General features: G+C 46.2%; 2 protein-coding genes and 3 non-coding genes across 5 annotated transcripts in view; 4 read left to right on the top strand and 1 right to left on the bottom strand.

The window, feature by feature from the left end:
* Window positions 1-4,533, bottom strand: part of LOC148144055 (uncharacterized) — a 12,223-nt gene extending 7,690 nt beyond the window's left edge. Inside the window, exon 1 of the mRNA XM_087975723.1 lies at window positions 4,393-4,533. Coding sequence (XP_087831849.1) covers window positions 4,393-4,533 — 141 coding nt within the window. The remainder of the gene's footprint in view (window positions 1-4,392) is intronic.
* Window positions 4,534-51,424: 46,891 nt separating this feature from the next.
* Window positions 51,425-111,140, top strand: LOC148144054 (uncharacterized). Its single transcript, XM_087975296.1, is given in 9 exon segments — window positions 51,425-52,696; window positions 59,765-59,773; window positions 68,251-68,429; window positions 68,597-68,699; window positions 97,308-98,053; window positions 103,171-103,309; window positions 109,677-110,091; window positions 110,094-110,440; window positions 110,442-111,140. Coding segments are annotated over 9 exon segments (3,480 nt in total). The 3' UTR covers window positions 110,712-111,140.
* Window positions 111,141-121,171: 10,031 nt separating this feature from the next.
* On the top strand, window positions 121,172-121,243 carry trnae-uuc (transfer RNA glutamic acid (anticodon UUC)). The gene has a single exon. It is a non-coding gene; the product is annotated as a tRNA-Glu (tRNA).
* Window positions 121,244-133,521: 12,278 nt separating this feature from the next.
* Window positions 133,522-133,593, top strand: trnaw-cca (transfer RNA tryptophan (anticodon CCA)). Its single transcript has one exon. It is a non-coding gene; the product is annotated as a tRNA-Trp (tRNA).
* Window positions 133,594-141,677: 8,084 nt separating this feature from the next.
* Window positions 141,678-141,767, top strand: trnap-cgg (transfer RNA proline (anticodon CGG)). Its single transcript is given in 2 exon segments — window positions 141,678-141,713; window positions 141,732-141,767. It is a non-coding gene; the product is annotated as a tRNA-Pro (tRNA).
* The last annotated feature ends 2,412 nt before the right edge of the window (window positions 141,768-144,179 follow it).

Genomic DNA, 144,179 nt, shown 5'->3' with positions numbered 1-144,179 from the left:
CTGCTCCCAGTTAGCTTTTGAAAGATCTTGCCTAATACCAAGTTAGCCATCCTCCAATTTAGATCTGGTCTATACTTTATCATCACTCTTTTATAGCTCATAGAATTATGGTCACTGGCCCCAAAGTGCTCCTCCACTGACAGCTCAGTCACCTGCCCTGCCTTATTTCCCAAGAGTAGGTCACGGTTTGCACCTTCACTCGTCAGAACATCCATTGACTGAATCAGAAAATTTTCTTGTACACATTTAAATTCCTCCTTAACTCTACTTGTCGAAGCTATCTCATGTTCCCTTTTTGCCCTCCTGAGTTTACTCTTAAGTATACTCCAACTGCCTTTGTACTGCCTTTAAACACTATGGAAGTCCCAGTCTATGTTGGGAAAGTTAAAATCCCTGACCATAACCACCCTATTATTATTATTACAGATAACTGAAATCTTACAATTTTTTTCTCAATTTCCCTCTGACTATTAGGGAGTCTGTAATAAAATCCCAATAAGGTGATCATCCCTTTTTTTATTTCTCAGTTCCACCCAAATAAGCTTCCTGCATGTATTCCCAGGAATATCCTCCCTAAGCACAGTAATATATCCCTTATCAAAAAAGCCACTCTCCCTCCTCTCCTGCCCCCCTTTCTATCCTTCCAATGCCATGTGTGTTCTAGAACATTAAGCTGCCAGTGCTGTCCATCCTTGAGCCATGTTTCAGTAATTGCCATGATATCTCAGTCCCAAGTTCCTAACCATCATCTGCCTTCCCTGTTTGGCCTCTTGCAATTGAAATAAATGTAGTTTAATTTATCAGTCCTACCTTGTTCTCTGCTTTGTTACTTCCTGCTCTGATTGTTTAACTCAGTCCCTTTCCCAACTGGACCAGTCACAGACTGATCTCTTTCCTCACTATTTCTCTGGGTCCCTGCAATCCCTGCCCCCCACCCACCCCTACCTTACTAGTTTAAATCCTCCTGAGCAGCTCTCGAAAATCTCCCAGCAATATATTAGTCCCCTTCCAATTCGGGTGCGATCCATCCTTCTTGTACAGGTCTTTTCTACCCCAGAAGAGATTCCAATATTCACATTTTTGGATCCTTTCTCCCATGCATCAGTTCCTCAGCCACACATTCATCTGCCTTGTCCACCTATTCTCACCCTCACTAGCAACATTCCCCATTAACTGGTTAAGTCCTGGATTGCTTTCCTAAAATGCAACACCTCACGTTCGTCTAAATTAAACTCCATCTGCCAATCCTCGGTCCAGTATTCCATCCGATCGATTATAATTTATAGCAAACTCTCTTTCCTCCCTTATTCCCTAAAAGCTGAAAATCTCCATCCCACACACTCTCCCTTTCATTCTCATTTTACTGAACCTAATCCCTGCTCTGCCTCATCCTGAAAAGTCTGGTTCATGTTGATGAACAGGCCTACACTCAGGGGGGATTTAATTGAAACATGGCTTAGCTGAATGGCTTGGACAGAGTGCATGGTGGGGGAGATGTTTCAGTGGTAGGAGAGATGGGGACTCGAGGGCACAGCCTTCGAGTAAACGGAAGATCTTTTCGAAAGGAGATAAGGAGAAACTTCTTCAGCCAGACAGTGGCGAATCTATGAAATTTACTGCCACAGAAAGCTGCGGTAGTGAAGTCACTGAGTATATTTAAGACTGAAACAGATGATAGGTTCTTGAGTATCAAGGGGAGAAAGCTGGAGAATGGGGTTGAGAAATTTATCAGCCATGATTGAATGGTGGAGCAGACCCAGTGGGCTGATTGGCCTAATTTCTGCTCCTGTGTCTTATAGGCTCTTGCTGTTCTGGACACAGTGAGAGAAACTTGGGAGCAGGAGTAGGCCATTTGGATCTTTCAAGCCTGCACCAGCATTCAACAGATCATGACTGGATATTAATATACCTACATCTAGGTCGATAAACTGGGAATTTTTTTCACTGGAGCATAGAGGTGACCTCACAGAGGATTATAAAATCACAAAGGATAGAGATGTCCTTTGGCTCAGATGTGAGCTTCAAGATTAGGGAGCACATTTTTAAGGCGAGAGGAGAAAGATTTTAAAAAGACATCAGAAGCACCCTTTTTTAAGAGAGTAGTTTGTGTGTGGAATGAATGTCCAGAGAAAGTCCAGAGGTCAGATCAGTTTTCCTTCGTGTGAATCCAAGGAAAGCGATGGGATCAGACGTAGGACCAGGCCGTGCATTCAGAGCATGTGCAGATCAACTGGCAGAGGTCTTCCCGTACACCTTCAACCTCTCCCTGCAGCAGGCCACTGTCCCTGCCTGTTACAAGAGGGCCAACATCATCCCTGTGCCTCAGAAGACTCATGCAGCACGTCTCAATAACTACCGCCCAGTTGCCCTAACTTCGGTGGTCATGAATTGCTTTGAAAAGCTGGTCATGGCATTAATCAACTCCAGCCTTCCCACTACTCTTGCCCCACTCCACGTCAGATGCTATATCATTTGCTCTTCCCTCCTCCCTAGAACATCTTGACACCAAGAACAGGTACGTAAGAATCCTACTTATTGACTACAATTCAACCTTTAACATTATTATCCCCTCGAGACTGATTACTAAACTTAGTGATCTCGGACTAAGCCCCACTCTCTGCAACTGGATCCTCAGTTTCCTTACCCACAGGCCACAATCAGTGAAGACTGGGGACAATATTTGATCCTCACTAACACAACACTGTAGCCCTCCAGGGGTGCATACTCAGCCCCCTACTGTACTCACTGTATACCCACGACTGCGTCACCAAATACAAGACTAATGCCATTTGCAAGTTCACTGGCACCACTATAGTCAGTCAAATCTCAGATGGCAACAAAACAGACTGCAGACGGGAGGTGGAAGACCTGGAAAAATGATGCACTGAAAACAAACTAGATCTCAATGCTAGCAAAACCAAGAAACTCGTTATTGACTTTTGGCGGGATGTTACTCACGCACCCATACACATTAAGAGCACAGAGGTGGAATGAGAGGAGAGTGTCAAGCTCCTGGGAGTGGTCATCCACAACAAGCTGTCTTGGATGTATCACTACCTGGTATGGCAACTGTACCATTCAAGATTGGAGATGGTTACAGAGAGTGGTGAACTCAGCCCAGACAATCACAAAGGTCAACCTCCCATCTATAGAATCCATCTACCAGGCCTGCTGTCAAGGGAAGCCGCCAGCATTCTTAAAGATCCATCCCACTCTGGCAATGTTTGTCTCCAACCTCTACCATCGAGGACAAGGTACAGAAGCCTGAACAAACGCACCAGCCGGTTTTGTAACAGTTTCTACCCTACTATTGTTAGAACACTGAATAGACTCTCAAACTCTCAGGATTTGCCTGAACGTTTGCTTTTGTTTTTGCCGCTGTTTACCTATTATTTACTATGCTACTTAACTATGTGATCGCAAGACAACACTTTTCACAGTGCCTCAGGACATGTGACAATAAATAAATTCCATTCAGTTCAAGTGGTGGATGTAGTCCAGTTAAAAGGGTTAAAAAGCATTTGGATCAGCACTTGAATAGGAATGGTTCAGAGGGATATGGGCCAAACACTGGCAGGTGCAACTAGTTTAGTTTGAGAACATAGTCAGCATGGACGAGTTGGACAGAACAGTCTGTTTCTGCACTGTCTGACTGTCTAACTGTTCTATACTGGTCTTAAACCCATTTTCTTGCCTCCCCCCATCCACTTCCTTGTTGTCGAAAATTCAAATGAACTCAGCCTTGAATATATTCAATGAACCCCACCCCCAACTGCAAGAAGACATCGCCACCTCTAAACTCAATTCCTCTTGCTAATGTACCACTTGCCTTGCTCATTGCTTGCTGATATAGAAGGACGCTGAGGCCTGTTTGTACATCAACACATCATTCCTGATGAAGGGCTCGTGCCTGAAATGTCGAATCTCCTGCTCCTCAGATGCTGCCTGAACCTGCTATGCTTTTCCAGCCCTACACTTTTCGACTCTGATCTCCAGCATATGCAGTACTCACTTTCTTCACATCCCAATATATCACTATTTAAGGAATGCGTCTCCTTTCTGCTTTTTTTTAAAACAGCAAATGCGATAACTTCACATTGTGCTACGACATTTGCCATGTGTTTGCTAACTGAGACACAATCTTGGACCAACTTTTCCAGACTCTCTCCCCTCGCCGGGATTCACTCCCTTTCCTTTCAATTACTGCAAAACAAAAATTGAACCCCAGAATGAAAACAAATGGAAAAGGGGGTGAGAAAAGAAAGTGCCGTACTCACAGATGTTGGACAGAGGAAGGAAGTTGCAGTCTGGAGTGAAGCTCAATCTTCCTTCAGAGAGGAACAACAGCAGTAGCAGCTTCAGAAGCTCATGGTCAAACTTCCGTATTCAGACAATAGCAAGGCTCTGATTGACAAAGGAACCAGGCTCCTTCCGGTCATCCCGAGCTCCCCATTGGTCCATCAAAAGAAGGTCGCGGTCCGTAATTGCGGACAGCGTGGGGCATGCGCAGTTCTTGTTAACGCCGCTGAACATGCGCAGTACTTACTGACACCGAGGAGTATGCGCAGTGTGGTCTGTGGCGATGCTGGTGTTGTTGACAAGATTTTGTACCCGAATGTCAAATGTCAACAGGAGTTTAAAAAAAGCTGAAGCCACATTTTTTTAAACCTGTAGCTCGACATTTTATTGCGTTTGCATTTTGTGTGACTCCTCAACTTTTGAATGTCTTTTCCCCAGGGCAGGGGAGTCCCAAACTAGAGGGCATAGATTTCGGTTGAGAGGGAAAAGATTTAAAGGGACCTCAGGGTCAGAAAAAAACACTTTGAAAGTTAATTCCCCTCAACAAATGCCCGCTCTTATGCCCTGAACAATATAGATTGTTCACAGCCTATTAATCATGAGTAGCAATGATGTTGTGAAACTTAGAAGGGTTCAAAAACGATTTACAAATATGTTGCAAAGGTTGGAAGGGTTCAGTTGCAGGGAGAGGCTGAATAGGCTGGGGCTGATTTTCATACAGCGTTGGATGCTGAGGGTTTATAAAACCTTATAGACATTTATAAAATCATGAGGGGCATTGAAAGGTTAGATAAACAAGGTATTTTCGCTAGGGTGGGAGAGTCCAGAACGAGAGGGTATTCATTTTGGGTGAGAGGGGAAAGATATAAAAAGGACCTAAGGAGCAAATTTTTCACGCAAAGGGTGGTGCATGTATTGAATTAGCTGCCAGAAGAAGTGGTGGAGGCTGGTACAATTACAAAATTTAAAAGACATTTGGATGGGTATATGGGCCAAGATTAATTTAGGATACCTGGTCAGCATGGACCGACGGGTTTGTACAACTCTATGGTTCTATTTCTGCATAGTCAGAATCAATTTCACAAGACTAGGAATAGGCCGTCCACAAATTACACCCTGTCCTCAACTGTGGACTAACTGGACATATTTGAATGCAAGTTTCAGAAAGATGTCTGCAGCTTTTCTATAAAGTTGAACATGCTTTCATGATATTTCTGAATATATCATTTTAGCTATTCTCAATTTTAAAGATCAGTCATTTCTCATGCAGCCGTGTCTACCAGGTAGAGTCATCAACATCCATTCTCTTTCTCTCTTCCTAGAAGGGTTTGATACAGCGATCGAAGAGGGTTTGAGGCATCCGCAAGGACAGGGAGTGGATGGAAGAGAAGGAGAGAGAATGGACAGAGGGGCAGAGTGTCAGGGGGTGAGAGAGATAATTGACAGGGGGACAGAGGGTGGGAGGATGAGAACACTGGGGGGAACAGAGGGTGATGGGGATGGAGAAGATTGTGGGGACCGATGGTGAGGGAAAGAAAAAGACTGGTGGGCAGAGGTGGGGAGGAAAAGAATGCAGGGCAGAGGGTGGGGGTTGAGAGAGAATGGACGGGGACAGTGGGTGGGGAGAGATTGGACAGGGGGGCAAAGGGTGGGGGGGAGAGACTGCCCAAATCCCACCTTCCCCCGGACCGGTGTTGATATCTCATGAACTGGAACCCACTCCTCCCACAGCAGACTTGGGTCAATCATTTCTCAATATATACGTGGCGAAAGCAGTAGAATCATAATTCTGACAGGCCATTCGGCCCATCGAATTCACACTGACATTCCAAATAGCATCCCATCCAGACCCATCCGCTGACCCTACAGCCCTGCAGTTCCTCATGGCTAACCCACTCTAATCTGCACACTTCAGCATTGCCAATCCACCCTAAACTGCAGATCTTTGGACTGTGGGAGGAAACCAGAGCACTCGCAGGTAACCTACACAGACACAAGGAGGAGGACGTGCCAAAGTCCACACAGACAGTTGCCCAAGGATGGAATCAAACATGTACCCCTGGCACTGTGAGGCAGTGGTACTAACCACTGAGCCACTGTGCCGTCCAGAGTTAGTTTCTAACTTTTCACGTACCCTCAGCAGAGGCTATCTCCTGACATTTGTGGACCACACCTGCTGTAACCTCCATTTCCCACATCTTCAGCCCTGAGCACATTGGTTCCCGAATCCTGGCATCAGATAGACACCGATGTCATCTGGCCTCCTGCTACCAACTGCGGAGACTGGAGACAATCCCTGTCACTATTCTGTCCCTTTCCACCATCTCCCCAATGTTGTTCGTACTCCCAGCACCCAGCCAGTTCGCTCCTCCACTCCCTTGCAGCCTTCTCTCCGATCCCCTTTACCTGCCTAATCCACGCTCACACCTCCTGACCCTGTCCACTGACTCAATCAGAAGGGTCTGTCCGGAGAGGAATGACCAACTCGTGGAATAAAATGTCTGGTTATTTTTTTCATCAAAGGTCTGCAGCCTGGCTTTCAGCTCCATCTCTCTGAGCCGAATGTCCACCAGCATGTGTTTGCCCTGGATCACAGCATCCAGAGCCTCCCACCTTCTGCAAATCAAAAGACAAGTCCCACCTTACACTCTCCAAAGTGTGTTGTGTAACTGCTTAATCATTTCTGGTGGCCGAGCAGAGGCTAAGTTCAACTTGGATTCCAAACTTGGGTATCAATAGCCATGAGGATGGCTTCAAATGGACCTTGGGTTGACGTCACACTACATGTGACTCCACTACACTATACAGTCTCTCTCTCTCTCACACACACAGACACACACACACACACAGACACACACACACTCACACACACACACATGCATGTAAGTCAATAGGGTGAATTTGCAGAATTATATTTGCAAATACATTGTATTTTGCTCAAAAAGTGCACAATCTGCAGGCAGTCAATGCATGTAATAATTTTATAAATTCCTACTTTGGAAATAAAACCAGTCTGACTCAAGATTGGGATACTGACAGACTTGAACCTCACACCTTCCATGCATTGTCTGAGCTGTCACTTCTTTCTTTAAAATAGAGTCATAGAGTCTTAGAGATGTACAGCATGAAACAGACCCTTCAGTCCAATCCGTCTACGCCAACCAGACATCCCAACCTAATCTAATCCCACCTGCCAGCACCCAGCCCATATCCCTCCAAACCCTTCCCATTCATATACCCATCCAAATGCCTCTTAAATGTTACAATTGTACCAACCTCTGGCAGCTCATTCAACACGTACCACCCTCTGCGTGAAAACGTTGCCCCTTAGGTCTCTTTTATATCTTTCCCCTCTCACCCAAAAGGAATGCCCTCTCGTTCTGGACTGCCCAATCCCAGGGAAAATACTTTCTCTATTTATCGTATTCATGCCCCTCATAATTTTGTAAACCTCTATAAGGTCACCCCTCAGCCTCCGACGCTCCAGGGAAAACAGCCCCAGCCTGTTCAGCCTCTCCCTATAACTCAAATCCTCCAACCATGGCAACATCCTTGTAAATCTTTTCTGAACCCTTTCAAGTTTCACAACATCTTATGGGCGGCACGGTGGCACAGTGGTTAGCACTGCTGCCTCACAGCACCAGAGACCAGGTTCAATTCCCGCCTCAGGCGACTGACTGTGTGGAGTTTGCACGTTCTCCCCGTGTCTGCGTGGGTTTCCTCCGATTTCCTCCCACAGTCACAAAGATGTGCAGGTCAGGTGAATTGGCTATGCTAAATTGCCCGTAGTGTTAGGTAAGGGGTAAAGGTAGGGGTATGGGTGGGTTGTGCTTCAGCGGGTCGGTTTGGATTTGTTGGGCCGAAGGGCCTGTTTCGACATTGTAATGTAATCTGTAATCTTTCCGATAGGAAGGAGACCATGCAATATTCCAACAGTGGCCTAACCAATGTCCTGAACAGCTGCAGCATGATCTCCCAATTCCTGGACTCAATACTCTGACCAATAAAGGAAAGCATACCAAACGCCTTCTTCACTATCCTATCTACCTTAAGTTATCTCGAGAATATGACTTAAAAGAAGTTCTAGGATTTGCATATTAATGAACTGAAACCTGCAACCCATTCTAAAAGATGAAAGACACAACAGCAATCTTGGTTTGTTCAATATATCATTTCAGTTGCATGACACTGATCTTTTGCTATAAATTCTGTGTCTTATGATCCTGCTCCACAGCTACCTGATGAAGGATCAGCGCTCCGAAAGCTAGTGCTCCCAAATAAACCTGTTGGACTATATCCTGGTGTTATGTGATTTTTAACTTTGTTTCTCATGAACACAGCCACAACACTTCCTGCTGCTGCCAGTAAACATTACAATGCTGATGAAACGATGCAGTACCTACAGAGATGAAAATCTTAACAGTTTCTAACGATACTTGCTACTGATTCACTGCTCCTTCTGATACACTTCTTTGGTAACGTAGTGCTGGAAGCTGAGTGAGCAGCTTTAAAACAGAAATTGTTGGATTTTAAATCTTTCAATGTCTGAGTCCGAATTTAGGTAACCTTTATTGCGACCCAACTTTGTTACAGCTTCATGATCTCCCCAGCAAAAAAATTACAAAAAGTAGCTTTCCTTTTCTTCAACAGCTGAAGCTCATAGCACACACACACACACCCCTGACCTCCCCTGACACCCCAGTTGCTTTATTATTGGTAAGCACTGAGGTGTCCCTTTGTAACTGGATCCTTGGTACAGTCTTAACCCGGAGGAAGTAATGCCTCACTCAACGATTTCAACCCATATACTGTATCCAAGTAAGTTTCTCCCCACTCATTTTCCAGGGGCAGGGGTGGGGACAGGGGTTTAAAGTCGACCGTATTGCTGAGAGTTTGGAGTCATGTGTAGGCCAGACCCCGTAAAGGATGCATCTGGGACGACTGAGTGAATCCTTTCCCACAACAGCAGTTTCCTTCCCTAAAAAAATCATGAGTGAATCAGATGAGGATGTTTTCCCCCTGAAAATGGTTTCACCATTAGATTCTGAACTCCAGATTTCTGACCAAATTCCAATCTGCCATGGCGGGATTCAAAACCGGGAATTCCCAGAGTTGAGGTAGTAATCCAGTTGATAATACCACTCGGCCATTGCTCCTTCGATCCCAGTGATGGCACATGAACTCACTAGTGCCTCCGGAAGTTGTCCACCCAACCAAATCCCTTCCTGCACTCAGGACAGGAGAACAGCCTCTCCCAGTGTGGACCCACTAGTATGTCAGCAGGGTGGATGAACTCATGAACCTCTTCCTGCAGTGACAGTCGGTGAACGGCCTCTCCCCAGTGCGGACCCAAGGATGTTTCAGCAGGCCAGGAGAATTGACGAATGTATTCCTGTACTTGGAGCAAGTGAATGACTTCTCCCTGGTGTGAACATGCCAGTGCATCAGCTGGTTGCACAGCCAACTGAATCCCTTCCCACACACAGAGCAGGAGAATGGTCTCTCCCCTGTGTGAATGCTTCTATGAGTCTCCAGCACTGACGGGGAAGGGAACCCTTTCCCACAGTCCCCACATTTCCACAGTTTCCCCATGGGGAGAGCTTTCCTTGTGTCGCTCTGGGTTTGAAATTACCAACAGAATGGGTACACAGTCTCTCGCCACTGTGAGGGGTGAGACTTTGATTCTCCAAACTGAGTAACTTGTTTCAAGCACTTTTCACAGTCAGTGCACTGAATCTCCCTCACTTGGGTGTCTCCGTAATCTTCCTGCCAAAGTGTCCAAAATCTCTCAAGCAGACAAAAGCAAACATTTCTTCTCAATTGGAATGGTTGCTGATATTCAAGTCCCAATGAATCAAGTGGCTCTGTCAGAAGTTGATGTATCATTTGCTTTCAGATTTCTTTCTACATGTCTTCCTGCAAAATTAAATTCACAAAATACGTGATCACAGTCAATACTGTTAAATGAACATAACATAGGTGACAATTCCTGTAGTTTGCCAGATGCCTGATCACATATTATCCAGGACACAGAAACCTGAAATCCCTCATGCAGCCAGATAGCCTTAAATGTGTATGGAGGAAATCTTCATTTCGGTGACAATAACCTGGAACAAGCTGCTGACAAAGGCACTGGAAATTGAGCTGAATCAAGGACAATGAAAATGAAATGTCAAGGCTACTTGAGAAAAACAAACCAGTAAAGTTGCTGAATGACTTTCTGCTGTCCTATTCAATAAAAAAGATGACAAGAAATACAGAATATAACTTCAGTGCTAGATTAGAATGTGAAAAATAATAGCCACAAGGCTTTTATAACAGCGAATAATATCAGATATACACCATATGAAGCAACATATGTCTACATTTTATATCAACGTGCCAAACCCTTAGATTCTGCTCCAACCCATGACTAACTACCCTTTTAATTCTGAACATGAGGAAAGAAGCGATCTTTTTCCACCATGCAAATTGTATATAAATTAACCTATCAAACTGAGGGGAAAAAAAATTAATATACCGTTAAGAAGGACAGAGAGCATCTGACACCTTTGCAGAGTCAGCTCCCTCCCTGGATTCACTTCAGTTGCTACAAGTGAATAGTGTCTCCTTCCTCTCTCTCTCCCTCCCAGGATGAGGAATGGAAAGGGCGAAGATATTGCTTTGCTCCCACGATTTCTCCATGATGTGGGAATCCTTGTCTCTCTCCAGCTTTGAGAATCGGTTGAAAGACCACTCATATATGGAACGTGTTCCATCTATTGCTGCTGCAAATGGGGTGTTGCTATTTCAGGCTGTGTACCCGCTTAAAGCTCTTCCCACAGTCAGTTCATTGGAACACTCTCACTCAGGTATGCATACCTCAGTCTCACTGATGTTTGAAACCTTGTGAAGCAGACAGGACAGGAGAGAAATAAAAAAAATTCTACTAGATTCAAAGGCCGATGATATTCCCGTGCCAATGAATTGATTGTCTCTATCAGATCTTGTTTTGAGATTTCTGGCTGTAAATCCTCCCTTTCTCATATCCTGTAAAAGGAGATCACAGAAGACATTGCTGTCTACACAGTATAGAAATTCAAAACAGACAATTCTGCTTTCTGTGGAATATTCTTTTCTCCTTCCCTCAAAAATGTGAATCGTAATGCTACAGTCTCCCTCCATTCTTACTCTACTGTGGCTATTATCACCCTCATTCCCGTTCTCCTAAAAATGCTGAAAAATGTTGACTAACAGATCCTGTGGAACCCTAGGTCTGAATATCATACATAAGTTGAAGCATTTTATCCATATCTCCCCTGTCAAGGTCCCACAGGATGTTTATAAGCCCTTCGCCAAAATAATCCATTCACCCCATCGAATCTGCTCCACCATTTATTACCATAATGATTAATATTATAATCCAAAAATCCACATTCATGCCTTATTATTGATTCCCCATTGATTAAAATTCTGCCCAACATCTGCCTTAAGTATACTTAGTGATTGAACTTCAATAGCCCTGTATTCATTACCCTCTGAGAGAAGATATCCACCTCATCTCCATCATAAATATGCAAACACTTAAGATTAGAGGCTATTCCTTCTGGTCTGAGACTCTCCTACAAATGAACACTACCTTTTTGGCAACTAACCTTTCAGGCCCACTAAAATTCTGACATTTATTCATTCAGATCTCCTCTCATTCTTCCAAACTCGAACGAATGCTCAGCTCAGCTCCGCAACATTGCAAAATTAGCAAACACGTCAATTCCCGGGATTAATTTTGTGAACGCTCTCTCACCAGCTTCCAATGTTTCTGTCATCTCCTCTACTTTGAGGGACCAGAGTGCAAAACACGCAAGTTGCAGCATAATAAAAGAATGATAAATAATAGACATTTTTCTAGCAGAAATTCGAAAATGTGCAAAAATAGTCAGATGGAAAAGAGTCCAATCATGTAGTGGTAAGGAGCCTGATGGCTTGGGGGAAGAAACTGTTGCCTAGTCTGGTCGTGATAGATTGAATTGGGAGGTGGGTGTGAGGATCTAAAGTTGGAATTTAGGCAACAAAATATGTACATTTTTATTTCAACAAAATGGCTTCTCGATTTAGAAGAATACTACAAAATGGCCTGTGAACCATACTGCGGAATATACTGCTGATTCGCAGAATTAACTTGCAGTTCAAAGATAAGAGGACAATAGAATTTTCATAAGATGAATACTGACACATTATTTGACCATTTGAACTAACCTTGAACTAATACATGGCATGACAATTTATGTAAATTAGATATCCTTCTTAAAGAAAATATCATTGTATTAACTTGCTGTAAATCATGTCACCTTATTATATGTGATTGGTCTTTCTCGTAATTAAGACTACTATTTCTTAAAAACCATATAAATAATGTGCAATTTTCAAATGTAATTGCGCAACTTCATCATGGAACACAGAAGCTTCAATCTCTGTGTTGCTGGATAGAATTGCGTTAAGATACCTAAATTCAACAAACTAATGAACCTTGCTTTTCGAATACACCGCATTTGTCGATTCCTTTGACCGATCTCGAACCAAGAGGCCCCTCTTGAGGAGACGCAGATCTTCATTTTGGTGCCGTGACACGTTTCGGCTCGGACAGATTGTGAACAGCAGTGTACGAGTTAAATGTCCCTCACTATTGAGTGTTGAGGAATTCGGCCTGCCAGACGTGATTATTTTTAGAACGTTTGGTTTTCCTGTCAGTCAAGTGGTGTCTGACGTGACCAGTCCAGCCCGAAAGGATCGGTCTTAGCAATGGTTGAGTCTGGGGGACTTGTTAAATGTTTAAAAAGGGGGGAGAGATTAATTGAAGTTGAGGGTGCTTTGGTACTTACGGACAGTGGTCTTCGAAAATTGCTGAACTCTGAGGGGAGGGTTGAAATCTGAATTCCCAAGCTTTGTTAATTTTTGGTTTTTTAAAAAAATTCTTTCTCCCGAGCTTCGTTGCTTTCAGAAATAAAACAAAATCAATCTCCAGAGATTGGTTATTTTCTGGCGTTATCTTTTTAATAGAAAAAAATTCGATCGCTTAAAATTCATTTATTTTCGGTTGGGGTTGTGTTAACTTTGTTGAAACTTTATTGCTGGAACAGCACAGCAGGTCAGGCAGCATCCAGGGAACAGGAGATTCGACGTTTCGGGCACAGGCCCTTCTTCAGGAATGATTCCTGAAGAAGGGCCTGTGCCCGAAACGTCGAATCTCCTGTTCCCTGGATGCTGCCTGACCTGCTGTGCTGTTCCAGCAATAAAGTTTCAACTTTGATCTCCAGCATCTGCAGACCTCACTTTCTCCTCGTTGTGTTAACTTTGTTAGTTTTCGGTTTAAAAAAAAACTCCGATTGCCTAAACTTCGTTTATTTTCGGGTTCGTTTCATTTGAACTTCGTTATTTTTCGGGTTGTAGCTTCGTTTATTTTGGGGTCGCGTCATTAAAACTTCGTTACTTTTCGGTTTAAAGAAACTCCGATTGCCTTCGTTTATTTTCGGGTTCGCGTCGTTAAAATTCGTTACTTTTCGGGTTTTAAAAAAACTCCGATTGCCTTGATTTAGAGATGCCGTTGGTGGACTGGGGTGTACAAAGTTAAAAATCACACAACACCAGGTTGTAGTCCAACAGGTTTAATTGGAAGCACACTAGCTTTCGGAGCGACGCTCCTTCATCAGGTGATAGTGGAGGGCTCGATCGTAACACAGAATTTATCACAAAAATTTGCAGTGTGATGTAACTGAAATTATACATTGAAAAATTGATTGTCTGTTAAGCCTTTCCTCTGTCAGAATACAGTGATAGTTTCACTTCTTTCATGTGTAAATCACAAAACCCTTTTTTTAAAGTTGCATTCTCGGGTTAGCTGTTAACAGTGGCGATACCTAGATAATATTTTGAAGGAGTTAGCCCCCTATGTTCTCTGTCTATGACCTGATGTTTAGATTGATTCTAATCTAAAAAGTGATATAACAGAGTTTTACATAAATTCATACAGTTTTTGAGCTCAGAGTTCTACATGAATGTATGCAGTTTTTGAGCAAAGTGCAATGTAACTCTGCAAGTACAAATTCACCACACAAAATATATGTGTGCATGTGGGTCTTTGTCTGTCTGTGTGTGTGTGTCTGTCTGGGTTGGGAGTTGAGAGTGTGAGAATGTGTGTGTATGTATGTGTGTGTGTGCGTGTAGTCAGTGCAGAGTGTCTTAAGTCTGTGAGGGGGTGCATGTGTGAGTGTGTGTGTCTATAAGGGTGTGTGTGGGCGCCTGTGTGCGCGTCTGTGTGTACCTGTGCCTGTGTGTGTTTGTGTAGGAATATATGTGAGTGTGTGTGTAGTGCAATGGTGATCACCTGTAATGTGACATGAACCCAAGGTCCCGGTTGAGGCCCTCCCTATGGGTACCGAACTTAGCTATCAGCCTCTGCTCGGCCACTTTCCTCTGCTGCCTGTCCCGAAGTCCACCTTGGAGGATGGTCACCCGAAGGTCCGAGGCTGAATGTCCTGGACCACTGAAGTGTTCCCCAACTGGGAGGGAACCCTCCTGTCTGTTGATCGTTGTGTGGTGCCCATTCATCCGTTGTCGTAGCCTTTGCTCGGTTTCCCCAATGTACCATGCCTCCAGGCATCCTTGCCTGCAACGTATAAGATAGACAACATTGGCTGAGTCACATGAGTACCTGCCATGTACAAGGTGGGAGGTGTTCCAACGCATAATAGTGGTATCTATGTCCACAATCTGACACGTCTTGCAGCGTCCACCGTGACAGGGTTGCATGGAGTTGTCCTGAGAGCCGGGCAGTTTGCTACGAACAATGATCTGTTTGAGGTTTAGCAGTTGTTTAAAGGCAAGTAGTGGAGGTATGGGGAAGGTCTTGGTGAGGTGCTCATCCTCATTGATAATGTGTTTCAGGTCACGAAGAACATGGCGTAATTTTTCAGCCCCTGGGAAGGACAGAACAACGAAGGGTACCCTGTCAGTTGCAGCATATGTCTGTCTCCTAAGGAGGTCATTACGGTTCCTTGCTGTGCCACAGGCTCCCCGACCCTGGGGAAAAGACTTTAAGTACTCACCCTATCCATGCCCTTCACAAACGTCTATAAGATCACCATGCAGCCTCCGATGCTCCAGGGTAAATATTCTCAGCCTATTCAGCCTCTCCATGTAGCTCAAACCCTCAAAATCTGGCAACAGCCTTGTCAATCTTTCGAAGTATCACACATGTTTCCTACAGCAGGGAGACCAGAACAGAACACAGTATTCCAAAAGTGGTCTGACCAATGCCCTGCACATCCACAACTTAACCTCCCAACTCCTGTACTCTCTGTTCTGACCAATAAAGGCCAGCATACCAAACGCCTTCTTCACTATCCTGCCTACCTGCGACTCCAATTTCAAGGAACTGTGAACCTGCAGTCCAAGGTCTCTTTGCTCTACAACACTCGTCTTAACTGTCAGTCCTGGCTGGATTCACTTCTCCTTATCAACAGCTCAAGGCCAGGAGCCTGGAATATTTGAGGTCCTTTTCATATATGGAGTTGTTTTTCTTATTCCTTGACTGTTGATATGGTAGTTTACTGGCCTTGTAAGTCTGCTGTTAGGTCGGTTTAACTTTACTATTTTTTTCTGCCTGTCTGCAAAGTCAGGCCCTTACTTCCCTGTGCTTTTATAGATTTCACAATAAATGTTAATTTTCCATTACACCAGCTGGGTACCTTTTAAATGCTGTAATTGTACCAGCCGCCACCACTTCCCATGGCAGCTCATTCGTTACACGCATCATCCTCTGAATATAGGAGTTGCCTCTTCGGTTCATTTTAAATTTCAGTTAATTCATTCACTTTTGTTACAATACGGCACACATTCAGACACACCATGTATCGTTTCAGTTTTTGTGACATTAGTATCCAGTTTCGATTGTTGGTCCATTGGTGACGCTGTTGCTTGGTGACAGTGAGGCTCCCCGGCCCCGCCCATCCCTCCGTGCTGACTACACGCGGGGGCGAAGGCGGTTGGGAGGAGAAGTCGCTCGAGCGGGGAAGCAGCGGGAGGGCGGCCGTTAGGAAAATGGCGCCGTGCGGCCCGGGGCAGACACCTGTCACTAACCTTGTACTTGTACTTTTTAATCGTCACTGATTTTTTTTAAATCCTTGTACTTTTCACCCTTGCGGACTAATCTAATTTATAGATTAAGGTGTAGGTTATGTTGGATTGGCCATGCTAAATTACCCATAGTGCCCCGGGATGGGCAGGCTGTGGTGGATTGATCATGTTAAATTACCCATAGTGCCCTGGGATGTGCAGGTTAGGGTGCATGAGCCATGGGAAATACAGGGTAAAAACAAGGACTGCAGATGCTGGAAACCAGATTCTTGATTAGAGTGGTGCTGGAAAAGCACAGCAGTGCAGGCAGCATCCGAGGAGCAGGAAAATGGACGTTTCAGGCAAAACCTCTTCATCAGGAATAGAGGCAGAGTGCCTGCAGGGTGGAGAGACAATTGAGAGGAGGGTGAGGGTGGGGATGGGGGTGGTGGGAAAGTAGCATAGAGTCCAATAGGTGAATGGGGGTGGAGATGGAGGGGATAGGACAGGGAGGAGGGTGGAGGGAAGGTAGCAAAGAGTACGATGGGTGAATGGGGGTGGGGATGAAGGTGATAGGTCAGAGAGAAGGGGGAGTGGATGGGTGGAAAGGAAGATAGGCAAGTAAGACATATCATGGGGACAGTGCTGAGCTGGAAGTTTGGAGCTGGGGTGAGGTGGGGGAAGGGGAAATACAGAGTGAGGGGATGGATATGGGTGGGACACTCTTCAGAGGGCCAGTGTGGAATAGATAGGCCGAATGGCCTGCTTCCACATTGTTGGGATTCTATTGAATCTCCCCAAAAAGGAGCATTTTATCGGCATCTATCTTATCAAGCCCTTTTCAGAATTCTATTGGTTTCAATAAGATCATAGAGGTATACAGCACAGAAACAGACCTTTCGGTCCAACTTGTCCATGCCGACCAGGATTCCCAAACTAAACCAGTCACACTTGCCTGCATTCGTCCCATATTCCTCGAAACGTTTCTATTCATGTACCCATCCGAATGTCGTTTAAATGTTGTAACTGTACCTGCATCTACCACTTCCTCAGCAAATTCATTCCACATACAAACCACCCTTTGTCAAAACAGTGCCCCTCCGGTTCCTTTTAAATCTCTCTCCTCTCACCTTGAAAGAATATGCCCCCTAGTTTTGAGCTCCCCTACACGAAGGAAGAGCCCTTTGCTATTTACCGAACTTCACTCCTTATGATTTTATAAATCTCGATGAGGTCACCCCTCACCCTCCTTGTGCTCAGTGAAAGATGTCCCGGCCTCTCCTTATAACTCAAACCTTCCAGTCCTGGCAATGTCCTAGTAAATCTTTACCGAACCCTCTCTAATAGTCTTCTTTGTATTACAGGGCCACCCGAACTGTACCGAGTACTCTAAACCACCCTGTCTACCAGTGATACAACTTTCAAAGAACTACGTACCTAAACCCCACCTCCCCATGTCTCGGGTTTGGAGAGATACGGGCCGGGTGCTGGCAGGTGGGACTAGATTGGGTTGGGATATCTGGTCGGCGTGGATAGGTTGGACCGAAGGGTCTGTTTCCATGCTGTATATCTCTATGACTCTATGTCTCTCTTTTACAACGTGACCCAGGGTCCTACAATTAACTGTACACATCCTGCCCTTTCTTGTTTTAGTAAAACATAAAGCCTTGCGTTCATACCTGTCTCATACACACATACACCCACACTCTCACAGACTTATACTCCAACACACTTTCACTTTACCAAGCATGCACACACTCTTACATGCACACTCACGCACAAACTCACATGCGCACAATCACAGCAATCTAGGTTTGTTCAATATATCCTATCAGTTGCATGACACGGTGATCTTTTGCTATAAAATGTAATGTCTTTGATCCTGCTTCACAGCTACCCAATGAAGGAGCAGCACTCCAAAAGCTGGTGCTTTCAAATAAACCTGGTGTTGTGAGAGTTTTAAAATTTTATCCACCCTAGTCCAAAACTGGCACCTCCACATCTAGTGAACACAGTCCCAGTGCTGCCAGGAAACTTTACAATGCTGATGAAATTACGCAGTACCTGCACTCCTGAAAAATTTACAATTTCTAACGATACTAGCTACTCATTCACTGCTCGATCTGAAACACAACATTGGAAACTCAGTGCAGGAGGCTGAAAGAAATGAGCAGCTTCAAAACAAACCTCTTGGAGCTCAAAACTTTCAATGAGAGTCTGAGACTAGCAGTAAGTTCAGGTAACCTTAATTGCGATCCAGTTTTGTTACAGCTTCAGATCCCCCCCCCCCCAACAAAAAAGCAGAGAAAAAGTAGCTACTTTTCAAACAGCTCAAGACCAAAGTGCACGCACATCCCCCCACAACCACACTTTCCTTAGTATTGGTCACCACCGAGTTGTCCCTTTGTAGTTGGATCCTTGGTACAGCCTTAACCTATGGGAAGTATTGCCTCACTCAGTAATTTCAACCTGTATCCAAGTAAGTTGGATGGGCAGTGTCGAGTCAACCACACTGCTGTGGGTCTGGAGTCACGTGTAGGCCAGCCTGGGTAAAGAATGCAGCTGGAACGACTGAGTGAATCCTTTCCCACAACGGCAGTTTCCTCCCCTAAAGAGGATGTGAGTGAATCAGATGGGGGTTTTCTCCACCCACCCCCCCAACAAAAAATGGTTTCATCATTAGATTCTGAACTGCAGTTTCTGACCCAATTCCAATTCTGCCATCTGCCGCGGCTGGATTCGAACCCAGCAGCCCCGAAACTGGGTTGACAGTCCAGTCGTTAATGGCATTCGGCCATCGCCGCTTAAGTGCGTCCATAGTTGGGAGGAGCAGGTGAACGGCCTCTCCCTGGTGTGGAGACACTGGTGGATCAGCAGCTTAAATCAAGCAGGTGAACCCCGTCCTGCACTCGGGGCCCCTGAAGGGCCTCTCCCCCTAGTGGAGCCGCTAGTGCCTCTGCAGGTGGCTCACCTGACTGAACCCCTCCCCAAACTCTGAGCAGCTGAAAGGCGCCTCCCCCGTGTGGATCTGCCGGTGGCTCAGCAGGGTGGAGGCCTGGGTAAAGGCCTTCCTGCACTGGGGGCAGCTGAACGGCCTCTCCCTGTGTGGATCCGCCAGTGCGTCAGTAGGTTGGAGGAATTGCTAAAGGCCTTCCCGCACTCTGTGCAGGGGAACGGCCTCTCCCCCAAGTGGATCCGCCGGTGCCTCAGCAGGGCGGAGGCCTGGGTAAAGGCCTTCCTGCACTGGGGGCAGCTGAACGGCCTCTCCCCCATGTGGACCCGCTGGTGGGTCAGTAGGTTAGAGGAATTGTTGAAGGCCTTCCTGCACTCGGGGCAGCTGAAGGGCCTCTCCCCGGTGTGGACCCGCCGGTGGGTCAGCAGGGCTGAGGAATCACGAAAAGCCTTCCCGCACACGGGGCAGCTGAAGGGCCTCTCCCCTGTGTGGATCCGTTGGTGGGTCTGAAGGTTGGAGGAATTGTTGAAGGCCTTCCTGCACTCGGGGCAGCTGAAGGGCCTCTCCCCCGTGTGGATCCGCTGGTGGGTCAGCAGGGCAGAGGAATCATGAAAAGCCTTCCCGCACTCAGGGCAGATGAAGGGCCTCTCACCCGTGTGGACTCGCTGGTGGGTCAGCAGGTTGGAGGAATCGCTGAAGCCTTTCCCGCAGACATAGCAGAAGAACGGCTTCTCCCCAGTGTGGCTGCGCCGATGAGTCTCCAGGACAGACGGGACATGGAAACCTTTCCCACAGTCGCCACACTTCCACGGTTTCTGTATGAGGCAGGATTCCTCAGGTTTCTCCATGGCCAACGCTTCAGCCACACACAAACGCGTGTGGAGCCCCTCCCCACCGTGAATTTCTTTTTCCAGGCCGTATAACTGCTTCAGGCTCCACACTCAGTGCACTGCAACAGTAGGGTCTCTCATCCAGTCCCACTGATGCTGAAAATGTACTCAAACCGGAACCAAAAAGCTTTGCTCCTTCTCACAAAATCATAGTTGGAAAATTGTTGTCGTCCCGATGGAGTGAGTGACTGTCAGACATTGATGTCAAAGTGAGGACTGCAGACAATGGAGAGCCCTTCCTCTGTTGATTTTGAAACTTCTGTCTTCAGATCGTCCAATACTCTGTTAAAAAGAGATTACAAAAGTGATCATTGTCAGTGCAGGGTAGAAATTCAGAACAAGGAATTCTACTTTCTGTGGAATATTCTTTTCTTTTGTTATTCCACAAAATTGAAAGCACCATCCCACTCTCTCTCTCCCCGTCTGTTCTCACTCCGCTCGAACTAACTCCCCTGAAGATGCTGATTCAGGATCTTACAGGGGCAGAAAAGCAAAAATGTCAAGACTAACGTCAAGACAAATCCACCTGAAAGTGGGATACTGCTGAGAGCGAGCAGGTCTGCCCCTCAGGTCCCTATTAAATCATTCCCCTCTCAGCTCAAACATATGCCCTCTAGTTCTGGACTCCCATACCCAGGGGAAAAGACCTTGGATATTCACCCAATCCATGCCCCTTATGAACATCCATCAGACAATAGACAATAGGTGCAGGAGTAGGCCATTCTGCCCTTAGAGCCAGCACCATCATGGCTGATCATCCGCAATCAGTATCCTGTTCCTGCCTTATCCCCATAACCTTGGATTCTACGATCCTTAAGAGCTCTATCCAACTCTTTCTTCAAAGTATCCAGAGGCTTGGCCTCCACAGCCTTCTGGGGCAGAGCATTCCATACACCCACCACTCTCTGGGTGAAGAAGTTTCTCTTCAACTCCGTTCTAAGTGGCCTACCCCTTGTTTTTAAACTGTGTCCTCTGGTTCAGGACTCACCCATCAGCGGAAACATGCTTCCTGCCTCCAGAGTGTCCAATCCTTTAATAATCTTGTACATCTCAATCAGATCCCCTCTCAGCCTTCCAAACTCAAGCGTACGCAAGCCCAGTCGCTCCAATCTTTCAGCATAAGATAGTCCCGCCATTCTGGGAATTGACCTCGTGAACATATGCTGCATTCCCTCAATAGCCGGAATGTCTTTCCTCAAATTTGGAGACCAAAACTGTGCACAATATTCCAGGTGCAGTCTCACCAGGGCCCTGTATAGTTTCAGAAGGACCTCTTTGCTTCTTTACTCAATTCCTCTTGTTATGAAGGCCAGGATGCTATTAGCTTACTTCACTGCCTGCTGTACCTGCATGCTTACTTTCATTGACTGATGTACAAGAACACCTAGATCTCCTTTACGTAACTTGACTCCATTTAGGTAGTAATCTGCCTTCCTGTTCTTGCCACCAAAGTCGATAACCACACATTTATCCACATTAAACAGCATCTGCCATGCATCCGTCCACCCACCTAGCCTATCCAGGTCACCCTGTATTCTCCTAACATCCTCCTCACATTTCACCCTGCCACCCAGCTTTGTGTCATCAGCAAATTTGATAATATTACTTTTAATACCTTCATCTATATCATTAATGTAAATTGTAAAAAGCTGCAGTCCCAGCACTGATCCCTGCGGCACACCACTGGTCACTGCCTGCCATTATTCTTACTTTCATTATCACTATTCTTTGTTTCCTGTCAGCCAACCAATTTTCAATCCATGTCAGTATTTTGCCCTCAATACCATGTGCCCTAATTTTGCTCACTAACCTCCTATGTGGGACTTTGTCAAAGACTTTCTGAAAGTCCAGGTATACTACATCCACTGGATCTCCCTTGTCCGTCTTCAGAGTTACATCCTCAAAAAATTCCAGAAGATTAGTCAAGCATGATTTCTCCTTCATAAATCCACGCCAACTCTGACCGATCCTGTTACTGCTATCCATATGTGTTGTAATTTCATCCTTTATAATTGACTCCAGCATTTTTCCCACCACTGAGGTCAGACTCACTGGTGTATAATTCTGTTTTCTCTCTCCCTCCCTTCTTAAAAAGTGGGACAACATTAGCCACCCTCCAATCTGCAGGAACTGATCCTGAATTTATAGAACATTGGAAAATGATCACCAATGCATCCATGATTTCTCCCAGTCTACCTGCATGTTGAAATCCCCCATAACAACTGTACTAATATCTTTGTGACAGGCCAATTTCAGCCCCTTATTCAACTTACACACTACATCCAGGCTACTGTTTGGGGGCCTGTAGATAACTCCCATTAGGATCTTTCTACCCTTAGAATTTCTCAGTTCCCGCCATACTGACTCTACATCCCCTGATTCTAGGTCCCCCCGTGCAAGGGACTGAATATCATTCCTTACCAACAGGGCTACCCCACCCCCTCTGCCAGTTAGTCTGTCCTTATGATAGCATGTATACCCTTGAATATTCATTTCCCAGGCTCTGTCCACTTGAAGCCACATCTCAGTTATCCCCACATCATCGTAACTGCCAATTTCCAAATGAGCCTCAAGCTCATCCACTTTATTTCGAATGCTTCGTGCATTCATATTTAATATTTTTAATTTGTTACTCCCCTCACCCTTCCTATCAATCCCTATTTCACTTGACCTTATGGCATGATCCTTTTCTTTTGAGTTTTCTGCTCCATTGATTCCATTGTCTTTCTTGACTTCTCTTGTTCTAACTTTCTTCTTAAACTTCCAGTTTGTCCCCTCTATCCACCTCCCCCCCCCCCCCCCCCCCTCCCCGCCATTTAATTTAAACGCAGCTGTGTTGCAGTGGCAAACCTACCTGCCAGAATGCTGGTCCCCCACCTATTAAGGTGCAACCCGTCCCTCTTGTCTCATTTATCCTTACCACTAAACATCAGCCTCTCATGCTCCAGGGAAAATATCCCTGGCCTATTCAGCCTCCCCCTGTAGCTCAAACCCTCCAACCCTGGCAACAGCCTTGTAAATCTTTTCCAACTCCTGTCAAAGTTTCACAACATCTTCCCTCTAGCAGAGAGACCAGAACTGAATGCAGTATTCCGAAAATGGTCTCACCAATGTCCTGTACAGCTGCAACATGACCTCCCAACACCATACTCAATGCTCTGATCAATAAAGGAAAGCATCCCAAACGCTTTCTTCACTATGTTCCTGAGACTCCGCTCTCAAGGAACTATGAACCTGCAGTCCAAGGTCTCTTCGTTCTACAACTTAACATTTGTATAAGTACATGAATAGGAAAGGTTCTGAGGGATATGGCCCAATCTAGGTGGGACTAGCTTAGTTTCTGAATATAGTCAGCATGGACTAGTTGGACTGAAGGGTCTGTTTCTGTGCTGTCTGACTAACTATTCTGGACTGGTCTTGAAACCATTTTCTTGCCTTCCCCCACAAAAGTCCACTTCTTCGTTGTTCCAAAATCAGATGAGTTCAGCCTTGAATATATTCAATGACCCTCTAACTGCAGGGAGACATTCCTACTTCTGAACTCAATTCCTCTTGCTAATATACCACTTGCCTTGCTGATTGCTTGCTGCAACTGTCTGACAACTGGCAGTGACTGGTGTAGGAGGACGCTGAGGCCCCTTTGCACATCCACACATCATTCCTGACGAAGGTCTGGTGCCTGAAACATCAACTCTCCTGCTCCTCGGATGCTGTCTGACCTGCTGTGCTTTTCCAGCACCACACTTTTCGACTCTGATCTCCAGCATTGGAAATTCACCTCCTTTCTGCTTTTTTTTCCATAGCAAAGGCTGTAACTTTATATTGTGGCACTCCATTTGCCATGTGTTTGCCAACTGTGGTCTTCTCTACATCATGGAGACTGAGCATAAACTTGGGGAATGGTTCGCCGAGCATCGCAGCTGGGTCCACAGAAGCCGACTGGACCTCCCAGTCGCCACTCATTTTAATTCCCCTTCCCAATTTGACCATCTTTGGCCTCTTCCATTGCCACAACAAAGCAAACTGCAAATTGGAGTAACAACACCTCATCTTGTGCCTGGGCAGCCTGCAGCCCTGAGGATCAACATTGAGTTCTCCAATTTCAAATCACCTCCCTTCACCACTCTGGAAAAAGGTGGTGAGAAAAGAGAGTACCGTGCTCAGAGATGTTGGACAGGGGAAGGGCATTGCAGTCTGGGGTGAAGCTCAATCTTCATTCAGAGAGAGATAGGAGAGCAATAGCAGCTTCAGAAGCTCATGGTCCAACTTCTGCATTTAGACAATGGGGGGGGGGGGGGACTCTGATAGGCAGGAGGACAATTCCAACTCTGGACTCCTCCCGTGGGTTAAACTTGTATGTCTGATGATCTTGCTCTATGGGTTATTGACTGTGTACATTATGCAACTCGCGGTGGTGCCCGTTCGGTCGCCCTCTTTCTCCTGACGGCTTGGTGGCATCCCTGCCTCCAACAACGAGCTCAAAGGGTTAGCGGCCGGTGTCTTATTTGTCAGGAACATAACCCCGGAAAAGGCTTGCCTTGCACTCCGTGTAGAACTCCCTTACCGGAGGGTCCCTTTGAGACACTTCAACTGGACTTCATTGAGTTGCAGAAATGTCAGTGCTATAAATATGTTTAGCTTATTGTTGATGTTTTTTCTAAGTGGATTGAAGCCTACCCTTCCCCTAACACTGCTGCTGAGACTGTGAAAATTTTGCTTAAGGAAATTATTCCCTGCTTCGGTATACCTGCGTGCATTAGCTTGGACAATGGATCGCACTTTGTTGGTAATAGTAATGAAGAACTCTTGATGAAGTACAGATTTGAGACGGCCCAAGGAATTCCTTATGAACTCAACTTGTAAGCCTCTCTTGGTTCATCCCGGAGATCGTACCTTTGGTCGTCTGGAATTTCACAAAAACTCTTTCAGACAGTTTTAGTTTAATTTTAATCATCCCTTTAATTTACTAATAGCATCACTGTTACAACATAACCCTGATGCCTATAAGCCAGGCTAACTGGATTCTAATAACCCAGGAGAGTAGGACATTGTTCTTCCTTCAAGAGCCCTGGCAGGCTACTCTGTTGTACTATCACAAACAGACTACCGTTATAGCTGAAAACGTGTTGCTGGAAAAGCGCAGCAGGTCAGGCAGCATCCAAGGAGCAGGAGAATCGACGTTTCGGGCATGAGCTCCTGCTCCTTGGATGCTGCCTGACCTCCTGCGCTTTTCCAGCAACACATTTTCAGCTCTGATCTCCAGTCCTCACTTACTCCTAGAAGACTACCTTTATACACAAGTTTACAAAAGACGATACTGTCACAAACACAAAAAGTTAACAAAAGCACTGCATGTTCTGAACTGGACAGATAATAGTGAAGGACAATAATTCAAGGGAGAAGTCAATTTGTAGCGAGTTTCATTTTGAGGTCAGAATCAAACATTGTTATTAATTTCACAAAGGAACAGCCATGAATGTTATCACTCGGTGTCCTGTTTATACAGATTCACTGATGTTCAGGCAAACGTTCTTAATTGTCTTACTCTCCCTGCCTATTTTCTATTGTGCAGCAAATGTGTTGTATAATTCAAAATTAAACATTTTTAGTCAAAATGCTTAAGGATAAGTTTTCCAATACTGTATGAGCCCTCCTGCCACCTGTTTGCTGATGTCTTTTAACTCTACTGCAGGATCATATGAGAATTGCTTTAATGGAACCAGCTTTGGGTGTGTATGTTCCACATAACATCTCCTGCCTATTTGAGACTTGTCTCACCCACTCCTGTAAGACAAAGGGGCCATATACCTCCTGCCCGTATAGACAAACAGCTTGCGTTCCACTGGCTGGGATACAGCAGGCCTTATGTGGCATAAGTAACTATACCCATCTCCATGTACGGAATCCTTCCCTTGCGCATTTATGGGTCCTGTTTCTTTTCAGAATCTCATACTGTCACCAAGACCATTTGCAAGAGAGTTAAGGGAGAGCCTAATGGGAACAGAATTCTGAGGACCATTGTCTACCAGATGCACAGCACAGAAACAGGCCCTTTGGTCCAACTCATCCATGCTGATCAGATATCCTAAATCAATCTGGTCCCATTTACCAACACCTGGCCCACATCCCTGTAAACCCTTCCTATTTGTGAAGGGCACTGCTTGTCATTGGCCACTCGGGTGTTTCCTTTCTTCCTGGTGGTGGAAATTGAATAAAGATTCATACACCTTGTGTCTCTCACTGTGTCTCACACCTGCACACACACAACATGGGTTCTGGGGAAAAAAATAAGCACTACCGCAGTTAGGCGGTAGCATGGGGGTTAAAAGGAAAAAAAAAATTAAAAAAATACACAGGAGTGACAGACATCCTGTTCATTCTGAGAGCTGCCAATTTAAAAAAAAATGAACCCTTCCTATTCATTTACACATCCAGATGCCTTTTAAATGTTGTGATTGTACCAGCCTCCACCACTTCCTCTGGCAGCTCATTCCTTACATGCACTACCCTCAACATAGGCATTTCCCCAAAGGTCTCTTTTAAATCTTCCCCACACCCTCACCCTAAACCTATTACCCTGTAGTTCTGGACTCCCCCATCCCAGGGAAAACACCTTGACTATTTATCCTATCCATGCCCCTCATGATTTTATAGAAATCTGTCGGGTCACCCTTCAGCCTCTGGCGCTCGAAGGAAAAACAGCCCAACCCTGGTCAGCTCAAACCTTGACAACATTCTTGTCAATCTTTTCTGAATCCTTTCAGGTTTCACAACATCCTTCCTCTAGCAGAGAGACCAGAACTGCACACAACATTCCAAAAGTGGCCTAACCTGGTGCAGCTACAACATAACTTCTCAACTCATCTACTCAATTAAAGGATTGAGAAAGTTTTCAAAACCCACAAAAGACACTAAAGAAAGAATGGAGGAACTTTTGCGGGTCAGCTTGGACATCAGGGCGGGGGGATGGGAATGAGGGAAGGAAGCTGAATGTCCAAGGTGGAGGAAGAACAGAGGGTGCAAAACCGGCTTGAAGCTGCAATGAGGAATATTGCATGTGATGTACTTGTACCTGTTGCAGTTACTGGTGGGAATCGGATGCATTTTAAACATCAAAACAGAAAAAATGTCCACCCCTCTCCCTTTCCAATCTCTATTCTTCCGTCCCTCTTCACTGGGGTAATTAAGAAACCTACCTGAGTTTGTGGAGACTGCTCCCTCCCTGAATTCACTCCAGCTGCAACAACAGAAGAGACTTCCCCGCCTCCCGTCTCTCCGGCCCTCTCAGGATAGGAGTTGCCCAGAGGGAGGGAGTGTCACTCAAACTGACAGGGCCACTTCTGCCTTGTGACGTCATTAAAGGGGCGGGGAAATGTGACGGTTAAGGGCGGGGCGAGGTGGACAGCGGGCCACCTCACTGCACCTGCGCGGCCCTGCAGCAGAAGGGGAGGAGAACCCCTTCCCTTCAGGGAATCCCCACAGTGTGGAAGCAGGCTACTCTGACCCACGAGTCCACACTGACCCTCCCAAGGGTAACCCACCCACACCCCCACCGCTCTACATTTAACCCTGAGGAATACACCTAACCTGCACATCCCTGGATATTATGCGGAATTTGGCATAGCCAATCCACCCTAACCTGCACATCCCTGGGCAGTATGGGTAATTTAGCAGGGTCAACCCACCCTAATCTGGACAAAGTTAAAAACCACACAACACCAGGTTTTGTCCAACAGGTTACTTTGGAACCAGCAGCTTTCGGAGTGCTGCTCCTCCATCAGGTGGTTGTGGAGAATAATACCACAAACACAGAATTTATAGCAAAACATTCTAGTGTCCTGCCACTGAAATGACATATTGAACAAACCTAGATTGTTAAGTTTTTCATCTTTTCAAATGGGTTGCAGGTATCATTACTGTGTAAATCCCACATCTTCCGTCTGTCACCTTCTCAAGATAACTCAAGGTTTTATAGCAAAATGTGACATCTCAGCTCAGACAGTGCATTAAAGGTGTGAGGTCAGAGTCTTCTGTGTCCCAGTCTTGAGTGAGACTGATTCTATTTCCAAAGCAAAATTCACAAAATATTGCATGTATTGACTGCCTGCAGATTGTGCATTTTTTGAGCAAAATAGAATGTATCTGCAAATTTAATTCTGCAGATACACATTCACTGCCATGGACTTCTATGTGTGCGTATGCGCATGAGGGAGGCAGATAGATAGAGAGAAAAAGGGAGAGAGAGAGAACAGAGAGAGAGAGAAAGGGGGAGAGAGAGTGGTGCAGGCAGGCTGAGAGAGAGGTGCGGGCAAGCAGGCAGACAGAGAGTGTGTTTGTTAACCACCTCCTTGCCTGGTCAGCCTTTTTCCCTGTCTACAATTTGCTTTTATAGAATCATCTCGCGTACATTGTTATGAATATTGTCTAATAAGAGTAGATGTATTTAGTCGATGAATCAAAACCATCCCAATGGCTGAAACAGCTGACACTCTAATGTTGGACAAGTGAGAAATATTTGCATCAGTTAACCAAAACTCTTCAGAGTTTACATTCATGGGTACGCCAAGCCTCGGCATTAGGACCGGGGCATATTGGAGCTGAGATGGAAAGGCCCGTTCCTAGTCCTACTGGGTTACCCGGTCAGCAGTCAGGGTCAAGGGGAGGCCGCATGGACACACCCAACACAATGCAAACGAGCGCCACCTCCTGGAGGAACATCAGAAGACCCCGTCAGAGACACATCTTCAGCCTTCATCCGTGAATGGCTCAGCCTGATCATTCTGCCTTTCACTGCACTCTTTCTTATCTTTCTTTCACGAACTATGTTTGATTGGGCCTGATAACCTCTAGTAAACAGAAATTACAGTTTAATATTTTCTTTATGCACAGAAGGTCAACCATTCTAGCTGCTGGCTATGTGCCCATATCCCCATCCATCCCGAACTCGTACCAAGCGAGTCCTTATGTAGTTTGAGCGACTTGAAGCTTTCTTTCCCCCTGCCTTTGGAACTGCTCGATTGGAAATCAAAGTCACCCCGCAGACAATCCTGTGCTCGGCTCAGTTCACTGTTGTGGCCCTCCTCTCCAGTGATCTCCCAGTTGCCGAGATTTCCCCTTCCTGATGAAACCCCTGATGATGATTCCCAATCCTTGGAGCCTTCTGCCCCTGTCCTTACTGAACCCGAGGACTAACAGTCCGATCTCCAAACACCAACCCCTGACAATCCCCCTGGCTCTGGGTATAATCCCCCTTTTGCTGACACCCCCAATCTCGTCTTTTTAATAAAAAAGGAGGGATTGTGGGAGAATTTGATCAAAATTGACACAAAACTGCGTGGAAGCCATTTTATCACAAAGCAATGTTTAAAGGAAAATGTAGACTGTTAACATAATGCTGTCTGAGCCCTGGCTAAGGAATTCTGTTTTGATAGCCTGACCTTGTAGCTGCAGGCTGTCTCTGCTCCTCAGGCCATTAGACTGTGCTGCTTCATAGAATGATGGATTGGTTATCTCTGTCCCTTATCCGTAATTCGAGCCTAGCTGAACCTGCAGTATAAGATAACATTCAGTTTTGCAGGCATTAGGAAGTGTAGGTCTGGACAATGTATGTGAACTTTACAACTGCCCCTCAGTTGCATAATTAATGGAGAGTGGGGCTTGTGTTTGACATAAAACTTGTAACATTCTGTATTTTATTGGAATACATCGGATTTTGTTTTGAACTAAGAGGTATTCCCCATGGCAATGAATAAAGCTAGTTAATTGCTCAAGTTCTCCTCTCCTGACTACTTTGCTTTAAATGATTTGACACACGAGTTACTTTGCCCCAACAATACTAATAGTTACATCTAGGGAGAGAGAATTCCTCAAATAGGGCACTCTCAAGATCCTGGGAGGCCCCTATTTCTGGTTTACTTCCTAATGAACAAACATTAAGCATTTATTTATTTCTGATTTTGTTTCATTTTTCTTGTTTGATTCCCTGCTCTGACTACACTCTGTGTCTGGATGGGTGACAGGCTGAGATTGTGGGTTGGCTTTCAATTGACTGAATGTTTTCTTGTTCTGGAAGCTGTAAAAGAGGCGTGAAAGCTTCTGCAGAAGTCCAGCAAAGCTGAGGACAGACCGACATCTTACTCTGTGGGAACAGGGAGATCAGAGGACAGAGAAATCAGGCCCTGAAACCCGAGCTGACAGCAGACTACTGTGTGCTCAGTGTTTTGGTGAGCAGTGCCAACCCTATGCCTATACCTCGCTTCCCATCTGACGACACCTCAATATCCAGGATCCAATCCTTGCCATCCTGAAGCCATGTCTCTGTAAGGAGTCTCAGATCATAATTATTCACTTCAATGTGTGCAGTCAATTCATTCACTTTTGTTACAATGCAGCACACATTCAGACTCACCATGTATCATTTCAATTTTTGTGACATTAGTATTCAGTTTCGATTGCTGATACATTTCCTCTCCTTGTCCCTTTCTGTTGTTCTGATGTTCATTTTCCACATCACTACATTGCTCACCGGCCATGATTTGGATTGGCCATGCTAAATTGGCCACAGTGTCCAGGGATGTGCAGGTTAGGTGGGTTAGCCATGGGGAATGCAGGGTTATAGTATCAAAGTAATAGAAGCAGGAATAGGCCATTTGGCCCTTCCAACCAGCTCCGCCATTCATTAAGATCATGGATGATCTATCCATTGTCTGAGCTCCTCCTCCCTGCATTGTCCCAACTACCCTTAATTCCCAGACTCAACAGAGACACTCAGCATTGCAGCTGTACTGCTACCTGATAAACAAATTCTTTCCTTCCATGGGAATATCCTTCTCTTTGCAAGGACCTATTGCACACTTATCAGCTACTAACCAACACCGTCCAGACACTACGTCGCTGGGCAATGTGACTTAGTTACTCAATATCATGCAATTAACAGTTTGCTAATTGTTAAATGACTGTAACCTATATAATCACATAACTCTCTGTTTCTCGTCGGAGTGACTTGTGACTATTAGGTCGACTTGGCTCTCCCCGTGAGCTCCCTAATAAACAGTCAATAACTCAAGGTTTGTGTGTCATGATTACTTATCCAATACTTATTGGACTACTACGAGCAAGTCACCCACAGCATAATCCACTTCCATCCCCAACATGGATCAAGAGGCCATCCTTTTTTGCCAGACAAGTGAATGTATCAAGCTCAGGAAACAAAGCCTGTCAAACATTAACAGGCACAGATCTAAACCAACCTTTTCCAGAGTCTGTCCCTTCCCCTCGATTGACTTCCTTTTTCCCTCAGCTCCTACAAACCAACAGCTGAACCCAAGGATAAGAAAAGAAATGGGAAAGGGGGCGAGAAAAGAGAGTGCGGTACTCCAGATGTTAAACAGTGAAAGGAAGATGCAGTATGTACTGAAACTCAATCTTCATTCAGCGAGAGAAGAGCTTCAGAAGTTCATGGTCAAACTTCCGCATTCAGACAATGGCGGGGGTTTTAATTGACAGGAGGACCAGACTCCTTCCGGTCCTCCTGGGATTCCCAAAGGTTGGTCGCACCGTCCATCAGAACGACGAGGGACGGGGCCCCATTCCGATCTCACACATGAGCACCATGAACATTGCTCACAGCCGACAGAGCAGTATCTGGGTCGCATGGGATTGTGGGTAGGACATCAGCCATGAACGAGATGAAATAAAGAGTCCCATATGCCTTCTTAACGGTCCTTTTTCATGTGTTCATGACATACACACCAGGAGACAATCTTTAATCGATTTTCAATTGATCCACTGAGTGAAACACTACAGATGTTTAACTCGAAACTCTATTTCCAATTCAGTGTCAGTATATCGCTCTTTGTCCGTCCTCAAATAAGGACCAAATCATGCCTGCCTTGAAGAAGTTTTCCTCTTCTCTCTACAAGAATCTCAGGGAGTCCCTCTCCCACTGCAACTCTCAGGTCATTTCCTCTGCCCTGAAGCTCTTCAAACTTCCAGCTCAGCACTGTCCCCATGACTTGTCCGGACTTGTCCGACCTGCCTAGCTCCTTTTCCACCTATCCACTCCACCCTCTCCTCCCTGACCTATCACCTTCATCTCCTCCCCCATTCACCCATTGTACTCTATGCTACTCTCTCCCCACCCCCACCCTCCCCTCGCTTATCTCTTCACGCTTCAGGCTCACTGCCTTTATTCCTGATGAAGGGCTTTTGCCTGAAACGTCGATTTCAAAGCTCCTTAGATGCTGCCTGAACTGCTGTGCTCTTCCAGCACCACTAATCCAGAACCAAATCAAAGCCCGACGTCTATTCCACCTGAACACTGATTTTTTTTTTAGTTTGCAGATTCCAACCATTTATTAAAAGTTATTCATGGTACATGAGCTTTACTGGCTGGCCAGCATTTAGTTCCGCTTGAAAAGGTAATGGTGACCTGCCTTCTTCAACTGCTGTGGTCCACACGCTGTACGGTGACTCATAATGTCCTTACGGAGGGTATTCCAGGATTTAGACCCAGCAACACTGAAGGAACAGCAATATATTTCCAAGTCAAGATGGTGAGTGGCTTGGAGGGGTACTTGCAAGAAGTTGTGTTCCCAAGTATCTGTTGCCTGATCCTTCTAGATGGAAGTGGTTGTTGGTTTGGAAGGTATTTTCTAAGGATCTTTGGTGAATTTCTGTGTTGTGTCTTGTAGATCATATGCACTCCTGCTTCTGAACAGTCGGGCAGAGGGAGTGGATGTATGTGGAGATGGTGCCAATCAAGCAGGCGACTTTGTCCTGGATGGTATCAAGCTTTTTGAATGTTGTTGAAGCCGCACCCATTCAAGCTGGTGGGAGAGTAGTCCGTTATACTGTTGACTCCTGCCTTGTAGAAGATGGGCAGGATTTGGGGAGTTTCTTGCCATAATATTCCTGACTGGTTACCTGCACTTGTTGCCATTCTGTCTGTTGTTAGTCTAGTTGAGTTTCTGGTCAATGGTAAACCCCAAGGATGTTGATAGCAGGGTGTTTAGTGACAATAACACTGTTGAATATCACGGGGCAGTGGTCAGATTATCTCTTTTTGGGATGAGTCATTGTTTGGCATTGGCGTGGCATAAATGTTACTTGTCACTCATCAGCCCATTGGATATTGTTAAGATCTTGTTGCATTTCAAACTGAACTGCTTCAGTTTGTGAGGAATTGTGAACATCGTGCAATTATTTGTGAATATCACCACCTCTGACCTTATGATGGAAGAAGGTCATTGATGAAGATGGTTGAGCCTAAGACACTACCCCATGAATTCCTGCAGAGACGGTCCTGGAACTGAGATGACTGACCTCCAACAACCACAGCCATCTCTCTGGGTGCCAGGTACACCTTAACAATTAAGATACATAACAATTATTTTAAAACAAATTGAAGGAATACATACGAGACACCCCTCTTCTGGGAGACGCCAGTGCAAGTTTTTCTGTTCCAGAAACAATCTGATAAATGTTTACTGTCATCAACTTTTTTGATCTTGGCCAGCCACAACTTCCCCTGTCCATTCCCCCCATCACCCACAGATCCCACTGTCTATTCTCCCCCGCCATCCACAGCGCCCCTTGTCCATTCTCTTTTCATCCCCAGCTTCTTGTCCATTCTCCCTCTATACTTCAAACAGCCTGTCCATTCTCTCTCACGCAACCCTCTGCAACCCTGTCATTTCATTCCTCACCCTCTGCCTTCTGACCAGTCCTTCTGCACACCATCTGCCACATCTATTCTCTCTCCACCACACCTTCTGCCCCCATCTATTCTCTCACCACACTCTCTGTCCCATTTCTATTCTTCCAGGCCTCCACCATCTCCTCTCTATCCATTCTCTCTCTCTCCCTCACTCCCCCACCATCTGCCATCCCCGCCCATTCTCTCTCCCCTGTTGTGGTGAAAAACACTAGGCTCGGATTCAGAATTGAGGTTCAATGACAGAGTTTATTGCACGAGGAAATACCGGGGCTCCGGGGAGAGAAAGGCACCAACAGCACAGTGTCAGCTGCGAGACTTCTCTCGACCTGGAGCACACGTCAAGAAACTTTTATACATCTTGTGATACAATCGGTCAGGGATGAGATTATTGTCTTTGTAACATGATTTGTTTATGGTAATCCTTGTAGAATTGTTGATAGTTTCGGTACAGTCTTTGTCAGTTCAGGCACAGCCTTTGTTAGTTTCCGCACAGTCGTTGTCAGTTTCAGTGCAGACATTGTCCATTTCAATGTCTGCATGGAAATCCATTGTTGTAGTAATGGGCGCTAATTGCTCTTCCTGAGAAGGGGGATTCCTGCAGCCCTGGCTATTAGCATTTGGTATTGAGTCTGTATCAAGCTGTTAGCACTTCTATAATGGGTGTTGGCTGGACCCAGACAATTCGGCGGGCAGTGTTCATTACTCATGTGTATTCTCTCCCCCCCCCCCCGCCTTAAACTATTCACCTGGGTTGTGAGTCCATTGTGCTGGCATTCTGGTGGCCCCAGGCAGTATCTGTATCAGCTCTGCTGTTTCTCTCCGTATTGTCATCTGGCGGCCATCTTGTGTGTCAAGTTGGCTAACTGATGGCTCAGTGATCATCTTGTGTATCTGTGTGCCTAGTGTCACCCTGCCCTGTGCCATCTCCCACTTCTCCGCCACGCCCATTCTTTCTCCCCCGCCCAATCTCTCTATCAACCCCACTTATTCTCTCTCTCTCTGTTTCCCCCCCCCCCACAGTTTCTCTCTGTCCCCCATCCATTCTGTCTCTTTTCTCCCCAGCCCCAACCACACCCTTCTTTTCTCATGCCTCGAACCAGCTTTGACCGCTTTATCAAACCCTTCAAAGGACACACACACACAGAAAATGGATGGTGATGACTCTACCTGGGAGTCGGGAGGGGTTAAAAATGGAGAAAGTGAGGACTGCAGATGCTGGAGATCAGAGCTGAAAATGTGTTGCTGGAAAAGCACAGCAGGTCAGGCAGCATTTCAGGCTTTTGTCTGAAACGTCGATTTTCCTGCTCCCTTGGATGCTGCCTGACCTGCTGTGCATTTCCAGCACCACTCTGATCTTGACTGTAAGGGGTGAATGGCCTAATGAAGTTGTTCCAACTATCTAGAAATAGCGTCACAGAGCACAGAAACATACCCTTCGGTCTATGCCGACCAGATATCCTGAATTAATCTAGTGACTCATTTGCCAGTATTTGGCCCCTTATCCCTCCGAATCTGTCCTATTCATATCCCCATGCAGATGCATTTTAAATATTATCATACGTACTAGCCTCCACCAATTCCTCTGGCTGACACGCACCACCGTCTGTGCAAAAAGGTTACCCCTCAGAAACCTTTCCCCTCTCACCCTAAACCCATGCCCTCCAGTTCTGGACTCGCCCCCCAACGTGGTGAAAAGACATACAAAAGTTGAGCATCCAGACAGAATGCAAAAGCAATGAAGTGTCAAACCACAGCGAAAAAACAAATTGTGCCTCAACCCCTTTTTTACCCATTGGCAATTGGCCTCTTAAAATCTGACAGGAACACCAGCATCCCCAGTTAGCATACTGCGCATGTTACCCGGTGTCAGCAATGCAGTGCGTATGCCCACCGGTATCAGCAAAACTCTGGGCATGCTCATTGCGTTCCGCAAAAAAAGGCTCGCGATCTTCCTTTGATGGCCCAGTAGGCAACCCTGGAGGACCGGAAGGAGAATGGTCCTCCTGCCAATCAGAGCCACAGCATTGTCTGAATTCGGAAATTGGACCATGAGTTTCTGAAGCTGCTACTCCTGCTCCTCTCTTTCTGAATCAACATTGAGCTTCACCCAGACTGCAAATTCCTTCCTCTGCCTAAGATCTGTGAGTACAGTACTCTCTTTTCTCGCCCCCTTTTCTGTTTCGTTTTCATTCTGGGATTCAATTGTTGATTTGCAGGAACTGAAAGGAAAGGGAGTGAACCCAGGGAGAGGACAGACTCTGGAAACATGGTCGAGGTCTGTGTCTCAATTGGCAAAATAGACAGGCAGGAGGCTGGAACGACACAGCAAACCAATAAGCATCAGGAAGTGGAGAAGTTGTATTTTGGGTGTAACTCTTCTTCAGGACTGGGGATGGGTGCTGGGGCAGGGGACTAAAGTGGGGATAAGTGAAGACAGGGAGAGGTTACGGCCTGATGAGTCAATGGGTGAAAGAAATCAGGTTAATGAAAGGGAGAAGTGGAAATGAGGGGCACGGGGCTGAGAAGGGAGTCGGGGGATGGAAAGGGAGGTTATTTGAAATTGGAGAACTTGATGTTGAGTCCCACAGGCTGTAGGCTGCCCGGGCGGAAGATGGGGTGTTGTTCCCCCAATTTGCGGTTTGGTTTGTGTTTTAAAAAATTCTCAAGGTCAGGTTCGTAGGAGAGTAGTCTGACACAGAACAAACGACCAAGAGGCGAGTCTGCTAGAATATGAGCATTTTATTCCCCGCAGCGTCGCCACAACCAGGTCTCATACTTACAACGGGTCTGGCTTATACTCACTCTACATGTTACCGGAACTGGGAGCCGTCAGTTCTCGTAGAGCGGTTGCCAACAACCCACGCTCGGCGGTTAAACGTAACCCCGGAGCAGACTCACCGAACTGGAGACTTTTCCAGCTGATATACTCTTTTCCAGATATAAACATTCATGTGAACAGCAGAGCAAGGCTAAAAAACACATTCCATTCTGGTTACATACAGATAAGAAGATTCACACGGGGAGGTGTGTAATAAGATTCACACGGGACTAAGCAACACCTCCATTCCGGTTAGATTCACACATGTATTGGGACATAATTTTTAACCGTTTCACCACATTCCACTGCTTGGCCCAATACATGTGTTACATTATGATTCACACATGTATTGGGACATAATTTTACACCACATTCCACTGCTTGGCCCAATACATGTGTTACATTATGCTTAATTCAGTTCAATTCGTTTCAGTTAATTTCAGTTCAGTCAATTCAGTGTAGTTCAATTCAGCTCAGTTCAGGTCTGTTCAGTTCAATTCAATTGTGTTCAATTCAGTTCCGTCCATTTCAATTCAATTTAGCTCAGTTCCATTTTGTTCCGTTCAATTTGATTCACTTCAGTTCCACTCAGTTCAGTTCAGTTCAATCCCATTCAATTCTGTTAACTCCGCTTCAGCTTTTTGGACATGCCCACATCCTCCGCTGTACCCCAGGCAAGGGGTTCTTCGGCAGGACTGGGATCCTCTCAAGGGTGGACAGCAGCGACCCTGGGGTTCCTCCGGTCGCCCCCCACCATTTCTCAAACAAACTGCCACGTCATGCCACGGTCCATGCCATCCCGGGACGGTCGGGACCTCCACAGTTTGTTCTTCTGGTTTCTTAGTCTTTTTCCAAAACATTGTTCTGTATCAAAATCTCTCCTCAATTGCGATTGACCCTGCTCGCAGCGCCAAAATGTTTTAAAAAATTCTCAAGGTCAGGTTCGTAGGAGAGTAGTCTGACACAGAACAAACGACCAAGAGGCGAGTCTGCTAGAATATGAGCATTTTATTCCCCGCAGCGTCGCCACAACCAGGTCTCATACTTACAACGGGTCTGGCTTATACTCACTCTACATGTTACCGGAACTGGGAGCCGTCAGTTCTCGTAGAGCGGTTGCCAACAACCCACACTCGGCGGTTAAACGTAACCCCGGAGCAGACTCACCGAACTGGAGACTTTTCCAGCTGATATACTCTTTTCCCGATATAAACATTCATGTGAACAGCAGAGCAAGGCTAAAAAACACATTCCATTCTGGTTACATACAGATAAGAAGATTCACACGGGGAGGTGTGTAATAAGATTCACACGGGACTAAGCAACACCTCCATTCCGGTTAGATTCACACATGTATTGGGACATAATTTTTAACCGTTACACCACAGTTTGTTGTGGCAATAGAGGAAGCCTAAGATGTTCTTGTCAGAAAGGGAGTGGGAAGGGGAATTAAAATGAGTGGTGATTGGGAGGTCTGGTCAGCCTCTGCAGACCCAGCTGTGATGCTCGCCAAACTGTTCCCCAAGTTTACACTGGGTCTTCCCAATGTAGATAAGACCACAATTTACAAACACGTGACAAATGCAGTATCTCAATGTGAAGTTATAGCCATTGCTGTGAAAAAAAAAGCAGAAAGGAGATGTATTGTTTAAATGGCGATATATTGGGATGTGGGGAAAGTGAGAACTGCAGATGCTGGAGATTAGAGTCAAAGTGTGGGGCTGGAAAAAGGCAGTAGGTCAGGCAGCATCCGAGGACCAGGAAAGTCGACATTTCGTTCCCGAGCACTTCATCAGGAATGATGTGTGGATGTGCAAAGGGGCCTCAGCATCCTTCTACACCAGTCACTGCCAGTTGTCAGACAGGTGCAGATGAAGAGCTTTTGCCTGAAATGTCGATTTTTCCTGTTCCTCAGATGCTGCCTGACTGGCTGTGCTTTTCCAGCATCACTCTAATCTCGACTCTGATTTCCAGCATCTTCAGTCCTCACTTTTGCCTGGACAGGTGCAGCAAGCAATCAGGGCCTGAAGAAGGGCCTGTGCCCGAAACGTCGAATCTCCTGTTCCCTGGATGCTGCCTGACCTGCTGTGCTGTTCCAGCAATAAAGTTTCAACAGCAAGCAATCAGCAAGGCAAGGGGTATATTAACAAGAGGAATTGCGTTCAGAAGTGGGGATGTCTTCCTGCGTTAGGGGGTCATTGAATATTATTCAAGGCTGAGTTCATCTGATTTTTGAACACCAAAGAAGTGGATGTTTCTGGGGGAAGGCAAGTAAATGATTTAACCCCAGTATAGAACAGTTACAGAGTCAGACACCAACAAAACCAGACCCTTTAGTCAAACTAGTCTAAGGCCGACTATATTCACAAACTAAACTAATTCCACCTACCTGTGATTGGCACATATTCCTCCGAACCTTTCCTATTCATATACTTATCCAAATACCTTTTAAATGTTGTTACTCAACCTGCATCCACATTCATTCCACATACAAACCAATCTGTGTAAAAAGAAAAGTGCCCCCCCCCCCCGCCTTTTTAAAATCCTTTCTCCTCGCACCTTCAAATTCGCTGCCTAAACTTGAAACCCCCACCTTAGGGAAAGGATACCAGCGGTCACCTCATCTCTGCCCCTCGTGATTTTATAAACCTCTGTCAGGTCACCTCTAAACCTCCTGTGATCCAGTGAACAAGTCCCAAACTATTCATCTTGATGGTTGTGAATCTGCCGATAATCTGTTGAATGTTGGTGCAGGCTTGGAAGACCAAACAGCCTACTCCTGCTTCCAATGCACTCTGTGTGTGTCCAGGACAGCAAGAGAACATAAGGCATCGGAGCAGAAATTGGACCATTCAAGGTTTGCTCTGCCATTCAATCATGGCTGATAGGTTCCTCAGCCACATTCTCCCACTTCATCTCCGTAACCCTCCATCACCTTGAGACTCAAGAACGTCTCCATCTCAATCTTGAATGTCCTCGGTGACCTGGCCTGCACAGCCTTCTGTGGCAGTGAATTCCATAGATTCACTGCTGTCTGGCTGAAGAAGTTTCTCCTTATCTCCATGCTGAAAGGTCTTCCCTTTACTCTAAGGCTGTGCCCACTGGTTCTAATCCCTCCAACCAATGGAAACACCTTTCCAAATTCCACTCTGTCCAGGCTGTTCAGTATTCCTTGTTTCAATTAGGTCCCCACCCCCGTCTCCACCCTGAGTGTGGGTCTGTTAATCAGCATGAAGCAGACCCTTCAGGATGAGGTCCAGCAGGGATTAGGTTCAGCAAACTGAGAACGGAGAGAGGGTGTGTGGGGTGGAGATTTTCAACTTCAAAGGAATAAGAGAGGAAACAGAGTTCACTATGAATGAGAATTGATCAGGTGAGCTGATGGGCCAAGAAGTGGCAGTTTCGTTTAAGAGGTGTGTAGTTTGCATTTTGGTCAAGCAATCCAGGCAGGACTGACACCGTTAAGGGGAGTGTTGCAGAACAAAGAGACCTTGGAATGCAGGTCCATAGTTCCTTGAAAGTGGAGTCACCGGAAGACAGGATAGTGAAGGAGGCATTTGGTATGCTTTCTTTTATTGGTCAGAGCAGAGAGTACAGGAATTGGGAGGTCATGTTGCAGCTGTGTAAGTCCACATTTGGAAGACTGCATTCATTTCTGGTCTCCCTGTTATAGAAAAGATGTTGTGAAACTTTGAACGGGGTCGGAAAAGATTTTTAAGGCTCCTGTCAGAGTTGGAGGGTTCGAGCTACAGGGAGAGACTCAAATGGCTGGGGATATTTTCCCTAGAGCACTGGAGGCTGAAGGGTGACCTTATAGACGTTCGTAAGGGGCATGGATAGGGTGAATAACCAAGTTACTTTTGCCAAAGTAGAAAGGTCCAAACTAGAAAGTATATGTTTGAGGTGAGGAAGAATTTTAAAAGGCATTTGGATGGGTACATGAAAAGGAAGGGTTTTGAGGGAAATGAGCCACATGCAGGCAAATTGGATTAGGTTGATTTAGGATATCTGTTTGGCCGGACAAGTTGAACCAAATGGGCTGTTTCCGTGCTGTATGACTCTAATCTTTGGTGAAAGCAGAAGTGTGATTGTGAAGGCTGGAGTTTCAGAGCAGCTTTCAAAGATGTTTTGCCCTTAATGGGAACAGAAGAAGTTACAATGAAATCTTGCATTTGTGAGACAGCAACTGAATGAGTTGCATCCAGGATTTTGGTGGAAAGTGGGAATTCATTGCACTGTGGGGATGAAGCTCTACCTATTGAGTAATTTCTGCTGGTGAATGAAACCAGGCCTCAAGATTAGGAGGAGTAAATTTAGGACAGAGATGAGGAGGAACTGCTTTTCCTGGAGAGTAGTGAATCTATGGAATTCTCTGCCCAAAGAAGCAGTAGAGGCAGCTTCATTAAGAATATTCAAGACACAGTTGGATGGGTTTTTGCAATGGTAGGGGAATTAAGGGTAGTTGGGATAATGCAAGGAGGAGGAGCTGAGAGAATGGATAGATCAGCAATGATCTTAATGAATGGCGGAGCGGCTGGATGGGCCAAATGGCCCTACTCCTGCTTCTATTACCCCGAAACTATAACCCTGCATTTTCCATGGCTAACCCACCTAACATGCACGTCCCTGGACATTATGGCCAATCCAAATCAAGGCCAGTGAGTAATGTAGTGATGTGGAAAATGAACATCAGAGAACAATTGAAAGGGACAAGGAGAGTAAATGTACCAGCAATCAAAACTAGATTCTAAAGATCACAAAAATTGAAACTAAAAATGGTGTGTCTAAATGTGTGCTGCATTGTAACAAAAGTGAATGAATTGACTACATACATTGAAGTGAAAAATTGCGATCTGACACTTCTACAGAGACATGGCTTCAGGATGACAAGGATTGGATCCTGAATATTGAGGGTGTCCTCAAATGGGAAGTTAGGTAAAGGTGGAGGGTTGGCACTGCTAATCAAAGCACTGATCACAGGGTCGTCTGGTGTCAGCTCAGATTTCAGGTCCTGATTTCTCTGTCCTCTGTTGATCTCCCTGTTCCCTTCTACACCTTCTGGAACAATAAAACATTCAGTCAATCAAGCCCCAACCCACAATCTCCCAGCCTGTCAACATCCAGGCAAGTGTAGTCACAGCAGGGAATCACACAAGGAAAATGAAATCAAATTTGAAATAAATAGGTGCTTGTGTTTAATGTTTGTTCATTAGCAAGTAAACCAGAAATAGAGCTCTCCCAGGATTCTTATACTGCCCTATTTGAGGAATTCTCTTCCCCCTTATATCTAACTATTAGTACCCAGCTATGATTTACAACAATACTTACACCAACAGAAGTAAGGCATCTGTTCTCAAATAGGTAGAGACATACAGGATGGAAATAGACATTTTTCTCTCTCCTGACCACACCGCACCGCACCGCACTACACTTCACTTGCACAGCTGGTCTAAAATGTCACTTTTTGTTATAAAACTTTCAGTTCTCTTGAGAAGGTGCCTTACAGGTATTTCTGGGATTTGCATGTTAATGATGCCTGCAACCCAATCGAAAAGATGAAAGACTGAACAATCCAGGTTTGTTCAACATGTCATTTCAATGACATGGACTGTCATGTTTTTCCATAAATTCTATGTCTTATGACCTTATTCTTGACAACCACCTAATGAAGGAGCAGCGCTCCAAATGCTAGTGCTTCCAAACAAACCTGTTAGTCTCCAAGCTGGTGTTGTGTGATTTTTAACTTTATCCATTTTAGGGGGGGATTTGCAATACAAAATTATCCATGGTGTGTAGGGATGTGCAGGTTAGGGTGGATTGGCAGTTCTAAATTACCCATAGTGCCCAGGGATGTGCAGGTTAGGTGCATAAGTCAGGAGCGTTAGTATTGTTAGAAACAAGTTTAATAAAATTTAGACGAGACCACCAAAACTGGAAACAAGACAATTTATTCTACGATCTTGCAAGAAAGGGCATCAAATGCAGAAGCAAATGAGCAAATTAGAACTTAGGTTAGTGTACAGTTGAGCTGAGTGAGGGCATCTCTCCAGACTTCTAATTACCCAATCTCTCTTACTGTACCAGACCACTGAGGAGAAAGTGAGGTCTGCAGATGCTGGAGATCACAGCTGAAAATGTGTTGCTGGAAAAGCGCAGCAGGTCAGGCAGCATCCAGGGAACAGGAGAATCGACGTTTAGGGCATAAGCCCTTCCAGACCACTGCCCAGCTGCACTCCACCCTTATTACTTGCCCCTTCCCCAGGTTGGCAACCTTCCTTTCTGTAAATGCTGACACATACATTTATTTTGTCAAGATCTGGTTTCACATTTTGTATCAATTCTGCTGGTACATTCCATCCTCGGACATTTCATTAACTTGTATCATTTTGTATAGCTCAAACATTTCGGTTATCTCAGCTTTTTGCTGAAAGCATAACTTTACAAAAAGAACTTTTTGTTATAGTAATTACACACCAAAGTTAGCATTTAATTAACCACAATTATACACTAAATTCACTAAAGTCCCTAAATACCTGCAGGGTTAATAGTTCTCTTGCTGTACCCCTTTTCTGTATGTTTTTTCTATATCTGCAAAAACATACTTTACCCATTTCTAACAATTCCCCCATTTCTTTTCTTAACCGTTTGTTGTTTTTGCAATCTTATGTTTTGCCCTTTTTTCACCCTATGGTGTCGAGGTTCACAATCTAGTCATTTCTGTCCTTCTAAGTTTGTACCATAATTGGTTGTTGTCCTCCCAAAGACATTACCAGCTTAGTCATTATCCATTTTAACATATTAAACCCTATCAGTAAACCTACAATTATTAGTAGCACATAAATGCCTAAATTCACTAACCGTTTTCCCACCCGGTCAATCTCCAGTTACCCCATCCCCATCCTTCATCTTTTCGGAGTTCATCTTCAATTTGTCTTATATTGCTTATCTTTTTCTTTACTATTTCTGCCTTATCTTCCACTATGGAAGAGATGTCTGGGATGAAGGTGCAGCATTCTTTACCAATCAGAGCACAGGTTCCCCCTTTTTCGGCCAAAAGATAGTCTAAAGCCATTCTATTCTGTAAATCTGTCAGTCTTGTGGCAATCATTTCAGTGATTATGGCCGATATTTGGGATTGAGTTTCTCCCATCGCGTCGGTGGTATCATTAATTAAATTTTTAAGGGCAGCTGCTATTTCTGTATTTCCACCCCTGCCCTTGTAGTGCTGTAGTTTGGGAGTAGTGTCCACAGTAGACGGTCTCCTTCTGAGACCTCTCTGGTCTTGCGTCTTATCCCCCCTTCCTTTCTCAGGTTGGGCTCAAGCTTTTCTATTCGGAGGTGAGGGACTATATAAGCGAGGTAACAGCAGCCACTCCAACCTTTCTGGTTTTGGGGAAGTGTTTCGTCAACTTCATAACATGACACATTTGATCACACGAACATATTTTTCCCCGGGATGGATAGGCCTTCAGACCGCATACCCAATATGTTCCGTTTAATATTTGGGGAGTGGTCATGGCAGTGGCTTGACTGGTGTGGACACAAGATGATTTTCCTAGTTGGAAAGGTGCAGCATCATTCTGATTACAGAAACAGGTGGTATTTACTGCTCCTTTCGGTGGGGAAATTCTAAGACTATCAATCGTGCCCTGATGTTTTGGAGCTGGCCTTGGGAACCATCCCGCAAAGCTATATTTGCTCCTTTCAGATCTCCACTTTGTATTATTTGAACCCACATCAAATTATTGTACATCGTACACTTTTTTTAGTGAGCAATATTACTGAGGGGGAGATTCCAGATTCGCCATGGTGTGGGACCTCTGCACAGACCCAACAGTCGGCAAGTCCCTCTTGTTTAGCATAATTCTGGCACAGCGTAGTGAAGTGATTTTTCGCATTTCCTTGAATAGTTAGTACTACTATCGTTACAATACTATACCAGTATCTACCCATCTCTGAACTCTGCCTACTGTCCTGTCTTAACATTTTAGGTGTCACACAGCCCTTACAATCAATAACAATATGTATATCAGCAAACGTTAAAAGAGTCTTTTGTCTCCGTTCATTCTTTCTTTCTTAACTTTCAGAGGGTTGTCTGTAGGATGAGCGTGCCACTCCGCCTTTGGGGCATTCACAGGACCTTTAACGCGAGTGTGATGACTCCACCCTTTCTCAGCAGTCCGAATAGCAGTTTCACTAGTCAGGAGAGTTAGGAATGGTCCCTCCCAGCACGGGTGCAGTTTGGTATCTTTCCAGGTCTTGATCAGGACCCAATTACCCGGTTGTATTCGATGTACTGCAAACTTGAATGGCAGTGTCTGTACCAACAGGCCTTTATTCCTAAGAATAGACAAAGAAGAGCCGAGTGCCACAGTATAGTTCTTTAAAAACTTATCATTGAACTCTGACCAGCCGTTAGGCAGTCTTTCAGCCTCGATAATGCTTCCCTCTATCCTGTCTACTACAGTATATTCATTGTGCTTTTTACCCTCAATCATCCGGGAGGACCCGTCGATAAACAACCGAGCTCCCGCATGCAACGGTACGTCTCTTAAGTTCATTCGCACTTTAGTCTGATATTCAGTAATATCAAGACAGTCATGTTCTGGATTTCCAGGGGCTACCCCCTTCTCTCCGCCACAGAAATGCAGCTGGATTCAAGCAACTGTCTGTGACTAACACAAGGTCATCCTGTTCTATTAAGATTGTCTCATATTTCAAGATCCTAGAGTCTGTGAACCATTGTCCTGCATTCTGATTTAAGAATTCTTTGCCTTTTACTCCAGAAACCTTGAGACCTTTGTTAGTTAATTTAACACCGCTAGGTCGAAAGCTTAGGGATGATCGTGCTGCTCCCGTATCCACTAAAAACACTGTTTCCTCTCCTTCAGGTCCCACCTTTAAATTTATCAAGGGTTCCCGGTGGGTCACAGGAGGAGGGAACCACTGACTCCCCTAATCTTCATCAAAAATCATCTATGATACCGCTTCTCTTTGTCGTCCTAACCTTGGACATTGTCTATCGTAATTTCTTCAACTGCTGCAACCATTATTTTAGCTTTTTGTTTTTGTTTTTGTTTCTCCTCTTCCCTTTTCACATACACTTTCTGTGCCTCATATAACAGATCATCTATCTGTTTTTCACTCCAGCCTTCTAATTTCTGTAATTTCTTTTCTATGTCCGGCCATGATTTAGTCACAAATTGGACCTTTATAAGTCCCTGTGCTACCGGATCATCGGGATTCATTCCCGAATATTTTCTAGTGGCTTCTTTTAATCTCTGTAAAAAGGATGACAGGGCTTCCTCCTTTTCCTGTCTTACTTCAAAAGCTTTAAAAGAATTTTGAGATTTAGGTGCTGCTTCTTTAATACCCAAAATGACCATTTCTCGAAAGTCCCTCATTTTTCCTCTATCGTGTTCATCCATACCCTTCCAATGGGGGTCTACATTGGGGAATTTGTTTTTGGCTGGTATCACTCCCTCACCTACCGGATGTCTCTTTTCCATTCCCTCAGAGCAGCGCTTCTAATCATGCCCCTTTCTTCTCCTGACCGTACCTGATGTGGGGTGCTGACTACTAAGGCTCCCCTGAAAGTAAGTTTCCGACTCTCCTCTACCAATAAGGCTATTGCTACCACTGCCTGCACACACACTGGCCAGTAATGTAGCTTTCCATTCTTTAATTAACAATGAATTAATGCAGCCATGTTTTAAATTAACCATGAATCAATAAGACAGGTCACTGAGAATGTATGAAGGAATCCTGCTAATTAATATTGATTCAGGCTAACACAATTGAATTATTATAAATATTAATTATTAATTATATATTTTTGCTCAAGCACATTCATTTATAAGAACCTCAACAGATTCAATAGCACCTTTTGCAGTTAATTAAATCCCCAATTTGGTGGCAATATCTCATCATGAACGCAAAACTGATTCTTCGTGCCTCTCATCACAAAACTGTTGCCATAATCCAATTAACTTTTGTTTTTGTTCCCACTCCCTTGGGCTTAAAATTTAAGGATGACCTTGCTGTCCCCATATTGACTAGGAAAACTACGTCCTCTTTGTAAGGTGCCATCTTTAAATTTATCAAGGGTTCCTGGTGGGTACCCGGGGGCAGGAACTCCTGACACCCCCATTTTTCATCAAGGTTCATAAACGATACTGCCTTTACTTCCGTTTTCGGATCTGGACACTCTCTCTTAAAGTGACCTGTCTTTCCACAGTAATAACATCCCGCCTGTGGGGATTTCCACTTTGATCCTTCTTCCTGTCTACCAGACCCCTTAACATCTCCTCCCCGATCCTTTCTCCTCCCTTTTGTAACATCTCCTCACCCAATGTTTTGTTTAAACCTTGATTCTTTTAAAGAAATATTGCAATTTTTCTTGCTCCCTGTAATCTCAAATACAATTTATCAATTGATGCTTGCTTTTCTTTAAAGCCTGTTCCTAACTATACATTTTGGAATCTTACTTGTAAATATATATTTATATATTATAAATTCTTTTATTCAGTGTTTAATATTCAAAATGCAAAATGCACACAGTTCCCAACTCTGAAATCCACCACAATCACCCGGTTCCAGTCCCCTGATTCAAATCCAAAACTAGTCCTCCCAAGTAGTCCTGACCAGTCATTGCTCAATTGCAATGCTATAGATCGTGAAATAACCAGAGCTGCCTTAAAAGGATTTGTCTATTCAAGTTAAAACTTCAACTGTCCTCCATAAATCGCTTTTATGTAAGGACAAAAGGGATTAGTTAGAAACTGATAGTCAGGCAGTCATGACCTGTAAAAAGAACATTTTATTTCATAATCTTGCAAAATCCTAAACCTTAAAAGAAATCATGTTAAAATTTCCATAATAGAAATCAGATTCAAAACAATCCCGGATCTCAAGCTCCAGGGAACATTCAATCACCAACAAACAAATGTGCATTCACACTGAATCACAAAGGGTTAAACTTTCTACTAGCTGTACCGCTCTTTTCTCTCTCTCTCTCATACACACACACAGACACCATGTCTCACAGACACTTTGAGTTTCCCGCAACGACTCCTCTAGCTTTTGAATATTTTTCTGGGCGTCTGCCATAAGTTAGTTACAAAGTGCACCCTCAGTAGCCCTTCAGCTACTAGCCCTTCTGATACGAAGCATGATCTGATTCCTCCTGACTGTAAGGCTGTTTTTCATTGACATTTAATCTTTTTGTTTTTTATCCTTTCCTCCCGTCCGAGGATTGTACTTCCAATCTCTTAACATTTTTCCTAAAGGACTGTCCATTGGGATGTGGTCCTCGAACGTCCCTCTCATGTCCCCTTCTACATCTAAATTGCTATTCTTATTTCCCATTTTAATACTCGGCCGTTTTCTTTATATAATTTCAATTAACCTCTCTGAAGTTCGGTGTTACCTTCTTCCACACCCACTTCAGGGTCCTAATCTCCGCGTGGGGGTTTCCCTTCTTAATAACCGGTCTAAGGCTGGGTGATCGAATCAGTTAGACACCTTATTTGTTAGATTAACCTAGCCAATTAAAGACCTTTATTCTCTATTTTTTTAAGTTGCCAATTCCCCCCGTACTTCTCGTACGGAACCGACCACCAAAGTAATACTTAAAGGTCAATTTTCATACCTTGGTCTGTGCACATATATTACTTGGTCGAATGCGCACCCCGTCCCGCGGCAATACCAGACAGCAAAATACGTTGTCAATCGAGGTCGCCCGAAATTTACCTTTATCCGGGTCTTATGTACACAAGAGTAACCTGACTGAACCACCACGTCTTACTGCCCTTCGCACCGCGGCGAAACAGCAAGTAATGCTGCAAATCCCGGCCGCCCGCGAATGTGGGTCTTACGTCCATAAGAGTTACCCGACCAAACCGCCGTGTCATAGTGCGCCTCGCTCGTGGCAAAGACTGACAACAAAACAAAACCCGCTGCCTCCCCCAGTCACCCAGATATAACTTATTTAAGACCTTTTTCTTACCCGGGTCTTGTGCACAAGAGTTACCCGACCGACCCCGCTGCATTGCGTCTGCCCGTCCTGTCTCCAGGGTCTCCCAGTCCGGATCACGCTCGCCCAGAGCTGCCTCGGCAACAAGGGGAAACTAGAGATCGCCGAAATCAGCGAGGTGCACCATCTCCGTTTCTCCAAGAATGCCGAGCGACCGGAGCTTGGGATCCCGGAACACGCCCCCAAATCTTTTAGAAACAAGTTTAATAAAATTTAGACGAGACCACCAAAACTGGAAACAAGACAATTTATTCTACGATCTTGCACGAAAGGGCATCAAATGCAGAAGCAAATGAGCAAATTAGCACTCAGGTTAGTGTACAGTTATACCCTTTGAGCTGAGTGAGGGCATGTCTCCAGACTCCTAATTACCCAATCTCTCTTACTGTACCAGACCACTTCCCAGCTGCGCTCCACCCTTATTACTTCCCCCTTCCCCAGGTTGGCAACCATCCTTTCTGTAAATGCTGACACATACATTTATTTTGTCAAGATCTGGTTTCACATTTTGTATCAATTCTGCTGGTACATTCCATCCTCGGACATTTCATTAACTTGTATCGTTTTGTGTAGCTCAAGCATTTCAGTTATCTCAGCTTTTTGCTGAAAGCATAATTTTACAAAAATAATTTTTTGTTATAGTAATTACACACCAATGTTAGCATTTAATTAACCACAATTATACACTGAAAAGTCCCTAAATACCTGCAGGGTTAATAGTTCTCTTGCTGTACCCCTTTTCTGTATGCTTTTTCTACATCTGCAAAAACAACACTTTACCCCATTTCGAACAGTTTTGAGCAAAAAGGCTAGGGGAATGGTTGAGGGTGAGTTACCCTTTGGAGGGTCGGTGTGGACTCGTTGCGCCGAGTGGCCTGCTTCTACACTGGGGATTCTCTGAAGGGAAGGAATTTTTGCAAACTGTGCAGGGCAGCACAGGCGGAGTGCGGGGTCCCGCTTCCGGCCGAGCCCCGCATCTCGTCCCGCCCCTTTCTCTTGCCCCGTCTCCCATACCCTCCCCCACCCCCGACCCATTGATGGCGTCACAATGCGCGGAAGTGGCCCTGTCAGTTTCAGAGTGAAACTCCCTCCCTCTGGAGGAATTGTTCATCCTGGGAAGGCGAGAGAGGGGAGGGGTGGAAATCTGTTCACTTGTAGCAGCTGGAGTGAATCCAGGGAGGGAGCAGATTCTGCAAACTCAGCTATGTGTCTTAATTACCTGGGCGAGGAGGGATGGAAGGATGGGGTGGGGCTGTTTTCCCCAAAGTCTGAAGGGTGACATTACAGACATTTTATAGAATCCTGAGGGGCATGGATAGGGTCAATACTCAAGGTCTTTTCTTTCAGATAGGGGAGTCCAGAACGAGAGGGTAAGAGGTTTCCGGTAAGGCCGGGGTGGAGAGATGTAAAAGAGATCTTAGGGGAAACTTTTTTGATGGAGAGGGTGGTGCAGTTATGGAATGAGCTGCCAGATGAGGTGGTGGGTTCTGGTACAATTCCAGCAGTTAAAAGGCACTTGGATGGGTGTATGAATACGAAGGGTTCAGTGGATCGGGGCCAAATGATGGCAAATGCGACTGGAGTCATAGAGATGTACAGCACGGAAACAGATCCTTTGGTCCAACTCATTCTTGCCGAACAGATAGCCAACCCAATTTAGTCCCAGCTGTCAGCACCCGGCCCATATAGGGGCCAAGTGATGGCAAATGTGGCTAGATTAATGTAGGATATCTGGTCAGCTCGGACAAGTTGGGCCAAAGGGTCTGTTTCCGTGCTGTATGACTCTAATTATCTTTGGTGAAAGCAGAAGTGTGGTTGTGCAGACTGGGCTTTCAGAGCAGCTTTCAAAGATGTTTTGCCCTGACTGGGAGCAGAAGAGTTTCACTGACGTGTGTCGGTGTTAATGTCTTGATGTCTCAATTGCTCCCACCTTCCTGGGGACGTTAACCATTTTGTTCCACAAATAGCTGCATTGCAGGTTACCCCATGAATTGACACACTTATGTTTGCTTCCCAGAATCAGACCTGCTCACTGTCAACTGTATCCCAGTGTTGTGGAGTTATCCAAAATGCAGAGAGATGACAGTCTTGACGTTTTTGCTTTTCTGCCCCTTTAAGATTCTGAATCAGCACCTTCAGGGAATTAGTTAGAGTGGAGTGAGAACAGAGGGGAAGGGAGAGTGGGATGGTGCTTTCAATTTTGTGGAATAACAAAAGAAAAGAATATTCCACAGAAAGTAGAATTCCTTGTTCAGAATTTCTACCCTGCACTGACAGTGATGGCTTTTGTAATCTCTTTTTACAGAGCATTTGAAGATCTGAAGATGGAAGTTTCAAAATCAACAGATGAAGGCCTTATGCCCAAAATGTTGACTCTCCTGCTCCTCAGCTGCTGCCTGACCTGCTGTGCTTTTCCAGCGCCACACTTTCTGACTCTCCAGTGTCTGCAGTCCTCACTTTGACAGTCACTCAATCCATCGGGATTGCAACGGTTTTCAACTATGATTCTGTGAGAAGGAGCAAAGCGTTTTGGTTCCTGTTTGAGTACGTTTTCAGCATCAGTGGGACTGGATGAGAGACCCTACCATTGCAGTGCACTGAGTGTGGAGCCTGAAGCGGTTATATGGCCTGGAAAGAGGAATTCACAGTGGGGAATAGGCTCTGCACACGTTTGTGTGTGGCTGAAGCTCCAGCCATGGAGAAACCAGAAGAATCCCGCCCCGTGGAGAAACCGTGGAAGTGTGGCGACTGCAAAAAAGGCTTCAGTTTCCCGTCTGCTCTGGAGACTCATCGGCACAGCCACACTGGGGAGAGGCGATTCCCCTGCCCTGTCTGTGGGAAGGGCTTCAGCGATTCCACCAACCTCCACACCCACCAGCGGGTCCACATGGGGGAGAGGCCCTTCAGCTGCCACAAGTGTGGGAAGGCCTTTTCCCAGGCCTCCAACCTCCAGACCCACCAGCGAGTCCACACAGGGGAGAGGCCCTTTAGCTGCCCTGAGTGTGGGAAGGCCTTTACCAATGCCTCCAACCTCCAGACCCACCGGCGAGTCCACACGGGGGAGAGGCCCTTCAGCTGCCTCGAGTGTGGGAAGGCCTTCAGCAATTCCTCCCACCTGCTGACCCACCGGCGGGTCCACACAGGGGAGAGGCCCTTCAGCTGCCTCAAGTGCGGGAAGGCCTTCAGGAATTCCTCCCACTTGCTGACCCACCAGCGGGTCCACACGGGGGAGAGGCCCTTCAGCTGCCCTGAATGTGGAAAGGCCTTCAGCAATTCCTCCCACCTGCGGAGCCACCAGTGGGTCCACACAGGGGAGAGACCCTTCAGCTGCCCCGAGTGTGGGAAGGCCTTCAGTAATTCCTCCCACCTGCTGAGGCACCAGCAGGTCCACACCGGGGAGAGGCCCTTCAGCTGCCCTGAATGCGGGAAGGCCTTCAGTAATTCCTCCACCCTGCTGAGGCACCAGCAGGTCCACACCGGGGAGAGGCCCTTCAGCTGCCCTGAGTGCGGGAAGGCCTTCACCAATTCTTCTAACCTGCTAGGCCACCAGCAGGTCCACACTGGGAAGAGGCTGTTCCCTTGCACAGAGTGTGGGAAGGCCTTCAGGTATTCTTCTCACTTGTTGACCCACTGGCGGGTCCACACCGGGGAGAGGCCCTTCAGCTGCCCCGAGTGTGGGAAGGCCTTCAGGCATTCCACTAACCTGCTGACCCATCGGCGGGTCCACACAGAGGAGAGGCCATTCCCATGCCACGAGTGCGGGAAGGCCTTCAGCAATTCCTCTAACCTGCTGAGGCACCAGCGGGTCCACACGGGGGAGAGGCCCTTTCGCTGCCCCGAGTACGGGAAGGCCTTCACCCGCTCCTCCTACCTGCGGAGCCACCAGCGAGTTCATGTGCCATCGCAGGGGGATTTGAAGGAATGACGGCCAAGTACCATTATCGACTGGACTATCAATCTGATTCCGGGGACTCCCGGGTTCGATTCCCACTGCAGCAGATGGTGGAATTGGAATTTAGTCAGAAATCTGGAGTTCAGAATCTAACGGTGAAACCATTGTCGGTGGAGTGGGGGTGGAAGAAAACTCCCACCTGATTCACGCAGTTCTTTTTTAGGGAGAGGATTCACTCAGTCGTCCCAGCTGCATCCTTTACCTGATCTGGCCTACACGTGACTCCAGATCCACAGCAGTATGATTGACTCTGCACTGTCTATCCAACTTACTTGGATACAGGATACGGGTTGAAAATGCTGAGTGAGGCAATAATTTCTCCAGGTTAAGAGTGTACCAAGGATCCAATTACAAAGGGCAACTTGGTGGTGACCGATAATGAAGAAAGTGAGGGGTTGGAGGGAGTGTGTGCACTTTGACTGTGAGCTGTTTTTAAAACATTGCTACTTTTTCTATGCCTTTCTGCTGGGAGATTCTGAAGCTGTAACAAAGTTGGGTCGCAATAAAGATTACCTGAACTTCACGCCAAGTTCAGACTCTCATTGAAAGCTTTGAATTGCAACCAGGTTTTTGTTTTAAAACTGCTCATTTCTTACAGGTGAAAGTGAGAACTGCTGATGCTGGAGATCAGAGTCAAGATTAGAGTGGTGCTGGCAATGCACAGCAGGTCAGGCAGCATCCAAGGAGCAGGAAAATCTACATTTTTCAGGCAATGTTGATTTTCCTGCTCCTCAGATGCTGCCTGACCTGTTGTGCTCATTTCTGACAGTCTCCTGTACTATGTTTCCAATGTTGTGTATTGGTTGCAGCAGTGAATGAGTAGCCAGTATTGTTAGAAATTATGAATTTTTCAGGAGTGCGGGAACTACATCATCCCATTGTCATTGGACAGTTTCCTGGCATCACTGGGAGGTGTGGGCTGTGTCGACTGGAAATGATGTGGAGGTGCCGATGTTGGACTGGGGTGGATAAAGTTAAAAATCACACAACACCAGGTTATCTTCCTTCTGGTTTATTTGGAAGCACTGGCTTTTGGAGCGCTGCTCCTTCATCAGGTAGCTGTGGAGCAGAATCATAAGACACAGAATTTATAGCAAAAGCTGACGGTGTCATGCAACTGATAAGATATTGAACAAATCTAGATTGCGGATTAGTCTTTCATCTTTTACCATGGGTTGCAGCTTTCAGTTCATTAATATGTAAACCCCAGAACTACTTTTAATTCACCTTCTCGAGATGGTTTAAGGTTTTATAAAAATAGGTGACGTCTCAGCTCAGATACTGCATAAAAGGTGTGAGGTTCGAGTCTGTATCCCAATCTTGAATCAGATTGGTTCTATTAACCAAAGTAGGAATTTATAAAATATTACATGCAGTTTGTGTGCTTTTTGATCAAAATTGAATATATCTGCAAATATAATTCTGCAAATGCAAATTCACCCCATAGACTTATATGTGACTGTGTGTGCATGAGAGTGTGTGTGCGCGCATGCGAGTTTGTGCATATATGCTAATGAAGTGTGTGTGGGAGATGGAGTATAAGCCTGTGATATGGTGTAAGTGTTAGGGTGTGTGGTGTCTGAGCCAGTGACAGACAAAGGCAAGGGGTTGCATTTTGCTAAAACAAGGAAGGGCAGGACTTGTACAGTTAATGGTAGGGCCCTGCATCGTGTTCTAGAACAGATTCATGGGGGGCGGGGCGGCGTGGAGGGGTTCTGGTACATAAAGTTAAAAATCTCTCAATGACACGTTATCGTCCAACTGGTTTATCTGGAAGCACAAGCTTTCGGAGCGCTGCTCATTCATGGGGTGTTTGTGGAGCAGGATCATAAGACACAACCACCTGATGAAGGAGCAGCGCTCCAAAAGCTAATGTTTGCAAATGAGCCTGTTGCAGTATCACCTGGTGTGGTGTGAATTTTAACTTCATACACCCCAGTCCAACACCGGCATCTCCAAATCGGGGACATAGTTCTTTGGAAGTTGCATCATTGGTAGACAGGGTTGTGAAAGAGGCGTTTAGCACACTTTCCTTCATTGTTCACACCGTTCAGTGCAGGAGTTGGGACATCACGTTGTGGTTGTACAGGATATTGGTGAGACCACGTGGAGAGGACTGAGTACAGTTCTGGTCGCCCTATCGACGACCACAAGTTGTCGGGTGACCTTATTTCGATTTATAAAGTCATGGGGCGTGTAGGAAAGGTAAATATCACAGCGGGAAAAAATTATGCAGCTCCCCTTTTTTACTTCTCTTGGCATTTGGACACTTAAATTCTGTCAGTAACAGCCTCATCGCCAGAGAGCAGACTGCGCGCGCTCGCCGTCTGAATGAAACTGCGCATGCCCCTCACTGCACGCAAGTGCCTCGCGACTTTCTTTTGGTGGGCCAATCAGGAGTGCTGGAGGACCGGAAGGTGACTGGTCCTCCTGCCAATCAGAGCCTTCCTATTGTCTGAATGCAGAAGCTGGAACACGAGCTTCGGAAGTTGCTGCTTTCTCTCTAAATGAAGATTGAGTTTGTTCCAGACTCCCTTCTTACTTCTGCTAATCTAATCGTTTTACCACATCTATCTGTGGCGTGCAACCACCCCACCGATAGCTGGGTCTTATTACTTTTGCTGATGCAACACAGCGTCTTATTTGGAATGCGTGACCATTGCTACGGTCATGTTAATACATTTGATTCTCCCAGTCGACCACCTCCTTTAGTCAGGTAAAAACAAGTCCTGCAGATGCTGGAAACCAGAGGGCTCCTTGGATGCTTCCTGAACTGCTGTGTTCTTCCAGCACCACTAATCCACCTCCTTTAGTTAGTTATTTCTTGGAATATATCCTCACAATTCTGCCTTGTGATTTTTGCAGAAGCAAGATGCAGCTACTTGTAACTGCTTGCAAGCATATCTAACTTAACATATCCCCCCGCCGTGACTCAGTCTTGTGATTTTTGCAGAAACAACACTTCGCAAGGGCCTCTCACAGCTACTGTACCTGCATCCAATACATAAACTACTCTCAACAAAAAAAACCCACTTCATCTACACAACATAAAAATCCGCACTCTGTTGTTCAAAAAACAGATGAACTCAACCTTGAATATATTCAATGGGTCCCAAAATGCAGGAAGACATCCCCACTTCTAATCCCAGTTCATCTTCCAAATATACCACTTGCCTTGCTGATTGCTTACTGCATCTGTCTGATGACTGGTGTAGAAGAACACTGAGGCCCCTTTGTACATCCATGCATCATTCCTGATGAAGGGCTCGGGCCTAGAATGTCAACTCTCCTCGTCTTCAGATGCTGCCTGTCCTACTGTGCTTTTTCAGCCCCACACTTTTAGACTTTGATTCCAGCATCTGCAGGTCTCACTTTCTGTACATCGGATGCTGAGCGTTAACCTTGATAAGGGGCAGGGAGAGCCAATACCCAAGGTCTTTTCCCCAGGGTAGGTGAGTGGGGAAAGGGACATGAGGGGCAACCTTTTCACACACACGGTGGTGCATCTATGGAACGAACTGCCAGAGGATGTGGTGGAGGCTGGAACAGGTACAACATTTAAAACCCATTTTGATGGGTACATGAATAGGAAGAGTTTAGAGGGATATGGGCCATATGTGGGCAAATGAGACAAGGTTAATTTAGGATATTTGGTCAGCACGGACAAGTTGGGCCAGACGGTCTGTTTCCGAGCTGTAACACTCGAATTGTGTTCGGTGAATGCAGAAGTGTGGTTGGACTTTCAGAGCAGCTTTCCAAGATGTTGTGCCCTTACTGGGAGCAAAATAAGTTGCAATGAAGTCTTTGGTTTGTGAGACAGCAACCGAGTGAGTGAGTACATCTGAGAGTTTGGTGGAAAGTGGGAATTCATTGCACTGTGGGGATGAAGCCCTACCCTATCCAGTGATTTCTGCTGGTGGATGAGACCAGGCCTCAAGTTGAGGGGAGTAGATTTAGGATGGAGATGAGGCGGAACTGCTTTTCCTGGAGAGTAGTCAATCTATGGAATTCTCTGCCCAAGGAAGCAGTAGAGGCATCTTTATTAAGTATATTCAAAACATAGTTGGATGGGTATTTGCATGGTATGGGAATGAAGGGTAGTTGGGACAATGCAGGGAGGAGGATCTCAGACGACGGATATATCAGCCATGATCATAATGAATGGTGGAGCAGGTTTGATGGGCCAAATGGCCCACTCCTACTTCTTTTAATATGAAACTATAACCCTGCATTTCCCATGGCTAACCCAGCTAACCTTCACATGCCTGGACATTATGGGCAATTTAGCATGGCCAATCCAAATCAAGGCCGGTGAGCAATGTAGTGATGTGGATATGTTAGAGCCCGGGTGTCCTTGGAGAAGGAGCACGCGGCGTCGACCAACACCCTGGAGTTGTTCAGGGAGAGGTGGGCGCCGCAGGAAGTGGAGTGCATCATTTCTCCCTCCAACTCTATTTTGATTTAGTCCCTACCCTCCCCTTCACTGTTTTGATCACACAGCACTGTCCCTTGATGTGAAGGGCAGTGTTTGTCACTGGCCACCCGGGTGTTTTCCTATCTTCCTGGTGGTGGAATTTGAATAAAGATTGGTGCACTTTGAAAAAAGAAAAAGAAAAAAAGAAAAGAAAAGGAAAAAAAAATAGTGTAGTGATGTGGAAAATGACCATCAAAGGACGATAGAAAGGGACAAGGTGAGTAAATGTACCAACAATCAAAACTGGATTCCGAAGATCACAAAACTTGAAACTAAAAACGATGTTTCTGAATGTGTGGTGCATTGTAACAAAATTGACTGCACACATTGAAGAGAATAATTATGATCTGAGACTCCTTACTGAGGCATGGCTTCAGGATGACAAGGATTGGATCCTGAATATCGAGGTGATAGTCAAATGGGAAGCTCGGTGAAGGTGGAGGGTTGATGCTGCTCATCAAAGCACTAATCACAGGGAAGTCTGGTGTCAGCTTGGATTTCAGGTCCTGATTTCTCTGTCCTCTGATGTCCCTGTACCCACAGAGTAAGATATTGGTCTGTTCTGCTCTGCTGGATTTCTGCTGAAGCTTTGACCCCCCCACCCCTACACCTTCTGGAACAATAAAACATTCAATCAAGACCCAAGCCACAATCCCCCAGCCTGTCAACCATCCAGACACAGAATGTAATCCTAGCCGGGAATCAAACAAGAAAAACAGAACAAAATTAGAAATAAATAAATGCTCGTGCTTAACGTTTGTTCATGAGGAAGTAAACCAAAATAGGGCTCTCCCACGATTCTTACAGTGCCCAACTTGAGGCATTCTCTCACCCTAACATCTAACTATTCATACCCAACTATGATTTACAACAATATTTACACCAGCAGAATTAAAGCATCTGTTATCAAGTAGACATCGGGATATACAGCACGAAATAGACTTTCCTCTGTCTCATTCACACACATATACATCCATGGGGGTGAATTTGTATTTGCAGGATTATTTTCGCAGAAACATTCTATTTTTCTCAAAATATACACAACCTGCAGGCTGTTCAATCCATGTAATATTTTGTAAATTCCACTTTGGAAATACAACCAGTCTGACTCAAGATTGTGATACAGACAGACCCTGATTTCACACCTTTAATGCATTATCAGAGCTGAGATGTCACCTTTCCTTATAAAACCTTGAGTTATCTCAAGAAAATGTCTTTCAGGAAATTCTGGGATTTACAAATGAATGATATGAGCAGCCCATACTAAAAGATAAAATACTTAACAATCCAGGGTTTTTCAATATATCATTTCAGTGCACTGTAATGTTTTTCCATCCATTCTGTGCCTTATGATTTTATTCTCCAAAATCACCTGATGAAGGAGCCACACTCCGAGTGCTAGTCTAGAGATATACAGCATGGAAATAATTCCTTAGGTCCAACCCGCCCATGCTGACCAGATATCTCAACCTAATCTAATCCCACCTGCCAGCATCCAGCCCATTTCCCTTCAAACCCTTCCTATTCATATACCCATTCAAATGCCTCTTAAACGTTGCAATTGTACCCACCTCCACCACTTCCTCTGGCAGTTCATTCCATACATGCATAACCCTCTGCATGAAAAGTTGTCCCTTAGGCCCCTTTTAAATCTTTCCCTTCTCACCTTAAACCTATGCCTTCTAGTTTTTGACTCCCAACCCTGGGGAAAAAGACCTAGGCTATTTGCCCTATCTATGCCCCTCATGATTTTATAAACCTCTCTAAGGTCACCCCACAGGCTCTGATGTTCCAGGGTAAAATAAATGCCCCAGCCCCCTCTCAGTCTGTATAACTGGTTAAAGCTCCTTCCCATAGTTAGCTCACTGGGACACACACACTCATTCTGTGTAACCAGTTAAAGCTCAGTTCACTGGTGTGTTCCTCTCTGAGTGCTCCTCTGCTCACACTGATGTCCAGTACCTTTTGAAGCAGGTCGAATGGATTTCTCTTTCCAGACTCAACCCCCCCCCCCCCCACCCCATGATATTGAGTGACTCTGTCAAATCTTGTTATGGAATTTCTTCCAAGATTTCTGTCTGCAGATCCTCCCCTTCTGACAAACTGTTAGCAAAGTTGAAACAAGTCATCACTGTCTGTACCGAATAGAAATTCTGATTATATTGTATGTGTCTGTGTACTAACTCAGTAACATACAACTGGTATTATTGATTTAAAATGCACAGGAGACGTGAGGAAGGAGGTAAAAACAATGACTGCAGATGCTGGAAACCAGATTCTGGATCAGTGGTGCTGGAAGAGCACAGCAATTCAGGCAGCATCCGAGAAGCTTCGAAATCGACGTTTCGGGCAAAAGCCCTCCATGAGGAATAAAGGCAGAGAGCCTGAAGCGTGGAGAGATAAGCTAGAGGAGGGTGGCGATGGGGATAGAGTACCATAGAGTACAATAGGTCAGTGGGGGAGGAGATGAAGGTGATAGGTCAGGGAGGAGAGGGTGGAGTGGATAGGTGGAAAAGGAGCTGGGCAGGTCGGACAAGTCCGGACAAGTCAAGGGGATCGTGTTGTTGGAGGTTAGAAACTAGGATGAGGTGGGGGAAGGAATAATGAGGAAGCTGTTGAAATTCACATTGATGCCCTGGGGTTGAAGTGTTCCGAGGTGGAAGATGAGGCGTTCTTCTTCCATGCGTCTGGTGGTGAGGGAGCGGCGGTGGAGGAGGCCCAGCACCTCCATATCCTCGGCAGAGTGGGAGGGGGAGTTGAAATGTTGAGCCACGGGGCGGTTTGGTTGATTGGTGCGGGTGTCTCGGAGATGTTCCCTAAAGCGCTCTACTAGGAGGCGCCCAGTCTCCCCAATGTAGAGGAGACCACATCGGGAGCAACGGATACAATAAATGATATGAGTGGATGTGCAGGTAAAACATTAATGGATGTGGAAGGCTCCTTTAGGGCCTTGGATGGAGGTGAGGGAGGAGGTGTGGGCACAGGTTTTACAGTTCCTGCGGTGGCAGGGGAAAGTGCCAGGATGGGAGGGCGGGTCGTAGGGGGGGCATGGACCTGACCAGGTAGTCACGGAGGGAACGGTCTTTGTGGAAGGCGGAGAGGGGTGGGGAGGGAAATATATCCCTGGTGGTGGGGTCTGTTTGGAGGTGGCGGAAATGTCGGCGGATGATTTGGTTTATGCGAAGGTTGGTAGGGTGGAAGGTGAGCACCAGGGGCGTTCTGTCCTTGTTGCGGTTGGAGGGGTTGGGTCTGAGGGCGGAGGTGCGGGATGTGGACGAGATGCGTTGGAGGGCATCTTTAACCACGTGGGAAGGGAAATTGCGGTCTCTAAAGAAGGAGGCCATCTGGTGTGTTCTATGGTGGAACTGCTCCTCCTGGGAGCAGATACGGCAGAGGCGGAGGAATTGGGAATACGGGATGGCATTTTTGCAAGAGGTAGGGTGGGAAGAGGTGTAATCCAGGTAGCTGTGGGAGTCGGTGGGTTTGTAGAAATTGTCAGTGTCAAGTCGGTCGTCACTGATGGAGATGGAGAGGTCCAGGAAGGGGAGGGAGGTGTCAGAGATGGTCCAGGTAAATTTAAGGTCAGGGTGGAATGTGCTGGTGAAGTTGATGAATTGCTCAACCTCCTCGCGGGAGCACGAGGTGGCGCCAATGCAGTCATCAATGTAGCGGAGGAAGAGATGGAGAGTGGTGCCGGTGTAATTACGGAAGATCAACTGCTCTACGTAGCCAACAAAGAGACAGGCATAGCTGGGGCCCATACGTGTGCCCATGGCTACCCCTTTGGTCTGGAGGAAGTGGGAGGATTCAAAGGAGAAATTGTTAAGGGTGAGGACCAGTTCGGCCAAACGAATGAGAGTGTCGGTGGAGGGGTACTGTTGGGAACGTCTGGAGAGGAACAAACGGAGGGCTTGGAGGCTCTGGTCATGGCGGATGGAGGTGTAGAGGCATTGGATATCCATGGTAAAGACGAGGCGTTGGGGGCCGGGGAAACGGAAGTCTTGGAGGAGGTGGAGGGCGTGGGTGGTGTCTCGAACGTATGTGGGGAGTTCCTAGACTAGGGGGGATAGGTCAGTGTCGAGGTAGGTAGAGATGAGTTCAGTGGGGCAGAAGCATGCTGAGGCAATGGGTCAGCCAGGGTGGTCAGGCTTGTGGATCTTGGGAAGGAGGTAGAACCGGGCAGTGCGGGGTTCCCGGACTATGAGGTTGGAAGCTGTGGGTGGGAGATCTCCTGATTTGATGAGGTTCTGTATGGTCTGGGAGATGATGGTTTGGTGATGGGGGGTGGGGTCATGGTCAAGGGGGCGGTAGGAAGAGATATCCTCGAGTTGGCGTTTGGGTTCAGCGATGTAGAGGTCAGTGCGCCAGACTACCACTGCGCCCCCTTTGTCCGCTGGCTTGATGGTGAGGTCAGGATTGGAGCAGAGGGATTGGAGGGCTGCGCGTTGTGAGGGTGAGAGGTTGGAGTGGGGGAGGGGGGTCGACAGGTTGAGGTGGTTAATGTCCCGGCGGCAGTTGGAAATGAAGAGGTCGAGGGCAGGTAATAGGCCAGCACGGGGTGTCCAGGTGAATGCAGTGTGTTGGAGGTGGGCGAAGGGGTCCTCGGAAGATGGGCGGGAATCATGACTGTGGAAGTAAGCTCGGAGGCGGAGGCGACGGAAGAATTGTTCGATGTCACGATTAAATTCATTGATGCGTGGACGGAGGGGGACGAAGGTGAGTCCTTTGCTGAGGACTGATCGTTCGTCCTCAGTGAGGGGGAGGTCTGGAGGGATGGTGAAAACTCGGCAGGGCTGGGAGCTGGGAGCTGGTGTGGGTGTAGAGCTGGGAGTGGGGTCGGAGCCAGTACCTGGAGTGGGTGTGATGGTGGGGGGAATGGGGGTAGAGTCATGAGCAGGGGTAGTGTTCCCCTCGGGGTTCTGGGGGGGGTGGGGATAGTGACAGTGGGGTCTGTGGGGGGCGTGTCAGCAGAATGCAGGTGAGTGGCGCTGGTGGGGGCGGAAGTGGTGGCAGACACGGCAGTAGGGGTGGCGGAAGTCACTGAGCGTGTGGCATTGGCGATGATGTGAGGGCCGGAAGTGGCTGTGGGAGTGGCCATGATGGGGGCAGAAGTGACATCATCAATCAGTGTGGGGGTGGTAGCTGCATCAGCCGCATGGCTAATGGTGTTTCCGAGGCCAGGGGAATCTTCTGGAATGTTTGAGGAGCGCTGGTTATGGAGGTGGGTAGATAAAAGTTTGTTGTACTTACAGTTTTTGATGTTTGAGATGGAATTGAAATACTGTTTGTTGAGAGTATGGATTCTCCTGAGGATCTCGTATAGAGTGGGTCCTTTGCAATTCTGAGAGAGTGTGGCCCTCAGCTGAGGCAGGGCTGACTGTAGAGAGGTTAGGTGCTGGCGCATTGCTGCAAGTGTGGAGCGGAGGATGTTGAAGGAGAACTGTTGCTGGTGTTTTTGAATCTGTAGTCTGTACTGTTTGTCCTGTTCGGGTCCGAACTCTGCTGGTTTAAAGGTGGTCCCGAGTCCGTGTGGGATGAGGTGGTTACGGAGACAGGCATTGAGGAAGCAAACGTGGCTGTGGTAGCGGGTTTGTTTCAGGACATGGTTGAAGAGCTTCAGGGCAGAGGAAATGACCTGGGAGTTGCAGTGGGAGAGAGACTCCCTGAGATTCTTGTAGAGAGAGGAGGAAAACTTCTTCAAGGCAGGCATTCTTGCAAGAGGATTCGCAGTAGGGTTAACATCAACGAGGTAAAAACAATGACTGCAGATGCTGGAAACCAGATTCTGGATCAGTGGTGCTGGAAGAGCACAGCAATTCAGGCAGCATCCGAAAAGCTTCGAAATCGACGTTTCGGGCAAAAGCCCTTCATCAGGAATAAAAAGGGCACGTCGATTTCGAAGCTTTTCGGATGCTGTCTGAATTGCTGTGCTCTTCCAGCACCACTGATCCAGAGTGAGGAAGGAGGTGTCAGGACCTGGCACACTCTGAACCCTAACAGGGTGTTCCAAGTGGTCGTGAAAACATTTCAAAATGAAGTGGATGGCCATAGAGCTGTACAGCACAGAAACAGTCCATCTCATCCATGCTCACTAGATATCTGAAATTAATCTATCCTATTTACCAGCACTTGGCCCATATCCCTCTAAACCCTACCCATTCACATACCCATCCAGCTGCCTTTTAAAAATTATATTTGTGTCAGCCTCCACCACTTCCTCTCGCAGCTCATTGCACACACGCACCACCCTCTGTGTGAAAAAGTACAAATCTATGCCTTCCTCATCCCCTGTATTACCTCTACTGATACCTTCGGGGATCTCTGAACTTGGACAGCAAGGACCCTTTGTTTCTCAGCACTCTGTAGGGATCTACTATTTATTACTTCCTTCCTTCCATTAATAAATTTCCCAAACTGCCTGGAGATTAAATTCCATCGTTCTGCCACATTTACTAGCTGATAGATATCAGAGTGGAGCCGGAGACCATCCTCTTCCCGATGAACAATATCACCTTTCCAGCGTTTACTCCTGAACAGAGGGGGCAGCACTATCTCCAGCTCAGCAGTGTGTTTTTTAGCTTATCAGCATATCCAACTATATTAATCAAAAGTACCTCACGCTAGCAATACAATAAACCAGCGATGTTAGTTCCCATTATCTCTTTAGTTGTGCCCTTATAGTTTTTCCTACATTCTACTTAATGTTATTCTAATGTCACAGTTAGAGATTTAGTGCCAGCTTTTGCAACAATAGTCTTGCATTCCAGACCCTACTTAATATTTTCCCAATGTCATGATTAGATATTTATTATCAATAGTCTCAAGCAGGCTGACTCTACTAATTATTAATTAGATATTTAATATCATGTCCCAAATATTTATTGTCCCAATCCTGTCAATTATATTTAGTAGGTGAGTCTAACTTTACTGACTGTTATCTCATCTTGCCATGGTGACCTTTCAGCCTCAACCTTACTCTGCTAATTAGTGTAAGAGCTTTCCACTATCCTTTGCAACAAATTGGCAGTGGTCTCCATGCTTTTATGCTCTTTATTTTCCATACTATCTAAAAATAGACTCAGAGTTGTAGAGCACAGAAACAAACCCTTCGGTCCACGCTGACCAGATGTCCTAAATTAATTTAGTGACCCATTTGCCAGCATTTCACCCCTTACCCCTCTGAATCTTTCGTATTCTTAACCCCATCCAGATGCATTTTAAATAATGTAACTGTACCACTTCCTCTGGCAGCTCATTCCATAAACATACCACCCTCTGTGCGAAAAGGTTGCCCCTAAGGACCCTCAGAAATCTTTCCCCCCTCACCCTAAATGTATGCCCTCCAGTCTGGTCTCGGCGCCTTGCCCACACAACAAGAGGAAAAGACATACAAAAATTGAGCAGCCAGAAAAAATGCAAAAGGAATAAAATATCGAGCCATAGGAAAAAAATTGTGGCCCTATCTTTTTTCCCGTTGGCATTTGGACACTTAAAATCTGTCAGTAACACCAACATCCCCGTAGAGCATACTGCGCATGTTTGCCGGTGTCAGCAACGCAGTGCGCATGCTGGCCAGTGTCAGCAAAACACTGAGCATGCTCATCACCGTGCGCAAAAAAAGGCACGAGACCTTCTTTTGATTGACCAATAGGCAGGATTGGAGGACTGGAAGAAGACTGGTCCTCCTACCAATCAGAGCCAGCCCATTGTCTGAATGCGGAAGTTGGACCATGAACTTCTCAAGCTGCGACTCCTGATCCTCTCTGTCTGAGTCAAGATTGAGCTTTACCCAGACTGCAAATTCCTTCCTGTGTCCCAGATATGTGAGTATGGCACTCTCTTGCTCCCATTCCATTTCTTTTTCATTCTGGGATTCAGTTGTTGACTTGCAGCAACTGAAAGAAAAGAGAGTGAATCCGGGAGGGACAGACTCCGGAAACGTTGGTCCAGGTCTGTGTCTCAATTTGCAAAATAGACAGGCAGGAGATGGAGAAGACGACGTTTCGGGTGTAACCCTTCCTCGGGGCTGGGGCTGGGTGTAGAAGCTGCAGATAAAGGGGTGGGAGTGAAGTGGGGATAGGTCAAGACAGGTAGAGGGTACGACCTGGTTGGTCAATGGGAGGAATGAATCTGGTTGGTGGCAGGGAACGAGGAGGGAGGTTTTTTGAAATTGGAAAACTCAACGTTGAGTCCTTCGGGCTGTAGGCTGCCTGGAAGATGAGGTGTGGTCCCTCCAATTTGCAGTTAGGTTCGTTGTGGCAATGGAGGAGGCCAAAGATGGTCATGTCAGAAAGGGGGTGGGAAGGGGAATTGAAATGAGTGGTGACTGGGAGGTCTGGTCAGCTCTGTGGACCCAGCTGTGATGCTCAGTGAACCTTTCACAAGTTTGCGCTGGCTCTCCCTGATATAGAGAGGACCACAATCAGCAAACACAGGGCAAATGCAGTACCACAATATGAAGCTATAGTCTTGGCTGTGGCAAAGAAAAACAGAAAGGAGGTGCATTGTTTAAATGGAGATGTATTTGGATGTGGAGAAAGTGAGAACTGCAGATGCTGGAGATCAGGGTCAAAGATTGTGGCACTGGAAGAGCACGGTAGGTGAGGCAGCATCTGAGGAGCAGGAGAGTTGACGTTTCGGGCACGAGCCCTTCATCGAGACTGATGTGTGGATGGGCAGAGGCCTCAGTGTCCTCCTCCTCCAGTCACTGCCAGTTGTCAGACTGGTGCAGCAGGCAATCAGCAAGGCAAGCGTTATATTAGCAAGAGGAATTGAGTTCAGAAGTGGGGGTGTCTTCCTGCAGTTAGGGTGTCATTGAATATATTCAAGGCTGAGTTCATCTGATTTTTGAACAACAAAGAAGTGGATGATTGTGGGGGAAGGCAAGAACATAGTTTTAAGACCAGTATAGAACAGTTCCAGAGTCATACAGCACAAAAACAGACCCTTTAGTCCAACTAGTCATAGAGATGTACAGCATGGAAACAGACCCTTTGGTCCAACTCATCCATGCCGACCAGATATCCCAACCCAATCTGATCCCACCTGTCAGCACCTAGCCCGTATCCCTCGAAACCCTTCCCATTCATATACCCATCCAGATGCCTTTTAAATATTGCAATTGTACTAACCGCCACCACTTCCTCTGGCAGCTCATTCCAAACATGTACCACCCTCTGTGTGAAAAAATTGACCCTAAAATCTCTTTTGTATCTTTCCCCTCTCACCCTAAACCTATGGCCTCTAGTTCTGGACCCCCACCGCAGGGAAAAGACCTTGGCTATTTATCCTATCCATGCACTTCATGATTTTGTAAACCTCTACTCCTTAGCCTCCAACGCTCCAGGGAAAACAGCCCTAGCCTCCCTATAGATCAAATCCTCCAACCCTGGCAACATCCTTGTAAATTTTTCTGAACCCTTTCAAGTTTCACAATGTCTTACCGATAGTAAGAAAACCAAAATTGCACACAATATTCCAAACGTGGCCTAACCAATGTCCTGTACAGCTACAACATAACTTCCCAAATCCTATACTCAGAGGATTGGGAAAATTTTCAAAACCTACAAAAGACACCTGGGAAAGAATGGAGGGATAAACTGAACCTTTGAGGGTCAGCTTGGAGGCATCAAGGTCTCAGGACAGGGGGTGGAGATGACCCCAGCTATGGGCCATATGCCAGCAAATGGGACGAGATTGATTTAGGATATCTGGTCAGTACAGTTGTGTTGGACAGAAGGGTCTGTTTCTGTGCTATATATCTCTATGACTCTGGCGTTGCACTAACGTTTGCCACGTGAGTAGTTCATTTTCTCTCTACTGTCAATGTTAATGCCTTGACGTCTCATTTTGCTCCAACCCTCCCAGGGACGTTAACCGTTTTGTGTCTGGTTGTTTCTAAAGAAGCTGCGTGGCAGGTTCACCCTGAATTGACACTTTCTTTTTGCTTCCCAAAATCAGACCTGCTCACTCTCAGCAGTATCCCAGTGTTGTGAAAGAGATTAGCTTTTCAGGCGGAGATATTCAAAGTTCAGAGAGATGGCAGTCTTGATGTTTTTGCTTTTCTGCTCCATAAGATCCTGAATCAGCACCCTCAGGAGGAATCAGTTAGAGCGGAGTGAGAACAGAGGGGGAGAGAGAGTGGGATGGTGCTTTCAATTTTGTGGAATAATAAAAGAAAAGAATATTCCACAGAAAGTAGAATTCCTTGTTCAGAATTTCTACCCTGCACTGACAGTGATGACCTTTGTAATTTCTTTATACAGAGTACAGTAGCACCTCGACATACGAACGACCCCATTCATATACAAACCGGTTTACGAACAGGATTGTACGTAGAATTTTGCTTCAACGTACATACGAAATTCAAGGTACGAACGCAAAAAGCCCATGTGCGACCACGTGGTTTCATTGTTCTGCTTTGCTTCGCGCTTGTTGAACACAAAAGCTCATCGGGCCCCGAGTGATCTCATTCAGTTCGTCTTTGGTGCGTGTGCTATGAACAGCCGTCCAAGCATTCTTATGCTATCCAAACAATGGGAAAAGTTGAATCAATTCGCGAACCGGGTCCAGGAACGGATTAAGTTCGTAAGTTGAGCCGCTGCTGTATTTGAAAATCTGAAGACGGAAGTTTCAAAATCAACAGATGATGGTCTTATGCCCGAAACGTTGACTCTCCCGCTCCTCAGATGCAGCCTCACCTGCTGTGCTTTTCCAGCGCTGCACTTTTCAACACTGACTCTCCAGTGTCTGCAGTCCTCACTTTGACGTCAATGTCTACAGTCACTCAATCCATCGGGACCACAACGGTTTTCAACTATGATTCTGTGAGAAGGAGTAAAGCTTTTTAGTTCCTGTTTGAGTACGTTTTCAGCATCAGTGGGACTGGATGAGAGATCCGACCATTGCAGCGCACTGAGTGTGGAGCCTAAAACAGCCATACGGCCTGGAAATAGGAATTCACAGTAGGAAGTGGCTCCACACTTCGGCCATAGAGAAACCTGAGGAATCCCACCTCTTGGAGAAATCATGGAAGTGTGGTGACTGTGGGAAAGGCTTCCGTTTCCCATCTTCCCTGGAGATTCATCGGCGTAGTCACACCAGGCAGAAGCCGTTCCCCTGCCCTGTCTGTGGGGAGGGCTTCAGACATTCCTCCTCTCTGCTGAGGCACCAGCGGGTCCACACGGGGGAGAGGCCATTCAGGTGCCCGAGTGCGGGAAGGCCTTCAGCGATTCCTCCTCTCTGCTGACGCACCAGCGGGCCCACACCAGGGAGCGGCCCTTCTGCTGCATTGAGTGCAGGAAGACTTTCAGCAATTCCTCCGACAGGCTGACCCACCAGCGGGTCCACACTAGGGAGAGGCCCTTCAGCTGTCCCGAGTGCGGGAAGGCCTTCAGCAATTCCTCCGGCAGGCTGACCCACCAGCGGGTCCACACCGGCGAGAGGCCATTCCCCTGCCCCGAGTGTGGGAAGGTCTTCACCCGCTCCTCCAATCTCCGGAGGCACCAGCGAGTTCACGTACTATCGCAGGGGGATTGAAGGAGCGACGGCTGAATGCCATTATTCACTGGACCATCAACCCAGTTCCCGGGACTCCCGGGTTTGAATCCCGTTGCGGCAGATGGCGCTATACAGGGTATGGGTTGAAATTGCTGAGTGAGGCAACACTTCCTCCGGGTTACAGCTGTACCAAGGATCCAATTAGAAAGGGACATCTCGGTGCTGATCAATAGTAAAGACAGTGAGGTGGGTGGGGGTGTAGGCGTGAGTGAGTGTGCTTTGACCTTGAGCTGTTTAAAAAGCAGCTACTTTTTCTCTGCTTTTTTGCTGAGGGGGATTTGAAGCTGTAACAAAGTTGGGTCACAATAAAGGTTAAGTGAACTTAACGCCGAGCTCAGACTCTCATGAAAGGCTTTGAGCTCTGAGAGGTTTTTGTTTTAAAGCTACTAATTTATTTCAGCCTCCTGCACTAAGCTTCCAATGTCGTGTATCAGATGGATCAGTGAATGAGCAGCCAGTATCGTGAGAAATTGTCAATTTTTCAGGAGTGCAGAGTGTGTCGTTTCATCGGCGTTGTAAGGTTTCCTGGCAGCATCGGGTGGTGTGGGCTGTGTTCACTAGAAATGATGTGGAGGAGCCGATGTTGGACTGGGCTGGAGAAAGTTAAAATCACACAACATCAGGTTATATTTATTTGGAAGTATGAGGTTTTGGAGCGCTGCTCCTTCATCATGTAACTGTGGAGCAGGTTTATTTGGAAGTATGAGGTTTTGGAGCGCTGCTCCTTCATCATGTAACTGTGGAGCAGGATCATAAGACTCAGATTTTATAGCAAAAGATCACAGTGTCATGCAACTGAAATGACATATTGAACAAACCAAGATTGCTGTTAAGTCTTTCACCTTTTAGAATGAGTTGCAGGTTTCAGTTCTTTAATCTGTGAATCCCAGAACTACTATTAATTCACATTCTCGAGATGACTTAAGGTTTTTTTTTTAAAAAAAGTGACACCTCAGCCCAGACAATGCATTAAAGGTGTGAGGTTCGAGTCTGTCAGTAACCCAATCTTGAATCAGACTGGTTCTCATTCCAGAGTAGGAATTTATAAAATATTACACGGATTGACTAACTGCAGTTTGTGCACTTTTTGAGCAAAGTAGAATGTATCTGCAAACATAATTCTGCCAATACAAGTTTGCCCACAAAGTGATGTGTGAATGCGTGCATGTGAGTTTGTGCATGAGAGTGCACATAAGAGTGTGTGCTTGCTTGGTAAAGTGAGAGTGTGATGGAGCATGTGCCTGTGAGTGTGTTGGGGGGTGTATGTGTGGGTGTCTGAGAGAAAGCGTGTGTATGAGTGAGGTATTAATAAAAGCAAGGGCTTCCGTTTTGCTAAAACAAGGAAGGGCAGGACTTGTAGAGATAATGGTAGGGCCCTGTGACGTGCTGTAAAAGAGAGATATGGTGGGGTTCAGGTACACAGTTCTTTGAAAGTTGCATCGCTGCTAGACAGGGTGGTCAAGAAGGCATTTAGCACACTTGCCTTCATTGTTCACACCATTGAGTAGAGGGGTTGGGACATCATGTTGAGGTTGTACAGGATGTTGGTGAGGCCACTTTCAGAGTACTGAGTATGCTTCTAGTGTCCCTGTAATAGGGAGAATTCTAATAGAGAGGGTTCAGTAAAGATTTACCAGGTTGTTGCCAAGACAGGAGGGTTTGAGTTCTAAGGAGAGGCTGGGACTTTATTCACTGGAGCACAGGAAATTGAGGGGTGACATCATTGAGATTGATAAAATCATGAGGAGTGGAGGTAAGGTGAACACCAAAAGGCTCTTCCTTAGCGTAGGGGAGCTCAAGACTAGGGGGTATATTTCTTTTAAAGTGAGAGGAGAGAGATTTAAAAGGAACCTGAGCGGCAACGTTTTGACAGAGGGTGGTTTACACGTGGAATGAACTTGGATGAGGATGTGGTAGATGCAGATGAAGTTACAAATTTTAAATGACATTTGGATGAGTACATGAATACAAAGGTTGAGAGGGACATGGGCCAAACGCAGGCAAGTGGGACAAGCTTAGTTTGGGAATCCTGATTGAGTGATCTTATTGAAGTGGTCTTATTGAAACCAGTAGAATTCTGAAAGGGGCTTGACAGGATAGATGCAGATAAAATGTTCCTTTGTGGAGGGAGTCATAGAATCCCAACAATGTGGAAGCAGGCCATTCAGCCCATCTATTTTACATTAGCCCTCCAAAGAGCATCTCGCCCAAATCCATCCAATGGCCAATCCACCCTAATTTTCACATCCCTGGTCACTAAGGGTAATTTAGCACAGCCAATCCACACTAACCTCTACACCCGAATCTATAAATTACCTTCTCAAAAATGTCATTTAAATGTAGAGTTTTTCTCTAAGAACAATGTCAGTCCTGACTCAACATTCGGGTGCAGACAGAATTCACACTTACTGTTAGAAAAGCTCTGCATTTGAGTAGCATTCTTGAGAAGGTAACAAAAAACAAGTTCTGGGATTAACATACCAAAGAGCAGAAACCTATTCTAAAGGTGAAAGACTTAATCTTAAATTGTTTGATGTGTCACCTTTCCATGATGCTAGACTCCTTTGGATATAAATTGTGATCATGATCTCATTCTCCACAACCACCTGATGAAGGAGCGACGCTCCGAAAGCTAGTGCTTCCAAACAAACCTGTTGGATTATAACCTGGTGTTGTGTGATGTTTAACTTTGTCCATGGGAAACACATGAGTTGCGGGACTGGTAACAGTTCTTATTTTGTGATCTATTCCAAGTGAAATTTCTCCTCTGCACAGGCACGGGTGAACAGTTTGTTTTAGTGCTTTGTGCGAGATCGGGCGAGCAGCTTTTAAATCCTTATGTTAAACAGTTCAAGTAAACTGTCAATCAGCAATTATATTCCGAGAGTGGTACTTCCAGCTCTGGTAATCCTGTTGCATCAACAGAGAGAGGGAGAGGTTGTCACATCTAAAGAGCAGAGAGAAAAGTTATTTCGCTTGTTCAGTCAGTTGAGTTGGTTCCGCGCTCAGATGAGACTGGATACTGCTTTTACTGGATCAGAATTAACCTGCTTATTTTCTTAAAAATTAAACCATCTCACGGCCATTCCAACCCCCTTTTTAAAAAAATGACTGCACTGTTTCCAATACGGTCATGCTTTCTAAATATTACCATGTATTTTTAATTATGTACAATGTCTCTTTAGATTTCAATGTACCTTTTTAAATATAAAAATGCCCCTTTACATGTAGCTCAGCGCTTTAAATGTGTTATGTTCCTCTCAGCGCAATCTTGCTCCTGGATAGTGTATATTTACCCCTTTAGATATCAGTATGTCTCTTAAAGGGGTTCTTCTGCTTACAAATAGGGCAACGTTTCTTCGAAATGTAGATTCATTTAGATATAACTGCGTCACTTTACATATTAAGATATCCCTTGGAATGTGCCCACATCCCTTTTGAAATATAATCTCGTCCATTTACATCTCTTTATTTGCAGAAATACCCGTTAAAATGTCCATGTCCCTTTAAAATACAGATTGCCCCCTTTAGATATGACACCGTTCCGTTAGATGTAGGAATATCTGTTTAAATTGAGCCGTGAGCTTTCCCAATGTAGACAGGGCTCCTGGAAACGTGGCAGTGTCCCCCCTGCAGCTGCAGAGCGAGACAGGAGTGTTTGTTTTTGTGAATGAGCAGTTGTAGCGCGAGGTGGCTGTTGCTTGGTGACGGTGAGGCTCCCCCGGCCCCGCCCATCCCCGTGCAGACGTCACGCGGGGGCGGAGGCGGTTGGGAGGAGAAGTCTCTCGAGCGGGGAAGCGGCGGGAGGGTGGCCGTTAGGAAAATGGCGCCGTGCGGCCCGGGGCAGACACCCGTCACTGGGCACCGCCGCCTTCCTGGCGCAGCTGCTGTGTCACGGCCGCACCGGCCGGCTGTACAGCAGGCAGGAGCCGGTGAGCATTCTGGAGGCGGATGGGGTTAAGGGCCTGCTTGGGAACTCGTCGGCCGCCTGGGTGGTGGAGTTCTACTGGTCGTGGGGCGGCCCCTGTGTCAACTATGGGGCCACCTGGAAGGTACTGGGCCCGGGAGGTGAAAGGTGAGGCAGGTTGTGGGGCGGAGGGGAAGGAATGTGGGGCCTGTCCTGTCCTGTCCTGTCCTGTCCTGTCATAGTGACATTTTACACTCACTTTCCATCTGCTTTTACTGGCGCTTGTGCTGTTTCCCCCTCACTGTTTGTTTAATCCTTGTGCTGTTTACCCTTTGCTGTTACTTGTGCAATTGCTGAAGGTAGTGTGTAAATACTAGTGAAGGAGATTATGCAACAGCATGTATATGTTCCTCAGTTATTGAAGGGGCAGGACCTGTTGAGAATGGTTAGTAAAGCATGTGGTGCACTAAGCCTTGTTAACATGGATATAGTTTGTTATTTGGAAAAGTAGACTTTATTATTTAGAGTCACAGAGATGTACAGCACGGAAACAGACCCATTTGGTCCAATCTGTCCATGCCAACCAGATATCCTAAATTAATCTAGTCCCATTTGCCAGCACTTGGCCCATATCCCTTCCTGTTCATATACCCATTTAGATGTGTTTTAAATGCTGTAATTATACCGGCCTCCACTACTTCCTCTGGCAGTTCGTTCCATACGTGCACCACCCTCTGCATGGAAAAGTTGCCCGTTAGGTACCTTTTAATATCTTTCTGCTCTCAGCCTAAACCTATGCCCTCTAGTTGTGAACCTCACCCCGACACTGACGAACAGTCATTTTAAAAAAGTTGAGCAGCCAGACAAAATGCAAAAGCTATAAAATGTTGAGCCACATGGGGAAAAAGAACTGTGGCTCTACCCTTTGTTCCTCCTCTTGGCATTTGAACACTTAACATCTGTCAATAACACCAACATTGCCACAGAGCATATTGTGTCTGTTCCGTGGTGTGAACAACAGCACGCCTGCTCACTCGTGTCACCAACACATTGTACATGCTCGCTGTCGGCATCACTTATCTCTGTTCCTAAAGGTCTTCCCTTTATTCTTAAAGCTGTGCCCTCTGGTGCTAGTCTCTCCTACCAATGGAAACATCTTCCTAATGTCATTGCACTGTGGGGATGAAGCCCTATCCTGCCTGGTAATTTCTGCTGGTGGGTGAGACTCGGCCTCAAGGTTAGAGGGAGGAGCTTTCAGACGGAGATGAGGAGGAACTGCTTTTCCCAGAGAGTCGTGAATCTATGGAATAGTCTAGATTAGAGTGGTGCTGGAAAAGCACAGCAAGTCAGACAGCATCCGAGGAGCAGGAAAATTGATCTTTTGGGCAAAAGGCCTTCATCAAAATCTATGGAATACTCTGGCCAAGGAAGCAATAGAGGCAGCTTCATTAAGTATATTCAAGACACAGTTAGGTGGGTTTTTGCCTGATAGGGGAATGAAGGGGTTCCTTGTGACAGTGCAGGGAGGAGGAGATGAGACGATGGATAGATCAGCCATGATCTTAATGATTGTGGAGCAGGCTCACTTGTAGTAACTGGAGTGAATCCAGGGAGGGAGCAGACTTTGCGACCTCAGGTATGTGTCTTGGTTACCTGGGTGAGGAGAGACATAAGGACAGGCTGGGTCTGTTTTCCGTCGTATGCCAGAGTCTGAGGAATGACCTTATACGCTTTTATATCATCATGAGGGACATGGATAGGGTAAATAGACATGGTATTTTCCTAGGAGCAGGAAAATCAATGTTTCGGGAAAAGCCTTTCATCAGGAAAGTGTGTGTGTATGTGAGTTTGTGTATAAGACTGTGCATCAGTGAGTGTGTATTTGCATGTGTGCATGCTTGATAAAGTGTGATTGTGATGGAGAATGAGTCTGCGAGAGGGTGAGAGTGTTGAGAGGATGGTGTATGTGTATGTCTGAGAGAGAGCGCGTGTGTATGAGAGAAGTATGGATATAAGTGAGGGGTTGCATTTTACTAAAATAAAGGAGGGCAAGACTGGTACAGGTAATGTTAGGGCCTGGGTCGTGTTGTAGAACAGAGACCTGGGGGTGTTCGGCTTCGTTGTTCTTGAAAGTTCCATCACTGGTAGACTGGGGTGAAGAAGGTGTTTCGCACACTTGCCTTCATTGTTCACATAGGTAAAACCTGCCTCTTGCAAAAATGCCATCCCGTATTCCCAATTCCTCCGCTGTATCTGCTCCCAGGAGGACCAGTTCCACCACAGGACACACCAGATGGCCTCCTTCTTTAGAGACCGCAATTTCCCTTCCCACGTGGTTAAAGATTCCCTCCAACGCATCTCGTCCACATCCCGCACCTCCGACCTCAGACCCCACCCCTCCAACCGTAACAAGGACAGAACGCCCCTGGTGCTCATCTTCCACCCTACCAACCTTTGCATAAATCATCCGCCGACATTTCCGCCACCTCCAAAAAGACACCACCACCAGGGATATATTTCCCTCTCCACCCCTTTCCGCCTTCCGCAAAGACCTTTCCTTCCGTGACTACCTGGTCAGGTCCACGCCCCCCCCCCCCCCCCCTACAACCCACCCTCCCATCCTGTCACTGCAGGAACTGCAAAACCTGCGCCCACACCTCCTCCCTCACCTCCATCCAATGTCCTAAAGAAGCTTTCTACATCCATCAAAGCTTTACCTGCACATCCACTAATATCATTTATTGTATCCGTTGCTCCCGATGCGGTCTCCTATACATTAGGGAGACTGGACGCCTCCTAGCAGAGCGCTTTAGGGAACATCTCCAGGACACCCGCACCAATCAACCACACCCCCCCCGGGGCCCAACATTTCAACTCCCCCTCCGACTCTGCCGAGGACATAGAGGTTGAGAGGATGGTGTATCTTCTGCCTCGGAACACTTCAACCCCAGGGCATCAATGTGGACTTCAACAGTTTCCTCATTTCCCCTTCCCCCACCTCACCCTAGTTCCAAACTTCCAGCTCAGCACTGTCCCCATGACTTCTCCTACCTGCCTATCTTCTTTTGCACCTATCCACTCCACCCTTCTTCCCCCTCCGCCCCTGACCTATCACCTTCATCCCCTCCCCAACTCACCTATTGTACTATATGCTACTTTTTCCCCACTCCCACCCTCCTCCAGCTTATCTCTCCACACTTCAGGCTCTCTGCTTTAATTCCTGATGAAGGGCTTTTGCCCGAAACATCGATTTTACTGCTTCTTGGACGCTGCCTGAACTGCTGTGCTCTTCCAGCACCACTAATCCAGAATTCATTGTTCACATGCTGAGTACAGGAGTTGGGACATCATGTTGAGATGCACACACAAAGTACTTTACTCAGAGGGTGATAGATGTCTGGAATGCATTGCCAGCAGAAGTAGAGGCAGGGACAGTAGATTCATTTAAGGTGCATCTGGGCGGGGGAGATCCAAGATGGCGGCGACCCAGCAAGTCTGAGTCTGTAGTGCTCTGCCCAAGACTCAGGCAAAGTGGGCTGCCTGCCTTCACCACACCTGCCAAATCACTTAAATAGCTTTTATTTAAATACACTAGTTATTTTGCACCAAACTTGAGCAGTTTAGTGCCCCGTTAAAATGACTAAAGGAAAGAATGCCCGTAACTCGCAGCACATAGGAACCCCTCCCCAGCTGCAGCAGAGGCGTCCGCAGCTGCCCCAGTGTACTTAACTATGGTAGCGAGCCTTGTTGCAGTGATTTCTAAGCTTGCAGAGAAGATCGACACCTTCATAGAAGAGTCCAGGAGCAGGTGGGAGTCGCTCTCGGTTGCGCTGCAGAAGCACGACCGAGATTTGGAAAGAATCGAACATCGAGTCGGAGGGGCGGAGCTAAAGGCTCCGTGGGTCGGGTCTCGACTCTCAAACAGCGAGTCCGGGCCTTGGAAAATCACATCAACGACCTCAAATCGAGTTTGTCGAGAGAATATTCGTTTGCTGGGCCTTCCCAAACGAGAAGAGGAAGACCAGCTTACAATGTTTCTGGAGCAGTGGCTTACGCAGTTATTGAATCTGGAGGCTGGATCAGGCCAGGTCAGGGTAGAATGTGCCCACCGGGTTGCAATACACAGGCCCAGCTTGGACCAGCACCCCCACCCGGTTCTGTTCCAGCTGCAGTGCTTTTAGGAGAATCAGATGCTCCTGGAAGCTTCCAGAAATCTTGGGAAAGATCCCTAAGCCATGATTTACAAAAGATCCAAGATTATGCTGTTTCAGGAATTTTCCCCAGCTCTGGTACAAAAGAGGAGGGCGTTTAAGGGATTTAAACATTCAGTACTCCCTGCGCTACCCAGCGACGCTAAGTTTTAGCCACGAAGGGTCCGTGTATAACTTCAGATCGCCAGAGAAGGCCAAGGAAGTTTTGGACTCTCTTAGATAAATTGTAAGAGTTAACTCGTGTGGTGAATGATGTTGTTCTGCCCTCCCCTTCTCTGGTTCACCCTTTCTTTTTTTCTCTTTTATTACTTTATTGCTTAATATTATCTCCAGGGAGAAGGGAGTGGGGGGGCTTATTTGTTCTCCACTCTGCGATTTTTCTCCTTTTTTTGTAAATATATAGAGGTCGGGTGGTCTAGTAGATTTAGGTGAGGGGTCTCTGCTTTGTCTTATTTTTTCTCTTAAAGCGGGGTTATTTCCCCCTGTTATTTTGTATTACCATAATTAATTACTACCTGCTGAGACTGTAATTTTATAGTTTTATATGTTTATGCGTGGTATTAACATCGCCAAATATATCTAGGTGTTGATGTGTGGGTGGGGAGGGGGAGGAGGGTAGGGTACTCATTGTTAACTTTAGCTTAGTCATACACTTGAATTTTCTTCGCTTTATTATGGGGTGCCTGGATCGAGGGTGGGGCACTGGTCGGGAGAGGATATGATGGGTTTTCGGAAAGGAAGTGATTCCCCTGGTAACGAGGGGAAAAATCTCAGTTTTTTTTATTTAGAAATAGTTTTTTGTTATATTGGTGTGAGTGTAATAAAGAATCTCTATTTTTGTGAATTTTCTATGGTCTATGCTCAGGGTGGTTTGGTGTTTCTCCTACCAGGGGGTCTCGGACTTGCCTGGATGATTATGGTGAGTCATTCGCTTAAATGGTGCACCTGGAATGTCAAGGGGAGTAATTCTCCAATCAAAAGGAAGAAAATATTATCAAACCTCAAAAAAGAAAGGGTTGATATAGCTCTCCTACAGGAGACCCATTTATTGGATGAAGAACACTTGAAATTACAACAGGGTGGATTTGATCAGGCCTTCTTTTCTTCCTTCAGCTCAAAATGTAGGGGAGTAGTCATTCTTATTTGGAAGAATCTCCCTTTCAAAATCCTAAGTCAGATAAAAGATGAATCTGGACGATATATACTAATTAAAGCCCTTATAAATGGAGAGGAATATGGGATTTTAAACCAGTATTGTCCCCTAGCGCATCCTTTCAAAGTTATAACAGAAGCCTTCTCCAAACTGATGGCTCTCGGTGCTCGTCATACAATTATAGGGGGAGACTCAAATTGCATTATGGAGCCGGAAATAGACAGGATTCCCAAGAGTACTGCGGGTGGATGCCCCAGATCTAGACAATTGGATGAGGGTAGAGCAGTGGATGTAGTATACATGGATTTTAGTAAGGCATTTGATAAGGTTCCCCATGGTAGGCTTATGCGGAAAGTCAGGAGGCATGGGATAGAGGGAAATTGGCCAATTGGATAGAAAACTGGCTAACCGGTCGAAGTCAGAGAGTGGTGGTAGATGGTAAATATTCAGCCTGGAGCCCAGTTACAAGTGGAGTTCCGCAGGGATCAGTTCTGGGTCCTCTGCTGTTCGTAATTTTTATTAATGACTTGGATGAGGGAGTCGAAGGGTGGGTCAGTAAATTTGCAGATGATACAAAGATTGGTGGAGTTGTGGATAGTGAGGAGGGCTCTTGTCGGCTGCAAAGGGACTTCGATATGATGCAGAGCTGGGCTGAGGAGTGGCAGATGGAGTTCAAACCTGCCAAGTGTGAGGTTGTCCATTTTGGAAAGACAAATAAGAATGTGGAATACAGGGTTAACGGTAGGGCTCTTAGTGAGGTGGAGGAACAGAGGGATCTTGGGGTCTATGTTCATAGGTCTTTGAAAGTTGCCACTCAGGTGGATAGAGCTTGGAAGAAGGCCTATGGTGCATTAGCGTTCATTAGCAGAGGGATTGAATTCAAGAGTCGTGAAGTGATGTTACAACTGTACAGGACTTTGATTAGGCCACATTTGGATTACTGTGTGCAGTTCTGGTCGCCTCACTTTAGGAAAGATTTGGAAGCTTTGGAGAGGGTGCAGAGAAGATTTACCAGGATGTTGCCTGGAATGGAGGATAGGTCGTACGAGGATAGGTTGAGAGTGCTAGGCCTTTTCTCATTGGAACGGCGAAGGATGAGGGGTGACTTGATAGAGGTTTATAAGATGATCAGAGGAATAGATAGAGTAGACAGTCAGAAACTTTTTTCCCAGGTGCAACAGAGTGTTACAATGGGGACATAAATTTAAGGTGAAGGGTGAAAGGTATAGGGGAGATGTCAGGAGTGGGTTCTTTACCCAGAGAGTGGTGGGGGCATGGAATGCGCTGCCTGTGGGAGTGGTAGAGTCAGAATCTTTGGTGTCCTTTAAGCGGCAATTGGATAGGTACATGGAAGGGTGCTGAAGCTAGGACAAATGTTCGGCACAACATCGTGGGCCGAAGGGCCTGTTCTATGCTGTATTGTTCAATGTTTTATGTTCTATGTTCTAATTGTTGGATTTGAATCAAGAATTAGGATTAATAGATGTGTGGAGGTGCCTCCACCCGCAAGGCAGAGATTTCTCTCTTTACTCTAATCCACATAAATGTCACACTAGAATTGACATGTTTTTTGCCCCCTCGACATTTTTAAATTCCATATCATCCTGTAAAATAGGTGATATGATAATTTCTGATCACACTGCTGTGTACATGGAAATCAAGTCTAGGAACAATGAGGCATCCCCCTGACATTGGCGTATGGATTCCTTCTTAATGAAGGATAGTAAACTTGTAAAATATTTTTCTCGAGTTTAAAGCTTTCTTGGAAATTAATTCAGGTACGGCTAGTAACCCGTCAATGATGTGGGAGACTATTGAAGCTTATGCGAGATCATTTCATACTCGGTGACCCAGAAAAAATTAAAGGGAAAACAACAGCGTCTACTTGAGGCTCGCTTAAAAGCAGCTGAAACAGCATACGCTGACAGACCTTCTATTGCCAAATTACAAAGGATTATGACCCTTAGGACAGCTCTGAATACCGCCTTCACCCAAACGGCAAAGAGGGAAATATTATTTGCAAAACAAAGATTATATGAATTTAGCGATAAACCTGGTAGATGCTTAGCATTTCTTGCAAGGAAAAAAAGGACCCCTCCAGCTATCAGGGAAAGTGCTGGTACTCTGATTCTCATCATAAAGGGATCAACACAATCTTCAGAAAGTTTTACTCTGATTGAAGGATTGTGAAGATAGAGCCAGGAGGATGCAGTCCTTTTTTAAAAGCCTGGCCTTTCCGGACTTAATCCCGGAATAGATATCGGTCCTGAATGCTCCCCTTACAACCCAGGAAATACTTGATGCAATCGGGTAACTTCAGAGCGGTAAGGCACCTGGTCCAGCGGGCTTTCAGGTTGAATTTTATAAAGAGTTCACAGGAGTATTAGCTGGCCCACTTATGGACATGTATAACTACTCATATAAGTCAGGGCTGCCTCCTGCCTTCACTGAAAGAGGTGAATATCTCCCTTATTCTCAGAAAAGGAAAGGATCCAGAAGATTGTGCATGATACAGACCAATATCCTTGCTAACTGTAGATTTTAAAATTCTCTCTAAAACATTAGCATTGAGGCGAGAGAGGGTACTGCCATATATCATAAGTGAGGACCAGAATGGGTTTATTAAGGGCCGTAGATCATCTAATAATATTAGAAGAGTCTTGAATGTGAATCAAGTCTGTCATCAGGAAAAAATACCAGGAATAGTAGTCTCATTGGATGCGGATAACGCAATCGACAGGGTTGAATGGACATACCTGTTCTATACATTGGAAAGATTTGGCGTTGGAAACGTATTTGCCAAATGGGTCTCAACACTGTATAATGATCCCAAAGCAGTTGTGATCGCCAATGGATAAGGTTTGGATAGCTTCCGTGTGGGTAGGGGCTGCTGTCAGGGATGTCCTCTCTCACCATTGCTATTCACGCTAATAATTGAGCCACTGGCGGAAGCGATATGGGCCTACTCTAATATAACGGCCCCGAGGGTTGGTACAGGTAAACATAAAATTACCCCATATGCAGATGATGATCTCCTTTTTCTTAGTGATCCTCTGATGTCCGTGCTTCACTTAATCCAAGTTATTATTACATGTAGTGAATTTTCAGGCTACAAAATTAATTTTTCAAAATCTGAGGCCATGCATCACGAGTATGTCCCATTTATTGGACGGATCCCAATTCCCCTTTCGGTGGTCTCTGGAGGGTTTCTTATACTTAGGCAATTTTATCACCCCAGTATTTGGCCAGCCATATAAGGTCAATTTTGTGCATCTATTGGGAAGGGTAAGACAGGGCATCTAACGTTGGGGAGACCTTCCAATTTCGTGGCTAGGTCGAATAGCCCTAATTAAAATGAGTGTCTTGCCCCGTCTCTTATACCCTATGCGAATGCTTCCGGTGATGCTGCCGAGTACGGCACTGCGCAGATTGTATGGTTGGCTGGGTTCTTTCATCTGGAATCCGAGACAACCCCTCATTAAGTTAAGGAAGCTACAGCTTCCACAGGCAAAGAGAGTGGTGGGGGGGGGGGGGGGGGGGGTGGAGGGCTGGATTTTCCAGACTTTAGGAAGTATCAGTTAAGTTCCTTGTTTAGCTACATAGCCGATTGGGTCACGTCTGACCCGCAATCAATCTGGATGGACGTCGAGGCTTCTCAAGTATAGTGCCCTCTTATTAACCTCTTATTTTTAGAGAAGATGAAAGTCATTACGATCCACTGTAGAAACCCTATAGTATTAAACACAATTAAAGCTGGGAATATAATGTGGCAAAACGAGGGTAATTCACATAAAACATCCCCCTATACTCCTATAATGGGGGCATGGGGTTTTCAACCGGGCCACATTCAAATCCTGGAGATCTAGGGGTATCTCCTGTTTCGGGGATCTGTTTGAGAAGGGGGTCCTGATGTCTTTTGAACAGCTGCATCAGAAATTTGGATTACCTAATGGAGACTCCTTTCGATACTTCTACATTTGAGACTACATACAGAAGATGACTACGTTATTAGATGTTTTCTATAAATCAGATAGAGAATGTAGATTGTTGTGGCCAATGGGTGTACCCTCGGTCAGCACTCTTTATTATTTATTACGTGATGAAGTGTCGGAAGATATGGAGCGTCTGCTCAGAACATGGGATCAGGATTTGGGGCTGGAGGTTTCTACAGAACAGTGGAATGACATCTGGAAAAATGCCAAAAAAAATCTCCATTTGCAACAGAACCCAGGCCATTCTGGTAAAGATACTTCATAGGGCCCATATGGTATCAGAACGATTGGCAAAATTTAGGGCAGGAGCATCTGCAATGTGTCCCAAATGTAATACAGAGGTGGGCATTCTTACACACCGCTTGTGGACATGCCATAAGATCCTCAAATACTGGACCAAAGTAGTAAACGCTCTGACAGAAATCTTGGGAACGGAAATTACAGTAGATCCAGTATCTCCTCTTCTGGGCTTCTTGAGCTTACCTTCTCTGGATGTGCACAGGAGGAAATTATTTTCCATTCTCTCCTTCTATGAAAGGAAAAATATCTTGGTAAACTGAGTGGCTGAGGGCCCTCTAGGACTTCAGAATTGGCACAGATTAATCATGGAATGTATTCCCCTTGACTTCCTTACAAATATGGTGCACCAAAAAACTGAATTATTCTATAAAATATGGCAGCCCTTTTTGAATTACATAGATACAGATATTTTGGCCATTCTATCAAGAACTTTCATCTAGTTGAGGTAACAGTTCTGGCTGGTCCCTTGAGAGAGGAATCCCGCATGAATACGGGTTTTATTACAACTTATGTTAACTCATTACGAGCATGTATTTCACTACTTCATTACTATGTTATCCTTTTTTCTTTTGAATAATGTAAGATATTTGATCATACACTCTGGTTAGTTATAGGTTAGATTCGTAGTTAGTTGAGTTTTGTCTTTTTCTTTTTTATATCTCTTCTCTTTGTTTGACAAGTTTTGGCTATTTATTTAAGATTTAATTGTATATTAGTGTTTGTACTTGTGCTTTTTTATTTGTAAACTTGTAAAAACATGTTAAATTTTCAATAAAAATACCTTTTTTTAAAAAAAGTGCATCTGTACAGACGCATGAGTAGGGGAGAGCAGAGAGATACAGATTCAGGAATTGTGCGATAGGTTTAGACAGAGGATTTGGATCGGCTTAGGCTTGAAGTGCTGAAGGGCCTGTTCCTGGGTTGTAAATTTTCTTTGTTCTATGTTGAGGTTGTACAGGTTGTGAGGCCATTTTGTTTAGAGTACTGAGTACAGTTCTGGTCACCCTGTAATAGGAAGAATACTATTAGAGGGGGTTCGGTAAAGATTTACTTTGATGTTGCCAGGAATGGAGGGTTTGAGTTATAGGGAGAGGCTGGGATTTTTTCACTGGAGTGGCGGAGGTTGAGGGATGACCTTATTGAGATTTGAAAAATCATGAGGGGGGAGGGTAAGGAGAAAAGCGAGGAACATGCGTGGTTATGTAGAGCCGGGGGGTGGGAAGGTGAAACAAAATTGTGGCTCTCCCCTTTTTTCCTTCTTTTGGCATTTGGCCAGTTGAATCTGTCTGGAAGGGGCCTGGTCCTCCTGCTAATCAGAACCCCTGCCACTGTCTGAATGCGGAAGGTCGACCATGAGCTTCTGAAGTTCTGTTGCTCCTCTCTCTCTGAATGAAGATTGAGCTTCAGTCCAGACTGCAAAATCCTTTCTCTGTTTAACATCTGGGACTACCGCACTCTCTTTTCTCGTCCCCTTTCCCATTTCTTTTCTCATCCTTGGGTTCAGCTGTTGGTTTGTAGGAGCTGAGGGAAAAAGAAAGTCAATCGAGGTGAAGGGACAGACTCTGGAAAAGGTTGGTCTAGATCTGTGCCTGTTAATGTTTGACAGGCTTTGTTTCCTGAACTTGACACATTTACTTATCTGGCAAAAAAGGATGGCGTCTTGATCCATGTTGGGGATGGAAGTGGATTACGCTGTGGGTGACTTGCTCGTAGTAGTCCAATAAGTATTGGATAAGTAATCATGACACACAAACCTTGAGTTATTGACTGTTTATTCGGAAGTCACGGGGAGAGCCAAGTCGACCTAATAGTCTCAAGTCACTCCGACGCGATACAGAGTTGTGTGATTCTATAGGTTGCAGTCATTTAACAATTAGCAAACTGTTAATTGCAGGAAACTGAGCAAACTGAGGCACTTTACCCAGTCACGTAGTGTCTGGACAGTGTTGGTTAGTAGCTGATGTGTACAATAGGTCTTTGCAAAGAGAAAGATAATCCCATGCAAGGAAAGAATTTGTTTATCAGGTAGCAGTACAGCTGCAAGGCAGACTGTCTCGAAGTCTGGGAATTAAGGGTAGCTGGGACAATGCAGGAAGGAGGAGCTCAGACAATGGATAGATCAGCCCTGATCTTAATGAATGGCGGAGCAGGCTGGATGGGTCAAATGACCTACTCCTGCTTCTATTACTATGAAACTATAACCCTGCATTTCCCATGGCTAACCCACCTAACCTGCACATCCCTGGACACTGTGGCCAATTTAGCATGGCCAATCCAAATCGAGGCCGGTGAGCAATGCAGTGATGTGGAAAATGAACATCAGAGAACAATAGAAAGGGACAAGGAGAGTAAATATACCAGCAATCGAAACTGGATACTAATGTCACAAAAACTGAAAAGATACATGGTGTGTCTGAATGTGTGCCACATTGTAACAAAAGTGAATGAATTAACTGCACACATTGGAAGTGAATAATTATGGTCTGAGACTCCTTACAGAGACATAGCTTCAGGATGGCAAGGATTGGATCCTGAATATTGAGGGGGGAGTCAGATAGAAAGCGAGGTAAAGGCAGAGGGTTGGCACTGCTCATCAAAGCACTGATCACACGGTAGTCTGGTGTCAGCTCGGGTTTCAGGGCCTGATTTCTCTGTCCTCTGATCTCCCTGTTCCCACAGAGTAAGATGTCGGTCTGTTCTCAGCTTTGCTGGACTTCTGCAGAAGCTTTCACGCCTCTTTTACAGCTTCCAGAACAAGAAAACATTCAGTCAATCGAAAGCCAACCCACAATCTACCAGAAATAGGGCTCTCCCAGGATTCTGATAGTGTCCTACTTGAGAAATTCTCTCTCCCTTCGATGTAACTATTAGTATTGTTGGGGCAAAGGAACTCGTGTGTCAAATCGTTTAAAGCAAAGTAGTCAGGAGAGGAGACCTTGAGCAATTAATTAGCTTTATTCGCTGCCATGGGGAGTTCCTCTTAGTTCAAAACAAAGTCCGACGTATTCCAATAAATTCAGAATGTTACAAGTTTTATGGTAAAACACAAGCCCCACTCTCCATTAATTATGCAACTGAGGGGCAGTCGTAAGGTTCACATACATTGTCCAGAGCTACTTTTCTTAATGTTTACAAAACTGAATGTTACCTTATACTGCAGTTTCAGCTCGGCTCGAATTACCGATAAGGGACAGAGAGAACGAATCCATCATTCTATGATGCAGCACAGTCTAATGGCCTGAGGAGCAGAGACAGCCTGCAGCTGCAAGGTCAGGCTATCAAAACAGAATTCCTCAGCCAGGGCTCAGACAGCATTATGTTAACAGGCTACATTTTACTGCAAACATTGCTTTGTGACAAAATGGCTTCCATGCAGTTTTGTCAATTTTGATCAAATTCTCCCACAATCCCTCCTTTTTATTAAAAGGAAGAGATTGTGGGTGTCAGCAAAAGAGGGATTATACCCAGAGCCAGGAGGATTGTCAGGGGTTGGTGCTTGGAAATCGGACTGATAGTCCTCGGGTTCAGTAAGGACAGGGGCAGAAGGTTCCACGGATTGGGAATCATCATCAGGGGTTTCATCAGGAATGGGAAATCTCAGCAATTGTGAGATCGCTGGAGAGGAGGGCCACAACAGTGAACTGAGCCGAGCACAGGATTGTCTGCGAGGTGACTTTGATATCCAGTTGAGCAGTTCCAAAGGCGGGGGAAAGAAAGCTGCAAGTTGCTCAAACTCCATAAGGGCTCGCATGGTACGAGTTCAGGATGGATGGGGATATGGGCACATACCTAGCAGCTAGAGTGGTTGACCTTCTGTGCATAAAAAAAGTATTAAACTGTAATTTCTGTTTACTAGCGGTTATCAGGCCCAATCAAACATAGTTAGTGAAAGAAAGATAAGAAAGAGTGCAGTGAAAGGCAGAATGATCAGTCTGAGCCATTCATGGATGAAGGCTGAAGATGTGTCTCTGACGGAGTCTTCTGGTGTTCCTCCAGGAGGTGGCGCTCATTTGCATTGTCTGCCTGCGCCTCTCTCCGTCTCGCTCTGCCTGCCTGCGCGCCTCTCTCTCTCTGCCTGCCTGCGCCCCCCTCTCTCTCTCTGCCTGCCTGCGTCCCTCTCTGTCTCTGCCCGCCTATGCCCGCCTCTGCCTGCGCGCCTCTCTCTCGCTCTGCCTGCCTGCGCGCCTCTCTCTCGCTCTGCCTGCCTGCGCCCCTCTCTCTCGCTCTGCCTGCCTGCGCCCCTCTCTCTCGCTCTGCCTGCCTGCGCGCCTCTCTCTCTCTGCCTGCCTGCGTCTCTCTCTCTCTGCCTGCCTGCGTCCCTCTCTCTCTGCCCGCCTATGCCCCTCTCTGCCTGCGTGCCTCTCTCTCTCTGCCTGCCTGTGCATCTCTCTCTCTGTAACACTCTTCAACTTTCTACATGTCTCAGTTAATAGTTGCCCAATGTGTCCTGTATGCTAAATTCATTCAAGTCTGGACATCCTGAAGCGAGCAATTATACTTCGGATTTCTACTCGCCAATTAAAGCTAACGTTGGGCACTCAAACAGATCGGGGGCACCTTGAAGCATGCCACGGACCTCATTGTGGGTCCTGGGCTTATCAAATAGGGTTTCACCTCTCGTAACCCTGGGGTAAGCAAATTCGTTATTACTAACTTTGTAAGGCACAAGTGCTCTCAGCAACATTACGTCCAGACGCTAGGACCATGTTGAGTTCTCTCACTCGTATCTTATGGCTGAGGAGGGAGAATTGTGTCATCATTTCTAACAGCATTTTTGTCCCTGGCCAGCTTTCCCCTTTATTATGGACACGACAAAAGCAGCAACCAAAGGATATCGGCTGGTGACCTGGCAGGACCAGGGTATCTCCTGCCTGACTCGCCAACTGTGGGGGATGGAAATAAAGCCCCATGTCAGGAAAGAAATTGTTTATCAGGAAGCAGTACAGCTGCAAGGCCAACCGTCTCCGCTGAGCCTGGGAAACACGAGCTTTAGCAAGCAGGCTCTAAGCTGAGATTCAAAATGGTTTCCAGGCTTTAATATGTGACCAAATGGCTGACCCAAATCTAACAATTCTCCCACATCATCGCAGGGAATAAAACAAGAAAAATGAAACAAAATGAGAAATAAATAGGTGACCGTGCTTAATGTTTGTTCATTATGAAGTAAACAAGAAATAGCAGTCTCCAAGGATTCGTATGGTGCCCTACTTGAGAAATTCTGTCCAACAAGTTTAATTCGGAGCAGTAGCTTTCGGAGTGCAACACCGTCATCAGGGGATTGTGGAATATAAAATTGTAAGACACAGAATTTATAGCAACAGTTTATAGTGTGATGTAACTGAAACTATATATTGAAAAAGACCCGGATTGTTTGTTAAGTCTCTCATCTGTTCGAATGACCATGATAGTTTCAGTTCTTTCAAATGTAAATCACAAAACATTTTAAAATAGTTAAATCCTCAAGTGAACTTTACCAATTGGTGTTGCGTCAGTCCAGATAATGTATTGAAGGTGTGAGCTCCCCTGTGTGTGTGAGACTGTCTGTGCCACAATGGTCAAACTGATTTACAGAATCTTACATGGATTCGTGCAGTTTTTGAGCAAAGTAAGACATAATTCTGCAAGTACGAATTCACCCAACAAACTTGTGCACGTGTGTGTGTGTGTGGTGGTGGTGGTGGGGGGGGGGGGGGGGGGGGGGGCGGGGGGGGGGCGGGTAGCGATGCATATTTGCAGATACATTCTATGTGCATTTTTTGAAGGAAAAATCTGCAGGCAGTCAATACATATAATAGTTTGTAAATTCAACTTCGGAAACAGAACCAGTCTGACTCAAGATTGGGATACAGGCAGACTCTGACTTAACACCTTTAATGCATTGTCTGAGCTGAGATGTGAGCTTTTGCTATTAAAACCTTGTTATATCAAGAAGGTGACAACAAGAAGTTCTGGGATTTACATTGTAATGAGACCTGCAACCTATTTGAAACGGTGGAAGACTTAACAATCCAGGTTTGTTCAATATACCATTTCAGTGGTAGGACACTGGAATGTTTTGCTCTAAATTGTGTCTTAGGATCTTATCCTCCACAACCACCTGATGAAGAGGCAGCACTCCAAAAGTTATTGCTTCCAAAGAAGCCTGTTGGACTACAGCCTGGAGTTGTGTGATTCTAGAATCTGGTTTCTAGTATCTGCAGTCCTTGTTTTTACCTAGTTGATTTTAACCCTACAGTGAATCCTCTTGCAAGGATGCCTGCCTTGAAGAAGTTTTCCTTCTCTCTCTACAAGAATATCAAGGAATCCCTCTCCCACTGCAACTTCCAGGTCATTTCCTCTGCCCTGAAGCTCTTCAACCATGTCCTGAAACAGACTCGCTACCACAGCCACATTTGCTTCCTCAGTGCCTGCCTCTGTAACCAACTCATCCTACACGGATTCTGGACCACCTTTAAACCAGCAGAGTTCGGATCCGAACAGGCCACTCCACCCTCCTGTCTGACCTATCACCTTCATCCCCACCCCCATTCACCCATTGTACTCTTTGCTACCTTCCCCCACCCTCCTCTCTGACCTATCCCCTCCATTCCCCACTCCCATTCACCTATTGTACTCTACGCTACTTTCTCCCCAACTCCACCCTCCTCTCATTTATCTCTCCACCCTGCAAGTTCTATTCATGATGAAGGGCTTTTGCCCGAAACGTCGATTTTCCTGCTCCTCGGATGCTGCCTGAACTGCTGTGCTTTTCCAGCACCACTCTAATCAAAAGTGGATTGGCCATGTTGAATTACCCATAGTGCCCAGGGATGTGCATGTTAGGATGGATTGGCCATGCAAATTACCCATAGTGCTGTGAGAAACGAACACAACTTAATCAATAATTTTCAGTCCAAGTCAGAGTTCTGAAGCAGCACATTTATTCGAACATCTTGCAAGATGGGTGGCTGTATGAAGAGAGACATACCTGACAGTAAAATACAGAGCTTTTTATACTTTTCTGAGGGCTCTCTCGACACCCCTACACTGAGCAATAAACCTATGAGTGTCTATTTCATTCTATCCCTTTATTTGGTGATTACTTGCATCCGTTATTCCTTCATTTGGTAATTCACTGCACCCAAGCCTAAGCCTATCATACTTATTAATTACCTCGCTTGTTTTTCTTTAAATCTGCCTTATTTGGCTGTCCTTGTTCGTTACAGCCTTCCTGTTACTTTGTCCAGTTCCTCTTATCTTATCTAAACGATTGACTTCTGAGATCATCCTTTACTATCTTGATAGTCCAAAAAGCAGACCTACAAACTATGAGCTTATTGCGAAATGCCCCTGCTGCCCTTTTTCTTGTGGTCAGCTACAAGTAATTTCTTAGCTTAAAACTATTTCTTAAAAGACCTTTATATTCTTTAAAATCAACATACACCTGACAACCTGAAATTTATCTCTCTCAATCCCCACCCCCACCCCCGTGACCCTCTCATTTATCTCTCCACCCTGCAGGCACTCTGCCTCTATTCCTGATGAAGGGCTTTTGTGCGAAAGGTCAATTTTCCTGCTCCTCGGATGCTGCCTGAACTACTGTGCTTTTCCAGTACCACTGTAATCTAAAGTGGATTGGCCATGCTGAAATACCGATAGTGCCGAGGGATGTGCAGGTTAGGGTGAATTCGCCATGCTATATTATCCATACTGCCCAGGGATGTGCAGGTTAGGGTGGATTGGCTATGCTAAATTACCCATCGTGCCCAGGGATGTATAGGTTAGGGTGGATTGGCTATGCTAAATTACCCATTGTGCCCAGGGATGTGCAGATTAGGGTGAATTGGCTATGCTAAATTAGGCAGAATGTGCAGGTAAGGTGCATTACTCAGGGTTAAATGTAGGGGAATGGGTGTGGGTGGGTCACCATTGGGAAGTTCGGTGAGGCCGAGTGGCCTGCTTCCACACTGTGGGGATTCTCTGAAGGGAGTGGTTTTTTTGGAAAGTGTGCGTTCTCGTCCTCGTCTGCTGCAGGCGCAGCGCATGCGCAGTGCCCCGCCCCCTCAACCGTCACTTTTCCTCGGCCCCGCCACGAGTTCCTTTGTGACGTCACAGCACGCAAGTGGCCCTGTCAGTTTCAAAGTGAATCTCCCGCCCTCTGGACGACTCTTCATCCTGGGAGGGAGACAGAGATGGGAGGAGGGGAAATTGGTCACTTGTAGCAACTGGAGTGAATCCAGGGAGGGAGCAGACTCTGCAAACTCAGGTATGTGTCTTAGTTACCCGGGTGAGGAGGAACTGAAGGATAGAGATTGGGAAGGGGAGGGCTGGGTATCTTTTCTGTTTTGATGTTTAAAATACACCCGGTTCCCGCCAGTAACTGCAACAGGTACAAGTACAGCACATGCAATATTCCTCATTGCAGCTTCAAGCCGGTTTTGTATTCTCTGTTCTTTCTCCACTTTGGCTCCAGCACATTCAGCTTCTTTCCCTCATTCACATTCCTCCGCCCCCGCCCTGATGTTCCAAGCTGACCCTCAAAAGATCGGTTTGTCCCTCCATTCTTTCCCGGTGGCCCCCATTACTCTTGTCTATTTCTTGCCTTATCCGGCCTTGTGCGTGAACAAAGTGTTTGGCGTATATCCTCTTTCACTGCCAGCTGCTTCCTTGTTTGCGAAAGCAACGTTTCCTCCCATTTTTCGCCGACACTGAGCCTTCTGATCTCCTTGATTGTGTTTTTTTTGTTTTTGCAGAAGCAGGAAACAGATGCTTATAACTGTTTGTACGAGCATATCTAGCTTAACCCACACCCCCTCCCCTCACAGCACCTTATCTGTTTGTCTGTAACATCTACCATTGTTTGCAGGCACATTTCATGTATGCACATTTTAGCTAATACAAAAGCAATTATGTATTTCCTTCACATAGCTTTCATTCTTGTTAACTCCACTCTTGGCTGAAACAATTATACCCTGGCGTTAGTTCATTTACCTTGCAGAAGCAATTGTGGTTGCAGAAGTAACACTGCTTTACCTATATCCCACAGGGGTGACCCTACAACTTTGTATAAATAATGTGGGGCATGACGAGGCTAAATAGACAAGATCTTTGATCTGGGATTGCTCATAGGTTTAGGGTGAGATTTAAAAGAAACCGAAGGGGCAACTCCTAAATACAGAGGGTGGTGTGTGTAAAGAATGAGCTGCCAGAGGAAGTGGTGGCTGCTGGTACAATTACAACCTTTAAAATGTATCTGGATGGGTACATGTTGGGAAACATTTAGAGGGACATGGGCCAAGTACTGGCAAATGGGACTAGATTGATTTAGGATATCTGGTCAGCATGGACTGAAGGGACTGTTTCTGTGCTGTACATCTGTGATTCTGGCTTGCCACGAATGTTTGTCACGTCTGTATAGTTCAGTTTTTCCCTGATGTTGGTGTTAACGCCTTGGTGTCTTATTTTGCTCCCCACATCGTGGGGACATTAACCATTTCCTATCTGGTTGTTCTGATCTGAACTGCTGTCTGGATCTTCGGATTTCTGGGATTGGTCAATAAACACACCTGGAAGTGACTTTGTCAATCACATAAGCAATAGTTTATTCTTTGATATGGCCGGGTCGGTAGACTTTGATCAGCCCAGAAGGATTAGATTAGATTAGATTCCCAACAATGTGGAAACAGGCCCTTCGGCCCAACCAGTCTAAACTGACCCTCTGAAGAGTAGCCCACCCGGACCCATCTCCCTCTGACTAATGCACCTAACATTATGGGCAGTTTAGCATGTCCAATACACCAAACCAGCACATCTTTGGATTGTGGAAGGAAACCCACACTAACATGGGGAGAATGTGCAAACCCCACACAGACAGACCCCCCGAGGCTGGAATCGGACCTGGGACCCTGGTGCTGTGGGGCAGCAGTGCTAATCACTGGGCCACCGATGAGTACTGCTAGAGTGCCAAAAAAATCTGCCAACTTTTACAGAGTTTGGATAGAACTTATGTACATTCTTTAGAGTCAGACATTGGTTGTTACTATGTGATCATGCTCAATCCGATCCCGCAAGGTCCTCATGCTTTTTTGACTTAGCCTAGGTGGCTCAGTGGTTAGCACTACTGCCTCACAACGCCAGGCTCCCAGGTTCGATTCCAGCTTTGCGTGACCGTCTGTGTGGAGTTTGCACATTCTCCCCGTGTCTGCATGGGTTTCCTCTGGATGATTTGGTTTCCTCCCAAAGTCCAAAGACGTGCAGGTCAGGTGTATTGGCCATGCTAAATTGCCCATGGTGTTAGATACATTAGTCAGAGGAAAAATGGTTTTGGGTGGGTTACTCTTTGGAGGGTCAGTGTGGACTGGTTGGGCCGAAGGGCCTGTTCCTAAACTGTAGGGAATCTAATCTAATCTATCATAATTTTTTGTCGACAACCTGTTCTTGGAATCGTATTTGTCCTCTCTGGTGGTTAGGATTAAAACGTTACTTCTGCGATTGATGGTTAGGTTCACATTTGTTACTTCTGCATTTGCAGTTTTTTTTCCCTGGATTTACATCAGTCTGTGGTATCTTGTTTGTTCTGAGTCGTGAGTATCTGCCTGACTCAGTCCCACCGAGTTAGCCAAGCAGAAGCCATTTTGTCCTACCTCCCATGTTAAAGTGGAGATTTGAGGTGGCCCAGGGAATCCTTTGAGAACGCAGACCTGTAAAGCCTCTCTCTTGGTTTGTCCTGGAGATCATACTCTTTGGAAGCCTGGAATAAAAATCTCTCATCATAAAGTTGCAAAATGCAATTCAATTCAATCCATAGCAGTTAAGCACTAATAGTTAATTCTCTACGGGATTCAACAGCCTCAGCAATAAAATGGTCTCTCTTTCTCTCGTGTCCTTTTGAACTCTCAAGACAGCAAAGATATATTTTGTGAATGCTCCGCTTGCAAGGGGTAATAAGAATCCATTATAATGGACAAAATCCAACCATTAATTACAAAGCTATGGATAGTACCGAGTCTTGTTTCAGGGTCAAATTCAAAGACTATCATTCATTTCACACGGGAACGGCTGTGAATGTTATCACTTGGTGTCCTGTTCACACAGACTCACCGATGCTGAGGTAAACATTCTTAATTGCCTCAGCATCCTGTTATCACTTGGTGAGCCCAGGTGTCCCTATCATTAAGTTCTCTCCTTTTTCTGAGCCTTCCTGCCTGTTTATTTTCTAGTGCAGTAAATGTATTTAATAATTCAACATTACATTTTAGTCTGAATGTTTAAAGACAAGTTTTAAGGCTATAGACTTTCTCACCCAGATGCCCACACCCTCATTCCTCCCTTTGATTGCACCGTGATCACTGAAAGAGAAGGCTAGTCCAAACGAATGCCCTTCAAGGTGGTCCAGCCATCAACATCCTGTAGAGCGGCACCACCATCTTCGCAGCTCATCTGGTCATATTTATCATCGCCATCGACACGTGTGGGTGAGCCATCAGATCGCAAAAGGAGCATCTTCTGGGGCAATTCTATATCACTAAGGGACCTCATAAGCCTAGCAATTAAACACCTAACAATAGCAATACCGACAAACAGAAGAAAATTATTCTTACATACATAGCTAAATTGATTAGCCAATTGTGCCATCAACCCGATCTGCAGTTTCCCCAACTTGTCCCTTCAGTCATTCTGGATCTCTTCTTGTATCTTAGTTAATATTGCTAGTAAGATTGGGAATGCCCATAGTGCATTTATCTTGGACAATGGTGCAGACCTCACCCTCCTGGGGGAGTATATAGTCTAAGGCATACCGATTCTGCACAGAGTAAAGACACAGGTCTGATAATCCCAGTTTACTCTGTTCCAGAGCCTTTTTGGTCTTATTTCCTCGAGTGGTCAGGCCGCAAAAGAGAGAATTGCGGTTCTTTTGACTTGTCACCCCTGCCGATCCTTCCAACCTCAGGGTACTCTGGATTCCCCAGGCTATTGGGTGTCCTGTATTGTCACCCAGTCCCTTGGGATCCTTCCAGTTGGAGCAAGGTTAGCTGAGACCGACCGCTGTATCGACTTGTCCACCGGCCAGGACAAGGTACTGTTGTGGGAACAAGGGCTCCGATGGTGACTTTATGAGGGACATCTTTGCCATCCAGGACAAGGAAATTGGTAGCTTTACCTGAGCTGAAGAAATAATAGTTTGGTTTGGTGTATATTAGGGAGACTTTGTCAAAATCGGTTACTGAAATGTTACAGCAGGGGGGTCTGGTCAGGTCTACAGGAGTAAAAGGTGTTGCTTGAGCTCTGTTTTAAAAAAAAATGGGCCAAGTAACTCGAGCACTCGCACTGTATGGGAGACAATGGTCCTCAGAATGCTGTTCCCATTGGGCTCTCCCTTAGCTCTATTGTACATGGACTTGGTGACAGTATCAGATTCTGAAAAGAGAAAAGGCCTATAAATGCACAAGGCAAGGGGTCCCCTCCAGGTTTTACTTTCCACCCCTACGGTGATCAAAGTCACTGGGCACTCAGCTTGGGTCCAACTGCACCATTGTAAATTGATTGACCGCACCAATCAAAAGTGGGGAAGAGGAGGAGACAATCCTGGAATCCCAACAAAAGGAGTGGACCCTGTCCATTTGGGTTCCCTACATGTCCCTCCTCTTAGTTCAAATGTCTGTAATAAGATTAACATGAGAACAACATATTAACATTGGAACAACGAGGTTGGAGACCATTGCCAGTCCAGTTCTTGATGAGCACCAAAGAACCAGGCTCTACCCGTGACGAGGATGAAAGGGAGGGAACATCGCTGTAGGCCGCACGCTCCTGGGAGTGAAAGGCACGCATAACATTAGTTAGAGCAAGAACATAACCAATCATTGCTTCGGTCATGTGGTGGAAGTGGACTGAGAAGGGAGCCGAATCGTTCCAAGGGGTGCGGAGGCAGTGACCAGAGAGACTCTCAGCTGGAGACAGTCGTGTCTTGCTCGCAGACATGGATCGCATCTGGAATAAGGCCACAGGGATTAACATAACCAGGAGAGGCCAGACTCTGCCATTAATTTGGCAAGTTTAGTCTTGAGTCTGGTTAAAACATTCAACAAGGCCGGCTGCCTGAGAATGACAAGCACCATGCAGTTGCTGACAAATACAAAGCTGGGAACAGAGTTCTCCATTAATATTACTACAAAGTGTAGTCCATTGTCTGAGCTAATGTATGCAGGTACACTGAAGCAGGGAATTATTTCCTTAAACAAAATCTTCACCACAGTCTCAGCAGTAGTGTTAGGAGGAGGGTAGGTTTCAATCCACTTCGAAAAGACATCAGCAATAAGCAAAACATATTTATAGTAACTCAACTCATTTCTACAACTCAATGAAGTCCAGTTGAAGTGTCTCCAAGGGACCCTCCAGTAAGGGAGTTCTCGTAGAGATACTTGAACTAAGAGGTGGAGGATCGCCTACCCACGGACATGTTTGATCACGTACAACATCCTGATCGGGAAAGCCACTGACCTGAGTATCGATGCGATCTGTAACGATCTGAGGTTATCCTGATGTCATCTGGTGCACTAGACCAGACGCTTTCAATGTGGTGTTGCTTGAGCGATGGCGTGAGCTGCCAAAGGAAGTGTTGGGTGCTGGTACGATGATAAGTTAAAAGGCTCCTGGACGGGCATCTGAATATGAAGGGTTCAGTTGGGTCGAAGCCAAGTGATGGTAAATGCAACTGGAGTCATAGAGATGTACAACACAGAAACAGACCCTTCGGTCCAACTCGTCCATGCTGACAAGATAGCCAACCCAATTTAGTTCCAGCTGCCAGCACCCCGCCCATATAGGAGCCAAGTGATGGCAAACGGAACTAGATTAATGTAGGATATCTGGGCAGGTTGGGCTAAAGGGTCTGTTTCTGCGCTGTGAGACTCTAATTGTCTTCAGTGAAAGCAGAAGTGTGGTTGTGAAGGCTGGACTTTCAGAGCATGTTCTGCCCTGACTGGGGGCTGAAGAGTTTGACTGAAGTGTATTGGTGTTAATGCCTTGATGTCTCATTTTGCTCCCACCTTCCTGGGGTCATTAACCATTTTGTGTCTGGTCCTTCCTCAAGAAGCTGCATTGCAGGTTCACCCTGAATTGACACTTTTGTTTTTGCTTCCCAAAATCAGACCGGCTCACTCAGCAGTATCCCAGTGTTGTGAAAGATATTAACTTTCAGGTGGAGTTATCCAAAATTCAGAGAGATGTCAGTCTTAATGTTTTTGCTTTTCCTGCCCCTGTAAGATCCTGAATCAGCAACTTCAGGGGAATTAGTTCGAGCGGAGTGGGATGGTGCTTTTAATTTTGTGGAACAACAAAAGAATACTCCAAAGAAAGTAGAATTGCTTGTTCTGAATGTCTACCCTGCACTGATAGTGATGACTTTTGTAATCTCTTTTTGCAGAGTATTTGAAAATCTGAAGACTGAAGTTTCAAAATCAATAGATGAAGGGCTTATGCCCGAAACATTGACTCTCCTGCTCCTCGGATGCTGCCTGACCTGCTGTGCTTTTCCAGCGCCACATTTTTTGACTGACTGTCCAGCGTCTGCAGTCCTTTCTTTGATGTCAATGTCTGACAGTCACTCAATCCATCGGGACCGCAACGATTTTTGACTGTGATTTCTGTGAGAGGGATCAATGCTTTTTGGTTCCTGTTTGAGGACGTTTTCAGCATCAGTGGGACTGGACGAGAGACCCTACTGTTGCAGCGCACTGTGCGTGGAGCCTGAAACCGTTATACGGCCTGGAAAGGGGATTTCACGGCAGGGAGGGGCTCTACACGTGTTTGTGTGCAGCTGAAGCTGTGGCCATGGAGAAACCTGAGGAATTCCGCCCTGTGGAGGAACCGTGGAAGTGTGGCGACTGTGGGAAAGGTTTCCGTTTCCCGTCTGCCCTGGAGACTCATTGGCGCAGTCACACCGGGGAGAGGCCATTCCCCTGCACCGACTGCGGGAAGGCCTTCAGACATTCCTCCCACCTGTTGGCCCACCAGCAGGACCACATAGGGGAGAGGCCCTTCAGCTGCCCAGCGTGCGGGAAGGCCTTCAGTTATTCCTCCAACCTGCTGACCCACCAGCGGGTCCACACGGGGGAGAGGCCGTTCACCTGCTCTCAGTGCGGGAAGGGCTTCACCTGCTCCTCCAACCTGCGGAGCCACCAACGGGTCCACACGGGGGAGAGGCCCTTCAGCTGCCCCAAGTGCGGGAAGGCCTTCAGCACTTCCTCCAACCTGCTGACCCACCAGCATGCCCACACGGGGGAGAGGCCCTTCAGCTGCCCCGAGTGTGGGAAGGGCTTCACCTGCTCCTCCAAACTCCAGACCTACCAGCGGGTCCACATGGGGGAGAGGCCGTTCACCTGCTCTCAATGTGGGAAGGGCTTCAACTGCTCCTCCAACCTGCTGAGCCACCAGCGTATCCACACGGGGGAGAGGCCCTTCAGCTGCCCCGAGTGTGGGAAGGGCTTCACCCGCTCCTCCAAACTCCAGACCCACCAGCGTGTCCACACGGGTGCGAGGCCCTTCAGCTGCCCAGAGTGCGGGAAGGCCTTTACACACGTCTTCTCCCTGATGCAGCACCAGCGGATCCACACGGGGGAGAGGCCTTTCAGCTGCCCCGAGTGTGGGAAGGACTTTACCCAGGCCTCCACCCTGCTGACCCACCAGCGGGTCCATACAGGGGAGAGGCCATTCAACTGCTCTCAGTGAGGGAAGGACTTCACCTACTCCTCCCACCTGCGGAGGCACCAGCGATCGTGCCATCACAGGGGGATTGAAGGAGTGACGACCGAGTGCCATTATCGATTGGACTATCAACCCAGATCCGGGGACTCCCAGGTTTGAATCCTGCCACGACAGATGGCAGAGGAAGTGGGTGGTACAGGGGAGAAAGCCCCCATTTAATTCACCCCCTCCCTTGTTCGGGAAGGGAACCGCCATTGTGGGAGAGGATTCATTCAGTCATTCCAGCTGCACCCTTTACCCGGTCTGACCTACACGTGACTACAGACCCACAGCAGTCTGGTTGACTCTGCACTGCCCTTTCCTGGCAAATGAGCGGGGAGAAATTTACTTGGAGACAAGATATGGGTTGAAATTGCTGAGTGAGGCAATACTTCCTCCGGGTTACGGCTGTACCAAGGATCCAATTACAAATGGACAACTTGGTGCTGGCCAATAGTAAAGACAGTGAGGGGGGTGGGACAGGGGAGGTGTGGTGTGTGCACTTTGAGCTTGAGCTGTTCAAAAAGCAACTACTTTTTCTCTGCCTTGTTATTGGGGGGATCTGAAGCTGTAACAAAGTTGGGTTGCAATAAAGGTTACCTGAACTTAACACCGGGCTCAGACTTTCATTGAAAGCTTTGAGCTCCAAGAGGTTTTTGTTTTAAAGCTGCTCATTTCTTTCCGCCTCCGGCACTAAGTTTAGAACATAGAACAAAGAACATAGAACAATCCAGCCCTTCGGCCCTCGATGTTGCGCCGACCTGTGAACCATTCTCAGCTCGTTCCCCTACACTATCCCAAAATCAACCATGCGCTTATCTAAGGAATGTTTAAATCTCCCTAATGTGGCGGAGTTGACTACTTTAGCAGGTAAGGCATTCCACGCCCTTACCATTCACTGCATAAAGAACTTGCCTCTGACATCTGTCTTAAATCTATCACCCCTCAATTTGTACAGGTTGCAGGGGGACTTGGATAAACTGCAGAATTGGGCTGAGAGTTGGCAAATGGAGTTCAATGCAGCTAAATGTGAGGTGATTCACTTTGGGAAGCTGACGTCACCATCCTAAGAAAAAGTCTTTCACTGTCTCCCCTATCTCATCCTCTGCTCATCCTGCAACCTATAACATTCTTCCAAACTGTCCAGTACTCCACCGACTTTAGTGTCGTCTCCAAATTTACTAATCCATCCACCTATGCCTGTGTCTAAGCTATTTAAAAAAATGACAAACCGCAGTAGTCCCAAAACAGATCCTTGTGGCACACCACTAGTAACCGGACTCGCTGCCTTCTTTCAGAAAGCCAGTTTGTAATCCAAACTGCTAAATCACCCTCAATCCCATGCCTCTGCATTTACTCCAACAGCCTACCATGTGGAACTTTATCAAAGGCTTTACTGAGGTCCATGTACACCACGTCAACTGCCCTACCCTCATCTACATGCTTGCTCACCTTCTCAAAAAACTCAGAGGTTTGTGAGACATGATCTGCTCTTGATGAAACCATGTTGACTATCTGAAAACAAATTGTTGCTTGCTAGATGATTATAAATCCTATCTCTAATATTCCTTTCCAAAAGCTTTCCTTCAACAGACGTAAGGCTCACTGGTCTATAATTACCTGGGTCATCTCTGCTGCCCTTCTTGAACAAGGACACAACATTTGCAATCCTCCACTCTGGTACTAAGACTGTCGACAATGACGACTCAAATATCAAAGCCAAAGGGTTTGCATTCTCCTCCCTCGCTTCCTAGAGAATCCTTGGATAAATCCCATCCAAGTAGAAAGTGTCTACTTTCACTCCTTCTAGAATTGATAACACCTGTGTGCAACTAACATTGATCATTTCGAGTTTAATATCTCGTACCTCATTCTTCTCCTCAACAATATTCTCCTTTTCCTGAGTGAAGACCGATGAGAGATATTCATTAACACCTCTCCAATCTCCACAGGGCCCACACTCAACTTCCCACTTCTGTCTTTGATTGGCCCTATTTCTACCGTAATCATCCTTTTATTCCTCACATACCTATAGAAAGCTTCCTCCCTGCCTGACAGGGATATACCTATCAAGGACACACAATAGCTGTTCCTTAAACCAGCTCCACATTTCAATTGTCCCCATCCCCTGCGTTTTGCTACCCGAATCTATGCATCCTAAGTCTTCCCAAATTGCATTATAATTGCCCTTGCCCCACCGATAACTCTTGACCTGTGGCATGTTCCTATCCCTTTACATCGCTAAGTGAAACCTAACTGAATTATGGTCACTCTCTCCAAAGTGCTCACCTTCCACTAAATCAAACACCTGGCCTGGTTCATTACCAAGCATCAGATCCAGTGTGACCTCCCCTGGACAAAAACTGATCCATACGACGTACTAGAGTGAAAGCATTTCCAGTCAATGTTGGGGAAGTTAAAGTCCCCCATAATGACCACCCTGTTCCTTTCACTCCTACTCAGAATAATTTTGCTAATCCCCTCTTCCACTTCCCTGGAACTCTGCGGAGGCCTATAAAAAAAACTCCAAGCTGTGACCTCTCCTCTCCTGTTTCTAACCTCAGCCCACATTACCTCAGTAGACGAGTCCTCATCAAAAGTTCTGTCAGCCACTGTTATACTATCCTTGACTAACAAGGCCACGCCTCTCCCTCTTTTACCGCCTTGTCTGTTCTTAATGAAAGATCAAAACCCTGGAACCTGCAACATCCATTCCTCACCCTGCTCTATCCATGTCTCCGAAATGGCCACAACATCTAAATCTCAGGTACCTATCCATGCTGCAAGCTCACCTACTTTATTGCGGATGCTCTGGCGTTGAAATAGACAAACTTCAAACCATTTCGCTGTCTGCCATCGCATTCCTGTGACCCTGAAATCCTGTCCCTGTCCTTCCTACTCTCATCCTCCTATGCACTGCACCTACACCCCCGGTTGCCATCCCCCTGCTGAGCTAGATTAAACCCACTCGAATAGCACCAGCAAATTTCCCACTCAGTATATTAGTACCCCTCTGGTTCAAGAGAAGACTGTCCTGTTTGTACAAGTCCCACCTTCCCCAGAATAAGCCCCAATTATCCAAAAACCTGAAACCCTCCCTCCTGCACGATCCTTGTAACCACGTGTTCAGCTGATATCTCTCCCTATTCCTTGTCTTGCTATCACGTGGCACGGGTAACAAACCAGAGACAACCACTGTGTTCTAGCCCTCAGCTTCCACTCTAGCTCCCTGAAATCCTGCCTTACATCCCTATCCCTCTTTCTGTGGGAGATTAAAAATGTTTTTGCAGATGGGTGAGGTGGTGTAGTGGGGGGAAGGGAAGCGGAATTCTTGTAGCATGTAGCGTACGTAAGGTTAAGACTTTAATGAATATCGAGGGTCTTTTAAAGAAAATAGTTTTAAGCTAGGAAATAACTTTAAAGTATTGTAGTTGACCACAAAAAGAAGCAGCAGGGGCATTTCACAATAAAGCTTATAGTATAATAAGAGAAACTGGATAAAAGAACAAGCTGTAACAAACAAGGAACAAAGAAGGCAGACAAGGACAGCAGGATGACCAGATAAGAAAATAACTAACAAGTGAGGTAATCGGCTTATGATAGGATGGGAAAAGGGAGGCATGATTCCGCAACTTGTAAACTGAATAAGAAAGCTAACATGCTCTGCTTTGGCGCGCATTTCTGCTTGATTGCAGAAGCATCCGGTACTTACAAGACGATAATAAATTGTTCTTGCTTCCAAGGCTTTGTCTCAGGCTGATTGGTTTGTGAGTGAGTTCTGTTTCTCACAATTGGGGGCCTCGTTCTGGGATCCAAAACTCAGACCGCTCGACGCTCTTGGGACGAACGGGGAGGTGCACCTCGCCTATTTCGGTGATCTCCGACTCCGTTGCTTGTCGTTCACGGTTTGGGCGAGTATGATCCGGACTGGGAGACCCTGGAAACAAGGCAAGCAGACACGGCGGGTTCGGTCGGGCAACTCTTGTGCACAAGACCCGGGTAGGGAAAGTTCTCAAAGGATATATCCTTTAAGAAGGGCTGAAGGGCTTATGCCCGAAACGTCGATTCTCCTGTTCCCTGGATGATGCCTTTTCCAGCAACACATGCTGGGCTTTTCCAGCAACACATTTTCAGCAAAGGATATATCCAGGCAACCGGGGGCAGCGGTATTTGCTGCGAGAATTGCTGCGGGATGGGGTGCACTGAAATGACCAGGTAACTCTGTGCAGAGACCAAGGTAAGAAGAGAGACCTTTTAAGTATTGCCTTGGTGGTCGGGACATATAAAAGTATGGGGAATTGGCGATATATAAAATTAAGCATATGTCAATGGAAAACAGCCCGTGTCAGAAGGGCTAGGAGCTGAAGGGCTACTGAGGGTGCACTTCGTAACTAACTTATGGCCAGACGTCCAGATGAATATTCAAAAGCTAGAGGAGTCGTTGCGGGAAGCTCAAAGTGTCAGTGAGACATGGTGTCTGTGTGTGTGTGTGTGTGAGAGAGAGAAAGAGCTGGACAGCAACTAGAAAGTATAACCCTTTGTGATTTGGTTTGAATGCACATTTGTTTGTTGGTGATTGAATGTTTCTGCTTTGTTCCGTGGAGCTTGAGATCCAGGACTGTTTTGAATCTGATTTCTACTATGGAAATTTTAACATGATTTCTTTTAAGGTTAAAAATTTTACAGATTATGAAATAAAATGTTAACTCCTGTTCTTTTTACAGGTCATGACTGCCTTACTATCAGTTTCTAACTAATCTCTTTTATCCTTACATCAAAGTAATTTATGGAAAACAGTTGAAGTCTCAAAATGCATATAGTTGGTCAGATTAATCGGACGAGTAAGGTGTCTAGTCAGGACCCTGAAGGGGGTGTGGAAAATGGTGACACCGGACCTCGTTAAGATTAATTAACTTAGCAACAATGGGAGGCACGGGGAGTTGGCTGGGTAACGATCGATCTGTAAATAACGTTAAAGGGGAATATATTTCACCCGACAGTCCTTTGGGAGAATGTTGGGAAATTGGGAACACAACTCCCGGACGCCGGGGAAAGATAAGGCTACAATGGTAAACTATTGTTGTTTTGTCTGGACTAGAGAAACTATTAAGGCGCCTGGTATTTATAGGCCCAAATATGGGTCCGATGAGGATTGGCTGCGTCAAGGTCTTAATATATATGTCAATCAAAAAGAAGCATACAGTCAAAAAGAGTCCGATTATGCGGCTTGTTGGATAGTGAGCGCGGGAGTAAAATTATGTCCCATGAATAGGGAGGAATCAGGGAAAGAACAGAAAAAGAATGAACAAGGGAAGCCACAATGGGATCCCTTGATGTGTTTGCCGCCCCCATATACTACTCCCCGGAACGAGCCTACAGCTCCCGAAGTAGAACCGAGTCCAGACACAGAAATGGGAACGGACTCTGAACTAAAAGATGCAGAACCTGGGGTGGGGGGGGGGGGGGGGCAGAGTCATTTGAGCCACCACACGTAAAGGAGGGGCAGAGATAATGGAAAATGTAAAATTATGTCCCTTAGGAGAGGTTCCGATTGGGGAAGGTACAATCGGATATGTAAACGCTCCCTTAACTAGCAGTGAAGTTAGGGTCTTTAAAAAGGAAATGAAAAGTTTAATAGAGGATCCGGTTGGACTAGCCGAACAATTAAAGCAATTCCTAGGGACTAATTTATATACCCAGGGAGAACTGATGGCAATTTTAAGAGCGTTATTTTCAGGGGAAGAACGAGGTATGATGAGGAGAGCGGCTTAAAAGGAATGGGAAAAGAGGCACACAATTGGGGAAGAACGGGCCCCAGCCGAATAAAAATTCCCAAATGTTGACCCTCATTGGGAAAATAATGACAGAGAAGATAGGGAGTCAATGCGGGATCTATGAGAAATGGGAATATTAGGAATTAAAGAGGCGGCACCAAGATCATAAAACTTTGTTAAGGCCTTTGAAGTACGACAAGAGAAGGATGGAACCACTTCTGCATTTCTTAAAAGGCTCAAGGAGGCCACAAGGAAGTGTTTGGGAATGGATCCCGATAATCAGATAGCACAGGGACTCTTAAAGGTCTAGTTTGTAATTAAATCATGGCTGGACATACAAAAGAAATTACAGAAATTAGATGGATGGAGTGAAAGACAGATGGAAGAGCTGTTACGTGAGGCACAGAAAGTGTATGTGAAAAGGGAAGACGAGAATCAGAATCAGAAAGCCAAAATGATGGTGGAGGCAGTAGAAGAAATAACAAAAAGGAGACTGGGATCAAGGGATAACAGGAAGGGTAGGGGAGGACACGAAAGACAAGGGTCAGATACCTGGGAAAGGAGGCAACAAACCAGAGATAACCACTCTGTTTGTTCTAGCCCTCAGCTCCCACCCTCGCTCCCTGAAATCCTGCCTTACATCCCTATTCCTTTTTTTTGTAGTTAGCACTGGTGCCTCACAGCGCCAGAGCCCCGGGTTCAATTCCCACCTCCCCATACCCCCCCCCCCCCCACCCGCGTCTGCGCGGGTATCCTCCCACAGTCCAAAGACATGCGGGTTAGGGTGAATTGGCCAAACTAAATTGCCCCGTAGTGTTAGGTGACGGGCAATAGGGCTGGGCGTTTTGCGCTTCGGCGGGTCAGTGTGGACTTATTCGGCCGAAGGGCCTGTTTCCACACTGTAGGGAATCTGATCGAAAGTTCTGGAATTTACATATTGATGAAGTGAAACCTGCAACCCATTCTAAAAGATGAAGGACTCAGCAGTGGTTCAGGTTTGTTCCAAATATTGCATCGGTTGCATGACACTGTGATGTTTTGCTATTAATTCTGTGTCTTATGATCCTGCAGCACAGCTAACCGCAGAAGGAGCAGCGCTGCAGAAGCCAGGGCTTCCAAATACACCTGGGTGGGCAGGGTTTACCAGGAGAGGCGGGGTTTATCCTGGGGTCGGGTTTTAGCAGGAGAGCAGTGCTCATGGGCGGAGCGGGTCTCGTGAGAGGGTCGCGCGCTAGTAGCGGGGCGAGGCTCACTGGGCGGTGCGGCGCGGCTCGCCTGCAGGCGCGCGGCTTTGTGGGCGGTTGCGCGTGGGGGCAGGGGGCGTGGTTTTGACTCACGCGGGGACCGCGGCGAAAGAGCGATGTTTGGTGCGCGAGTGGGAAAGATGTTTGGGGCCAAGAGGCGGGGCTTTGTCTCGAAGGAACGGGGTTTGCGTGCACCGCTCCAAAGGGCGGGGTTTACGAGCGTCGTTCGGAAGGGGCGGGGTTTACGTGTCGCCATGGAGGAAGAGCGGGCGGGACCAGGACCGGGGCGTGGCCATCCCGAAGCCGGAAGTGTGCCCGCGGCCTGTTTCCTCCGCTGGAGCCTCGGCTGCAGCAAGTAAGGTAAAGCTTTATCAATATTTCCTTTTGCAGAGTTTGTATTTCATAGCCAGTAATGGCTACTCAATATCATCATAAAGTCCCAAAATGCAATTCATTTCAATCCGTAGCAGATAAGCACGAAGAGTTAATTTTCTACGGGATTCAACAGCCTCAGCACTAAAAGGGTCTCACAAGGGAACGGCCGTCAATGTGATCACTTGGTGTCCTGTTCACACAGATTCACTGATGCTGAGGCAAACGTTCTTAATTGCCTCACAGCATCCTGTTATCATTTGGTGAGCCCAGGTGTCCCTATTTTTCAGTTCTCTCCTCTTTCTGAGCCAACCTGTCTGTTTATTTTCTAGTGCAGTAAATGTATTCAATAATTCAGCATTACATTTTAGTCTAAATGTGTAAAGACAAGTTTTAAGGCTATAGACTTTATCACCCAGATGCCCACACCCTCATTCCTACCTTTGATTGCACCGTGATCACTGAAAGAGAAGGCTAGTCCAAACAAATGCCCTTCAAGGTAGTCCTGCCATCAACATCCTGTAGAGCGGCACCACCATCTTCGCAGCTCATCTGGTCATATTTATCATCGCCATCGACACGTGTGGGTGAGCCATCAGATCACAAAAAGAGCATCTTCTGCGGCAAATCTATATCACTAAGGAACCTCATAAGCTTAGCAATTAAACAGCGAACAATAGCAATCCCGACAAACAGAGGAAAAGTGTTCTACCATACACAGCTAAATTGATAAGCCAATTGTACCATGAGCCCGATCTGCAGTTTCCCCAAATGGTCCCTTCAGTCATTCTGTCAAGGAATACCTGGATCTCTTCTTGTATCTTAGTAATATTGCCAGTGAGATTGGGAATGCCCATAGTGCATTTATCTTGGATAATGGTGCAGACCTCACCCTCCCGGTCAAGTATATAGTCTAAGGCATACCGATTCTGTATAGAGTAAAGACATAGGTCTGATAATCCCAGTTTACTCTGTTTCAGAGCCTCTTTAGTCTTATTTCCTCGAATGGTCAGGCCGCCAAAGAGAGAATTGCGGTTCTGTTGACTTGTCACCCCTGCCGATCCTTCCAACCTCAGGGTACTCTGGAGTCCCCAGCCTATCGGGTGTTCTGTATTGTCACCCAGTCCCTTTGGATCCTTCCAGTTGGAGCAAGGTTGGCTGAGACCGACCACTATATCCTCCTCAGATGGAATTTCCATCGACTTGTTCACTGGCCAGGACAAGGTACTGTTGTGGGAACAAGGGCTCTGATAGTGACCTTATGAGGGACATCTTTGCCATCCAGGACAAGGAAATTGGTAGCTTTACCTGAGCTGAAGAAATAATAGTCTGGTTTGGTGCATATTAGGGAGAGTTTGTCGAAATAGGTTACTGAAATGTTACAGCAGGGGGTCTGGTCAGGTCTACAGGAGTAAAGGGTCGACGTTTTGCAAGAGGAATTGCTTGAGCATTGTAAAAAATGGGCCAAGTAACTCGAGCACTCGCACTGTATGGGAGACAATGGTCCTCAGAATGCTGTTCCCATTGGGCTCTCCCTTAGCTCTATTGTACATGGTCTTGGTGACAGTATCAGATTCTGAAAAGAGAAAAGGCCTAAAAATGCACAAGGGAAGGGTTCCAGGTCCATGTGCCGCATTAGGCCCACTGTACCCCAGCCAGTGATACACCAGCTGTTTGTATACACAGACCGAACGTATTGGAAAGTGATATTTCTCTTGGTAGCGTCGGCAGTAGGAAGTCTGACGAATAGAATGGAATCAGGGACTGGGGACGGGGCAAGTAAGTCATCTCCCGATAGAGAGGAGTAACATACTACTGCCTCTGGGGTGAAGAGCGTTCTGTGGGCCTGTATAAATAAGTAGTTTGTGGATTGAGGAGTTTCCCTTATCAGGGTTCCCTTTTCTCGAGTTGGCCCGTCCTCCAAAAAGGGATGGTGTTCCTGAGTGTCCTTAAAATATTTACCATAATGGAGGGGGTTGATCATTTTTATCCTCACTAGGCTTGCGTCTGCAGGTAAAATCAAAAAAACATGGTAACGACATGGTAACTCCCACTGATTTCTACTGTCCAGATGGACCATCTGGTCTTTCTGATGTAAGAGTCCATTTTTGATTGGTGCGGCCAATCAATTTACAATGGTGCGGTTGGACCCAAACTGAGCGCCCAGCGACTGTGACCGCCATTAGGGTGGGAAATAAAACCTGGAGGGGACCATCCCAACGAGGTTGGAGGCCTTTGCCAGTGCAGTTCTTGATGAACACCAACGAACCAGGCTCTACCCGTGACGAGGCTGAAAGGGAGGGAACATCGCTGTAGGCCGCACGCTCCTGGGAGTGAAAGGCACGCATAACATTAGTTAGAGCAAGAACATAACCAATCATTGCTTTGGTAGTGGAAGTGGACTGAGAAGGGAGCCGAATCGTTCCAAGGGGTACGGAGAGGGTGACCAGAGAGACTCTCAGCTGGAGACAGTCGTGTCTTGCCCGCAGACATGGATCGCATCTGGAATAAGGCCACAGGGATTAGCATAACCAGGAGAGGCCAGACTCTGCCATTAATTTGGCAAGTTTAGTCTTGAGTCTGGTTAAAATATTCAACAAGGCCGGCCGCCTGAGGATGATAAGCACCATGCAGTTACCGACAAATACAAAGCTGGGAACAGAGTTCTCCATTAATATTACCTACAAAGTGTGGTCCATTGTGCGAGCTAATGTACGCAGGTATACTGAAGCAGGGAATTATTTCCTTAAACAAAATCTTCACCACAGTCTCAGCAGTAGCGTTAGGAGGAGGGTAGGCTCCAATCCCCTTCAAAAAGACATCAACAATAAGCAAAACATATTTATAGCAACTCAACTCATTTCTACAACTCAATGAAGTCCAGTTGAAGTGTCTCCAAGGGACCCTGCAGCAAGGGAGTTCTCGTAGAGATACTTGAACTAAGAGGTGGGGGATCGCCTACCCACTGACCTGTTTGATCACGTAGAACAGCCTGATCGGGAAAGCCACTGATTGAGTATCGATGCGATCTGGCATATGAATATGAAGGGTTCACTTGGGTCAGGGCCAAGTGATGGTAAATGCGACTGGAGTCATAGAGATGTACAGCACAGAAACAGACCCTTCGGTCCAACTCGTCCTTGCTGACAAGATAGCCAACCCAATTTAGTCCCAGCTGCCAGCTCCCGGCCCATATCGTGGCCAAGTGATGGCAAATATGACTAGATTAATTTAGGATATCTGGGCTGTGTGTCTCTAATTGTCTTCAGTGGAAGCAGAAGTGTGGTTGTGAAGGCTGGACTTTCAGAGCATGTTCTGCCCTGACTGGGAGCTGAAGAGTTTGACTGAAGTGTATTGGTGTTAATGCCTTGATGTCTCATTTTGCTCCCACCTTCCTGGGGTCATTAACCATTTTGTGTCTGGTCCTTCCTCAAGAAGCTGCATTGCAGGTTCACCCTGAATTGACACTTTTTTTTTGCTTCCCAAAATCAGACCTGCTCACTCTCAGCAGTATCCCAGTATTGTGAAAGATATTAACTTTCAGGTGGAGTTATCCAAAATTCAGAGAGATGTCAGTCTTGATGTTTTTGCTTTTTCTGCCCCTGTAAGATCCTGAATCAGCAACTTCAGGGGAATTAGTTAGAGCAGAGTGAGAACAGAGGGGGAGAGAGAGTGGGATGGTGCTTTCAATTTTGTGGAACAACAAAAGAATATTCCACAGAAAGTAGAATTGCTTGTTCTGAATTTCTGCCCTGCTCTGATAGTGATGACTTTTGTAAACTCTTTTTGCAGAGTATTTGAAAATCTGAAGACTGAAGTTTCAAAATCAGTGGATGAAGGGCTTATGTCCGAAACATTGATTCTCCTGCTCCTTGGATACTGCCTGACCTGCTGTGCTTTTCCAGCACCACAGTTTTTGACTGACTGTCCAGCGTCTGCAGTCCTCACTTTGCTGTCAATGTCTGACAGTCACTCAATCCATCGGGACCCCAACGATTTTTGACTGTGATATCTGAGAGAGGGATCAATGCTTTTTGGTTCCTGTTTGAGGACGTTTTCAGCATCAGTGGGACTGGACGAGAGACCCCACTGTTGCAGCGCAGTGTGCGTGGTGCCTGAAACAGTTATACGGCCTGGAAAGGGGACTTCACGGCAGGGAGGGGCTCGACACGTGTTTGTGAGCAGCTGAAGCTGTGGCCATGGAGAAACCTGAGGAATCCCGCCCTGTGGAGGAACCGTGGAAGTGTAGCGACTGTGGGAAAAGCTTCCGTGTCCCGTCTGCCCTGGAGACTCATCGGCGCAGTTACACCGGGGAGAGGCCATTCCTCTGCACCGAGTGCGGGAAGGCCTTCAGACATTCCTCCCACATGTTGGCCCACCAGCAGGACCACACGGAGAGGCCCTTCAGATGCCCAGATTGCGGGAAGGCCTTCAGCACATCCTCCCACCTGCTGAGCCACCAGCATGTACACACGGGGGAGAGGCCCTTCAGCTGCCGAGAGTGCGTGAAGGCCTTTTCCCAGGCCTCCACCCTGCGGAGTCACCAGCGTATCCACACGGGGGATAGGCCGTTCACCTGCTGTCAGTGTGGGAAGGGCTTCACCTGCTCCTCCAAACTGCTGACCCACAGCATGTCCACACTGGGGAGAGGCCGTTCACCTGTTCTCGGTGTGGGAACGGCTTCACCTGCTCCTCCACCCTGCTGAGCCACCAGCGTGTCCACACGGGGGAGAGGCCCTTCAGCTGCCCCGAGTGCGGGACGGCCTTTACCCACGTATCCTCCCTGATGACCCACCTGCGTATTCACACGGGGGATAGTCCGTTCACCTGGTCTCAGTGCGGGAAGAGCTTCACCTGCTCCTTCAACCTCCAGAACCACCAGCGGGTCCACACCGGGGAGAGGCCGTTTAGCTGCCCCCAGTGCGGGAAGGCCTTCAGCAATTCCTCCACCCTGCTGACGCACCAGCGGATCCACACAGGGGGGGAAACCATTCGCCTGCTCTCAGTGCGGGAAGGGCTTCAGGTATTCCTCCCACCTCCTGACCCACCGGCGGGTCCACACGGGGTAGAGGCCCTTCAGCTGCCCCGAGTGTGGGAAGGCCTTCAGCACATCTTCCACCCTGCTGAGGCACCAGCGGATCCACACGGGGGAGCGGCCGTTCACCTGCTCTCAGTGCGGGAAGGGCTTCACCTACTCCTCCCACCTGCAGGAGCACCAGCGAGTTCACGTGCCATCACAGGGGGATTGAAGGAGTGACGGCCGAGTGCCATTATCGATTGGACTATCAACCCGATTCCGGGACTCCCAGGCTTGAATCCTGCCACGACAGATGGCAGAATTGGTATTCGGTCCGAATTGTGGAGTTCGGAATCTAACAATGAGACCGTTTCAGGGAGGGGGTGGTGCAGGGGAGAAAGCCCCCATCTGATTCACTCTCTCCCTTGTTCGGGAAGGGAACCGCTATTGTGGGAAAGGATTCACTCAGTCGTTCCAGCTGCACCCTTTACCCGGTCTGGCCTACACGTGACTACAGACCCACAGCAGTCTGGTTGACTCTACACTGCCCCTTCCAGGCAAACCAGCGGGGAGAAACTTACTTGGAGACAGGGTATGGGTTGAAATTGCTGAGTGAGGCAATACTTCCTCCGGGTTACGGCTGTAACAAGGATCCGATTACAAAGGGACAACTTGGTGCTAGGCAATAGTAAAGACAGTGAGGGGGGTGGGACTCGGAGAGGTGTGGTGTGTGCACTTTGACCTTGAGCTGTTCAAAAAGCAACTGCTTTTTCTCTGCCTTTTTGCTGAGGGGATCTGAAGCTGTAACAAAGTTGGGATGCAATAAAGGTTACCTGAACTTACCACCGGGCTCAGACTCTCATTGAAAGCTTTGAACTCCAAGAGGGTTTTGTTTTAAAGCTGCTCATTTCTTTCAGCCTCCTGCACTAAGTTTAGAACATAGAACAAAGAACATAGAACAACACAGCGCAGAACAGGCCCTTCGGCCCTCGATGTTGCGCCGACCTGTGAACTATTCACAGCTCATTCCTTGACACTACCCCAAAATCAACCATGCGCTTATCGAAGGATTGTTTAAATCTCCCTAATGTGGCTGAGTTGACTACCTTAGCAGGTAGGGCATTCCACGCCCTTACCACTCTCTGCATAAAGAACTTGCCTCTGACACCTGTCTTAAACCTATCACCCCTCTATTTGTAGTTATGCCCCCTAATACAAGCTGACGTCACCATCCTAGGAAAGAGCCTTTCACTGTCTACCCTATCTAATCCTCTGATCATCTTATATGTCTCTATCAAATCCCCCTTAGCCTTCTTCTTTCCAATGAGAACAGACCCAAGTCTCTCAGCCTTTCCTCATAAGACCCTCCCTCCAGACCAGGCAACAACCTGGTAAATCTCCTCTGCACCTTTTCCAATGCTTCCCACATCCTTCCTGAAATATGGAGGACAGAACTATACATAATATTCCAAATGTGGCTGCACCCGTGTTTTGTATAGTTGCAGCATGATATTGCGGTTCCAGAACCCAATCCCTCTACGAATGAAACCTAACACACCGTATGCCTTCTTCACAGCACTATCCACCTGGGTGGCAACTTTCAGGGATCTATGTACATGGACTCCAAGATCACTGCCTTCCTGTTATTCTTCCCAAAGTGAATCACCTCACGTTTAGCTGCATTGAACTCCATTTGCCACCTCTCAGTCCAATTCTGCTAATCCATCCACCTATGCCTGCATCTAAGTCATTGATAAAAATGACAAACCGCTGTAGTCCCAAAACAGATCCGTGTGGCACATCACTAGTAACCGGACAACGGGCTGAATATTTTCCATAAACCACCACTCGCTGCCGTCTTCAGAAAGCCAGTTTCTAATTCAAAGCTGCTAAATCACCCTCAATCCCTTGCCTCTTCAAATTTCGGGAGATGATTTGTAGCTCCGGTGCTCATTGTTGTGGTTCTGTTTGCCGAGCTGGAAATTTGTGTTCCAGACGTTTCGTCCCCTGTCTAGGTGACATCCATCACTATAAATGCTGGAGGAAACATCACAGAAGCACTTCACAGGAGGCTCCCAAGCACTGAGGATGTCACCTAGAGAGAGGACGAAACGTTTGCAACACAAATTCCCAGCTCGGCGAACAGAACCACAACAACCCATGCCTCTGCAGTTTCTCCAACAGCCTGCCATGTGGAACCTTATCAAAGGCTTTACTGAGGTCCATGTATACCACGTCAACTGCCCTACCCTCATCTACATGCTTGCTCACCTTCTCAAAAAACCCAATGAGGTTTGTGAGACACGATCTGCCCTTGATGAAACCATGTTGACTGTCTGAAATTCAACTGTTGCTTGCTAGATGATTACAAATCCTATCTCTAATATTCCTTTCCAAAAGCTTTCCTTCAACAGACGTAAGGCTCACTGGTCTATAATTACCTGGGTCATCTCTGCTGCCCTTCTTGAACAAGGGCACAACATTTGCAATCCTCCACTCTGGTACTAAACCTGTAGACAATAACGACTCGAATATCAAAGCCAAAGGGTCTGCAGTCTCCTCCCTCGCTTCCCAGAGTATCCTCGGATAAATCCCATCCGGTCGAGGGCACTTGTCTACTTTCACTCCTTCTAGAATTGATAACACCTGTTTGCAACTAACCTCGAACCTTTCGAGTCTAATATCTCGTACCTCATTCTTCTCCTCTACAATATTCTCCTTTTCCTGAGTGCAGACCGATAAGAGATATTCATTAACACCTCTCCAATTTCCACAGGGCCCATACTCAACTTCCCACTTCTGTCTTTGATTGGCCCTATTCCTACCCTAATCATCCTTTTATTCCTCACATACCTATAGAAAGCTTTAGGGTTCTCCTTTATGTGTTAAAGACTGCTCATGTCCTCTCTTTGCTCTTAACTCTCTCTTTAAATCCTTCCTAGCTGACCTGAAACTCTCCATCGCCTCATCTGAACCATCTTGCCTCATCAACACATAAGCCTCCTTTTTCTTTGTAACAAGAGATGCAATTTCTGTTGTAAACCACGGTTCCCTTACCTTATCACTTCCTGCCTGACAGGGACATACCTATCAAGGAAACACAATATCTGTTCCTTAAACCAGCTCCACGTTTCAATTGTTCCCATCCCCTGCATTTTGCTACCCTATTCAATGCATCCTAAGTCTTGCCTAATTTTATGAGAATTGCCCTTGACCCATCAATAACTCTTGACTTGTGACATGTTCCTATCCCTTTACATTGCTAAATGAAACCTAACTGAATTATGGTCACTCCACTATGTTCACCTTCTACTAAATCAAACATCTGGCCTGGTTCGTTACCAAGCACCAGATCCAGAGTGACCTCCCTTCTTGTCAGCCCTTCAGCATACTGTGTCAGAAAGCCCTCCTGCACACACTGGACAAAAACCGATCCATACGACGTACTAGAATTAAAGCATTTCCAGTCAATGTTGGGGAAGTTATGCATATCCTAAACCTAAACCCAGGATTCAAAATAGACCTTTCCGTCTGCAAGGTCAGTCAAGATGGCAAATGAAACCCTCATACTATCGTCCAGTATGGTAGGACAGTAGAAATGGTACTGAGTATTCACAACATCCCAATGGACCTTGCGGTCCTCCTATGTATCCTTCCCCAACAGTCCATGATGCCCCTATACATCCTCTCGTTATTCTTCACTGCCTCCCCCACCCCCTAGAGTCCTCCAACAACTACACCTTTGTTTCAATTGCAATGAACCAGGACATTGGTCCAAGAACTGCCCTTTTCATAGCAGTCCCTGGTTCATCATCGCAGTAAAAACAACAGACAATCTCCTGGCCTCCCTCCCCAGTGACCTCAGCAGGTTGCCCCTTTTACTGCACAAAATCTTTTTCAAAACTGACTCGCGGATATATGGCAGCTTCCTGCTTTGAATTTTCCCATACTTACCGCTAGCCCAGAGGATGGACCTATGCTAATTCTTAACCGTAATGGCCACGATATTGAATTTATGTTTGACACAGGAGCCACTGTTTCATCATTTCCCGTCCATCTTGCTAATGCTTTTGATTTTCAAATCTCGGACGATGATGAAATCCTGCAATGTTTTGATGGCTCCTCTAATAAACATGCATACACTGTCCCTCTGACAGTGGGCCAGAGAGTGGTGATCCTGTGGAATTCATTGCCACGGAATACAGTGGAGGCTGGGACGCTAAATGTCTTCAAGGCAGAAATTGATAACTTCTTGATGTCACAAGGAATAAAGGGCTACGGGGAGAATGCGGGGAAGTGGAGTTGAAATGCCCATCAGCCATGATTGGATGGCGGAGTGGACTCGATGAGCCGGATGGCCTTACTTCCGCTCCTATGTCTTATGGTCTTAGGCCATTTGGCCCATCGACACTGCTCCGCCATTCATTAAAATCATGGCGGATTTATCAATCATCTCAGCTCCTTCTACTTGCATTATTTCAACTACCCTTAATTCCCCTGCCACGCAAAAACCCATCCAACAGTGTCTTAATGAAGCTGCCTCTACTGCTTCCTTGAGCACAGAATTCCATAGATGCACCGCCCTCTGGGAAAAGCAGCTCCTTCTCATCTCTGTCCGAAATCTACTCCCCTTTAATCTTCCAGCCTAGTCTCACCCACCAGCAGAAAAGACCCGATTGGGGGGTGTTGGTCGAGTGGTTGGGAGGTGTGTCTGGGTGGTATGTTTTTGGAGGGCTCAGTGTGGGCTTGATGGCCTGAATGGCCTGCTTCCACACTGTAGGGATTCAATAATATACTGCAGCTATGTTTGCCCCGGATCACAGCACCCAGAATGTCCCATCTTCTACAAATCAAAAGACAAGCCCCATCCTGCCCTCTTGTATGTGTGTTATCTAAATGCTTAATCATTTCTAGTGAATACAGCCTACACCTGCTGCTGCTGCCAGTAACCTTTACAATGCTGAAGAAACAATGCAATACCTGCAGTACTGAAAATCGTAAGGCTTCTAACGATACCAGTTACTGATTTACTGCACCTTCTGATTGACAGCATTGGAAATACAATGTTGGAGCCTGAGAGAAATGAGCAGTTTAAAACAAAAACCTACCTAACCCTTCACTAGGCTCCCCGCTCAGCACACTGTACATACTGCCGGAAAAACTTAAAACACTTCATCCCCACAGTGCAATGAATTTCCACTTTCTAACAAAATCCTGGATGTACTCACTCACCCAGCTTCTGTCTCACAAATGGAAGATTTCTGCTCCTCGTAAGGGCAAAACATCTTTGAAAGCTGCTTCTGAATGTCCACTCTTCACAACGACACTTCTGCTTTCACCAAAGATCATTAGAGTCATGCAGCACGGAAACAGACACATCGTCCAACTCGTCCGTGCCAACCAGATATCCAAAATTAATCTCGTCCCATTTGCCAGCATTTGGCCTATAACCCTCTAAACCCTTCCTATTCAAATACCCATCCAGATGCCTTTCAATATTGTAATTGAACTAGCCTCCACCATTATCTTTGGCAGCTCGTTCCATACACACATCACCCTCTGCATGAAAATGCTGCCCCTCATGTCCCTTTAAAGTCTTCCGCCCTCACCTCAAACTGAAACTCACGACTTTCGGACTCCCATATCCTGGGGAAAAGATCTCCGGTATTCATCCTATGCATGCCCCTTATAAACTTCGAATGGTCACAGACGCTCCAGGGAATACAGCCCCAACCTATTCAGCCTCTCCCTGTAGCTCAAACCCTCTAACTCTGGCAACAACCTCCTAAATCTTTTCCGAACCCTTTCAAGTTTCACAACACCTTTCCGACAGCAGGGAAACGAGAACTGAGTGCGGTATTTCAAAAGTGGCCTTTCCAATCTCCCGTGCAGCCACAGCATTACCTCCAAACTCCTATACTCAGTGTTCTGACCAATAAAGGAAAGCGTATCAAACGCCTTCCTTGCTATCGTATCTACTTGCAACTACACTTTCAAGGAACCATGAACCTGCTCTCCAAGGTTTCTTTGTTCAGCAACACTCCCCAGGAATTTACCATTAACCACATAGGTCCTGCCCTGATTTGCCATATCAAAATGCAACAGCTCATATTTGTCTAAGTTAAACTCCATCCACCACTCCTTGGCCCATCGGCTCATCTGATTAATTATAATTTATATCAAACTTCCTTTCCTCTCTTATTCCCTAAAAGCTGAAAATCTCCATCCCACACACTCTCCCTCCATTCTCACTTTGTTGAACCTAATCCCTGCTGTCCTCATCCTGAAGGGTTTGGTTCATGCTGATTAACAGGCCCACATTCAAGGGGGATCTAACTGAAACGTACAGAATGTTGAACAGCCTGGAAGGGTGGAAGTTGGGAAGGTGTTTTCATTGGCAGGAGAGACTAATATCCATGGGCCTAGCCTCAGCATAAAGGGAGAATGGAGATTAGGAGAAATTTCTTTATCCAGAGAGTGGTGAATCTATGGAATTCATTGTCACAGAAAGCTGCCAGGCCAGGTCACTGAGTATGTTTAACACTGAGATAGAGTATCAAAGGGTTGAGAGTTGCGGGGAAAAAAGGGGGAAAGAGGCTGAGAAACGTAACAGCCAGGATAAATTGGGAGCAGGAGTAGACCACATGACTTTTCCAGCCTGCACCAGCATTGAACACTTCACACCTGGATGTGAATATACCAACATCTAGGGTGGATAGGCTGGAACATTTCTCACTGGGACACAGGAGATTGAGAGGTGACCTTATAGAGGATTATAAAATCATGAGGGATACGGATGAGGTGAACAACAGATGTCCTTTCCCTCAGCTGGGGGTTTCAGGATCTGGGAGCAAATATTTTGAGGTGAGTAGAGAAAGACTTTATAAAGACAGGACAAGGAGTTTTTTATTAAGAAAGTGGTCTAAGTGCAGAATGAATGTCCAGAGGAAGTCATAGAGATGTACAGAACAAAAACAGACTGTTTGGTCCAACTTGTTCATGCCGACCAACTATCCCAACCCAATCTAGTCCCACCTGACAGCACACGGCCCCATATCCCTCCATTCCCTTCCCATTCATATACCTATCCAAATACCTTTTAAATGTTGCTATCGGACTAGACTTCACCACTTCCTCTGGCAGTTCATTCAATAAACGTACCATCCTCTGCGTGAAAAAGTTGCCCCTTAGATCTCTTTCCCCTCTAACGCTCAACCCATGCCCTCTCGTTCTGGTCTCCCCCACCCCAGGGAAAAGACTTTGTCTATTTATCCTATCTATGCCCCTCATGATTTTATGCATATACAGTTACAACATTTAAAAGACATTTGGATAAGTACATGAATACGAGAGGTTCGAAGGTTTATGTGCCAAACACTGGTCGGTGGGACGAGTTTAGTTTGAGAACATACTCAGCATGGACTAGTTGGATGAAGGGTCTGTTCAGTGCTGTCTGACTCTGGGACTGACCTGTACTGATCTTAAAACCATTTTCTTACCTCCCCCATAACCATCCACATCTTTATCGTTCAAAACTCAGATTAACTTCGCCTTGAATATGTTCAATGTACAATGGGGAAGAGGTTTTGGCAAAATATTGTCGGTTGGCAGATGGAAAAATGTTCAGAAAGTAAAACAGAAATCCCAGTCTCCAGCTTTGTGAATCTTTAGAAACTCTTTGGGAAGTGGAATTCGAGGAGAATGAAGGATGAACTGTCCGACTGAGCAGAGACAGTCCAGACAGCGTCCCCTTGTTTAAGAGGCCGGGAGATTGACTCTGATATTCTCGGGACATGAACTGATCTGAGACATTGAAAGAATTCTCTGCACATCAGGAATTCAAACCTCTTCTCGGCTCGGGACCAATGAGAAAATACGGGAAGAGGCACTGAAGGCTCGGAGGGCGATGTCCCTGGTGTAAAAGGGCTAGTTCCTCGTGACATGGATGTGCCTGCAGATGGTGGGATCAGACTGTCCCCATGTCTCCACAATGAATGTCCAAGGCTTTATTATGGAAAAGTAAAACTGACAGAAGATAATGGTAATTCTGGGCGGGTCATGTTGAATTATGAATTGAATAGCAGCTTTCTCAAAGAGATTGCGCATGATGCTTCTGGGTCTGTCTTTGTGGCGCAATTGGTCAGCGGGTTCGGCTGTTAACCGGAAGGTTGGTGGTTCGAGACCACCCAGAGACGGAGTGCTTGTTGTTCTCGCTTTGACCGCTTTCTTGGCTGCGTGTTTTGAATGGTGTCAGGAAAATGTTTCTCGAACGGAAATCTTCTCCACTGAGGAAGCACAGAGGGGTTTCTGAATTGATTGAATTTCTAACGTAAAAGACTGCGGATGCTGACAGTCCGAGACAGAAAGAGAAACTGCTGGAGAAATTCAGCAGGTTTGGCTGTACCTGGATAAGGAAAAAAAAGAGTTCTCAAAAAGGTTTTCTCTGATTCTCTTTCCACAGATGCTGCCTGACCTGCTGAGTTGCTCCTGCAATTTCTGGTTTTGTTTTTAACTGAATGTCCATGTCATCTTTCGGGATTAAACACCCAGACTCGCCATTTGCAGATATTTAACCCTTTCGAAACCTGTGAAGTGATTGGATTCAAACAAACTCTGCAATGATTCACTCTTTCTCAGCTCAGAGGCAGAGAGACCTGGGAAATGAAGCTGTCAGTGTGGTTCTGTATTGGTGGGTCGAGTGGCGAATGCGATGGACATCAAATCCATTGCAATTTCCCCACGCAGGTGTGAACTCTGCCGACGACAGTTGAGAACTACCGTCAAAAAGAGGGGAGATTGGTCGACGGTTTTTTTAAAGATGCAAATCAGTGGAGGAGTTGAAATATTTCAATCACATTGGGACTGGTCGGGAATCTGCAACCCACTGCCTGTCAGGGTGGAACAAGCAGATACCCACAGAGCTGCTTTTGAGTCTGTGAGCCAAGTGTTTGGAAATGAGACTAGAACAGTGAGGGGCGTGAAGTCGTGATCGAAATGAAGCAGGCACCTGAGGATTAATGTGTTTTATTTGCCAGTGAAAGATACTGCTTCATAAAGTTGTGAGTATGGAAGGGAAACAGTGACGGTGATAATCTTTGGTCACCTTGTGAAGGTTCCCATCGCTGCGCATGTCCGTGTTACCGTCAGAACTCTGCAGCATGAAGGCGTTAGATACGCACAGTGCCAGGGGCGCAATGGATGACGCATCTGACTCCACCTACCTGTTTGAAATGCAGCTCACAGCTTCTTCACACACCCCAATTAATCTTTCTCATTGTCCGGAAGCCGGCATAAGGTTTGAATTCCTGATCTGCAGGAACGAGACTCTTTTCACTGTCTCGCGTCAGTAAGTGTCCCTGAGAACATCAGAGACAAGTCACAGCGCTGTCAGAGGAGGGGAAGCTGAAATAGCCTCACATACTGCTCACGGGCACATTTCACTTTCCCCAACTCACCGCCCCAACCACTGCGGCTCCTGGGAGTGGAAAGGGAACAAACACCAAAACCCAGTCTCATATTTGTGAATCTTCCGAAAATAAGAAAATTGTTCATCCCTTTGGATCTTCCATCCTGGGCTGACAGCGTTGATTTTAAATGGCTGTCCAGTCAGTTCCGATTCGTTTTGGCTGAAAAAATCTTCCTTATCGCATCCCAGCATTTCTTGCCACAGAGAACTGTGAGGCAGAGTTCATGTATATATTTCCTTGCACGGTATTTTGTAAATAACATTCGTTTGCTGGTTGTTTGTATCGGGTATTTCAGGTTCATTAGCCGCTGTTCAAGTGTGTTGGTAGGTTTGTGGGCTACCATGATGCTGAGAGGATTGGGTTGTCTGGACATCATTTCACAGATGTCTTTAATGTAAAGTAATGTGGCTAGAATTTCTGCAGACGTTGTGTCTGCTTGTGTCAATTTGTCGATGAGAAATCGCCACACTGGGTTTATTGGGTCGGCAAAAGTGAGGACTGCAGATGCTGGAAACCAGCTTTTAGATCAGACTGGTGCTGGAAAAGCACAGCAGGTCAGACAGCTTCCGAGGAGCAGGAAAATCGACGTTTCTGGCAAAAGCCCTTCATCAGGAATAGAGGCAGGACGCTTCCAGGGGTGGCGAGATAAATTGAGGAGTGCTGGGCCGAAGGTAGCAAAGAGTACAATAGCTGAATGGGAGTGGGGACGGAGGTGACAGGTCAGAGAGGAGGGTGAAGCGGATAGGTGGGAAGGGAGATTGGCAGGTAGGTCAGGTCAAGAGGACAGCGCTGAGCTGGAAGGTTGGAACCGAGGTAAGGTGGGGGGAGGGGAAATGAGGAAACTGTTGAAGTCCAAATTGATGTCCTTGGGTTGAATGTATCCGAGACGGAAGTTGAGACTTCTACCTCCAGGCATCGGGTGGGGAGGGTGCGTCGATGGAGGAGGCCCAGGACCTGCATGTCCCCGGCAGAGTGGGAGGGGGGTTGAAATGTTGGGCCACAGGGCGATCGGGTTGATTGTTGCGGGTGTCCTGGAGATGTTCCCTCAAGCGCTGTGACTTGATTCTGCGAGGAGTCTCCAATCTCCCCAATGTAGAGGAGACCGCATCGGGAGAAATGGATACAAGAAATGATATTGGTGGAAGCCTTCTATCTCCCGTGGCCCGGTTTCGATTTCCGGGCAGGGAAGCAATTTTCAGTTGAGCTGTCAAGCTGTCATAATGTCTCCCTGGTGGTCTAGTGGTTAGGATTTGGCGCTTTCACCGCTGCGGCCCGGGTTCGATTCCCGGTCAGGGAAGCAGTTTTCCGTGTGTATTTTGGCTACCCATTCTCCTCAAATGCGCTGTACAGTTACTTATTGGTCTTCGTAGTCACTGGCTGCTGCAGTGTATCGTGGCTCGTTAATTAGTGTCCTCATTCAGATTTGTTTGTATGTGCAGGGATGATTACTTCTGTAGCTAAGTACTTGTTTCGTGTGTGTTGTTTTCTTGTAGAGGCTGTTTTGAATTTACCCTTGACTGTTCGCTCTACTGTGACATCGAGAAATGGAACTTTGGTGTTGTTTTCCTCTTTTGTGAATTTTATGCCAGTAAGGATATTGTTGATGATGTTGTAGGTTTCCACTAATTTGTTTCATTTTTTGATGACAGAGGCGTTTCATGGGTATTTCGTTGACTTGTTTGTAGGGCTTATTACTGAATATGAAGTGGGTGGTAAGGCACATTTCCATGAGCTGGACAGTGCTATCTTTGCTGATGAAGTTGATGCTGTGTTTGTGTCTTTGGTTCTTCGAGTAGTGTCTTCAGTTTTCTTTGGCCACGTTGATGTTAATGGATGTGAACAGGGCTGTATGTCAAAGGACAACATTATTCCATCTTCTTCTATCTTAGTGTCTTTGGTGTTCGGGAATTCTTGGATGGAGTAAATGGAGTGGAGTGAATATTCGACTTGGTGTTTTAGGCTTCACTGGAGGCCTTTGACTAGTCTGTATATTGGTGTTCCAAGTAGAGAGACTATGGCCTGAGGGGGACTTCTGGTTTGAAAAGGAGGAGAACAACAATAAACTGTCATTCGTAGATGTCACAGTAGAACGATCAGTCAATGGCGAACTTCAAACTAGCATCTACAGAAAAACAACACACACAAACCAAATATGTAACCACAGAAACAATCATCCCAACACCCACAAACGAAGCTGCATCGGGACATTATTTCAACGAGCCACTACACACCTGCAGCACAGAGAAACTACAAAGAGCACAAGAGAAATACGGAAATAGTGTATTTAAGGAGAATGGGTACCCAATAAACTCAGTCCGCCGATTTCTCAGGGATGCTTCCAACCTGACTCTCAAAACCTCGGCTTGTCCCTCCATTCTTTCCTGTTTGTTTTTTGTTGGTTTTGAAAGCTTTCACAATCCTCTGACTGAGTTTGGAGTTGTGAAGTTATGTTGTGGCTGTACAGGACATTGGTTAGACCACTTTTGGAATATTGTGTGCAATTCTGGTCTCCTTCCTATTAGAAGGATATTGTGAAATTTGAAAGGGTTCTGAAACACCAATCGGTCCATACAGGGGAAGAGGCCTTTCTGCTCCCCAGAGTGTGGGAAGGCCTTCAGTGATTCCTCTGCCCTGCTGACGCACCAGTTGGTCCACACCGTGGAAGGCCGTTCTCCGGCCCCAAGTGCGAGATGGCCATCAGCAGTTCTTCCCACCTGCTGAGACACCGGTGGGTCCACATTGAGGAGAGGCCATTCTTCTGCTCCGAGTACAGGAAGGGCTTTGCTCTTCCCTCCGACCTACTGGCCCATTGGTCAGATGTCGTTCAGTTGCCCTATGTTCAGGAAGGCCTTCAGCAATTCCTCGGCCCTGCTGAGGCACCAGTCCATCCACACCGGGGAGAAGCCGTTCTCCTTCCCCGAATGTGGGAAGGTCTTTACCCGCTCCTCCACACTGCTGAAGCACCAGCTGGTCCACACGGGGGAGTGGGGGTTGGCGAGGCCATTCTGCTGCCCTAAGTGCGGGAAGGCCTTCAGCAATTCCTCCTCCCTGCTGAAGCACCAATGTGCCCACACCGGGGAGATGCCCTTCAGTTTGCCCGAGTGTGGGAAGAGGTTCATGTTTTCTTACAACTTGTGGAAGCACCAGCGGGGGCACCAGCGCTCCCAGCAATCAGATCCTACCAGTGTCGCTGCCTTCGGTCACCCCCCAGGACTGAACCTCCTGCCAGTGAGTGCAGTGGGAGAGTAGGTGGGCTGTTTTTGTTTTCTGCTGGACTGCAATAGCCTCGCCCACCCCCCAAAACCACAAGTCCATGGTGGCTCAGGGTTAGCACTGTTGCCTCATGGCACTAGGAACCCAGGAATAATTCCACCCTTGGGGGTCTGTGTGCAATTTGTGGAGGGTAGGAAAGTGGATCTGAGTAGGTTACTCTTCGGAGATCAGTGCAGATGTGTTGGGCTAAAGGACCTGTTTCCACATTGTAGGAGTTCTACGATACTATGAGGTTTGCTTTCAATGGACATTGCTGCTCATTGAGCCCGGGACTGCACATTGCCAATGAAATGATCCAGAGAAACCTAAGACCGCAAGACTATCGGAGCAGAAGTTAGTCCATTCGGCCCGTCGAGTCTACTCTGCCATTCGTTAGTGACAAAAGTAGTGCCGATGAGATTAGCTCCAGTGTGGAAACAGGCCATTTGTCCCAACAAGTCCACACCGACCGTCCGAAGTGTAACCCATCCAAACCCATTTTTCTCTGACTAGTGTAACCTAACTCTATGGGCAATTAAGCATGGCCAATCCACATAACCTGCACGTCTTTGGTTTATGGAAGAAAACAGGACCACCCAGAGAAAACTGGGAGAATGTACAAACTCCTCACAGACAGCCACCCAAGGTTGGAATCAAACCTGGGTCCCCGCCACTGTGAGGCTGCAGTGGTAACAACTGACCAACTAAATATTGAAACCCGTAGTAGGCAAGCAGGAGGTTGGGAGAATACAGCAAGCCAGGTAACACCAGAATGTGGAGTAGTCATCGTTTTGGGTATTAACCCTTCTTCAGGACTGAAACGTTGACTTCTCTATGAGAAACGATTTACGGGAATGTTACTGGGAGTTGGAGGATTTGAGCTACAGGGAGAGGCTGAATAGGCTGGGGCTGTTTTCACTGGAGCATCGGAGGCAGAGGAGTGACCTAATAGAGGTTACAAAATCATGAGGGGCATGGACAGGTAAGAAACAAGATGTTTCACTGGGGTGGGGGAGTCCAGAACTAGAGGGCATAGGTGTAGCGTAAGAGGCGAAATATATTAAAGGGGCACCTTCTTCATGCAGAGGGTGGTATATATATGAAATGAGCTGCCAGAGTATTTGGGCCAGGTGCTGTCAAATGGGAGTAGATTAATTTAACATATCAGGTCAGCATTGACACGTTGGACCGAAGGGTCTGTTTCCATGCTGTACGTGTCTCTGACTATTGGTCCTGATGTAAGTTTGAAATAGAGTCCAAGTAACTTTGAATAGATCAATCTTGTTGAGCTCACCTCCTGAAAAGTTTCAAAAGAATCCCTCCGAGCGATACTGTTTAAACATGCTGAGTTGCACAAAGTATCCCATCAAGTTCAACACAAACCCAGAGTTGAAGAAGTCAGAAGTCAGAACACCAAGGGGACCAAAACTCATCACAATATTCCAGGTGCAGCCTCATCAACGTCCTGTATAACTACAACATAATTTGCCAACATCTATACTCAATTCCCCAACTGATGAAGGCCAGTGTGCTGAAACCTTTCTTCACTGCCTTGTGTACCGATGTAATCAGAATATAGGACCTACTTTAAACTGATGCACAATCTAGCTACTGGGTGCCCAGAAGCAGAGTAGTGCTGCGTGAGTGTGCTGGGCACGTAACCCAGAGGTCGATGGGTCAAAATCGTGTGATGCTATTGCTCAATGTCTCTGTAGGCTGCTTTCATTTGCAAAGGTGCTCTGTTCTGTATCTTACCTTTGCATCTGCTTCCCAAAGCTTCTTCAGTGGAGGAGTGGCAGTGGCATCAATCTCCCGGAGCTGGAGGAAGGTCCGAGCTCCAAGAAGCGGAGGGTAAGGCTGGAGACTGGATTTGCTCAAGGCTTGTATCTATTAACTCATTTAAATGGTACCTACTGTATGGTGCTATGGTTTACATTAAAACCGGAGGATCATATCAGAGTGTTTACCTTTAGCAGTGGTAGTTGGTAAAATGCACTCCCTAGAGGAGCACCCTTTGTGATGCCCCTTTTCTTGCCTTCTGCCCTTCCCCCATTTCTTATCTCCCATCTTGATTTTATATAATTTTTTGGTCAAATTTAATTTCATATTAATCAGTCTTGGTATTCACTGTGTGCTTTGAATTTGTTCGAATATTGTAAGTCAAAATTAATGCTGTAATTTCATTTCTGATGTCAGAGTTTGACATTGAATGTGCAGGTGTGAATACCAGTAAGTTGTGAAAATAAATCAAGCACTTGTGGTTTTTAACAAAAAGAGAGGTTCACTGATATTCATGGCATTGTCTCATTTGGGAGTGATGATTCAAATCTAACCAACAAACCGTTTCATGTAGTTACCCAATTTAATTAAAGTTTCCACTTTCCGCTTTCTGAAGTGTTATGCCACACCATTACTCCAGCCACCTTTTAAGAATCCTTTCAACCTGTTTTTCTAACAATTGTGGAGGTGACCAAAAGCAAACATTTCACTCCTCCTCAATGTCGCATTTCTCCATAATCCTCAATTCCCTTTCTGCTTTAAAAAAAATGAGCCATTTTGTCATGTTGTCTATGTTACAAACAGCCGAGTGCGCTTGGTTTCTGAATTGAAATTTGGCCATTGAAGTGAACAGGATTAATATTTATCGATGGCTAGCTGTGTATGCACTGACTGTAATTATCCACCAATATGATGTCTTTTGTTCCACCTAAACTGGAAACATTGATCTGTGGTTATATTGCAGTCGGATGTAGAAAATCATCCCAGCAATCTTCACGTTATTGTAGTTTACTGTGGCCATAACAGAATTGCGCGGCAGTTTGATGGGACTAAAACTTGGATGGGAAAAATGTAGATTGATGAGAAGTCAAAATGGCAGAGTCTCTGGCCACAATCAATCTGTCTGGCTTGATTATATGAGTGGCGGCTCTTCAAGAGCAACTTCCACTCCATCACTTCAACCAGCAAGAGGAGATAAGTGTGAACACAACATTCCAAATGTGATATATACGCATTGCTTCGATGTTATTGATCAAAATCCTGGAACTCGCTCCTGAACCTTTATTATAGACCACATCATATTTGTGAAGTAATTTAAGAGGCAGCTCACCACCACTTTTTCAAGGACAGTTTGGGAAGACTTGCTGGCAGAGCAAATGATATTCACATGATATTGGAAACACTCTAATCGTATGGATAGATGATTGGCTAACCAATGAAACAGTAGGGATAGGGGCATGTTCAGGATCTCAACTTGTAACTAGCAATGTGCCACAGGGATCAGTGCTGGGCCCAAAATTATTTACATTATGTATATGAATTACTTGGATAAGTAAAGTGAATGTACTATTGCCAAGACTGCAGTAGAGACAGTTGATTGGAATGCAGGTGGGGTGGATGACGTGAGAGGGATATCGACAGGTTAAGCAAATGAGCAAAACCTTGGCCGATGGAATAGAATGTGGGAAAATGAGGTTGTGCACTTTGCCAGGAGGAAAAGTGCCGAATGTTAAATGGAGAAATCTGCTGAATCGGAGGATTTCCAAGCTCGCATCCATGAACACTTCATCCAAGTTCAGTGAGTAATAGGGAAGGTAAATGGGATGTTAGTTTTTAAATGGAGTATAAAAGTAGGGAGGTTATAGTGAACCTAAATCAGACACCAATTAGGCCACAACTGAACACTGGGAGGAGTTTTGGGTCTTTTAGCTGAGGAAAGATATACCGGCATTGGAGGCAGTCCTGAGAAGGCTGACCAGGATGCTGTCAGGGATGGAAATAATGTCTTATGAGGAGACATGAATTCGTTCGGCCTGTGTTTAATAGAAGTTAGAAGATTTCGAGGTAACCTTATTATCAGAAATAAGATTCTGAGGAGACGTGACAGGCTAGATGTGGGAAAGTTTACCCTTGTGGGTGAGTTTAGAACCAAAGGGAATAACTTGCAAATAAGGGATTGCATGTTTAGGACAGCTGTTGAGCCTGGATTGTTAAGTGCATTCAAAACTAAGACACATTTTTTTAAATCAGAAAGGGAATTGAGGATTATGGGGAAACAGCGGGAAAGTGAAGTTGATGTTTACCAGAAGAATCGTCGGAAACAAAATGCGACATCCCATGAATGAATAAAGGAAAATAGTCAGGAGAAAAATGCCATTGAAGGGAAGATTGGGATCTAGTGATAATGGTTGAGCAACCCAGAGATCTAGGTCTTCTGAGAACACAAATTCAAATCCCATCATGGCTGCTGGTGGAATTTATGTTCAACTCAAAGAGATCTGGAAGTGAACGTTTCTCTCAGTCCTGGCAACCAGGAAACAGTTATTCACTAAAATAATGAATTGCAGATGTTGGAGATCAGAAACAAAAAGCAAAATTGCTGGGGAAACGCAGCAGGTCTGGCAGCATCTGTGGAGAGAAACCAGTTAACGTTTTGAATCCAGCCAAGTTTTGAAGGACCCTGGACTCAAAGCAGGAACACTGTTGTCTCTTCATAGATGCTACCAGAACTGTTGTGTTTCTCCGGAAATCTACCATTCATGAATCCTGCATGCATGTATGCACGTGTGTGCGCACACAGACACACACACACACACACACACACACACACACACACACACACACACACACACACACACACACACACACACACACACACACACACACACACACACACACACACACACACACACACACACACACACACCTTGTGACTCCAGACCTACTATAATGTGGTTGACTCTCAACTGCCTTCTAGCTTGTAGTCACAATTACTCTGTCCAAGGGCCATGAGGGACAATGAGCAAATGTTGGATGTGCTCGCAATCATCACATCCCATAAAATATTTTCTCATAACTGAAAAAAAAACATAGATTAATGAAGGACAGCCAAAACAAAGTGCTATGGGAAAGTCATGCCCAACTAGCCTGATTTGCTTATCGTTATACTTTTTAAAATCCTCTTCAGAGAGGACATTGATTACACCACTGTTGGAATACTGCATGCAATTCTGGGCTCTCTGCTACAGGAAGGAGGTTGCAAAACTTGAAAGGGTTCAGAAAACATTTACAAGGATGCTGCCAGGCTTGGAGGGTTTGAGCTAAAGGAAGAGGCTGAATCGACTGGGTTCATTTTCCCGGAAGTTTTGAAGGGTGAGGGGTGACTTTATAGATGTTTATAAATTCATGAGGGCATGGATAGGGTAAATTGGAAAGGTCTTTTACCTGGGGTGGGAGAGTCCAAAACTAGATTGCATAAGTTTAAAGTTATTGGCAAATGCAGTTTAACACAGCTAAGTATGAGGTCTTACATTTTGTATAGTCAAACCAAGGTAGGATTTACATGGTGAATGGCACCTCCTTGAGTGTAGTTGAACAGAGGGATTTTGAAGTTCAGGTTTTGGCACACTGGACTTCATCAGTGATGGCATTCAGTATAAGACACCAAATTAGAGGAGAGATATGCACCAAATATTAACGTCTACCAACAAGCATCAATGCTGTTTAATATGCAGTATTTTGAACCAAGAGATCTCGGGTTGCGGGTTATTAGCTCCTAGAAAATTGAGTCGTGGGTAGACAGGGTGGTGAAGATGGCTTTTGGCAGGCTTGCTTTCATTGGTCAGAGCATTGAGCACAGGGGTTGGGACGTCTTGTTGCAGCTGTCACACATGCCACACAACAACGATAGGCGTGACGCTGCCCCCCTCTGACTGGCTGTCCCTTTGAATATCTGGGGGAAGATTAGAGCCATCTGCCTGTGTTTGGCTCATATGTACTTATCCAAATAATTTTAAACATTGTAACATTACCTGCATCCACCACTTCCTCTGACAGTTCATTCCACAGATGAACCACCTTCAATGTCAAAACAGTTTAAACCCCCCACCCCACCCCGTCCTTTTAAAATCTTCTCCCTCTCATCTTAAAAATATACTCCTAAATTTTGAACTCCCCTACCCTTCGGGAAAAGACACTGGTTATTCATCTTATCTTTGTCCCTCATGCCTTCATAAACCTCCATAACCTCCACCCTCAACCTTCTACACTCCAGTGTATAAAGGTCCCAGCCTATGCCGTCTATAAATCATTCTGGCACACCATAGTTAAAAAAGGTGATCTTTAAGAATTGACTGAAAGGGCAGTCAAGATTCAACCAGCTGACAGTGGATCTGAAATCACATGTAGATCAGACCAGGTTCGAACAGCAGGAAACCAGAGAAGTTTTTACAGCAAGCCAGAACGGTTTCATCATTAGACTCTTAATTTCAGATTTATATTGAATTCAGATTCCACCATCTGCTGTGGCAGGTTTTGAACCCAGGCCCCCAGAACATTAGCTGGGTGAATAGTCTGGTGACAATAAAGTCAGCCATCGCCTCCACTGAACACATTGGCATATTGTGATTAGAGGTAACAGAGGAGCAAGAGGTTTCAGCAGCTGTTAAGTTGTAGATAATACACAAGGGAGCGTCAGCACTCTCAGTAATGGCACATACTGAAGCCAGGACCTGTTTCAGAGGTAAGGGCTCGGGAACCATACGAAATAGGAACAGGAAAATGCCATTCAACCCCTTGAGCCTGCTTCTCCATTCAATAGGATTGTGGCTGATCTGACATTCCCCAAATGCACTTTCCTGCCCTTTTCCTGTAACTGTTCATCCCCCGACTGATCACGAATCTATCGATCCTAGTTTTAAATGTGACATGAAGGCTGTCAACAGAGTTACTGGGATGGGTGAGGGTCGTGGGGTGGGGGCTCAGGTCGAACTTGAGGACTAAAATAATGGCTTCATACTTCACAATATTTAATTAAGGGAATGTTTATAGTTTATAGTTAAAAATTCCTGAAGAAGGGCTTATGCCCGAAACGTCGATTCTCCTGCTCCTTGGATGCTGCCTGACCTGCTGCGCTTTTCCAGCAACACATTTTCAGCTCTGATCTCCAGCATCTGCAGTCCTCACTTCCTCCTAGAGAATCCCATGGAGTCTCACAGAGTGACACAGATGTACAGCACGGAAACAGACCCTTCAGTCCAACTCGTCCATGCAGACCAGGTATCCTAACCTAATCTAGTCCCATTTACCAGCACTTGGCCCAAATCTCCATCAAACCTTCCTATTCATATACACATCCCGATGCATTTTAAATGCTGTAATTATACACCCTCCATCACTTACTCCAGCAGCTCATGACGTAAAGCATTACCCTCTGCGTGAAAAGTTTGCCCCTTAAGTTCCTTCTATATCTTTCCTCTCCCCTTCCTAAAACTATGCCCTGTAGTTCTGGACTCCCCCAACCCAGGGAAAAGAACTTGTCTATTTGCTCTCTCAATATCCCTCATGATTTTATAAACCTCTATAAGGTCACCCCTTAGCCTCCGATGCTCCAGAGAAAACAGTCTATTCAGCCTCGCCCTATAGCTCAACTCTCCAATCCTGGCAAAATCCTTGTAAATCTTTTCTGCACCTTTTCTAGTTTCACAACATCTTTCCGATAGGAAGCAGACCAAAATTACATACAATATTCCAAACGTGGCCTGACCAATGTTCTGTACAGTGGCAACATGAGCTCCCAACATCATTCCTCGATGTTCTGACCAACAAAGGAAAGCATACCAAACGCCTTCTTTACTATCCAATCTGCCTGCGTCTCTACTTTTAAGGAACTATCAACCTGAACTCCAAGGTCTCTTTGTTCAGCAACACTTCCAAGGAACTTACCGTTAAGTGTAAAAGTCCTGCTCTGATTTGTTTTTCCAAAATGCAGCACCTCATATTTATCTACATTCACCTCCATCCGCCATTCCTCAGCCCATTGGCCCATCTGATCAAGGTCCCGTTGTAATCTGAGGTAACCTTCTTTGCTGTCCACTACACCTCCAATTTTGGTGTCATCTACAAACGTACTGACTATACCTCCTCCGTTTACATACACATCATTTATATAAATGACAAAAAGTAGCGGATCCAGCATCTATCCTTGTGATACACCATTGGTCACAGGCCTTCAGTCTGAAAAGCAACCTCCATCACCACCCTCTGTCTTCTGCCTTCTAGCCAGTTCTGTATCCAAATGGCTAGTTGTCCCTGCATGCCATGAGATTAAACCTTGCTCACCAGTCTCCCATGAGGAACCTTGATGAACGCCTTCCTGAAGTCCAGAGGGATCACGTCCATCACTCGTCCCTCATCAATCCACTTTGTACTTCTTCAAAAAACTCAATCAAATTCGTGAGACATGATTTCCCAAGCATAAAGCCATGCTGACAATCACTAATCAATTCTTGCCTTTCCAAATACATGTAAATCCTATCTCTCAGGATTCTCTCCAAAACCTTGCCCATCACGGATGTCAGGCTCACCGGTCTATAGTTCCCTGGCTTTTCCTTACCACCTTTCTGAAATAGTGCCACCCTCTAGCCTTCCGGCACCTCACCTGTGATTATTGATGATAAAAACATCTCAGTGAAAGGCCCAGCAATCACTTCCCCAGTTTCCCACAGAGTTCTAGGGTACTCCTGATCAGGTCCTTGGGATTTATCCACTTTTATGCATATCAAGATATCCAGCAATTTCTCATCTGTAATATGGGCATTTTTTCAACATGTCACCATCTACTTTCTCACATTCTATATCTTCCATGCCCTTCTCCACAGTAAACACTGATGCACAATATCCGTTCAGTATCACAACCCACCCCCCCCCCCGCCCCCCATCTACTGCAGCTCCACACAAATGCCGCCTTGCTGATCTTTGAGGGGCCCTATTCTCTCCCTTGCTATCCTTTTGTCCTTAAGGTATTAATAAAAACCCTTTGGGTTATCCTTAACTCTATTTGCCAAAGCTATATCATGTCCCCTTTTTGCGCTCATTATTTCCCTCTTAAGTATGCTCGTAGATGCCTTTATACTCTAAGGATTCACTCGATCTCTCTGTCGATACCTGATGTATGCATTCTTCTTTATCTTAACCAAAATCTCATTTTCTCTAGTCATCCAGCATTCCCCAACCTACCAGCCTTTCCTTTCACCCTAACAGGAATATACTGTGGCTGGACTCTTGTTATCTCATATTTGAAGGCTTCCCATTTTCCAGCAGTCCTTTAACCTGCGAACATCTGCCCCCAATCAGCTTTTGAAAGATCTTGCCTAATACCTGAGTCTTCCTCCAATTTAGAACCTCAACTTTTAGATCTGTTATATTATTTTCAATCACTATTCTTATCTTAATAGAATTATGGTTGCTGTCCCTTAGGTTTTGCACCCACGCCAGTATGTAAATCCACATTGTGAATCAGTAAATGTCCTTGTACACACTTAACAAATTCCTCTATTTGGCGGATAAGTAAATGGGCAGGAGTATACCTTGGATCCACTCTTCCTTCATTCCTATCAACCCTCCCCCCATTCCCACCCCAATAGTCCAACGGCACTTTCCCATGCAACTGCCGAATGTGTGACACCAGCCCATTTACCTGCTCCCTCCTCACTATCTAAGGGCCCAAACTTACCTTCCAGGTGAAGCGGCACTTTACCTGCACTTCCCACAACCCAGTCTACTGCATTTGCTGCTCACAATGTGGTCTCATCTACATTGGGGAAAACGAAGCATAAACTGGGTGACTGCTGCACAGAACGTTCTGCCCGCAAAAAAGACCCTGAGCTTCCAGTTGCCTGCCAATTCCACACCACACCCTGTTCCCTGGCCAATATCTCTGTCTCAGGTTTGCTGTATTGTTCCAGCGAAGCTCAGCACCAGCAGAACGAAGAGTACCGAATATTACACTTGGGGAGCATACATCCCTCCGGTCCCATTATCGAATTCAATAATTCTAGGGCCTGAAATCCATAGTATCCTGGTCCCTTCCACACACACCAAGCCTTGTTATCACATAGTCTGTCATTACACACTACCTATTCTTAGCCACGAACACTCTCCATTCACCCTCCCACGCAGATCGTTATCAACTCCCTTTCCTGTCCAACAGTTCTTCCCTCGCTTTTGGGTCTGTCCTGATCTATCATTTACTGCATCCGCCTTCCTCCCACGCTATCTCCTGCATATATACCAACGTTTTCCCAATCACCATCAGTTCGAGAGAAAGGTCACCGGCAACTACTGTGTTTTTTGTTTCTGATATACAGCATCCCAGTTCTTTCAGCTTTTTATTGAGGTAGAGTTGGAAATTGTTTCGAGAGAAAGAAGGAGAGGGGGAGAGACAGAACAGACATGAACTGTTGATCTCCGTTGTTACTCATCACGTAAAATCATTCCAGTGCGATCACTTCCCTTAAGCATGAATAGCGATCAAATAGCATCCGTGAGCTTGTGGCGCAACGGTAGCGCGTCTGACTCCAGATCAGAAGGTTGCGTGTTCGAATCACGTCAAGCTCACTGAAATCAGCTTCTTACATTTCAAATCAAGAAAGGAGTCGGTTCCCTCCAGACTACTGTTGAGCCAAATCTTCTTTCTGGAAACTTTTGATCACACGTGAAGCTTTGCTGTCAGTTTGATTTGTGAACACTGTGTCAGGGAGGTGGTGTGCCCATTGTTTGGGCAAATGCTCAGCTCCCCCACTTCATCACGGGATTTCAACACAGCCGTCTCCCTCGGGGCAGCCGCTTCGTTCAGTTGGTGACAGCACGGTGTGAATAACGTCATACCGATATTTTTACAACATAATCCAGAGACTCCCAGCTTTATGTTTCAATCTATCAGGAGAGTGATAGCGAGTTCAGATAGAAATGTTTCCCACCAACAGCAAATCCTTTCCTCTCACTGCACACAGTTAAAATTATCTTTATTCAACAGGAGAAGCGGAAACTACAGTCTGGCATCCTCTCTCCACATTAGCGGTGAGCCTGAATTTTATAAACGGTGTCAGTAAAATCCAGTGGCGGACACTGATTTGGTTCAGTCGATTTTTTTGCCAAGCGAAATTCACCAAGAGGATGCTGCTGTGTGAAACAGCTTGGGGAATTACTGCAGGGCCTCCTGCGCATGGGACACACCGCAACTGATGTGTTTCACCTTCACCAGTTTATTCCTATCTCGGAGAAGAGAGGTTTGATGATTCGGATCATAGCAGCCAGACAGAGGACAGGAGAAGAGCACTCAGATCTTCACAAGCTTGTCACCACAGCTAGGTCATCGGGGCCCGTGTATCAGTATGTAATCTGCATCTACTGACTGGAAGCACAGCAAATTGGAGTGCTGGTGGGACTATCACACAGGAGAAAACGGCTTCGACCTATCAACTCCCAATGCGCAACTCCGCTCACCTCAACTGAATAACTGTAAACAAATTACTCAGTGATTGAAAGGAATACTCGGTTTTGAATCTGCATTGTGTCATGTACCTTTGAGAATGATGTCAAAACACCTTCATTGCTGTGATGGAGTATCCTGTTGGGCAGAATATATCCGTCGTCAAATTTCCTACGTTCTGTTGGTCCAACTCCGATTTCACTCAGAATCACAAAATGTGTGACAGCGCAGACTGAGGCTACGCAGCCCACCTTAGCTCTGCTGGCTCAACACAATATGTAAATAAGTGTCTCATTCTGTCGCCTTCTCCCTGTAAATCTGCACATTGTTACATTGAACATGCCCACCGAATTCCCTTTTGTGTCCATTGAATCTGCCTCTTTGTCACTGTCAGACAGCGACTTACTGACCCCCTCCCTGTGCGAAAACGGTCTTCCTAATGTCACTTTTACTTATTTTCCTGATGAATTTAAATCTCTGCCAAATTGTTCTCGATCCTTTCAGGCCTGGGAGCATTTTCACTGCATTATTTCCTCTGTTTGAAACCCTAATGACGTGGAAAACTTCAATCAGGCCAGCTTTCAGCCCTCTGCTCACTAAAGACAACTGCCCCAACTTTCCAATCTACCTTCATGACTGACATTCCTCATACACGGTACTATTCACTTCAACCTTTTCAGCGCTGTCTGCAATCACTTCACTTCCCCGCTTCTTGAATTATCACACTCAGAATTGAGTGTAATACAGGTGGAGATTTCATTCAGACTCGGATTGCGCGGGCGAAAAATCTGCAATACTTGTTTTCACTTAGAGCAAGTGTTTCCCTGTGCCGTGTTCTCTGCAATGATATCTTTGTCCCATACCTAATTCAGGCAGTCGGATCTGATATAACGAAGCGGCTTTTTGAAAAAACTGACCCGGCATTTTTCCTCAGGTCAAGTTAAGAAATGAGGGTTCCCCTGGGATGGGAACCCGGCACCTTCCACACGTCTGTATTAGCTGGAAAACCCAAAGATAGCATCATACCCCGAGACCAACGAGCCAAAAACCATGTGCGTGCCCAGCTCCTGAAGCAACTGGGAGTTGCTCAGTACGAAATACATTGTACATTGCTCCCAGAGTTACAAGCAGCAAAGACTTTCAAGAACATCTGCTTCTCATTCTGTCTCCCTGCTCCCAGGACGCTGCTGTTTGTCCCGTCCCCAGGGACCGGGCTCTCTCCACTGGTGGATAATTGAACCAATTTGTTTCTACTTGCAAGCTGTGCTGGTGGAAGAAGGAACCCACTCGCTCTTCTTCTCTCTCTCTCTCACTAGTACGTGAGGCAGGAGAAGTCAGTTACAGTCATGCGTAGGAAATGGACATCTTTGAACTTGTTCCAAAGGTCCTGTTAACGGAGAGATAGAAAGATGCTGCGCTGCCGGGTCAGAGAGAAATGGACACCGGAGACTCTTCCCTCAGGTAAATTGATATGAGTGCATTTTTGTGCAGCCTGCTTGGTGTTCAGAATTTGTCTTGACACAGCAATCCTGCAGAAAGTCTTTTCTTACACGAGCGTTGATTTCTTGACTGCAGGAATGGACCAAACCAGCAAATCATGTGTTACAACTTCACCGGTTCATTGCCATCTGAGAGAAGAGGTTGAACACTTGAGATCAGAACACACCGACAGAAAACTGGACCAGACAACTCAGAGCTCCACAAGTGTGCCAGCGCAACTGTATAAATTTGACTTGTGTATCGATGTGACATCGATGCTTTCTTCGCTGGCGATTTTAAATGACTTCCTGTTGGTTGCATTATCGCTCAAACTTCACAAAACCCGTCTCATAAAGTCACGTTTTCTCATGTCTGGGAATATATTGCAAAGCAGGAAACTCGAGTTCTGAACAAACAACCTACCAGACTCAAAACGTCAGCTCTGTTTACCTTTCCACAGATGCGGCTCGACCTGTTGGCTTTCTGCAGTATTCTCTGTGTTTTTTAGGCACAAGTGCTGCCTAAAACTTCAATCCCTGTCCTCTGGTTACTGACTCTGGTCAGTGGCAATTGATTCTTCTGATCATTAATCTGCCCATTCCCACCGCTTCTTCTCCCATCATTACCAACAGCCCCAGGAAATCTCCAGTTAACCTTCTTTGCTCCAAAGCGAACATTCCCAACCTTGGGAATGTGTCCCCAAAATGGAAATTCCTCATCCCTGGAAATGAAGCATGGCGTACTCTTGGGAAGAGATTTCGGGAAATTATTGTCAGTTAGGAAATGGAAAAATGTTCATGAAGCAAAACAGAAATCCCAATCGCTGAAAATGTGTTGCTGGAAAAGCGCAGCAGGTCAGGCAGCATCCAAGGAACAGGAGAATCGATGTTTCGGGCATAAGCCTTTCTTCAGGAATGGAGAAGAAGGGATTATGCCCAAAACGTCGATTCTCCTGTTCCTTGGATGCTGCCTGACCTGCTGCGCTTTTCCAGCAACATATTTTCAGCTCTGATCTCCAGCATCTGCAGTCCTCACTTTCTCCTCAGAAATCCCAGTCACCAGCTTTGTGAACCTTCAGAAACTCTTTGGGAAGCGGATTTAGAGGAGAATGAAAGATTAACTGTCCGACTGAGCAGAGACAGTGCAGACACCGTCCCCTTGTTGAAGAAGCCGGGAGATTGACTCTGATGCTCTCGGGACATGAACTGATCTGAGACATTGAAAGAATTGTCGTTCCTGCACATCAGGAATTCAAACCCCTTCTCGCCTCCGAACCAATAAGAGAACTCGGGAACAGGCAAAACACTGAAAGGTTCGAAGGGCGACGAACCCGGAATAAGAAAGCTAGTTCCTCGTGACATGGATGTGTCTGCAGAGGGTGGGATCAGACTGTCCCCGGTGTCTCCAAAATGAATGTCCCAGGCTTTATTATGGAAAAGTAAAACTGATAGACGACAATTGTAATTCTAGGCGGGGAGGCTGAATTATGAATTCACTAATAGCCTCCCTTAAGCGATGGGGCAGGTGGTGTGGTTCCTTGTGTCTGTGGCGCAATTGGTCAGCGCGTTCGGCTGTTAACTGAAAAGTTGGTGGTTCGTAACCATCTAGGGGCGGTGTGTTCGCTGCTCTCCCTCCAGCTGCGCAGTCGTGTGTTTTTAATGGGGTCAGGCAAAGAATTTCCAGAACGCTGCTTCTCATTCTGTCTTCCAGCTGCCATTTGTCCCGCCTTCAGGAACCGGCTTCTCTCTACTGGCAGAAAATTAAGCCGTTTTGTTTCTAAACTTTTCTCTGACACCTGAGTGACCAGTGACAAGCATTGCCCTCCTCAACAGAGAAGAGGAGAAGACCACGCAGACCTCCACGAGGGTGTCATCTCAACTGTGCACATTGGGCCAGTATATCAACGTGAAATATTTTTGTCGAAGTGTTTTGGGAAGCAGATGAGAAGGCGAGGTGCACAACAGTGCGCCGTTATACGGGAAAGCTGCTGAAGACGACATTGAGTGAATGGGAGAGATGGTTTCCCTTCTGGGTTATGCTCCCATCACGCATCGGCAGACATATCGCTGACACGCAAATATAAACTCTCTAAATTCCCACATTCTGTTTTATCGAAGTGTGATTTTGCTGAAAAGCACAAAATTTCAACACTCGCAAAATTCAAACTTTAACAAAGTGCTCATAGATATACTTTGCGAACACCTGGAAAACATTCTTCCAAACGTACCTGGGGAATTTCGGTTTGAGGGCTCTTGAATTTTAAGTGGAAGGATGGGAAGTTTGCCTCGAGGATGCGTAATGTAGAGATGTGTTCCCCATGTTAACTGGTAGAGATTGGCCATCTCAGTGCTTCCCGATGCAGGGCTGCCCTGATCCACCGGGAGGTTTTTTGATAAACTGTCCCGGGAGCTTCTAGCCGACCGTGACGTCATAGAGCGAGCCCCCGGTGATGGCCTGCAGCTGCTGTGACACAATGATGATGCTGGCCCCGGAACATGAATACGAATTAGTTCATGAGTCACGTGGTACTGAATCATTGAATGGAGTGTTCTTCCAACTTCACGGATTTATATATAAGAGGAGGTAAATGGGCAGGGTTTAGACCTCGGGTCCACTCTTCCTTCACTCACAACACCCCACACCCACCTCCCATAGTCCCACTTTCCCCTGCAACCGCCGAATGTGTAACACCTACCCATTTTCCTGTTCCTTCCTGAATATCCAAGGGCTCGAACATACCTGCCAGGTCAAGCAGCACTTTGCCTGCACATTTGCCACAACCTAGTCCACTGCATTCGCTGCTCACAATGTAGTTTCCCCAACGTAGCATAAACTGGGTGACTGTTTCGCAGAACATCTCAATTCTGCCCGCAAAAAAGGCCCTGAGTTTCTGTTTTCCTGCCACTTTAACACGCCACCCTGTTCCCTGGCCAACATCTCAGTCTCAGGCATGCAGCAGTGCTCCAGCAAAGCTCAGCTCCAGATGGAAGAACAACGCCTCATTTTCCACTTGAAGACCCTGCAGCCCCACCTACAGTTCGATGATTTAGGGCCTGAAATCCGCCATGTCCTATTCTCTCCTATTCATGTAATGTCGTCTTTAGCAGCTTTCCTGTCTAAGGGCGCTCTGTTCTTCACCTCGCCTTCTCATTTGCTTCCCAAAAACTCAACATAAATATTTCCCAGTGATATACTGGCCCAATGTGCACAGTTGAGGTGACACACTCGTGGAGGTCTTCGTGGTCTTCTCCTGTTCGCTGTACCCTATGTTGAGGAGGGCGATGCTTGTCACTGGCCACCTGGGTATCAGAAAAATGTTTAGAAACAAAACGGTTGAATTATCTGCCAGTGGAGAGAGCCCGGTTCCTGGGGAAGGTACAAATAGCAGCAGGGAGACAGAATGAGAAGCAGCTGTTCTGGAAACTCTTTGCCGCTTGCAATTCTTAGAGCAATGTCAAATGTATTTCACACTGAGCAAGTCTCAGCCAGTTCCAGAGGTCGGGCTGTTACGGGCGATGGGGTGCGCCTGGTTTCCAGCTCGTTGGTCTAGGGGTATGCATTTCGCTTTGGGTCTTCTACTACTCCGACTTGCCAGAGATGCGGTGCTTGAGGAATGTCAGCAATGAAGCGAAATTGGAAAATTGGGACTGCCCTCCACGGAGAACAGAAGCCTTGCAAATCATGAGAGGCCTAGACACAGGAAATAATGTTGTGAAAATGCTCCCACGCCTGAAAGGATCCACAACGATTCGGCAGAGTTTTAAAGTCAGGAGGGAAAGAAGTAAAAGTGACATTAGGAAGAACGTTTTCGTACAGGGAGTGGTTAGGGTCAGTAAGTCCCTGTCTGACATTGACAAAGAGGAAGATTCAATGGACCCGAAAGGGAATTCGGTGGTCATGTTCAGATGTGCAGATTTACACGGAAAAGGCAAGAGAATGTTACGAATTGAGACACGCGTTTACTTACGGTGTAGAACCAGCAGATCGAAGGTGGGCCGCATGGCCTCCGTCTGCGCTGTGACACATGTTGTGATTCAGTGTGAAATCACAGTTCGATCAACAGAATGTGGGAATTTAGAAAACAGTTTATATTTACACAGCCTCCATTCGTCTGCGCAATAGCATATTACACGACAGCAGTGGAGGTCTTTGACATCAGTCTCGAACGTGCCTGCCGCGTGCCAGGCGAAAGGCTGAAGGGATCTATGGAAAACACGCCACGTGGGAAAGTAGAGTGTCGCAGCGGGAGGGTGCTGGGTTCATGTCCCTCGATCGAAACTATCGTCTGCTATTGCTTCCCTTTGTAACGGTACTCTGTTCTATATCTTGCCTTTGCCTCTGCTTCCCAAATCTTCGAGCATCTGAGCTGAATATGTCACTAAACACTGGCCCAACTTACACAATTGAGGGGAAGTGTTGTGGAGATTTGAGTTGCTTTCCGCCAGTCTGCTCTGAACTGAATCCTAACAACTCTTCTCTGAAATGGGAATGAGCTGGTGAAGTTGAAACAATTCGAATTCGAATCCCTACACTGCGGAAACAGGCCCTCCTGCTCAACAAGTCCTTGTCAACCCTTCGAAGAGTAACCCACCCAGACCCGACATTTACTTCTGATTGATGCGCCGAACCTACCGACTTCCGGGTACTATAGGGCAGTTTAGCATGGTCAGTCCACCTAACCTGCACATCTTTCGACTGTGGAAGGAAACCGGAGCACCGCAGGAAACCCACGCAGACACGGGGGGATTGAACAAACTCCACACAAACAAGCCGCACACGGGTAGGATCGAATTCAGGTACCGTTCTGAGACAGCAGTGTTAACCACTGAGCCGCAAAGCCACATTATTTGCGGTCGTATTCATTCCCTGCAATAGTTCCCCACCCCGGTTCAGACGTGAATGACAGGACGATCAGCATTTCGAAAGCAGCATCACCATACAGACACAGTTCCCATGATGAGGACACATATCACCGATCGCGAATCACCTCGGAGAGATACAAGTGACAGAGAGTCGCATGGAAATGATGGATTGAACGGCTTCCGGCTGCGGCGGAATGATGTCACGTGTTTATGCCGCCCCTCTCCCTGTCTCTGGGACAGAGCGGCTGAGGGAGAAACAATGGCTCATTTTCAACTTCATCTGGGACATTTGGTGCTCAGATGTTCACTGCTGCCCGTTCGCAGCAAAGAAACAGACGCCCATGTTAGAAAAGTCTTTCTGCAGGATTACTGTGTGAATTCTGAGCACCGAGCAGGCTGCACACAAATGCACTCATATGAATTTACCTGAGGGAACAGTTTCCGGTATCCATTTCGCTCTGTCCCACCAGCACAGCATCTTGCTGTCTCATTGATTACAGACCTTTGTAATGTAGTTAAAACTTGCCCATTTCCTCCGCATTAGTGTAACTGACGTCTCCCATCCCAAGTGATTGAGAGAAAGCAGAAGGGCGAATGGGCTCTGCCCTCCCCCTGAACAGTTTGCAAGTCGAAACAAAAATGGTTTATTTATCCGCCAGTGGAGAGGGTCCAGTTACTGGGAACGAGACAAACAACAGCGTCCTGGGCGCAGGGACACGGAATGAGAAGCAAATGTTGTGGAATCTCTTTGCTGCTTGCGATTCCTGGAGCAACTCAAACGTTTTTCACACTGAGCAAGTCTCAGCTGCTTAAGGGGAGGGCGCTTGGAGCGTCCGGGGTCAGGGAAGCGCGCGTCGGGGGCGGCTAGTGGCTCGTTGATCTAGCGGTATGATTCTCGCTTCGGGCCTACAGTAAGATGGATTTGTGAGAGATCCCGGGTTCGAATCCCGGACGAGCCCTCGTTGCTTAGGTTGCCGTGTGCCGAAACGCCGGTGCAATTTTCTCAAAAAGCACATTTATTAAACGAGATCGGACTGCCTGAAGGAGGGATGGGGCCGAGCTCCCATTACAGCGAACAGGGTAAAAGGAAACACTTGCTCAAAGTGAAAACAAGCATTGCACATCGTTCGCCCGCGCAGGCCGACTCTGAATGAATCCTCCAGCTGCATTATTGCTCAATTGTGAGCGTGAAATTTCAGGAAGCGGGGAAGTGAAGTGATTGGAGGCAGCGCTGAACAGGTTGACGTTAATGGTGCCGTGTATGAGGATTTTCAGCAATGAAGGTAGATTGGAAAGTTGGGACAGTTATCCTTGGAGAACGGTAGGTTGAAAGCTGGCCTGATTGACGTTATTCAAGTCATGAGGGTCGAGACACAAGAATAAAGTAGTTCAAATGCTCCCACGCCTGAAAGGATCGACAACGATTCAGCAGAGTTTTAAAATCACGGGGAAAAGAAGTAAAAGTGACATTAGGAAGAACGTTTTCGTACAGGGAGTGATCAGGGTCAGTAGGTGACGCAAACATCAAACACTTATGTTCCTTAACCCATAGGACAGACGGATGGGAGTGGAAGACAAGAAGAAAGAGAGACACAGAGTGAGCGAGAAAAGGGAGAAAAGTCAGAAAAACAGAAGTTAAGAAAAAACATAGAGAGACTGAGGAAGGGATACAATTCCATTGGGTCCCTGCTTTCTCTATGGTTTCATACACTCCCTCTCATCCATGAGAGACAGGCCCTGCTCCGAGAATCTACGACAGTCTGGCTGGTTCACGGACGGTGTGGGGGTGATGGACGGTGGTTAATCGATCAAAACTGACACTGAGACTCTAACAGTACCCACACTCATTCACACACACAAACCCTTTGATACTCACCTCAAGCTCCATCCACATGGCAATGGGAACTATGGCTGACAGGACCTGCTTTAAATACCTTCAGGTCTATGACTTAAAGACCCTTCTGTGCCCAAAACTCAGCTCTTCTACCGAGAGTATACCTCCCCCAGGGATGGAGCATTACAAGTTGTGAGTTGAGAGGAAGCGGGGGTGGTGTGAGAGAAAGCAGCAGCTCAATAGTTTAGTCCAAATTATCTGTCTGTCTGTCCCTCTCCTCCTTCCCCAACCTCCTCACCTCACACACAGATTACAGACTTAAAATCCACACAGAGACAAAGCCGCAGTTTCAAACCAGCAGCAGCCACAACACACTTACATTTAGACAATAAAATACAGGCTTCTGCACCCAAAGGACACAGATTTATTTCACAAGGAAACAAGGATTTTCACACAGCTGAACACAACATTGTCTGAGTATATCTCCGAACTTCTTTGTAAAAGTCAGTGATTCTGTGTCTCACTCTGACCGTATTGCGCTTCCATCTCTGTGTTAATGTCTGTTTTTCTGTGTTGATATGACTATCTCTGCAAGCAATGGGACACAGATTATGTCGGAGGGAAGTTTGAGTGTGTCTGTCTGTGTATAAATGACAAACTGTCTGCAGTGGCACACATTGTCCCGGAAGCGTGTGTCTGAAAGTTTCTTTATACCTGTCTGTGAATCTGATTTTGTGCCTGTGAGTGTTGGTGTGGGCCCAGTTCTGCCTGTAATGGGACAAACTTTGAATCATCACGTTTATAATTCATTCTTTCAAAGTCAGAGTCTCCCTCTCTCTGTGAAGTACAGTAACACAATGCCGCCTTCTGCTCGCAAGCGCCACATTTCGCTGTTCCACTGCACTTCACTTTGGGAAGAATAACAAAAAGATGGGGTACTGGGCTAATGGTCGGATACTTGGTAGTGTGGATGAGCAGAGGGATCTTGGTGTCCATGTACACAGATCTCTGAAAGTTGCCACCCAGGTAAATAGTGCGGTGAGGAAGGCATATGGCGTACTGGCTTTTATTGGTAGAGGAATTGAGTTCCGGAGTCCTGAGGTCATGATGCAGTTGTATAAGACTCTGGTGCGGCCGCATCTGAAATATTGTGTGCAGTTTTGGTCGCCATACTATAGGAAGGATGTGGAGGCACTGGAACGGGTGCAGAGGAGGTTTACCAGGATGTTGCCTGGTATGGAAGGAAGATCGTATGAGGAAAGACTGAGACACTTGGGGCTGTTTTCATTAGAGAAAAGAAGGTTTAGGGGTGACTTGATTGAGGTGTACAAGATGATTAGGGGGTTAGATAGGGTTGACAGTGTGAACCTTTTCCCGCGTATGGAGTCGGGTATTACAAGGGGGCATAGCTTTAAATTAAGGGGGGGTAGATATAGGACTGAAGTTAGGGGTAGGTTCTTCACTCAGCGAGTCGTAAGTTCATGGAATGCCCTGCCAGTAGCAGTGGTGGACTCTCCCTCTTTATGGGCATTTAAGC

The sequence above is a fragment of the Chiloscyllium plagiosum genome, unplaced genomic scaffold, assembly GCF_037043375.1.
Source record: "Chiloscyllium plagiosum isolate Xiang-an unplaced genomic scaffold, Cpla_swu_hap1 HiC_scaffold_27, whole genome shotgun sequence".
NCBI classification, from domain to species: domain Eukaryota; kingdom Metazoa; phylum Chordata; class Chondrichthyes; order Orectolobiformes; family Hemiscylliidae; genus Chiloscyllium; species Chiloscyllium plagiosum.
Note: the sequence above shows the minus strand (reverse complement) of the source record. Positions and strands in the feature narration are given on the sequence as shown.